The following is a 144,179-nucleotide window of genomic DNA, read 5'->3' on the forward strand; positions in this document are numbered from 1 at the left end:
TAAAAGTTGTGCTTTGCACTTAAATGGGATGTAGACATTAGATGAATGATGAGCTACTTACTGTTCTTTTGCAACAGTCACTTGACTCTCCACCATAATGGCTTCATCCCCTTATGATGACAGCATTGATATCGTCCTGTGAGATGTTTGCTTATGGTCAACACAGAATCTACTAATACTAAGTTTCAAAGAAAATGTATGAGTTAAAAAAAAAACATGGCGACAGGATTAATTAACATTAATCTTGATGAAGTTCAAAGTCTTTATTAACATGGTCACCACACACTTACTTCTAATCTAGTATGTCATAGGAAGTTATTCTAAATTCTTCTTACACTTTTGTTCCTCTCAAAGATTTATGTGAAAAACCTATGAATATTCAAATGAGCCACACCTGGTTTCTCTTCTTATAGCTCTCATTTTGAAATAGCTTTATGCTAATAATATGTAAAGTCTCACCCTGCAGGGTGACGGGACTTGTTCCTTAGGTATGTGATATCTGAAAGCCAGGCTGTCGGATTCATTTTTTTCAGACTGTCATTGGTACAGGTCCAAGATAGAAATCCTCAACCATGGCGTTGTCTGCTTATTTCACCTATGATATGTCGTGTACCATATAAAAAATACCATATGAACGTGTTGGCCAAACCCCATATGGACACACTTTATTTTTATTTTCAGTGGAGGGGGTCTTTGACAAGTCTATAATTACAAGGTTGAACTGCTTCAGCTGCATCTACTGCAGATCTAAAGATACATAAAGAAAACACATCTCCTTTTCATATTTCCTCGTGATTTTACAAATGTGCAATGTGAGTCAGACAAACACCTCTGCCCTTGCCCACCCTATAAGTGCAGTAATACAAGTGAATGCCTAATTAAGACTCTGACTGTAATCGCTTGCAGACATTCTTTTTATTTGAAGATGAAATGATTAGAATCCGAAGGTCGGATGCCTACATATTTAATGAAATGTCTGAAAAGCAGCTCAATTAGAGGACTGTCTCCCTTTCTCTGTGTGTTTCTTCCCTGGGGCTTGATTGGGTTTGGGTAAGAAGAAAAGGAGCACTAACACTCTGAATGGGGCACGGGCTCAATGAAAACTCCAATTTTGAGATTGTAAGAAAAACTAGTTTAAAAAATGAGTTTACACCGAGTGGAAAAGCCGCACACCGTGCAATTACATGACAGAATGTATTTATTACTCCGGAAAAATGTGTTAACACATTAATTAACACGAACATTTTACCCCAAAAAATACTCACTCAAATCTCTCTTTAGATTGTGAAATTGTGCTTCAGTTGTCAAAATTTGCAAATTTCACACTATTGTGACAACTGACTAAAGTCAGATTTTGAATCTGATAAACAGAAAAGATATGTTTGGCAACGTCTCTTCCTTGACATGTACTGACATGTACCATAAAATAAACCGAACATAAGAAAGTCTTGGCCTTGAACTGTAGTTCACTTTACTCTTATCAGTCTGGTGGGAGCACAACAGGTTACTAAGATTAATGTTGACAAATATGATGTATCAAAACAGCAAGTCAAATGATAAATGTTTATTTCCCCCTCAGTCTAAATTGTTAACTTTTCTGATTCAACCTCTTATTTTCAGCGCAACGAACTGCAGTATAGTACTGCTTTGATGTTGGGTTGAAGTAATATGATCATCAGCATTTTATGTTTGCATTCTGATGGAGGAGTGTCATCAACCAGTCATGGCTAAAATGGCACCACTGTTTTTAGACCAGCCTTTATCTCAAAGTTGCCCAATTAGAACTCCTGTAGCTCTAAAGGACTTTGGTGCAAAAGATGGTTGCATCCTTGTCCTGGACAGTTACTGTCGTGCATTGTGATTATCGACCTGAATGCCTAATAGTTGGCTGTATGAGCATTGCCATCCAAGGTCCATGGATGTCATAATTGTTTGAGTTAAAAAGTATTTTTCTGGCCTCAGATAAACTAAAAAGCTTGAGCCTGCCAAACCAGTGAATCATTCTCTGAACTGAAGGTCAGTAGATGGCTATCTGAATGATACTAAAGGAGGTACAGTCTGCATTGAAGAGCAGACACAGATAGACCTTGCATCTGGTAATGTTCAGGCATATCCTACTGAATTCACTGTCTAGGGATCTGTCTGACCAGAAACAGTTTGTGAGCCACATTCAGGCATGCAGTATTTTCTCTTTCAGATATGGTACTGACAGCAATATGCCTCTCAACAACATGGAAGCATGGTTTTAGTGAAGTTGTGCTTATAGTCCTTCATCATACCATCTTGTGAACATCTTGTGAACGTAGTTAATGATGTTGTATTTAATGAAAAAAACATTGGGCATCAACCCTGTTTGACACCCCTGTTTGTCTTGGGCAGTCATTGGCCGCAGAAAATATTTGACTGACTTGAGGAAAAAAGCTAACCACTCACTGTGTGGTAAGACGACTCATTGTTGGCATCAGGGGAGAAAAGGGCCCATTCAAACGGTGGCAGGATTGAAATGAAAATGGAATCCCTTGTGATTTTAGAAATATGTCTAGAACTACATTTACACACAAAATACCCATGGAAAATGATAGAGGGAAGGCATAATTTTCTGACAAAAAATGCCCAGGAATTACAATGAATTTTGTGAGACTGGATGTGGGGCTAAGTGTACTGGATCTCCATAATGGAACCTAGCAAGGCGTTTTTGCAAAAGTTCTGTCTTAGAGTTTTATACACACACACACACACACACACACACACACGCTAACTGAGGTGCCGTGAACTGAACCGAACTGACCTGAACTGAAAGCTCTGCATATTCTGTTTAGAAAGTAAGGAAAGTAAAATGATGTAATCCAGAGCAGCAGGTTCAACAGGATCTTCAGCAGGTTATCCATGCCTGTACATCTGCTATACGTACTTCAAGCATCTTGAAGAAGATTGTGTATTGTGTCTAACAAAACTTACAGAAGAGTGTAGGGCCCTCCTCCCATAATGGGGATTATGTCCCTTTTTTTAACGTAAGGTTAATATGTAATCTTTGGTCACAAGTTAAGCACTGGAGATGCCCAGAGGAACATTGCACTTAGATAAGCTGTCAACCTTGACTGGACAGACCAGTTCAGCTAGTATTATAGCTATATAGGGTGAAACGCCACTTTAGTCATTTTAAAGAATGGAGAGCACCTGTACGAGTGGGACGAAGAGGCTTCTTCACCTGAAGATAAGCGTTAAGGAGGAAGCTCCCCACAATGGTGTCATGGAGCTGCTGAAGATTCTTAGGCCTCAGTGGAGGACAGAGGACATTAAGATGAAGGCAAGTTGGATGGTTTAATGCCCCCTGCAGATTGGAATGGCACAGATTTGGGGTTTCTTCAAGGAAAGACCATGATAACATTGCATGACAATGGCAAAGGTTTATCGTTCAGTGGCACCCATAACTTATACATAGAAATGGTGAGAGAGCGTGTCCATGTATGGTTAAATGCACAGATAAGATTAGGGAATAGGTCAAGTGATGAGAAAACTGATTTTTTTTTCCCCTTGAATGATAAATGTAATTACTTTTGTATGCAGCTGTTTTTGATATGTGAATACAGGAAGTTATGTATTTAGCGATGTATTTAGGCGATACCTTATAAGGCAAATGGGAACTGTAAGAGACCACACTGAACTTGACTGGTGCTAGACACCCTCCATTCAAGCTTCAGGGAGCATGTCTTTGAAAGTGTGAGAAAAGAATAAATCGGACCACATAATAGATTGTATTATAGTAGTGAGACCTCTGTATGAACTTGAATATAGGTAATACACACAGGAGGCTTCAGATGTTGAATGCATTTTGGTGGTGTTTCCAGTTCGTGAAGATAAACTTGAGGGCGTATGTCTTTGAAAGCATCAAAAATAAAATTACTCAACAGAGGCATATGCCATGATTTCCTTGAAAGCCAAATCAGAGCCAAGTTTATGCCGAGCCGTTGCATAACCAGGTCAATTTAGGTCAGTGTGATCTGTTCATACTGGTATTTGCACTAAAAGACATTTTATCAAGCCTTTTACACACAAAATTGATCATTTCAACGCATTTTGGGGACATTCTGGAAATGTGGAGATGTGCAGAGTTTCTGTGTATTTTTCTTTTGATGTCGAATGTATGAAAAGTGGATATTACTGTAGGTTCAACCGTTTTTTATTATTATTACTTAAAAAAGATCAAGACATGGCTGATTTTGAGCCTTAATGTTTGTACATGGGATCAGTGGTGTATAAGGACCTGGGCATGGACTTCTACGAACTCAGGGTTTATCACTGTGTGTGGTGCTGATCAAATAGACTTAGTTAAAAATACATTTTGTGTGAACACAAAGCTTGGGAATCCTCACAGACAAAACCAATAGACATTTTCTCTACATCACTGAAAAGTAATAGGCTCTACTGGCTGCGTGTGCAAGCTCTTTCTTTCCTCATGTTCTGGGCTTGATTTGCTCCAACTCTTGACACTATTGGTCTGACTCTGATGACAAAGGGTTGTCCAGTTTCATCACAAATTCTTGGGCTGGGTGTAATGTATTTGTTTTCACGAGGCTCAAGAAATTAATTCATAAATACTTAATCAAAGGTCAAATGGCCATGTTTGCAGAAGTATATGACATTGTTTTTGGTGCTCTCACAACAGGATGGACAGAGCAGGGGTGAGAAATAAGGCATCAGCAAAATGAAACTGATACCATACACCAATATTGCCAAGAACCTCAGTCACATCAATTCATCACTCGCAGCTGAGAAGCTCAGGAAACAATTTTCCTTGAGCTTAAAAAAAAATTAACACCTCAGAGCACATTCTTAGAACTATAATTCATGTGTCTAATACATGTATCATAAGGTGTTACATTTGATTTCTTTATGTCTATATATTGTAGTTTTCATATCCAAAAACATCGACAGCCAACAGGCCCCAGGCAAAAGTACTGCAAAAAAAGATTTGCTTCAAATATCAAGTCTTGCTTAATTTTAATTTATCATCAAACATTTCTAATTTGTGGTCTACTCATATTTGTGTAGGTCTTCACAGAAGGCATCACCAACCAGTTAATGGGCTGTTACACAGGATGCCTGTGGTCCTCGGATGTGGTGCTGGTGCGAGTGTATGGCAACATGACAGACCTTTATCTGGACCGGCGCAAAGAGATGGAGATGTTTCAGATACTTCATGAACATGGCTGTGGCCCCAAATTGTACTGCAGCTTTGAAAATGGTATCTGTTATGAGTTTTTGCAGGGCATGGTACTGGATGACACACTACTGAGAGAGCCTATCATTTACAGGTACGGTTGAATTGGTTGTTTTATAAGCAATATGTTCACCTGAATTATCTAAGAAGTTTTCAGGGTCTTTTTACATATTATTGTTAAATTATGAGGGTCTTTAGAGCTGGTTGGGTCTAAATACTACATTTGTAGTTTGTAGGATACAGTACTGGGGTAATTCAACTCTAACGTTTTGTAAACGTCTGACTGACTAGGAGGCTCCTAGTAGGAGCAGAGCAGAACTCTGTATCACATGGTAAATTCTGATAGTCCCTTCTGGGCATCCATTTGTATTGCCAAAGATAAACTCCATAAAAGTAGTGTCATACTCAGATGTACTAGGCCAACTTTAAGGACTATTGGTTCCTACCCCAAAAATGAAGCAGACGTCCAAATGAAGGAGGACTCTGGATCATGGGAACTGCCAGCCATCTCTGTGCAAAGAGTCATGGCTGCACTTTGTGCCTTTTTCTGTCTATTTGTAGACACTAAGAACAACAGGGGCCTGATAGAGAACAGAGCCATATCAAGACTTAGTTCTCAGGAAGAACTTCTTTTCAAGCTAAGGTCACATAACAAATGAGAGAGAGGTCACCCTGTAGGCTTTCTTTGGGCCCATGTGAAGAGGAAGTGTCCATGTTAAGAATCAGACACAGGCCTTTTTGCATTTATTACACCAATCTGATCAGAGACAGAGAGATAGTTTTGAGGTTTCAGCATTTTTCCAGAGGTCAGTGATATCCTAAATTAAACTGGCTCTCAGACTGTAGACTTCATTTCTCAGACGGCAGACATAATGTATGTTGCCTGTGCTCTGTTTAGAATCTCTGGGTTTCTCTGCAGATTTCTTCATTCAGGGCATGAAACAGAGTTTCTTTCAATCTTTGTGTTAATATGCAGGCTTATTGCAGAGGAAATGGCAAAAATCCACACCATCCAGCCATGGACTCACTCTCCCCCTCAGGCTGTCCTCTGGACTAAAATGTCTCAGTTCCTCCAGCTTGTTCGGGATTCTGAGAATAAGACGCCAATGCTGAGGTGAGTCAAGTCTCATCAAAACGAATTATTCTACAATGCCAAAACATTTATTTATTTATCAGAGATTATGTGTGTTCAGCTTCTGCAGAGACACAGTCCAATGCAGATGTCTTCTGTCTTACAATTGTATTGAATGTCATCTGGAAGCAGTGGGCAGTAGATTTGGTGGGGACAATGTCCACTGTCACAAAGAGATGTTACTGTGTCAGAGATGATGGTGTACTCTCAAACTCTACAAAGGGGGCAGGCATTAACCAACTTCCTGGGGCGCATCGGGCTTATCAGTCAAACATTTACAACTGTTTACTTTAACTGCTTTGAGGCGGAAGTTCAGACAAACTGGAGGAGTAAAGTGCAACATCTGCTTTTGCTCCCTCTCTCGGATGGAAAGGAGTCACTTTGGTGTTCCCTTCTTGCAAGGGAGTGAACACACAGTCCCCACAGACAGTGAGTTCATTGACACTGACTGAAGAGGAGAATGATGTTTGTCAGTGACGCAGCAGGTACATCCCGTATTTAAACAGCTGGGACAGACAAATACCTGTTCCAAAGGCAGTTGTACAATTCCACACTCTAAATATATTGACAGTGTTGACCAGTCTTTGGCCTTTTTAGCATCTCCAACTCTGACTGTCATCATACGTACTGCATCATACTTATCATACCGTCATGATGTAGTGTACTGTAATTGAAGTTGATGCACACTTAAAGGATGTACTTTGTTGACACCTGCTGGAATAATTAACTGAATATGATTGGTTTAAGACTTTGAAAACAGACTTTGCTGTGAGATGTCAAAAGCTCAGTGGTACACAGTTTTAAGAACTGATCTTGTGCGATGAACACACAGACACCCAGCACATCCACCCTGTTTAGCGGCATACACATACCAAATTACCTTTTCCCTGTAAAGTCAATAACGTGGACTCACCACTCAAAGACTCAGAGACAGTTCACCTCCCTCAGATTAGTTCTGAGAGGACCAAACGCTTAACCTTCAATGCCTAAGGTTTGGGTGTAAATTGTCCATCCTGCCCAAGCCATCACATGTCTCTGGCAGAGTTACAGGTGCAGTGCATTGGCTTTTCCAATAGATGGCAATGGGCTGCAAAGCATCATGAAAACTGTTTGTATATCATCATCAGCAACACAAAACAATATTTATTAATGCCTGAGTTCTTTGATGACTTGAAAAACAACAACTTTGTGATTGGCTGAACATGTGCATCTGTACCAGGCAGCACCTGCAGAAAGAATATAAAAAGACGACCCCCTGCTGATCGCCACAGTGTGTAGCACAGCTGCAGAGCTGCACGAGAGATGCTCTCTCCGCTTTCATTTGATCATCTAAAGGCAACGAAACATACAATCATTCAATTCAAGGTTGTCGCCTCAATATAAATTGATTCTTTAGACAGAAAGATGTACTAAGATAAATGGTGTCAGCGCTGGAAACAGTAATGAAAGTATCGCTTTTGCAGGATATAAAGAACATTTTTCATTCCTTCAATGTCTCAACGAAGGATATGATATGAAAGGGATTTATATTGTAAAGAATGCCCTGACAATTGCAGTCATACCAAACCTTACAATGATCCAGTTGCATGACATCAGTTTATACAATGGCTGATTCAATATTTCACAGAAATTACTTCCTTGAGGTACAGATGGGGTTTATGAAATGACGTACCTACCATTGTCGATTTTAGGTTTGTTTTTGTCACACAAGGGATGAAATTCATTAAATGACAGACCAAAATCTCATTTGAATTTAGCAAATGTGTCTGTTTTTATTGGCTGTATATTTCTCTGAATGTTCTTAGAGGTTCACTGTTAAATGAAGTACTGTTCAAAACATGATGTGAGGGAGATAAAGTGCAGTGAGATAGAGGGGGCTGTGTTTCAGCTCTCCAAGCAGTCAGTGGAAAAGTGGTGGATCACAAGATGGAGAACTTCTGTTTGCATTAGAGAACAAGAACAAGAACAGCATTATTCAGAACCGACTCACTTTGGAAAGGAGGAGGAAGAAATGTATGCTGGGGAGTGTGCTCAGTTGTGAGGGTCGATGTAGACCTGAAGAAAAGTAGTCCATACAGCAGTTACTAAATGTCTCTGTCTGTCTCTCTCTCTCTCTCTGTATGTGTGTGTGTGTGTGTGTGTGTTTTTTTGCGTGTGCGTGTGCGTGTGTGTGTGTGTGTGTGTGTGTGTGTGTGTGTGTGTGTGTGTGTATGCGTGTATGTCAGTCTATCTTAGAATCCTGTTTCAAGTATGATTGCAGGCAAAGAAGTGTCAGACATCTTAAATTAATCTTCATAGTCTTAAAGGGAAAACACATTGCAGGCATGTTTGTCTGTACATATAGAGTATGTGAGAAAGCCTTAGTCTTCTATAAACAGGAAACCTGTTTGGTTTTCATTTAATTGTGCTCTCTTCCACAAAACACTCTAAATTACACAGACAACTGTGTATAAAGCTATGACAACTGTTTGTTCAGAAGCATAAATAGGTAGTAGTGTTTAAATGACTGTACTTCCCCCCTTAACTGAAAGAGATGCATGAAAATCATTTAAATGGCCACAATATTTGTGAAGCACTTACAGGTGTTGTTTTTCCTGACGCATAAGTAGTTCCTCAGCCTGATCTGGGAATCAAGTGTGGAATCTGTGGCTCCTTTGATAACCCCACCTGGACTTGAATAATATGTACATATAAAACACACAAACAAAACAGCAATCAAGACAGTGTTAAGTGCACGTGAGATTGACGGTTGATATAGAATATTCTTCCTTTGGGACAAATAAATGGATAAAAGAACTGCAGGTGTAGGGTTCATTTTTTATGTTTTTTTTAACCCTCAGCAAGATTGATGAATGATGATTATGTGTAATGTCTCAATCGACTCGTGGTCTTGAACAGGTATGTTATGTTTTGCCTTGAAGACTCTGTATCAATCTCTGAATAATCAATGTTCTGTTATGAATCTTCAACTGGCACAAGACCATTTGGAATATTGGAGTACAACGCACAAGTGCAATAACATGGTTTGAAATCACACACACACTAAAGCATTTTAACCTCATGACTCTTGTAGCCTGTGACACTGACTCCTGTGTAAAATGGCACCAGGCACCTGTTCAAACTGACTCTTTACCCACTCCCCCAGTTCTTTGTGTCTGCCAGAGGCTGCCAGTGTGGAAGCTCTGAAAAGTGAAATGAACGAGCTGAAAAGACGACTTGGTCACGTATATTCTCCAACGGTGCTGTGTCACAACGACCTTCTAACAAAGAACATCGTCTACAATGACACAAGAGGTGGGTTGAAGTGTCAGGCCAAAACAATTGCTATGAGTGAGGATGTATGAGGAATCTTCCCTGTGAGAGCCGCTAAGGGCCTGATGCGATGCGATGTACCAAAGGCTGTCGCGTTCAACTTAATCGGTATAAGCACATTTCTGACAAAATTGCACACTTCCTGTCGGGCACTTGTAAAGTTATTGCCATGATGTACTATTTGAATGATTTTGAGATTGAGCTCAATGGAACATAAAGTCCAGATTTCAGTTTGAAACCTGATCTGCTTTGGAAATGAGTTTTTCAGACAGATGTCATTCAGATCAAAATACCAGAAACAAGGAGATGGAGAAATATTTTGAAATATTCTGCCGTAGGCTTGCCATATGATACTAGGCATGATGTGTTTACTGGTTTCAACCTCTGTTTCTCAGGCTCTGTGAAATTCATTGATTATGAATATGCTGATTTTAACTATCAGGCGTTCGATATTGCCAACCATTTCAATGAATTTGCAGGTAGGCAAATAAATACAAAAATGAATAAATAAATTAACAAACCCTTTATATATTTAAATATGTTGTCCTTTTGGAATTGGTCATTCATTTGGTGTTTAATGAACATTTCAGGTCTGGGTGACATTGATTACAGTCTATACCCCAGTTTGGAGTTTCAGCAGGACTGGCTGACTACTTACCTGGAGCACTATCAGAGAAGGACAGGCACAGCTACCTCAGGCTCAGAACGTGACGTGGAGAACCTGTACACCACAGTCTGCAAGTATTCTCTGGTGAGTCCCCTAGTCCAGAGCCAGACTATTCAGACCATCCACATTCAGCTTCACACACAATTCACAAACAAGACCGGGAGTGCTTCACTTTAAATGCTCCAAAGAAATGTGGAATAAACCGCGTGTACAAAAAGCGGATTCAACATTGATATGAACAGTGTGAGGGCTGCTCAAAACCAGCCCACTTCTCCTTCATCTTTCCAACCTAGACTGACCCGCTATTCAGTCACAAAATGTGTAAAACTCACATAAAATGGGTCAACACAGATTCTTTGTTCACCTAGAGCCAAAAAGACTGCCCAGTACACTGTGTGCTCCCACTCTGACCTCATCTGGGCCATGGGTATGTCACATGAAGCCCTTGTCTGTGTGTCTTTGGCTTGGCCCTCAGATGCAGTCAGCAGTGGAATAAAGAACACTAAAAATGCAGGCAGGGGATTCGTTTATTTGTATTCATTTTCCCAGTATAAATAGTTTACTTCCGTTACTAAACCAAACATCACATTTCTGAAGCCAAATGAACCTCTTATTAAGATGAACAGTTGTATTTAGTCATTTTAAACAGACACCTATTTCTTGTGCAAACAGGCATGAAATGTAAAAAAAATTGTTACAAAAGATTGAGGTAGTTACTCTTCACATCTCTCATTATTCATTACGTATGGAAGCATTGAAATATCAAAATGTTACTAATTCACCAACATACTCTCAGAGATTTATTGTGATGAACACTTTGCAAAAGGAAATAACTCCAGGTAGAAGGATCAAAACTGAAATTGTGGAAATAGTAATTGTAGGATATTTTAAGAAAACCTACAAACCAGTCTCTTCAAAAATACTTTCTGTAAAAGAAGAGACTGTTTGGCTTGTCAGTGGAGAACATAAAACATAGTTTATGCTTGGCTCACTTCTCCTTTTGAGCCGTAATCTCTGGAATTATGCTAAAGTATAAATAGCATAATGCAACATTCCAAATTATGTCAATATTTCAAGGTAGACCTCATTCTGAAATTGATGAAGGGCTGCTGGACTCAGCTGCAGCTTGCTTCATCAACTAAACATCAACATAAAAGATTTCATTGTCTAAACCCATTTAAAAATGGGCATGGCATTGTCTTTATACCACATGCGTGCGGACACACACATGCACAACCACACACGCGATATGGTGGGAAAGCATTTGGCTGATAGAATAACTGATCCTGGCCAAAGCCATAAGATAAAAAAACACACACACACTTAAAACTAATAAGATGCTGAGAACATCTCTATAATTGAAATCAGATTGTAGTGACACTTAGAATGTTGACTTGAGTAAATTGGGAGAAGTCACATCAGGAATGAATCACCTCATCAGTGTCCCTCCCACTGACACCAAACACAGCCCCTGTTATTTACTAACCTGGCAAGCAGCTCTGTGGCTTTGCCTGTTTATCAAAACAATTGAAACTGATACATGGGGAACTGTTTTTCATTTAAGGCTTGTCAGAAAATACAACTTGACCAACTCAGACCCCTCCTCAGACCCCTCCTCAACACAAGTCACAAGTTCCTTGCATTCTTTAAAAAAAAATGTTGGGAAGCAAATAGAATTTTTGGGATCATTTAGTAGGTTTTTGGATCTGTAATGGGCTTTCAGCTTTGGGCTTTTCAGCTTTGAGCAGCATAAGGTCATATTCATGATTCCAATGGCAGTGTTTCCTGGGGCTGCTGGTGTGGCTGTCTGGGAGGGGAAGGACCCTGGGCATGTCCTGTGATGTGGACCGCTGCCATAGCTGTGGTGAGGATGAGCGGCAGCTTCCCTCATCCCCAGAGTTTAGCTAGAGTGAGCCAGAGGACAAGGAGGCCCCGCGTGGACCCCGGAGCCTCCCATGGCTGCGCCGGGGCCTCGGAGCCAGGACGCCAGGGTTGTGTGATGTCACCTCGGGCTCTGTTGACTGTCATTTTTTTGTATCGTTTTTTTTTTTCTTCTTCTTCTTCAGTTATCTCAATGGCTCCCAGTGTTGACTGGTTCTGCTTAGCATCAGCCTAATGGCACCACTGATGCTCAAAGCCATTAATCACATAGAAATGCACTCAATGCAATGTTTTAGATTAGTAAAGGAAAAGAAAAAAAGTGTTGGGAGTATTTCATTCCATCGTTTATTTCATTACCTAATTAAAGTAAAATACATCAGTTTGCCCGACTGGAGGTCAGCTTGCATAACAGCAGAGATGGTGATAACCGTAGACTCCAGCAGAGGCCTCCTTCATAAAACCCAGGAACATGTGTTGAATACAGGACATACAGCTGAATGGTTTGACATTTAGGCCTTGAACATATAGTCTTAAACATTAACTGCCGCGCGTGTCAAAATAAACATTCCCGTATCCTATTTCCTCTTTTTAACTGAAAATAGAAAGTGGAACTTCACTCTTCTTCCTTACTGTACGGTACTTTATTCCCTTGTTCATTTTTATATATTTTTGGCACTGCACAATCGTATCTGTATCCATCAGATGACGTGTCATAAAAGCAGTATAACCTTGTGTGTTCACTACAGAGTATCTAGGATGGACATGTTGTATGGCACCATCACATTAATGGATTACATTTAATGAATCTGTGTAGCTGGAGCTTCTGTTGCCCTCATGGAAATGGCAACATTGCCTTCATGTAGCAGAAAAATGTGTCTTGTATTTTTTGCAAGCTATTAGTTTATCATCTTATTTTGTGATTCCAGGCTTCACACTTCTTCTGGGGTTTATGGGCAATTATTCAGGCCAGATATTCAACCATCGATTTTGACTTCATGAAGTAAGTGATTTATCTATCAATGTAATTTCTGCTTATTAATTGGCTGTAACCTGTAAAATCTTTCAGACTCTCTCTGAAACAAGAAAACCCAAGATGAGGCCAAAGATGAGACACTGTTTTCAACCACTGCTACAGTCAATAAACTCTTGTCGTATGCCTCTTTACAAACATTATTTAAAATGTTTAATACATTTCATACATGATGCGGTTTACTATCTTGTTAATTTTATGTCTTTATGTCTGTTCTCTGTAGTAGTAGTATAAACATTATCACAATGATTATCTATGAGCAGGAATGAATGCCTTCATCCATGACCCAATGTACTTTGTCTTGTCTTTTCTTTTCAGATATGCCAGTGCCAGATTTAAGCATTACTTTCAAAAAAAGGAAGAGTACCTAGGAATGTGAAACACCAACATGCACACGTGATACTAAAGCCCTCTCCTTACTACTACATCCCAAGATTTTACTGAGTCAAGTTAGTAAGCAATCAGCTATCAGAGATAATGGAACACATCCTGTTTATGTGTGTATTATTTGTTCTCCTTTTACCTATGGACTTTGAGTCAATAAGAGAAAGGAAAGTGGGTGTGCAATAAAAATTTCAATCCCACAAGGTCTCACTGCATAATTTCTAATAGAGAATTGGGGGAGGGGGTTATTGCGTTGATTTGGACTGTACTTTGGCAACATTGTACAAACCTTATCACAAGAACTCATTTGTAAAAAATGTTAAATGTTGAATCTTTTGCCCAAGGTGCCTTTAAAACTCCAAGCAACTCAGCAGATAACGACTGTACTCATCCTCAGTATCAAAGAGAGCACTACCTTTGATGCTTTTAACACACAGTATTTCAGAAATGTTTGAAGTATCTAAATTGATGGTAATTATATGTAATTCCCTTCAACTAAAAATTGATTTTTGGTACAAAAAAAATAATTGTGCCCAGAAGGTTAGACATCTGAATTCTGCAGATCAGATTCATCAGTTTCAAAAGGACAGAAGAGTTGTGAGCAAGTTTAAGCAAAAGCTTAAAGAATATCTAGTTGTTATCAGTTTGTTTAAGTGCCATTCTTGCTTATGTTTGTCTGAGCATGAAACTTGAAAAATAGACAAACACAGAAACTGCGAGGTAAAGTGTCCGCCATGCTCCCACCAGATCTGTGTCTCTGTTGTAAGGCCTCTGGGAGAGACTGCAGTTTCTGCTTCCTGTACCTGTAAGCATTTACACATAACACACAATTCTTTTGATAAACACTAAGGGCCTGATTTACTAACAGCAGAGCTGGTTCAGACCTCCATGGGGCCCTAGGCAAAATTCTGCCAAGGGGCCCTCCTAACTGAACCCCCAAAATTTTCAACCGTCGCACCTGACACCCAGTGCTTCCACTCATCCCCCCTTTAAATATATTGCATATGTTATAGAAAGACTACAAACTCTGAATCACTTGTGTTGTAATTAAAACCATTTTATTTAGCAGATCCATATTGTCCGTTTTCTGTTGAAGTGGTTGCTAGGCAAACAAATTGAGTCGTGAGAAGACTTGAGCTTAACAAAACGACATGTTTTCGATTTACAATGACCGTGTCTTTATAAAATGAAAGGAGAGTAAAAATGCCATAATAAACAGCGTACTAACCTCGAAACATCAAACCAATACTTCAAGCAACAGTTTGATATTTCTCGGTATGATCTCACTCTATTAATAAGTGTTTATAATTTAGCACCATTGTCATAATATTTCACGAGTTTTATTTATTCACCAAGAATAAATCGTATCTGCGTCTATATTTGCCTCTGGGCTATCCAAGCAAACAAACTTCAATCTTAGTCAGTATGTATCCATTAATTTCCATTTTGTTAAGTGCAGTTGTAACTATACAAGGCTACAACTAAAATTATAGAAGCTAGCAAGACGCACACAGAGACCGGGGATCCCCAAGGGCTCACCGCCCTGTAGGTCTAACACGGACTGTCCCTCCCTCTCTCCCACCAGGAGAGGCGAGTTATAGGCTTTACCTGACTGCTGCTCCCGCAGTTCATTTTCAAGTTCCTTCCTCTTCCTTTTTTCATTCCCCGAGGGATAGCTCCGCTTCATCTTTCTACACTGATGATGCAATGATGCGCATGGGTAGCTATCTGACGTCCGCGACGGACAGTTACGTTGTCACGTTTTTTTTTTTCCCCCACGGGGCCTTTATTATAAATAATACATTTGCGGGGCCCTACGCAACGTGCGTAGTGTGCGTATTGAAATAACCGGTACTGACTAACAGGATTGCGCCCATTTCTGGCGTAAAATAGCGGTCGTAAACATAAAACGGTATTTACTAAGCGAGCGCGGCGCATATTAACGCTTTGTGGGTGTTGACGGGGAGGACACAAAAAGGTGGGTGGAAACATGCGCAAATATTTGGGAGGAGCGAAGATAAGTGCGCCTAATGATGTATTGCGGGGTATTTACTAAACTGCCTGGCAAGCGCACATCTCTGATGTGCGCGCTAATTCTCCGCCTCATAAAAGCACGTCTTAACCAGGAAGCGCATTTTCATTTAGTCTGAAAACGTTGATATGGCAGCAGTGATAAGAGAAAGGCGAATAAAGAAGACAGAGACAGTGCACAGAAATATTTTTTTCAACTCGTATAACACATTTTCAGTTAAATTAACCACAAATCATTAGACGGTACAGGTTAACCAGCCACGCAATACTTCAATTACTGAACCAGATCAGAGACGACATCTAACCCTCCAACTGGAGATCACATTCCATTCAATCAGTTGGTAAACATTGCAAATATTGGCACCGGATCATTTCAAACAGTTATAGTATCAGCGGTTGATATATCTCATCCTTCACATATATTCACACAGGTACTCGAAGCATTGCTATGGCGCACTGGTCAATACATTTCCCCACTGCCAAACTGAAATTATAGACATCAAACAGGACTTTTTTTTAAATCGCAAACTTTCCGAACGTAATATGAACCATTGATTGCACCCACGTCCATTGTAGTGAACCCATGTCCCTTGTAGAAATTATTAATCTCGCCATGTACACATCTATATTGTTATAATAGACAGTTTATGCATTAATGCCACCAATAGCATATTCTTTATAATCGTGTTCTTTTAAACATCGAACTGTAGGTGATGGCGGGCAGAACAACAATATAGCAGCGCACACATTGAATCAGGTTCCGTGATTGAGCGAACGTGAACCAATATATCTATCTCCACTTCGCGGAAGCTTCATTTTCTTTTCCTAAATAAATACCACGAAAAATGCAGAAAAACACTGTGCGTTAATGTGCGAACGCAGTTTAAGCAGCGGTCGCAATGTTAGTTAATCAGGCCCTATATAGGGCGGAGTAAACAGTTTGCCCAGCGCAGATCTGGTTTGATAAATACCAAGTAAAATGCGCAAAAACACTGTGCATTAATTTGCGAACGCAGATTAAGCAGCGCTCACATATTAGTAAATCAGGCCCTAAATATCACTAATGGTTTGATGCTATCAAATATGTGCTTTGACTGTTATGATTTGCTTTTTAAAATCTGGATCAAAATTATGGCAAATTATTAAGGCAACATAACAATTATTATGAATATAAATTAAATTATTATGGCAGCGATTATAAGAGTGAAAACAATGGCACTCATAGTTATGGAAGTCAGAATCATTTGCCATCACATAAGCACATTTTGACTATCTTAACTGAATGTGAAATCAAAACCAGCACCACCAACAACAACAATTTAAGTTCAAATAGCAAAGTCTTTATTTTCCTGATTGTCACTTGATCTCATTGTTTTAGAGCCAGTAGAGGCTAATAAATACAACAAAATGATATTATACACTAAATAGCTTAAAATACAATATTTAACACAAATATGTGTTCTGTGTGTATGTCTGGGATCTATGTGTGTGTGTGTGTGTGTGTGTGTGTGTGTGTGTTTTGTGTGTGTGCGTGTCTGTGTGTTACAGTTGAGGGAGGCTGACTAGTCACAACCACAGGCAGCACTGTGCAGGAGCGTCAATATTCATTCATTCTCTTTTGAAATTAAAAGTGTCAATGACATAAAATTAGATAAATTGCCAAAATTGAAAGAAATTCAAACTTGTGTGCATCTTAGTCACAACCTATGTGTTGTTTTGTATAATCTTCACATCAGAATTAGTTAAAAATACACTTTATATCCAGTGCTTATAACACTTAAAATATTCAACAGAATCTCTACAAAGGTTCAGTATATTTCTCGGTTTTATCTGTTTTTCAATACACCAATGACAATACATCTCGTGACTTGCCTTTGAGCTTGAATCAGCTTAACATTATTTGGCACAGAAAAATGTACAAATTTCAAACAAAACCAGCCTACAACATTGCTCTATGAAAAATGTAAAGAATTTCAAATAACTTACATTATTCAACTTGAAATAAAAAAGAAACTGCAAACATTAATTTAAAATACCCCTCCGCCCCCCCACCTCCAAAAAATGTAGAAAAAAATTAAGACTATGAAAACTATGGCCAGAAATAAATTCTTCCATATCGCTGCCTGATGCAATGACAACACTATGACATTTGGCAGCAGACTAGCCTGTTTAAAACCCAGTCTTTGTAATCACTTTGACTTAATGAGAAGTATGGATGAAATCATGCCTTATCACTGAGGATACCTTTGGAAAAAATGCAATCACTTTGAAAGTAGAGGTAACACTTGTATATGTCCCACTTTTGTAAACCGTATAGTTTAAGTGTGATGGTGAAATCAACTGTGACTTTACCTGCAATATCGAGGGAGTTCAGGTAATGCACACATCTATATATTGATACATTACACACATGAATTCCTCTTAAATGGTGGCATTCAGATTTAAGACTCATTTTTAAAACATTATGGTGTCAGCTCAAGATCTCTGCCTATCTGTCTTCAGATCTGTTCCCCTGTGTTGGCGCCTCTAACCCAAAGCTCCAGAGGCTTGAGTGTCTTCTTTTTGTTCACCATGAAGACCCCATGGATTGTAAGGCATTGGCCTCTACCACTGGGTGATCACAGAAAACAACTGGCAACATCCTGAGTAATTAGGCTGGAATTTCATTATGCGATTGTGCTGTTCAATGCCATTATAAATAATTTATTGATTTACTACTACTACTACTACTACTACTACTACTACTACTTTACTTTTTGGCACCAGTAGATCTTAAACATACTGAAAACAATGGGATTGAATGTCAACAATATAGTACCTAATTTCCCCACCCTCCCCTGGGTCTTTAAATAGTTCATTCAAAACACATTCACAAGCTGGCACAACATTCCTGAGTGAGCAAAGGAACTCCCATTGCAAACATTAATATGAGTATCAATGGGGAGTATGAGTCAAATTTTAGACTGAAAAAGCAATACATTTATTTTAAATACTATCATTTTAAGTTTCAAGTCCTGACAGTACAATGTTTAAACAGGCTACGACTTGACTATAAAAAGTGTCCATGAGGCAAGAAGAAGAAAATATATACATAAAAACGATTAAATAAAAATAAAAACAACCTAACTTCACACATTAAGAAATGTCTTAAGACCAACAAACAGAGTAAATCTAATAGGCTTAGACACATGCAATCTTTTAAAAAGTACAAAAAAAAAAAAAAACACATTTTAGCTGAAAAGTGTCACCGTCTCCTGTCCCTGATTCTGGCTAAATCAATCAAAAAATTGACAGGCAGAAAGACTACGAGCTTGATCGGTTGGTTTGGTGACAGTCCGAGCCAGAGCATGTGAGCGGAGCAGAGCAGAGTGGGTGGAAGGCTCACCACACACACACACAAACACACACACACACACACACACACACATGCAGTGGGAGTTTGTCCTCCAGCTCCAGTGCTTAACATCCTTTTCCCTCAGAACAAAACATGGCGCCAAACAGTAAACACCAGGATAAAAATGGATCCGTGTACATTTGTGTTCATAAATAATTTGACAAGGAGTACAATTTAGTCCGCCCACTCTGTAATTTTCCGTTGTGGAAATGAAAGTGTCGAATAATGGTTTGGGTCGAATAATGTGTTGTAGTGTCTTCTAATGTTTTCAATGTAAGACATTATTATTTTTTAAACTATTATTATTGCTGATACCCACCGTGGCACTCTATTTTAGCCTATACATGCAAAACACTGAGTTTCCATGACATCTGACATCTATGCTTATGGAAACATACTCCCTCTTCTTGTGGAGGCACACTCCCTTTCCAGATCAATGTTTTGGTCATCTATGTATCTTTATTTGGCATTTGTGTGTATTAGCCCACAGTTGTATGTAATACAGCTCTTTACCATGGCTAGGCAACGACTTGATGCCTAGACTGTGACATATGCCCAAAGGGGTCGGCATGGTGCGTGCCACTTGACTTGAAGGACATGGAGCGGCCGCTTCATTGCCTGCTCCGGGTCGATTGGAAAATCCTGGGGAGTCCAGCGTGCCCCACTCCGCTCCGCTCCCATGCTCCGTCCAGAACAGTCAGACCTGTTTGTGGGACTCTTTCCAAACAAGCTCAGTTGATGCGATACCTTTACAGAGGGAGGTGTGAGGACGCTCTTTTAGCGCTCACCCGCTCTCGTGTTTCAGTGTCACTGCTGTAGTCTGATTTGGGCTCGTTCTCAAAATCCTCATACATGTCTATGTCGTCCTCACCGTTGGTGGTTTCACTGGGTGTCAAGGTGCTGGGCTCCATCTTGACAGCAAAGGTACTCTGGATGACAGGAATGGCAGGCTCTGGGCTGCCAGAGACACTGGAGCAGTCTGATGGTATGTGAGGTGGGGGCGGGGTGTTCGGTATGCTGATATTACCTGGATATATCGTACCTGAACTTGAGTTCACAGGTAAGTCATGGGTTTGTGGCCTGACAAGAAAGAAAAACAGAGAAAGAGCCAAAATGAACATGCTATTTTAATTAGCATTGTGCTCCCACTGTCCTCTATTCATCACCACAGAGATGTTGTGACCGTGTCGTCTTCTACTGCTCTTTAAATGTGAAAGGATTCTTTATGGGGTAGGAGAGCATCTGACCTGTACTGTATGGACTATGGATCATTTACTCTTATGCACAGAGTGGAAGGAAGCAACATCATGCTTGCCCAACACTAATTACTTTGTGACGGCTGGAATAGACCAAATTAATACAAGCAATGTTTTCATGATTCAGTTGTTCCTTACATTTTTGGGATCAGGGTTTTTATCGTATCATTTGAACAGAGAACTGAATCAAATCAGAACTACTTCTGAAAAACGTATTGATATCATATGTATCATATCAATAACCGCAGTGTATACACACAGGAACCTTTACATGCACACAAATAGAAAGACAACTGTATGATGTGCGATGTGAGGTTGTACATGAGGTCAAGATTTTATGATTTAAATGCCTGTTCACTGAGGTTAGCTAGACTAACAAAAACAGCTAGTGCAAAAAAGAGTCAAGTGTTAAAAACTCTTAAAAGAACTTCTTTCTTTCTCTCTTCTTACCCCATGTTGAAAAACTGCCTCATCTCCTGCCGTCTTGAGCGCATCATCTGCTTGTACTCGCTGATGCGCAGCTTCTTCCCGTCGATGATGCAGGTTCGCTTGGGCCTTGGCTTGTACTTATAATTGGGGTACTTTTCCAGGTGGATCTTACTGAGTCGAGCCTGCTCCTCATAGAAGGGCTGCTTCTCTTGATTGGTCATCCCTTTCCAGCGGGAACCTAAAAACAAGTCAGAGAGGGTTAGTAACTATGCCTGCAGCGTTCACACTGTCCTTTATCAGATGGATTGTTCTGGACTTCAAATGTGATTGGCTATGACACATTGGAGCAGTGCCTATTATCTGATGTAGGCCAGCCATTCACCACTTCACTCAGTTAAATGTCATCTATCAGTTTTTGAAGACACTTCTTCAAGCAAAGACTGCTTCTCATTCTTCACTACTTAGCCAAACCAGCTCCAGTTAGCGGAGATTTAACAAGAACGGATTGTTTCTTTGTCAGCGTGTCATTTTGTTTCAATTTTGTGCACATGATCTATAATGTGTTAAATGCACCGACAGTGCTTTCATGGTATGGCCAATCATCATGTTCATCAACACCATCTTTTCTTTTTTGTTTTCCATTAAAATGTAACAAAATATTATTATCAAAAAAGTTCCTTTCCATTTCCAAATTTCATATGGCAAAGTAAAGCCTTTATAAATCTACAGAGTCTTTATAAAAAAATGTACGTTCGTAATAATGCAGCACACTACAGGCAGCACTATGAATCTGCAGTAACAACCCCAATATGTACAACAATTAACCCAGACTAAGTAAGCCCAGAAAATGAAATGGCTGTCCGTCTTCTGAATTGCACATTGCCACACAGAACACACCGAGGATTCCAGAGCTCCAAGGCGGTGTTTACAAAGGTTTATCTCAAGCCCCTCTTCAGGAAGCAAGACATGATGAGCCCATTTTTCACAGCCTGACACACTAACCTCCTCTCCAGCTGTGTTATTGTAGTGGGCAGTAAGCACTCAAACATACAGACAAGTCAAACGCCCACAGCCTCAGTTTGTCTCATTCTTGTTCAGAGCGTCTTCTGTTGATCTCTTCTGTGCCGGTGTTGCGGCACATCGTGTGTTGTTCACAAGAGGTCACTGGACCTGACGCAGTTAGTTAGTGTGTGCATTGCCGATACGCGTAGTTGTTTTGTTGGCATAAGTGTTCAAATGCTGTTACATTTATGTTCTTTTCCACCTCAGCTCAATGCCTGGGTTCCTCTCAGGACCATACTGCCCGAGCACAGTAGTCTGCCTTTGCAATCGGTGAGACAGTATGGTGATTTAGCCAAGACTGCCACCTAACTCCCTGTTTCATGAATGAAATGACTGTTTCTGGAACCTATTAACAGAGAGCTTTTAAAACTCAATGCATCCATCACTCCCGCCACAGACCTGCACAGCAGTGGGTCTGTACATGAAGGCAGGCTGGAGGCCTCACGGCTGGACACCAGCATCACCAGTCACTTAGGACGGAGCAAACAGTGCCCTAGCTTTCATGTGTTTTCACACACCCCCACCTTCCCCCTACCCAACACCACCTCCACACACAAATAAAAGTCATGACTCTGAGTGGGCTTCGAAGACCGGGGAAGGCTACAGAAAGTGTTCCACACTAGTGCTATATAGTTTGAATTGATGTCCAGAACCATCAGAAAAAAGGGAATGGACACAGAAAGGACTGAAATGTCCACAGCTTTATAGAACAATGTGTAGAGACAATTCTTCAGCCTATTGCCTGCATTCTTAGTTTGATTATATGTATATTTGCTTGTACTTCCTTGCTTGTACTTCCTATATATGCATTGTATTTACATCTTCAGAACACAACAGAGAGCAGGACAGCGGCTTGTTTGAGAGTTCTATCTTACCCAGGATCTTGCTGATGTTGGAATTGTGCATGTCAGGGAAGGCCTGGAGGATTTTCCGCCGCTCATCCTTGGCCCAGACCATGAAGGCGTTCATGGGCCGCTTGATGTGGGGCTCGTTGGTGTGCCTCCCACGAGCCTCCCGGAACACCCGCGCCTCCACAGTGCCACCGCCCCCTGCTGGACAAAAAAACAACCTCATTGTGGTCACCTGAAGAAAACTTCTGGTTTTAATAATACAGTTTAGATAAGAAACTTTTCATGGGTAGAGGAAGGTTACATGGTGTGGCAGGATGGCCATGCATTACATGTCATTTATCACTTACATCTGCACTTAAAATCTGAGTCATTGAACCAATAACATAATGTGCGTATGCAACCTTAAAGTGCAGTGGAGAATGGGTAGAGAGGGGGGCAAGGGATGAGGACAGAGGAGGGAACAGTTATGGGGCCCGGGGGTGGAGGACTCCTCAGTGGTGAGGAAACATCCAGTGGACAGTGCAGAGGCAGATACATATCTGTGTCTCAGCCCTCCTTGTTTACGGATACTATTTCAAACTAAGGCATGATGGATTCAGCGGACCCCTGTAAACATGGGTGTTTATGGGAAGCAGGTGCTTGAGGTGGTGGGGAAGAATGTTAAGTCTGTTTGCCTTGACCTGCTGATGTATTCTGTTTGGCACAATGTAAATTGACCAAGAAGAAGACCCGAAGATTGTTTAAGCTTGATCAGCTCAAAATGAGACTGCAGGACAACAAATGGAAATATCTGAGAAACTTTAAACTGCCTACTTCATAGCAAGTATTTTTTCAAGTTCAGAGAGAGGAAAGTCAAACCGTTTTAGAGGCTCAGGCAAATGCCCATACAATTTCACGTCATGTAAGGGGGACACTTGATAAAATTGTGTAAAAAGAATCAAACTACTCACCCTCCATATCCTCTGGTCTGGTTAGGTCAATGACCCTGTGACCCATCTTCATATCATCACCAAGCTTTCCAAGATGCTGCCCCAGACTCTCAAAGTGGGCGCGCGCCTGAAAGACAATGAGTCAGAGGTGAGCTACAGACTGACCAGTCAGGGTGGATCCTTCCTGCTCAGGAGTTATTCATCTTCTAGGGGAATTCTTCGGGATCCATCTTGTCTATCATAATGTTTTATCGAGGCTGTAACCCTTAAGTGGTTTGGCAAAGTGTAGTTTAATTGTTTGCCGAAGATGCATCAGTGACCACAGCACAATGATAGCCCAAATGAGTGCACTGTGACTAAAGCCCATGACACACCAAATCAGAGGTTTCTTCAATCTCCAGCTCTAGACAGGGGAAAGCCCCTTGAGCCCGTCGCTATAGGATCCAGGATTTCGACCATTTAGTGCAGTTTCTTATTATTTTTCCTTTTCTTTTTCCACAACCAAAAGACCAAGGGCTGACAACGCCAGTGTTATTTGTAACTTCTTATCAGACATATTCACGATTAGAAGGAGCGTATTACGAAACCTATCTGTGGTGAGTGAGTGGTGTGAAAATGGTAAGCAAATACTACTTTATCTAAGGTTGGTTTCCTCACAGGCGTAGAGGGTATGTGCTAGTTGGACGTAAACTATAGTCTTTGCAGCGTGTTGCAGCTTTCTGGCCCAGCCACAGGCAACGCAACAGTCGGACTTTGTGAGCACTAGTTCTTTGATATGGTTTGGGGTGTGGATGATATGTAGAGGGGAACTATGAGCTTGTCGGAAATGCATCAATAATACTTTTCACAGACACCACACTAAGTATTATTTTAAGGAAACTACAGTGCAGTTTGCTAAAACAACTGCTACCAGTAAACCGTTTACATTTCACATAATGACTCAAATATAATCTGTGCCATCAACTCACAACCTTTCAGGGATTGTAATACAAAAATTACCAAAAATATTTGTTCAACCGCTGAAGGGATAAAACCTCACTTAAGTGCAAAAAACATAAAATGATTATTAAAGGGAAATAAATTAAAAACAAAAGACGTAAAACATAGACAGTAGGACAGAGGAGACAAAAGGAAAGCTGAAAGAGAGCAGGAAAAAGACTCCTGGAGGACAATATGCAGGATCTTGTTTAACTCTGAGGCTCTGCTCCCAGTACCAGCCACTGTCTCTGATTAGCTGAAGGACTGATGCTTCAAACGAGTTCAGCATGTACTCCACCAAGCCACAACTACATTTATAAATGGCACACTCCAGGCAGCAGTGGAAAAAAACAGGGCCCAACAAAAAGGTCCACTCCCTCCTCTCCCTCTCTTGCGCACGTCCTCTCTCTCTCTCTATCTCCCTCCCTCTCTTTCTTCCTTTCTCTCTCTCTCTCTCTCTCTCTCTCTCTATGATTTGGTGGCAAGAGGAATTTTGTTTGACAGGGGAATGGTTGCAGTGTGAAGTCATTGGCGTGGTAGCCGCTGGCAGGGCACATGGAACCTGCAGACGTTTTTATTGAGGGCCCATGTCAGCGCCGCAGAGCAGGCTTTAATCAGCCCGACCACAGAGCAGGGCCCAGCATGCGCCTCAGGGCTGCCGCAGCTCACTGCAGGGCTAGCAGGAAGGCTGCGCTGCGGCTCCTGCTCAGAACACACAGGACAGTGTGAGGAGCCCCAGAAATCCATTATAAAACATACATGTAAGAGATATCTTTCCAGTGCCATTGAAACCAAGTTAAAGGGCACTGGTACTGTTATGACTTTTAATACTGTAAATACAGGTCTTAAAAGAAGGTCCTTTCTTTCCTATGGTTATGATATTTATGTTTTCAAATGTTTCCAGTATTTCCATTATTTATCAAATTAAAAGTGGCCACCAAATCTACACTTGGGTCTAAATCAGGTGGGTTGGTCTAGGTTACTGGCTAAACAACTGATGTCTGTTAGACACTCAAAAGAAAACTATCACTAGTTTTATCATACCAATGCCATTTCATTTAGGACTGAAACATTTCTAAGGAATAATAATTGTTGCATCCAGAACATCTAGTTGTTTGACCTGTTAATTAAAAAACATACCCAGCCAACGAGAGGAGAGAGAGAGAGAGAGAGAGAGAGAGAGAGAGAGAGAGAGAGAGAGAGAGAGAGAGAGAGAGAGAGAGAGAGAGAGAGAGAGAGAGAGAGTGGCAAAGACAGAGAGACAGTCAGACAGATAAAGAGGGTGGGGGTGGCCACTGTGGGCACTATGCCACTTCAGTAGGGGTTTTATTGGCATGGAATAATAGACATCACATGCTGTAAATAATATGTCAATAAAATAACTTTACTGGGCTTGCCGACAGAGTATTTGGTTACATCTGCAGTCTTCCATTTCTGGAAAGCCATGATGATGATCGTCTCGTCTAAAGCAGGGGTTCCTCTTAAGCCTGACTCATCAACTGCCATGGTACATAAACACCACAGCCAGAACCAGTGGTTTGCAGCTTGATCTGTCCTATCCAAGAGCAGCTTTCTTACTTCTGTAAGGAAGTCAGAAAGGGATGTCTAACACACCTCACACACATACTACACGTATAGTCCTGAGTAGTCACAGTCCAGAGCAGACTCCAAAAGGCAAGAAAAAAATAGAATAAGTAGACTAAGTCAAGCGATAAAAGAGAAAATGTACACTTGACTCAAATTTACCACCATTTACAGACAGGCACATTGCTTCATGACTTTTCTCATAGAATTCAATAAAGCACCTGACTAAAATAAAAATATTAAGAGGACTGCCAAAACCTGGCACCATATAGAAATAACTAGCCTACTTACTAAACTTGATCATAACCTTTTCTGAATGAAAAGTGATCAAACATGATTCTCCCCATAGCATTGTCACAATTAGGAAAGAAATTGTTAGTGCGTAGTCTAAATTATAACGCAACATCACAAAGTTAAAAACAACAACAACAACAACAAAAAACAGGCTCCGGGCCAACAAGAGGCCACCAAAGCCCAAACCCAGAGAGGCACCACAGATGCTATTCCTGTGCCTTTTGGCAGACGGTAACAGTGGATGCGCTCTGAAAGGGGAAGTCAGGGTAAAGTGATACTCCACAATACCACTGCAGGCTCAGTGAGTGCCGGCAGCATCTGTGCTCGGGGGGCTCTGACGACACGAGCGAGGCCAGGCAGCCACACACTGCAGCCGGAGAACGGCCCAAACTGGTAATTTACTAGACAGCGGCAGGAAAAGAAGCAGAAAATTGCTTCCAGGAGTCTCCGTCACAATCTGTAAAGGCCCAATGTTGCCATCACTCACACTCACATGGGAGGGCATTACAGAAGAGCAAAAAAACAAGATGTGGAAGAATTAGAGAACACCAAGGAAAGGTCACAAACTGTTTTTCTTTTTTTTTTTTTTTTTTTTTACATCAGATGAACTGGAGAATAGTAAAATGGCCGTCTCTGAAGAAAGAACTGAGTCAGAGACTAAGGATTCCATTGCTCATCTCACAAGGATAGGTTATGACTTACTATTTAAGATAATTACAATATTTCAAAAGTCCTGTTATATGCCACGGTTTCTGAAAGAATTGCTTACCATTGCCATTTCCTTTCCAATAAAAGATACCAGTGTAATACTAAAACACTGACAATATCTAGTCCTCAACAAGACTTGAGGAAAATCTTCTATTACGTGTATGTCCTACAATGTCCTGAATGGGATTTTGTGTGGAAATAAAAGGCCATTCACTTGCCAGCTCAATCTCGTTGACTAGAAATTCTCAGACGATCCATGAAATCCTTCACTAGGCAAAGAGCTCTTTTCACAACCCCAGTGGTGAAGTAACATTTAACAATTAACAACAAAATACACAGCCTGCCACATTCAGTGGAGAACAATTATTTAGGGAAATGAGGGACCTGGCTCTGTAAACCCAATGAAATCCAAAGTTTGTATCATTGTGAAAAGTTTATAACAATGTGGCTTCCTTTCCTAACGTTATATCAAGCTCCTACCTCAACCTGATATTTGGAGGTTATTTATATGATCTTGTATGTACATGCTGACCTAGTTAGAAGAGCTCTTTAATGGTCTCTATATAGATTTAGTTTCATATCCCAGCTGCCAATATCATTTAAATTTATAGGAATAACTGAGCAGGCAATATATAATCTGGCAATTTTTTTCAATCATAAACAAAATAACTATTGTAACAATGGATTCATTTTCCTTGTGAATAAAATACATATTTCATTGACATTGTGCATAAAATATGAAATTAAAATAATAAATGTATTGCCTCCATGTTGGTTCAGACACGATGGTTTGTATCAATCCAATCTCAAACATTAACAAAACCTATGACTACTTTTCCATCACATCAACATCAGTCTCCTCTGCTTCATAGTAAGATTTCATAAACACACCATTACACTTATATGGTACTTTGCCATTCTCATCCAGACCTCTTGCATCTATGAATGTATGAAGTTCCATTGTTTTTGACAATACCTTATACATTCAAACCAGAGCCTCTTGTGAATACGTGGATGCGTCTGCTTCTATAAAAGAGTATGTCCTACCTGGCTGCCATTGTGGAGGTTCATGCCGCTGAGGCTGGAGAATTTAGCATCCAGACCATGCTGCTGCTGCAGCTGCTCCCTCTGCATCCTCTCCCTCATCTTCCTCGCCTCCTGGATGGCTTTCATCACCGCATCCTGGTCCCCAAACAGCGCTGTTGAGTTCAGACTGGACAGGATGTCTGCCAGGATACAATGCAGTGAAATAAACCAGGTTGAGTGATTTCGAGATTTCAAAATATATAATGTATATATACTGGTCCAACTACCGTATCAATAGCATTTGATGGAATTATTTGTAGTGTTAGGGAGTGATGAACTGCATGTAATTAACTATTTTCATATTAGCATAGTGGTTCAAGTAGTTAATTACCTTTTGCCATTTTTTTCTGTCGTTTTGGGCCATATTTTCCCATTGCTTCTCTACAGTAATTAACCCCCCTTTGACCAGCCCTCCTGACTGCTGTGAAGGCATGCCCAGGCATTGCATTCATCAAGCAGCCACCACCAGACTTGACCTTTAGTGTGCATGTGCCAAATGGATTATTGCTATTTATTAACAAATGTTCAGGGAAGTTGTGCCATGCTATTTGAGAAGTTACCTGGCTAACTGAGTAGTCCTGCTTGGGCAATACCCCACCTTGTTACCTGGCTAACTGAGTAGTCCTGCTTGGGCAATACCCCACCTTGTTACCTGGCTAGCTGAGTAGTCCTGCTTGGGCAATACCCCACCTTGTTACCTGGCTAACTGAGTAGTCCTGCTTGGGCAATACCCCACCTTGTTACCTGGCTAACTGAGTAGTCCTGCTTGGTGCAATACCCCACCTTGTTACCTGGCTAACTGAGTAGTCCTGCTTGGTGCAATACCCCACCTTGTTACCTGGCTAACTGAGTAGTCCTGCTTGGGCAATACCCCACCTTGTTACCTGGCTAACTGAGTAGTCCTGCTTGGTGCAATACCCCCACCTGGACTCTTGTTCCTGTAAGGCAGGTGTCTGACTGATGGCCAGTGTACACATAACCAAAGCTGAGATTCCTTGCATTCTCCCATAAATAAGGTATTTATGTTTTTGGTTTATGGCACTTGTGTGGCATTTTTTGCTGGCAAATTCATTTTTGGGTGTTATATTTTGTGGTTAAGTTGACCAAACTAGATTTCTCCCAAGAGTACCTTTGCTGTAGTTGAACTTCCTCCGGTGTGGAGTAATTGGTAGCTTGCAAAGCTATGCTTTCAAAGTAGCTTCCCCAGCACTGATTGTTTGATGTTCTGAATATAATACACTTGCAAAACTGTGTTCAGAATTACCCTTACCAATGCTTAAAAACTAGGGTGCGATGCTACATGTGTGATTAAAGACACTGAAACACACCCAGGCTGCAAGCTCGCTGCAGTTGTCTGGCTTATCCAATTAGCAGATAAAAGCAATAGACTATAAGCTTGGGTGGTCATAAAAAAGACAACATAAAAAAACATCAGAATGAAACATAACAAGAGACTCTCAGAGAGTAAGGCTTTAGAGAAACCACAAAGATCAGTGAAAATGCCCTACACCTAATGAGAGGGTTAAGACTGACCTTAATAACAGACAGCACAGGCAAGACGTCAAAAAGAAATAAAGACAAACAATGACACACGGAAGCTCGTAAAAAGTAAATGATGTTCTCTCATCACAACCACCCTCATTCATGCGACTTTCATTGGCTTAAAAACAGGGCTTTAACTTAATATTAGTTTTAAATACACCTATACACGCTACAATGTCTTCACGTGTAGTCAGTGAGGCTGTGTTTTTGAACCAAGTCTCAATTAAATGTTATTATTCCTCTCAGCGGCTTTCACACAGTTTTTGGGTGCGTTTATGTACGCGCGCTCGACCTACCAAGTGAGGATCCACGGCTCATGTTGGGGATGGGGCTGGCACCTTTCCCCAGGCTGTTGGGACTTGTTTTATTGCCAGGGAACAGGCTGTGTGAGGGGGATGTTGAGGAGCGCAGAGACTCCATGCTCTTGGGTCGAGCTGAGAGGTTCAGGGGCTGAGTGCCCTCATCCTGGAGCACACACAGAACAGAGGAACAGATATGCATCAGGTACTGGAGCACAGACAGATGGAGAACAGAAATGTTACCTCCACACACAAAATTCAAAGTACAACTGGATCATAAAAAGTGAACTCTTTAATCACAGTCTTGCAGAGTTTGCAAAAATGTTGATGCCTGAGTTTCTGTGAGATTCTGGGTCACCTCTTGCTACTGTCGAAGATGTGTTTCTAGGTATCAGAACAAACAAGTCTTTAGATCAGTGTCTATGGTCATTACTGTTTGTCATTCAATCAAACTCAGTGGACAAGTGGACATCTAAGACCTCAACTCTCTCATTATCCCAGGGATGTCTGTTTGGGAGCAGCCAATGGTGCATCCCTGCACTTAATCAGTGGTTCATGACCGTATCACATTACCGCCAGTGGTTTACAGGGAGGCTAACTAGCATGGATCTAATTTGGTTGGAGCCTGAGGGCCCAGAGGAGACAGCCTGATGTGAGGAAGAAGTGGGTGAGAGCATGGGGCTCAGAGCCAGGAGAGAAAGACAAATACAGAGAGCGAGAGCGAGAGAGAGAGAGAGCGAGAGCGAGAGAGGGTGGGAAGGTCCCTCAGCAACTACTGTTTAGTGACATGAGTTATGTCCCTGCTCTATTGCGATTCTCACTTGAAAGATTCCTAATGGACACATGGCTCTCATTAGAGGACGCAGCCTGGGTGATGCAGGATGCTCCCGGGTCAAGTGCTTCCACACCACACTGGGGCGGGAATGTCACTGTAGGGTCTTTGTCTTAATGAAGATGGAAAGAGGCGTAATGGAAACCTCCATTTTCATTATAGTGTGTGTATCGCATTGTTAAATGGATAGAACAAGGCAGGCGAGAAAAGGGAAGAAAGAGAGAGACTGACTGAGAAAGAAAGAGACTGCCTGAGAAAGAGAGAGACTGACTGAATGGTCAGTCTAAAAACCAAACAGTTTAAAGTGTGTGTTCCTGTGTCTTTCAAGCATAACCAAGATGTTCATGTTTAAAAGTTCAGGGGACATTTTGAAACAATTAACAACACTACTTACACAAATGACTGGATGTAGTTATGGTGGGAACAGTGATGAAGTGATTATGAGAATACATGTGCACTGCATTCTCTGACTCACTGTTTGACACTCACACAGTGAGATATATACATCCAAATACATCCATATTATAAACACCAAACCTTACATACTTCTGGCCACCAACTGTATGTTTCATCTTTGCTATGTTCTTTATCTATGATAAGCAAGAGTGTGTCTTTTGTCATGCCTGTATATCTGCCTGAATCCAACTGAACTGAGGAGGGAGAGTGTGTGAGTAGACGAGGAGATTGAAGAGAGATAGAGAGAGAGAGATAGAGAGAGAGAGAGAGAGAGTAACAGAAAGCAGGAGGAGCTGGTACCTTCATGTGTGTTTGTGGACTGGAGGACCTCTTCTCACTCTTGAGGCCGGAGGGTGAGATAGGCCCTGAGGTGTTAGCTGCTGAAGGCTGATGGAGGGTGGACATCTTGGCGCCGGGAGAGATCTGCATGCTGGCCAACTGGGCGGCGTACAACTGCTACAAAAGTGACAAGAAGAGCTGTTAATTTCCTCCGTGGAAATCGCTTTTTCTTTCCTTGTCTTTCTTTATCTCCTCTTTTGAACTCTTTTCTCTGTGACTGTTTCAGGCCATTCAGCCTTTTCACACAAGTCAGTGAGAGGGGAAGCCTGGAAGAAACCCCATTAGAGGTCTTGAATACATATCAAGAACACAGACGCAGTCGAGAGGCCACAGAGACATGGCAGGCAGACAACATGATGTCTGCGCTTTCTGATCCTTCTCTCTCTCGCACACCCCTCCCCTCCTCCCTGTCCCCTCCCCGACAGCAGAACCAGCAGAAGCTCCACCACAGGGAGATCAGGTTTCTCTAATCGTCAAAACTTGCCAGGTCCACTGAGACTTAGAGGCCCACCGCAGTGCCTCCAAAGCACTATCATTCTGTCAGTCGAGAGAGAAGGAAGACTTGTGTATGAGTTAAGAGTGCGTGCCTTTTTGTGTGTTTGTGTGTGTGTATGTGTGTTTGTGAGGGAGAGACAGATAGAGAGACAGAAAGAGAGAGGAAGTGTGTGTGTGTGTCAAAGAGAGAGAGAGAATCAGAGAAAGGGGTACATATAGACCCCCACAATCCCATTTCTTATTTTCACCCCTACCCCTTGTTTTCAAGTGCCCACTTGATTTTGAGTTGCCACTTAAAACAAAAAAGTATGAGACAGGACAACCAAGTGAAGCCCTGTCCATAGAGATGTATGCCCTGCACTGATAGGAGATGGGTGGGGGAGTGTAGAAATTTGCTGTTGGATTATTTTTTTCAAAGCACGGGACATGGAAATTACTTTGGAGGGCCACTACCCCTCGCTCCCTTACGGAGGAGTAGGGCCCAGCGTTGGCTTAGGATTGGGCCATAGTCCTGGCCAGCACTTTCTTAGACATTATGAAAAGAAAGCACAGAACAAAAGAACTCTGACGTAATGGTGCTTATTTGCCTTGGAAGATTAACCTAGAGTCTGCCGGTAAAAAAAAACACACACACACACACACACACACACACACACATATATATATATATATATATACACACACACACACACACACACACACACACACACACACACACACACACACACACACACACACACACACACACACACACACACACACACACACACACACACACACACACACACACTCACACACACACACACACACACACACACACACACACACACACACACACACACACACACACACACACACACACACACACAAGCATACAAGTAAACACATGGAGACATATACAAATGGGGTGTAAATGAATTGAATATTAAAATATGACAACAGAGGGGCAATTAGTAAAAAATATTTATATTTGTTATTTTCTTTTTGTCACAGTGAACTGACACCTTGTTACTGGACTGTTCAACTGAAGATCTCTTTCTAATTACATTTAATGACAGCCATTCTCTTTTTCTTTTTATATTTATATTTATTATCCCTATTTTTCATATTTACACTGTAAAAATTCACATACATTTAAAAAATTTACCCATTTACTTATTTATTTATGTATTTAAACTCAACCTTTCCCTTTTACGTAATGCCTTCAAATAATTTCATATCTATGATCATCCTGCTCTAAATTGTGTTACCGTAATCCTACAAACAGTGGCATATTTTACACCAAAAAATCTGATATTTAGTTTTGCAAGATGAATTTTAATTTCAATCTCGGAATAATAATAATAATAATAATAATAATAATTCATTTTATTTGTTGAGCACTCTTCATTCAAGCAGAATCTTAGAGTGCTTAAAAACAGCTCTCAGCAAAAGCACAGTTTAAGACAATTATACGTTTATTAAAAAGTAGGAAATGCCTTTCTAAATAAAAAGGTTTTTAGGCCAGTCTTAAAGCAGTCCAGTGTCTGTGTTGCCCTTAAGTGGTCCGGGAGGCTGTTCCACAGTCATGGGGCTGCAGCGGAGAAGGCCCGGTCTAAAAGTTTTGCCTTGGAATAGATTTGTATGGACATACTCCTCTATTTTCATGTCTGCACACCGCTTTACCAGTAATGACCTGTATTGGCCACAGTGAAATGCAAGACATTACAGTATATTGATACTATTAGCCGCGCACTGACATGGAGCAATCATATGTTTTAGAGATTAATGTATATTACTGTCTTCTCAATTTGGCATATAAATTCTCCATAAGGAAATAACTATTTATCCTTTTTGGATCGCACAATTTCACACTTTTGAGTATTATGCCTTAATAATGTCCCCATGTCTCTATATTATATATATATTTCCTTCAATTAAATGCAATTCATTTCTCCAATGGCCCCTTTAGGAACAAATCCATAAAAGCTTTCCATGCCATCACAAAAGAACACCCAAGGAAACAACAGACCCCCTGTCTCCCCTTGTGTCTCTGAGAGCATTACCACTATATTGATCTGCTGATAAAGGCTGTGCTGGCCCACACCAGTACCAATATTGGGCGCCCTAGAGGGTTAAGTTTGAAGAGGGGACCCAATAGGACTCTAGGGGGATTTTTTGGTGTCCCACAGCTACGCCCTGTGGCTTGATTCATGTGAAGATCTGGGAAACAGCCTGATGCAGCCCTTTTTGGCTTTATAGCCAAGAATGTAAGGGAAAGATTGATTATCAGTTCACAATCACACCCCCTTATTTAGAACCAATCCCCATCCTCAATACTACCATCAACACAAGCTAGACTGCATTAAGTGTGTGTGCAGTGTTTTTTCCTGTTTATATGTTTGTGTGTCTACACGGATGGAATGTTCTTGGACAAACAGCTTACTGCTTAAAGTCTGCTCTGATGGGTATCTAAAGCCTGTTTTTCCACCACTGGCTACTTCCTGTGCCAGTACTTAAGATGTGGAGTGTGTTGAACAGGCTGCCTTTGATATGCAACCTGTACACAGATGCATTCCGACATTCATAAACGGTTTCTCTTTCAGCCACATGAAGAGACTCATCCTGCCTTTCAGGTGCACATGTTTATGTTGCCGAGTCCCTTGGGGTCCATTCTTGACTACTCTCTCAGTCAAGGCATATACACTCCACTCCACTCCACTCCACTCCACTTTACAAAACGGGACAATGCATGCAGTCCGCTGACTATCATATCAATCTTTTTTGTGAAGTCACAGCAACTGTGAAGTTCAACACATAGTATATTTGAAAACTATGAAAGAGAAGATGCACAAACTATTACTGGAGAATGGGATAGTCATATTGCATACTTCTCTCTCTCTCTTTGTATCTCTTTAATAAATCAGTGCAGTGCAAAGGATGAATATGACACACTAGGGGCCCTAATTTCATTGACTGGCAATGAGTAAAGCAACAAGCAACGAACAAAGCCTGTTGCGCATGAAAGTTATCGTGTGGTGTGTGGGAACACTGCATTGACCCTACCCATGTTTGCTCTAAGGATCTTGGTTATTGTATAAAGATAATGCTCATTGTTTTGCTCGTTGCCAAATGTCCGTCAAGGAAATTATGGCCCCAGAGCTATGATGACACACTCGATAGATTTACAACACTGTCCTTTGTTTAACACCCTGTGGGGCTTCAGCCGTGAGAGGCAGGGGCGCTCCTGACATGGGGCTTGGCTGTTCATACCTCTAGTGCAAGACCTGACAGGTGAACATGAGTCCAGAATATGATTAGGCAGAAAAGACAACTCAGTTAAACATTCAAGCACAGAGCTGCAGCCTTTTGTTCATAAAGCTTATGAGCATACCGCAGTGAACAATGTGTAACTCCTACAATAACACTAAACACACTTAAGCAAGATAAATTGCTAACCGTCACATCCACTCCCAGCTGCAAATTTACTAACACGTTAGCTCCTGTTTTAGGCGTAATTCTGTTGCAATCTTAAAACACGGCATGGTATGTACAAACAGCAGTTCATCCGCATTCTGCTCGCTACAGGAGTGCAGCACGACAAGTTGCATTCTTCTGACTTATACATATGCCTATATGGAGGGGTCGTGGGAAAGGTGGGAGTTTTGGGCAGAATTATCGGAGATGTGCAAGGAGCAACATGAATATGTATTCTGTTGTATTTATGAACACTGCAGGGGACAGCACATTTTGCCTGTTTGTTCTAAAGCAACCTTAATTTTTTAGTTTGCGTTTTTATGTCTTGTCATTGCTTTTTCACTTCATCCACTTACCTACGTGTAGATGCTTGCTACACAAATTAAATTGTTTGTTAAAGTTGCACAAATAGTTTAGTTTTAAATGGTGAAGAATTACTACCCTGCATTATCTCTCTGTTTGATGATACCTCATTAGCATGGCAGTTCCCCCTCCGGCTCAACATTATGTCTATCTGGTTCTAAATGTTCTAAACATGCTCAAGACATAAACTAAAGTACTAAAGCTAATTTAATAACTTGGCATATTCATTTAGCTATTTTAACACCTCAAGCAAAATCTAAATGGCAAACGTTGGTGGGTTAGTGCAATGCTTCCACACATGAAACAATAGCTTTAGTTCATGCACGACAGACTTCGCCCATTGATGGTTGCTTTGCTTGATGCCCTTCAATGAAATTAAGGCCCACTGAGTTACTTTTAAAGAGAAACACTATTCACAATTATAATTCAATAATTATAGAATTATATTAAAATAATGTTTTATAACATATCTCATATACATAGATTTTCATAACTTCAACTAGGAATTTAAAATGTTATTCATTATAATGTCAATAAAATAGAAAAACTTTTGTGTCTACTCTAAAATAATGAGATACAGAAATGAAGTAGAAGTCAATCTTGTTGTTAGTTGCTTGTTAGCTTGTTGTGATGAGCTTGCTGATTGACCTTGTTAGTATTAGCTGTGAGATGTCAGGGGTGCATACCTGCAGCTGTAATGGGCTCAGGCCTGACGCAGCAGCAGCTGCCATGGTGGATGGAATGAACTGCATGGGGTAGTTATCACCTGTCAGGGGAGAGAGAGAGAGCCACAGAATGAAATACTGTGCAGGCAACAATCCATCCCCTCATAATTCCCATCAGCCTATTCTTGTACAGCTCAAACCTGTCTCTGTCAGTCAGTCATGTTCAGTGGCACATGTTGTGCAGAAAAGAGGGAGAAATTGTGACACTTGTTGTAGTCCTGAAACAGGGGAATCAACACTTCTAAAAAGTTTGATTTGTAAGTCCTGCATTTTAAGGCTTTATAAACAATTATTATTTTAAAAACACATGCAATATTTTAAAGCTATGACAGAAATAAAACAATATATCTTGTACCCTCCTGGCCTCTGTAATTTGCAACAAAAAATGTCAGTATGATTGAGCAGTATTCACTCAGTCATAGAAGAATGAATCAGAACCCCTCATATCCTCACACAAATACACACAAACGCATTTACTCCGGTCAATCCTTCCTTGTGAAAAACCATTTGTTCTAAAAGTCTTAGCATACCAGCACTAAACCTCATCATTAGCACATTGTCTCGGAGGCATTTCCTATCCGCAGGAAAGGAATGTAACATGGAAGAGGAGCAGGTGGTGCCTCAACGTTTACCCCGTCCTACTCTAAGAGGGGCACTGCCTCAGCAAGCCTTAACAGCTCTGGGCTGACATTGGCCATGGCCAAACCTATTACCTAACATTATATTTCATTCTCCAGGAGAAGTTCACACTGACGGATTGATTATAAAACTTCTGAACTAATGTCTTAATGTCTAATACACCTTGAGTGATACACAAGGACAGAAAAAAGAAGAAAGAGCAGGGTGCATGGAGTTTGCAGTGAGTGAGTAATACCTGGCTTGTAGGACAGCCCTTGGGGGAAGAGGAAGCTCTGCTGAGCTGCGGCGGCGGCAGCCAGAGAGCGCTGGTCGTGAGGGAAGATGGGGATCATGAGGGGAGGCATGTGACCCTGGACCTGTGGACAGACAGATGGACATTCAAGAGGTTAAAAACCGTTTCCTCACGACACTTGATTTACTTCAAGAGGCATCAACCAGTCCCTTGCTAATGTAGGTTGTGTATAACAACAGCATCATAGTGGCGTACAATTCAAAGCATCAGACAAAACGTCATATTTTAACAGACACACCATACTTCTTATCCACCAATGACCCAAAAGTGGAAAAGGTTTCTCAATTGGGATTGGTGGCACTAATTAGCCTAAGCTATCCTTTTGGTGCAACATTAAATCGGTAGGAAAGATATGAAATAATGATAAAAGCAGTGGAAGTTAAGTTGTTAGCCTATGATGAGATGAAATGAGTTGTCGGTAGCATAAACAAGAATCACTGAGCTCCAGGGAAACAGTAGGGAGGCCTCCTAGCCTCAGAAAGACTTATTTAAATGGTTAAATCTAAAGCTATCAGGTTTATATTGAATGTTTATCAAACCCTTGGTCCTCCAGGGATTTTTGTCTTTGTGTACACAGCACTGCTAATTGGTGTACACAATTTCGGTCTCTCTACAATATACAGTTTATCAGCTCTTCAGAGGATTCGCTCTGAGGAACACTACAACTAAAAGATAACGAGATACAAAATTAAAAAAAACTACAGCCCACAAAAATAAAAGACTATAGTTCAAAGCAGATCATGACCAATTGAAGGTGGGCAGAGTTAACAATCTCACGGCTATATTGCTGACAATCTTGAAGTTTACTGAAAAGCTTAAAAAAAGAGGTGTCATGTCTGTCTGTGAATAAAGCTATTTTCAGCAGTAGAGAAAGTCTTAGAAACTAACAAAACTTTTTTTTGCTGAGGTTAAGTTCCTGGTTCAGACACAAAGAAACATTCCAGTGGCATGTTCCAACGGTAGCACGACGGGGAGAATGAACAGAGGGGAATTCGAGGGAGCAGCATCACAGCTCTCTGTGTGGAAAAATGGAGAAGAAGTAAGAATGGCTCCATTCATTGTTGCTTCTCAGGGGAATACTGGAGCAGTGTGTGTGCGTGTGTGTGTGTGTGTGTGTGTGTGTGTGTGTGTGTGTGTGTGTGTGTAAGGGGGGTGGTGTAGGAGTTGCACAGGGGCTCTTCCAGTGCTCAGAGGGATGAATGGGCCTCGGCCTCTCCAGGCCTAAGAAAACATGGGCCTCACACACACTGTTAACTTTGCAGCTGCCCCCTCCCTTTATTTCTATGACTGTGTGTTTGGGGGGTGTTTTTTTAATTTGTGGAAATGAATGGGTCTGGCATAGATATATTAGTCTGTCTATGTATGTCTGTGTAAGTGTGTGTCGGGAGGGGGACAAGGACGACATACCATGTGTAGAACAGGAATCCATTTCAGAGCACAACACAGTGAATGTCCAATTAAGTTCTAGGAATGGACTCGCTTGTGGTCAGTATTAATTTTATATTTTAAATGTTTTCACCAAGTATGAAATGTTCTAATTCCTTTCCTGTGGACAGTGCAGGGTTTGAGCTCTTAAATTAGGATCAATGGCACACTGAGACATGAATGAACGAGTCATCAATAAACATCAATACATTGTCCAATCAATGAACAGAATAAATACCTAAGATTAGGCCAGTGGACTGATAGATAGATAAATAGATAGATAGATTCCTATATTGATCCCCGAAGGGAAATTGCGGTGTTTCAGCAGCAATTCACATAAGTCCCAAAACACACATAAAAAATGTATGTAAAAACAAACTACTCTACTATTAGATTAAATAATAAATAAATACAATTTGAGATACAGCTCAAACTGTGCAAATTAAATGTAGAATGTGCATCTTGCATTGCCACTCAGGAGATAAGCCTCATCGCTCCTCAGCACAGAGAGTAATATTGTATATTCTATATTGACGCTATTGCGGTGGACAGGAATGACTTCCTGTAGTGGCCCTTATTACAGTGGAGCTGAAACAGTCTCAGACTGAGAAACACTCTGCTGTTTGACTAGTAGGTTGTGTAGGGGATGTGAAGTGTGGTTCTTTATGTTGAATAGTTTGTGCAACATCCTTCTCTCAACATACGACTCTAGGGACTCCAGTCTCCAGCACAGAGCCAGCATTCTTTATCAGCTTCAGTTCAGTTTTTTAGTGTCACACTGGCTCTGATGCTGATGCTGTCCCAACAGATGTCTCTTCCTGTAGATGGCCTCAGTGTTACATTTCAAGCCCAGTCTGTTGCCAGGTATCTGTAGCCCTCCACCACCATGATGGCATCTTCTACTCCAACATCGGGACGGTATGCAAACTGCAATGGGTCCAGAGAGGTTGTCACCTGAAGTCTGAGATTGGCCAAAACCTGGTCTCTCCAGGACTTTCATGATGTAACATGTTAAGGCAACCAGTCTACAGTCATTGAGGGCAGATGGAGAAGACTTATTTGGTACTGGAACAAAGCAGGATGTCTCTGGATGTCACGTTCTCCTGGCTTAGACTAAGGTTGAAGAGGTGCTGTGGAATCCTGCATCTCTCCAGCTGTCTCTTTACCTAGCTGCTGGGAACAGACAGTCGGGTGGAGGAGGTAGAAGGGACGCAGTGTTTCCTGACAGGGGGGGGGGGGGGGCTATGTGAAGTCCATGGTGGGGGTTGCGGACGGGCAGACACAGACACAGACACAGACCTGATCACAGAGGAGGTGTGAGAGTGAAGCAGCTGTGGGGGCAGGGAGGGTCCGTATGGCTGGGGGAGGTGGGAGGTGGGGGATGGGGGTGGAGGCAGCTGAGGGTCCTGTACTGAACCTCTTGAACAACCCATTCAACTTGTTGGGTCTGTTCAGGCCTCCTTCAAGCTGATTCACCTTCACCTTGAACCCGGTGATCATCTTCATTCCTGACCACACATCCCTCACGTTGTTTTAATGGGGCTTACTCTCCAGTTTTCCCCTACATGCCTCCTTGCTCTCTCCCAGTCTCTCTTTCAGCTCCCTCTGTACACTCCTAAGTAATTCTGCAGTCAGTCATGAAGGCGATGGCATCTCTATGGGGCTTACAGAGAACACCCCAGACTGTGGCCTCATACATGCCTGCAGAGTCTCGTTGGCTTCCTGTGGCGACCTCCCCAAAATCCCTTTGGTCACAGGCTGCCGCTGAACAATGGCTGTAACAAGCTATTAAATACTGAATATTGAATATCTTCAATGTTTGTAAACTGTCATGGCGTCTATAATTCTACAAGCCTCAATCTTCCCTGCAAAACCTTGAATATCCATGATTCCTCTTGCATAAGTCCCAGTTCCTGCCAAATCTTTGTAGCCATTTAGGCTTCTTCAGTCATCCCATCAAGCATTCGTGACAACTATCCAGTAAACTGAATCCAAATGGCACACAACTTCTTTATTTCAAGAGAAAAGACATGAAGCAGTGGATATCCCCATGGTAAGGCTGCCACCAGAAGGCAATGCTGGAAAACAAACAACCTTTCAAAAAAAAATGCTACATTCTATCTTGTGTACTTTTCAGTTCTGGCCACAGAGTAACAATTGCAATACCCCTCATGCAAGGATGTGGGGAAGCATGGGGAGAGGGGAGACCACAGACGTGCGTCGAGCCTCAGGCATGGCTCCAGTGATGTGGTGTCTGCATATGCTGCTGGGCTGGGGGAGTAGGTGCACATATGAAAGGCATTAGGCTGTTGTTGAAACAAAGACACCAGCCTGTCAGCCACTGAAGAGCAGAGAATAAGCCCAGCGCCTCATGCAAACCTTATTTCCTTAAGTGTTTATGAGAAGATATATAAAAAAGATGAAGAGATAGGTGGTAAAAATGCAGTCAGAATTATATTATTGATTTGTTGAGCAACTTTAACACCATATTGATGATCAGCACCAGGGAAAATCATTTGTGAACCATTGAGTTTCCCCAAAAAACATTGGCCCTCATTCTCGATCATTTTCTGTAATTCTTCAGAAATGTTTCTTACGCGACTTCGTAAAAACAACGTAAGTGAAACGCTTAATAATTAAATGCGTTAATAAGCAGCCGAAGTCTTCTCAGCTGTGTTCCCCCGGATTAGTTTCTTAAATTGAAGCGCGTTCTCGTGAAAGTGGATTTGCATACATACACGTCCCGCCAGCTCCTTATTAGGGCACGCAGCCATAGCCAAGTGTGCTGTCGGAATTTCCCAAATCCACACGAAAGCAACTCGTAACAGGTGTTCATTAATAAGGTGGAGATCTTTTCTTACGTTGAACTTCTGAAGTCCATAAAACACATTTAAGAAGTCACTTTAGGGGGGCACTGTGGCTCAAACAGTAGCCCTGTCCACATTTGGGCTTGAAGCTCAAGGAGGTCGCGGGTTCGAATCCGACCCGATGCCATTTCTCCTGTTCACTCCCCACCTCTTCTCCCTCTCATTTCCTGTCACAATCTTCACTGCTCTGTCAATTAAAGACATAAAAAGCCCAAAAACAAATCTTTAAAAAAAAATAAGTCACAAAAAATCGAAGTGTGAAGACAGGTCACGAGTAGGAGTATAAATTGCAGTCAGTGCTCTTTTCTAAACAGCCACCATAAGTGTGAAGACTGGTCACGAGTGGGAGTATAATAAGCAGTAAGTGCATGTCATAGTTAAAGATTGGGTTTAGTGCTTATTTATTTATTTACTTACATTTGCAGTGTTCGTTTACATTCACATTCAGTCTTTTAGCAGACGCCTTTGTCCAAAGTGACGTACAAGGGAGAGAACAGTCAAGCTACGAGCAATATAGACCTAGAGTAACAATACATACTACCTCGTAGAATCATGACTATAAATGTGAAACGTAATTGTTAATGATACAAATATTCTCGTATTTATTATTATTATAATTATTTTAATCCAAGGATGTCTGTAGAGTTGACGTGAACGCAATCACCGACGGGTTTTCACAAATGCAACCGTTAACCCTTTTAACACGGAGTTTTTTCAAATGTCATTCCTCAACGCGATTTCTCAAATAACCACAAGAGGGCCCGGTGGAATCGCATTTGAGAAGATTCCGGAAGAGTAACGGTTGCTATTTCGCGTTCTGAAAGTCTTCTGAAGTTCAGAAGAAATCGCAGACGAAAAAACTATGGAGAATGGCAAATCTTTTCCTTAATCCACCGAAGTGGAGTTCAGAAGAAAATCCTTCTGAAAGTCTTCCCAACTGCTGTTGAGAATGAGGGCCATTGTGTTTTAAAATTCAACAATGGCTTGTTTTACTACTTTGTGATTGATTCAGTCGTGTCAAGATGAATCCATGCCAATGGCCAATACCATGTGTGGAAACAGATCCCAATGAGCAAAGTGAAACCAATTGCATTCTCAGCGTAGAAAAATGTATTGAGGATCTGGTTGAGGTTGAGAGTCTTCTTGGTGAATGTGTAAGGGATAACGGCCGACGAGCTGTCCAGTTCTACAAAGATAATGGACGCTGCGGGGCAAAGAACGCCACGACGCGCAGCGGAGTGGTGTTGCGCCGCGAAGTCCATTATCTTTGTAGAACTGGACAGCTCGGAGGCGGTTATCCCGTTTATCTCCCGTTTACAACATCCAAAAAGTTTTTTATTTTTATTATTATTTAGAATTTCCTTTATCTTTAGGAAACTTAATATGCATAATAACCTGATGAATTCTTGATTTGAAGCCTAGTGCTCCCGTTAGAGAAAGTAGTGCGTTTTTTGAAGAAAAAAAAACGTTACGTTGGTTGTCAATGGTAACCATTCAAGAGCATTGATATGGAACGGCGATTTAACTTTTCTACTGGGACTACGTCCAAGGTGTCCATCTATACGAACTTATTGTACACCCCATTAGCCAATCAGAAAACAGTATTTCGTTCCAGAGGGAGATAAGTCAATATAACACATTCAATGTGTTAATATTACTTTCACTCCCTGATGCACCCCAAGAAAACCCATCCAGAGGAAATGCCACCCGTCTGCTGAAGTTATAGTCACTGCCATTGCACACTGGGTGGACGAAGAAAATGAATGGAGGGCAATAAACCTGATTTTGATTCTGATTAACCTGATTCTGAGATCAGCCAACAACCTACCTGAATCTGCTGTTGTAGGACATTGATCTTGTGCTGCTGCTGCAGGAGCTGCTGCTGTTGCCTCGAAATCTGACAAAAGAAGCAAAGAACAGAGGATCTATGGGTTTGATGGCAAATGAAGCAAGACAACAACAGACAAAGACAGAAAGTAAAAAGGGATAAAATGTATGGGAATGTATCATCTGATAACGAAAGCACAACAAAATGAAAAGGCAGACATGGTAGAGGGGAAACAGGGCATTTTTACATGCATGGGAACAGGATCAGGGCTGGTTAATAAACAAAACCAAAAATGATAGTAAAACTTCAAAATGCACAGTATATCTGATGAAAGAGCTGACATGTTTACAAGAGAGTTGATTGGCACCATAATGCCACAGGGTGGGACTTGAGAGCCTGTAGAGAGGCTGTCAGAAGATGATTGTTCCCACCCTCAAGCCTAGCCTTCATTACCATCAATGCATGAGGACTTGAGGACTTCTTTTGAGATCTGTCATCTTAATGCTCCACCACAGAGACAGCATGTTCACTCCCTGAGTCCTCCTGTGTGCAAACGTGCCAGGATTGTTTTGGTTGGGCCCTCTTGTGACTGACAGCAACAACACGCATATGTATGCAGTGCCAGATGCCCTACACCCTGCAGTTGTCCTTCTTTTGCATCAGTCTGAGGCCTCTCTGTTTGAGTACAGAATGCTTCAGCATACTTAGGGTCTCTGGCTGTTTGAGGGAGACATTATTTGAACCTGGTCTAAAGTCCGCCTATCCTGGGATCTCTCTCTCCAGGCTTCCCTAATCTAAAGTATGCATTTTTTGGCCTTGGTTTTTGGTTTTTAGAGGTGGAGATATTATCTGGTCAGAGTTGAGCCTCACCTGATCCTGCTGCTGGCGAGCCAGCTCCATCTGCTGCCGCTGCTTCTCCATTTGTGAGGTGGCCATCTTCTTCTGCTCCTCATGGGCGGCCAGAAGCTGCTCCCGCAGACTGATCAGCTGAGTGATCATGGTGGAAAGCTGGTGCTCCTTCTCCTCCAGACTCTCTGGAGTACCTACCGCAGAGTGAGTGAGACACAGAGACAGAGACAGAGACAGAGGGAGAAAGGAAGAAAGAATGCAAGGACAGGGTTAATCACAGTTAAAGCCAGTTAAGAATGTACGTAAGGAATAGCCTGGGTGCCATCCGTACGGTTATGGTTCCTGCACTTCTTGATGTGTTCTCATTTCATTTTATAAATCTGAACTCTAACTGTCAATTCGCGTGAACGGTAGTTTAAAAAGAAAGACAAACGAACTTAACAAACTCACTCACAATACAGTTACTCAGAAGATTGAAGCCTCATATGTAGCCTCTATATGTCTATGAGCAGGAAGGCTTCTCATCATAATAAACATGACCGACGTGGAAGCCGAAAGGTCTAGCTTGATCGAGCAGACGATTTAGTCTGTTCTTGATAATTTAGAAGGTATTTCAGAGCTAAAACACGAACAAAACAAAGCACTTAAAGCTTTTCTTTCCGGGAAAGACGTCCTCGCCCTGCTACCAACGGGGTATGGAAAGAGTTTAATATATCAACTTGTGCCTCTAGTATACAAGAAGCTTGCCGGCAGTTCTGTGTTCCACGGAGTGGAGAGGCCGATTGTTATCATCGTCTCTCCACTCGTGCTTTTTTTCGTGGTTCAGCTCATTACGTGACGTCATAACCAAACCAAAGCGGGTGGAGCGATACCAGACCGTTATTTCACCGAGAAGGCAGCAATCAGTGGAACGCGTAGAAACGGAAGGCACCCAGGCTACGTAAGGAATACTAGCTGAGGCAATTATAAAGGCATGAAAAGATACAGTATAAAGTTGCATTTTAATTGTGGCAATTGATAACAGCATGTATATTTTGGTAACACTGTACTTCACATAACTGGACAGTGTCATGGTAATAAGCAGGTAAACTCCTAACAACCCACAAATTGCTTAATAGTTTCCAATTCGTCGTTTCTCATACAATTGTTGGCCTAATATCTTGTAATATGGAATTACCTTTTGAATGTATAAGTAATGGTGAGATTTTAAATGTTGTGTTGAAATGATAAGATATAGTATTTTTTCTGGTAATTACCTAGAAACAAACGGCATGGTATCAGGGCAGGAAAATACTGAATTGCCTTTCCCCCCTTGCACACACAACACAGTCAAAGTAATACGCCTACACTTCTACTAACTTAATAACATTATGTATTCAGTACTTAAAACCTTGTATTTAGTTGACCCAACTTAAAATGTGTAAGTTTTCTGAGCAAGTGAAGATGTTTTAATTGTATTGGTGTTAAGATCCCAGCGATCTAAGACATTTGTATTGTGTTCTGTTTGCTACTGTTTACGTGTTTTCCTATGTTTGTTTTGTTCCTGTGATCAGGCCATGTGCGTTTGTTTATTGGTTGCAGACTCCGCCCTCTGCCTTTCCCCTGACCTTTCAGTACTCACCGGTTTCCCTTTTTACCCGTGATTTGTTGGCCTAATTGTTTCTCCCTTGCCTTGTTAATTCCCCTTATTGTTTTCACCCGTGTATTGCTCTGTTCCCATTCTTTTCGCTGAAAGTTTGTGCATGAATTCGTTTCACCTGTGTTAATTATCCTTGCCCCAATGTATCGTTGATTGCTTTACCTGAAATTTTTCACCTGTGTAATTCTGTTCCCCCTGCTATATATTGTTCTGTCCCTCTTAAGTTCACTGTCGGATTGTAATTCTTATCGATGCGAATCTATGTCTGAATCCTGTGTTTTCCGAGTACCTGGTATCGTATATGTTTTCTGTTTTGAGATCTTCTGTGTTTTGCCTACGGGTTTCTGTTTGCCTGTAATCTCTTTTGGACTTTCTGATTTTTGCTCTTTTGTGTTTTTGCCCTTTTTGGAATTTTTGTGTGTTCTGTTCTGAAGAAAATAAATCTAAAGAGTTTTTTGCAATCTGGTTTGCGATTGGGTCCTTGCCGTGAGAAAGCCTAACAATTGGAATGTATTTGTTTGAGTAAACATTGCCTGATAACTCATATTTTTTAAGTATCTGACGTCATCAACGTCTTTCAGAACACCATTGCAGAGTTCTTGTGATGAGACACGGAGACAGCAGTCTTAAGGTAGAGGAGTCGTTTAGTAATAGAGAGGTTGGAAGGTTCGATTCCCCACTCCTCCATACCAAGTGTATAAGTACCAAGTATAAATTTGAAAACTAAATAAATCAGTAAAGCCAATGTTTAATTTTGAAATATATGTGTACTCAAATTGTATTATGTAATCGTTACATCAAAAGTTTTAAGTACACTGAACTTGTTCAGGTTTACAGTGTACATAACTGAATTTGAAGGTTGAAGGATTATATTGCTAGTAGTTACCTAACTGAAAGAGTGAAGATATGGGTATGATACATCAGTCTTTGGACTACTATTCAAGGCTAGTCATAGCCATTGCAGATAAATGAAATAAAAACAGGCAATTTGACCTTTTTCCAGCCCTGATACCATGTAATTGTCAGGATAGGAATGCTTTTGTTTGTGGCTAATTACAGCTAGAAAATACTGTATCTTACCATTTAATTTCTACTTTTAAAACCCTACCATTAATTCTTACCATTACTGCTATATTTAAAAGGTAATTCCACATTAACTTCAAGATATTACTATTTTATTACAGAGTTGTTACCACAATAAATGGTGGATAATTATCTAGGAACAATTAAGGACTTAGGGTTGTTACGAGTTATGTATGTAATGTTATGTAATTTTATCCATTTATTAAGGTGATAATAGCCACTTATTTCCAATATGTAAAGTACAGTGTTATCCATATTTACAATCCATAGATTTCTCAGATGGAAATGATAAGAATGATGTTGTCTGAGACCTGAGAGCTATTTGCCTATTCAATAGTTGGGCATTGGCCTTGACCAAAAGTTGCACACTCGCTTTAGAGGCTACAGTTGTGGTAACTTAATTTTGACAATATTCAATAAGAGACAGATTATCGGGAATTTAGTTAGATTAGTTTTACAAGGTTTTGTAAATTGTCAGTCCAGATGTTACCGAAAATAAAGGAGGTGCTTTAAATGAATATAGTCTAATGTATCAATGCATGCACACACATGTGTTAGTCATAAGTGCATCCTTGAGTGGACCATGTGCTAGTAATCAGCAGCATCTATGGTCATTCAAGCAGCATTCAAGCGTAGTATTCACAGTGAATATAACCATGTTGCTGGTAAAATCCTTTTCCAGATTTTTTATATTGTTGGTTTATGACAAATAATTCAGTTTTGTTTTTTATTCTGACTGCCTACTGAGCCACTGCCATCATCCCAATTGCAGGAAATAACATGCTATTGATGTGTTCGCATCACAGATGACAAATCCGTGACATTCATCATATTTCATATTTTGAATTGGCATTGATACAATACAAACATCCCTTGGTAGTTCTCTCAATCATCACATTTTTATCAACCACACTGCCACTTCCTACTGAGTGATTTCTGGGATCAGAGGATGGTGAGGACATCCTGTGATTTCACAGGTATGGCGGCACACATTTCGTAGAGAGTGAGGGCTTAGCTGTCCAGTGAGTTCTCTTATATGGGGTCTGGAAAACTTGTGCAATATATCCCTTGTTGCATTCTTTTCTACACGCATTGGAGAACCGCAATGCCACAATGAGTTGCAACTCAGCCCGTTTCCTTCCCTCCAACGACCAACATCTCCCCCTTCAGGTCAGCGAAGCCGAGGCCAGGACGGACCGGTGCCCGTTCAGACACGTGCTGGTATTGTCCTATCATCCTCCACACCCTGTGAGCTCGGTGTGCTGACCATGTTCAACATTAATGTGAATGGATGAAGCAAATGGCATCTATTCAGTGATTGACTACACAGGGACGTATATGTGGGACTGGCTTACCTTGGAACAATGCACTTTCTGTGTCTGTAAATGGACTCTAGATGTAGCAAAATTGGGGTGTAATTGCCCTCAATTTGATTTCTGACTTTTGAGCTTTATAGTTAATCTGATCAAATGGGATAACCAAGATCAAGATCTCTGGGTTTACTCACAAAAGTAGAGTTATATTGTCCATATTTACAGGAAGAAGAATGAATGAAAAATCACAGCAGCCAATTAAACCAATCCATCTGTCAAATACGCATACAATAAAAGCAACAGGCCTAATCCATATGATGATAGCAAAGGGTACTTTGAGGGGCTTCATTTTGAGAACAGAATTTAAGAATGATTTGAATTGCACTACTTAAGATAAAAGCATTGCTATGTGATGTCTGACCGTTTCACATTTCAGTCTGTCAGCACCTGCCTGCCTGCCTGCCTGCCTGCCTGCCTGTCTGTCTGTCTGTCTGTCTGTCTGTCTGTCTGTCTGTCTGTCTGTCTGTCTGTCTGTCTGTCTGTCTGTCTGTCTGTCTGTCTGTCTGTCTGTCTGTCTGTTGTTCTCTATCCCTTCTTAGTATGGGATGTGTGCAGTTTGGAAGCGTCATGAATGGTGTGCATGTCTCAGAGGCTCTCCTGTATAAAGACCCTGAGGCTAGGTGAAGGCCGGGCAGGATGCCCTCACACACACAGCACACCACACACGCCTCAGTTGGCAGCAACTCTCAGCTCAAGCCCAAAAGGCCTTTTGCCCTCTCTGAGACATCCCCCTATCCTTTCATCCTTCTCTGTGCTCTACCCTCATTTTCTCTCTTCTACCACTACTGCACTCTGTCAGGCTTTTGATGTCATTTTCTTGATTTTTTGACTCAATTCTTTCTGCGTTTTCGCTCCCTTTCTGTTACAAATATCTGCTTTAAAAACATATCAGGGTGACTCTCAACTGACAAAGACCACAGTCAATTGATCATGTCATCTGAACTCTTCCCATGTACGGATTTGGCTTTACATTTTCAGATGTATGTTATATCCTAAATATGGATATACATCGTTCCACCATTACCACTGACCATCAAAATAGAGAGAAAATGTTTCTGAATCTCTAGCCAGTGCTACCAAACCACTTATTTCACAAATGCTGGAGGATAATGAAAATGATCATTACCGCATGCTAGATTGAAAGGGCTTAAATGCAACACATGGCACTCATACTATGATTATATATAGATGACATCCAAACTAAACAAGGCACTTAAAATGTAATCAAAAGTCAAGACAGCCACCTCAGCGGTGAAAGCAATCGGTAGAATTTTAGGTTTTGAGGCTGGCACTGCCTTGGGCATTATGCTATTTACATTATGTAGGACTGAAATAGGCCTTCAAATTAACACACATCATGCCATGCTCATGTCTAAGAGGTTTCAAAGATAAAAAATACTTGTTGATTTTCTAGGTAACAGTACATTCAGACAATTAATAGGGAACATTCAATTGGATAAGCATGCTTTTGAATCTCGTTCAACGGAACAGAGATCTCCTTGTCTCTATATATCACTTCTACTGTGTGTCTGTGTATGGCATGTGTGTGTGTCTGTGTATGGCGCGTGTGTGTGTGTGTGTGTGTGTGTGTGTGTGTGTGTGCATGTGTGTATTGGGGAATGGTGATGAGTGTCCTATAAGTTCAGTTCATCATGAAACTGAAAACAGAAAGGGGCTACATCTTAAAAAAATGAATGTCAGCCCTATCTAACACCAGTACACAGGGAGTATTCAACCTGACAAGACCTCTTATGTCTGCTTATGTAAGACGTGCAGGTGAGACTGAATGCGCTTTCTGTTCCATAATGACTGTTTATTTTCTCTCCTTTTTCATGGAGGAAATGCTTACCATTTTTAAGGGAGAGTCAAAAGCACTTTCATGACCAGGTTGAAGAGAGAGCAGATTGTCTGCAAATAAGTGTCTTATTTAGAGTGTTCGCCGTGGCTGGGGGTGTGCTTCAATAACTTATTTCAGGGCCAACCCTGCATCTTAGCTCAAACAGCATTTACATTCCTCTGCGAATGCGGTCATTCTCCCAGTTGAGGTTTTTTTTTAGGGGTGGGGTAAAATGTGTTGGTGGTGTGTCCCCTGGATAAATGCTGCTTTCATTTTTCATTTTATCTGATGTGATACAAAGCACAATAAGGTGGTCATAGTCACTGACATACATCAGAAGGGTCATGTTCACCATAGACAACAAATATGAGTGTGTGCTTGTGTGCTGCACTAAATTAAAGAATTGTGTTGAACTGTGCACCTTATTACAGTTTTTCACTGTTGCTAAAACCCGTTTTTCAAAACAATAACGGCTTTCTCAAAACTGCACACAGAAAACTAAAAACCTCGCACACAAAATGCTAAACCTGACACTCCCTTTGCAAGATGACTCTTTGCTATCAAATCTGTTAACTGTTCACAAAATGGAACTCGTGTTTTCATTAGGTACACACAGCCATATTTTCAAAACACACACACATACATTCATTTAGTACACACAACTAAGCATTTGCTGCACACTACCAAGCATTTACAGCACACAGAAGTGCAAAATTGAAAACACAATCATCGAAACACACCATATGAATGACAATGACTCATTGAGACATTTCTCCTTTTGTAAAATGTATCAGTGTAGGCCTACATTTTTCATAGTCAAACATAAAACAGCAATACGGTTGTTCTCACAAACCATATTTAAAATTTCAGTCTCCTGTTCCACCAAACACTAGATTGTATTGACATAAAGTTGTATACAAAATGCTTATAGTTTTTCTCAAATGCTTACACATATTTTTTGAAAGCATGGCTCGTTTTCTCAAAACTCTAAACACAAATCCCAAATCAACTAACAAAAAATGCAAAACCCTTTATATCTCCTGGAAAATGCTACTTTGCTTTAAAAAAATATTGAAAGTGTGTTTTCTTCCTCCACAGTGTGGTTCTCTTTCAGTCCTGCAAAATACAGATACTGTGAGCACACTATATTCTATTGATATGCAGTACTACAGTACACAAGGCAAACAGATTTCGTACTTGTTCTCCATCCTGAAGGTTCTAATGAAAAACCATGAAAACATGGTCTACCACAGCGGCCCAAATCTCATTAGAGACCATTTTCCTTCTTCTTTCTCCTCCTCCTCCTCCTTCTTCACCTTGTCCTCATTCTCTTCATTCTCCTTGTCCTCCTCTTCCTTCTCTCTGTCCTCCTACTCCTCAACCACCTACTCCTCCTCCTTCTTTTCCTCCTCTTCCTCCTCCTCTCACTCTTACCCCTCTCCTTCTCTGGTTGTCGATCTTTTCAAAGTTTTCAATAGTTTACCAAACAAAACAGAGGCTCAAGACACTTTTATGGTGCCGTCCTCACTGCAAATTGGTCAAAAGACCTGAAAGTTTAGAGATTTGACTATTTGTGTCTTGCAGGTTGATGCTTTGAGATTTTACTTGAAAATTGTGTGCAACAACATAACTTTGTGTACAGTGTTTTGACAACAACGTGATGTGTAATTGACATCAGTGTGTTCACAAGGAAAATCAGAGTCTAATGCAGGTAAGGGAGTCTTAAGTATTTCCCACTTGGGGCGAGCGATTGATACATGACGTGAAGGTTGTGCAGATTGTGCCGAATTTTCGCTTTTTACTTCTTAACAATAGTGAAAAACTGTAATCTCTGCCAGATCTAACTGTTAAATATAATACATTTTCAACTACAGTTTCGAATTCCTTTCTATGTGAAGGTCTACACGCACTTCCTGGGTGTTTAAGGAAAATGTGTTGAATGTGAGATAAGGGGGCACCCATTGACAACCAATAAAAGCTTTTGCAGCCTTTTCATCTCCATGGTAACCAAGCCACTGGACCTAGGAGACTAAGCCAATAGCATTTTTAAAAACTTGTTATGATGTAGAAATATGGGTATGATAACATGAAAACATTGCCATTAGTATTATCGGTGAAAGTGGTAAATCACATTTTCACTTTGTTCCACCTCCCCAAACCCAAAATGAATAATGTTATGGTCATTAAGTTTCATGTCCCAAAGGAATATACAGACAGAAGTAGTCTGAAGGACACAGAAGGCCTAGTGAGCTGACCAGACCTGATACAACAGAAGTCATATCGTCATGGAAATATCTGACCTCTGTTTACAGTTTCATGCTGGATTGGTAAATATGCCATTCTTGAAATAACATGTTCACATGAGGTTCAAGTGGCATCTTGCAAGCAATTTGTTGAACATTTTCCATCAATGTGGTTGGATGGTCCACTTCTGCAATTGACAGTTTCCAAAGTAACAAAGAATTCCTTCTATGTATGACATGTACATATGCCCAGAATGCCTTAAAGTTGAACAGTAGTTGACTGCCGGCCTGAAGACAGCTGGCCCACCCCATTCTTTAGGAGCTCAAAGCCAGGAGGACTTTCAAACAAATCTAGACTGTCAAATCTAAACGAGTGTTGATTGAGAACACAGTAAAAATAATTAAGGAAAGGTCTTTAAATTCTCATGGAAGATCAAATAGAGGAATTCAAAACAATATATAAATAGAGGAATTCAAAACACTATACAGTATAGTGGATTTGTTAGAATGTATAAGTCAGTTAGTGGGTCGTTAATTGGCAGACCATTAATAAAATGGTAGACCATGAATACAAAAAATGAAATGTTTCAGATGATATACTTCAGAGCTTGATGTAGTTGAAATGGCCCAGTTCATGTTCTTGATGCTACATAATGCTCAGCTCTCAGCTAACATACTATCTTACCTTTGATCTCTCCCAGAAGCTCCCTAGCATTCAGCCTTTCCATTCTCTCCCTCCAGTCCTTTGACAGAAGCCTGTCCATGCAAGTCGATTCTAGTGGAGGACAAAAAATGATAAACCACTAATTTCACAGTTTTAAGAACTTTCCTTCTGAATAGCTGTGTCATTTGTTATAATGGCGAAAGGAAACAGATGAATCATCACTTTGGTTTGGATCTTCAACCCAATCAAACGTGATTTCATATCATACAGGCTTATATTGAAATCAACATATAGGATGAAATGAACTGCTTATCACTAAAACTTCCAAAGGCTTTCAGTAAGATTTGGAAGAAACAAGTTGGAAACACACGCAAGCTCACAACACATACGGTTAATGAGAAGATTTTGTTCTGTGAGAAAGTTTCTGCATCTGAAAGGGGAAAAGGTTCATGGGATTTTTTATAGATTAAAAATGGTTAAAAGGACAATGCCTCATTTGTGGACTTGATCCTAACAAAAGGACTTCGTGTGTACATGGGTATTGTGTGAGGCTTAGCATTCGGAAAACATATGCTGCTATGGTGGTCATGAGAGGCTTGTAGGAAATACAACTAGCGGATTCAAGACCATTAATTAAGGCGCTGATAGTTTACGAAGGATTATGGTTATTGTAAATAAGTTAATGCTCCCATGCATCACACGGAATGTGTATTATCAACATGTAACAACAACAACAGACTTTTCACTTCTTTTCAGGGTTATTTTGTTGTGTGTGGTCTCATGATGGAATGTATATGGTAAGAACATATTTAACGGGATATGAATGAAACTGACGATACGTCGTGTGAATTTCTAGAGAAGTCATTTTTACAGCATGTTAAATCCTCCTCATTCTCCTAATTAAAAAAAAATCACAAACTTTGTACACGATACCTAAACAGGTTAAATAGGGCGTCATATCTTTGTGCATGTGTGTATAACTTGGTCTTAATATTTACAGTCGGAGCCAGAGCATCTCAAGTGTCATGGAAGCCAAACACTCTCCTAGTGGGGCTCACATAAAACAGAATAAGGGCCAAGATTTACGAAAGCACTTAGGGAAGAAAATACAACCTGTAACTCTATGCTACATCTGTGTTCATTCCCGCTCAAATCCGACACGATTTATGTTCTGGTTTGATAAACACATTTGAAACGCGCGCAGGCGAAAAGGGTGGCGGGGCGGATGGGAGAGAGAGGCAGCTGAAGAAAAGACTGGAAGAAGAGGATAGAGAGAGGAGGAAGAGGAAGAGGTTTACCATAGATGGATGTCGAACCCATCATCTTTTATTAGACCTGTCTTTACATAGCAAACAAGAACATCTCCCTTCTATTTTAACATATTTGTTGGTTAACACAGAACATCTCTTTAATCAGAATGGTTAACCTTGGTTACATGGTTTCAGATCATTCCCGTCGTATGTAAATTAAGGAATATCCAATTTGGCCACCTCCTTGGATCAGAGCTCCTCTCAAAGGTATCTGATCACTAGCACTTGACAACTAGGTCACACTGCAAACCCCTTATGGGGATCCTGCTCTAGTGCCATTAAGAAGACCCCTCATTATTGCTATCTTTAATAGCAAATAGCCGGGATGAGAGGCATGACGTTTAAAGAGGACCAGTTATGCTATTCCATTTTAAAACACAGGAGCTCGATATATAGTATTAGAAAAATTATATGTTTTTGGAATATTGAAGCATGTAAATCTACTCTAGAAGTCCCTAAAAATGATCTATTCATGTGAACAAGAACATGGAGTGTTTTGGGCAAATAGAACAAACGTATCACCTGGCAATATAAGGAGCAACATATCCTCTGTGCATCCCACCCTTTTTCCATTTTAGGCCTACCCCCTCTCTTGACTCGTTCCACCACCAACAGCAGTAGCAACAGCAGTAACAGGCTCCTCTGCGTGTGTTTATGTGCTGACTGAAAAGTGTCTGTTACAGTTTTTCACTATTGCTAAAACCCGTTTTTCAAAACAATAACGGCTTTCTCAAAACTGCACACAGAAAACTGAAAACCTCACACACAAAATGCCAAACCTGACACTCCCTTTGCAAGATGACTCTTTGCTATCAAATCTCTTAACTGTTCACAAAATGGAACTCATGTTTTCATTTGGTACACACAGCCATATTTTCAAAACACACACATACATTCATTTAGTACACACAACTAAGCATTTGCTGCACACTACCAAGCATTTACAGCACACAGAAGTGCAAAATTGAAAACACAATCATCGAAACACACCATATGAATGACAATGACTCATTGAGCCATTTCTCCTTTTGTAAAATGTATCAGTGTAGGCCTACACTTGTCATAGTCAAACATAAAACAGTAATACCGTTGTTCTCACAAACCATATTTACAATTTCAGTCTCCTGTTGCACCAAACACTAGATTGTATTGACATAAAATTGTATACAAAATGCTTACAGTTTTTCTCAATTACTTACACACATTTTTTTAAAGCATGCCTCGTTTTCTCAAAATTCTAAACACAAATCCCAAAACAACTAACAAAAAATGCAAAACCCTTTATATCTCCTGGAAAATGCTAATTTCCTTTAAAAAAATATTGAAAGTGAGTTTTCTTCCTCCACAGTGTGGTTCTCTTTCAGTTCTGCAAAATACAAATACTGTGAGCAGTATTATATGCAGTATTACAGTACACAAGGCAAACAGATTTCGTACTTGTTCTCCATCCTGAAGGTTCTAATGAAAAAACCATGAAAAACTCATTAGAGATGACCATTCTCCTTCTTCTTTCTCATCCTCCTCCTTCTTCACCTTGTCCTCATTCTCTTCCTCCTCCTTGTCTTCCTCTTCCTTCTCTCTGTCCTCCTACTCCTCCTCCTTCTTGTCCTCCCCTTCCTCCTCCTCTCACTCTTACCCCTCTCCTTCTCTGGTTGTCGATCTTTTCAAAGTTTTCAATAGTTTACCAAACAAAACCGAGGCTCAAGACACTTTTATGGTGCAGGCCTGACTGCAAATTGGTCAAAAGACCTGAAAGTTTAGAGATTTGACTATTTGTGTCTTGCAGGTTGATGCTTTGAGATTTTACTTGAGAAATGTGTGCAACAACAGAACTTTGTGTACAGTGTTTTGACAACAACGTGATGTGTAATTGACATCAGTGTGTTCACAAGGAAAATCAGAGTCTAATGCAGATAAGGGAGTCTTAAGTATTTCCCACTTGGGGTGAGCGATTGATACATGACGTGAAGGTTGTGCAGATTGTGCCGAATTTTCGCTTTTGACTTCTTAACAGTAGTGAAAAACTGCAACACATTGTGTATGTGTGTCACATCTGGCAGCATAGCTTCTCCATTGCTCAGACAACACAGGAGCCAATACAGTAACCAAAACACAGCAAGGGTCGAAAGGGAGCGAAAGAAGACAAGAGGGAATAAGTAAAGATGGAATATTCAGAGTTGTTTTGCCCAAAATCAATCACTGAAGTACTCAAATTCACGGTTGCAAATGTAAGGTTGTAATTTTAAGGATTTTCCTTGGTTTATCAACAGTGGAATTTAAAATAAATGTGGATTAGGTATCAATATTCCAAGATCCCAATTTCTTGGGAATAAAAACACAGAAATTGTCAAGTTTTATGGATAATTTACGTAATTCGATTTGAGGCTATGCCTTTACAGTTTTTCCCAATCGTTTTCAGGCATTTAGCGAATCATGGGTCAACTTCATCTAATGCTCACATCTTCTTTGCACAGCAAGAGTCTTCTCTGGCGAATGGGTTAACCATTTCTCATTGCTTTCACACAAATTTCATTGAGTTTTAACACACTTTTCAAAACAGTTTACACACTTCTCAGAGAAAGACACAAAACCTAATTGAATAACCATGTCAACACATTGCAGACACTTAGTAGCAGCCTACTGGCACTGCTCTCTATATTCTAAATATCGTCAGCACCTGTGTGAACTCTCTGTGCAAAACTAATCAAGCAGTTCTCAACCTCTAAAAAAGGGTCAATAGATCGAAGTTGATACTACAGTTAGCATGTATCGAATAGGCCACCAGGATGAGGACAAGGAAGAGGTTGTGGTAGAGGTAGAGGGGCCCCTGTCAGGGGATGTGGCATTCGTGTAAGATGCTCAAATGAAAGTAGGGCAAGAGTCATTGATCTATAGTGAATCATGACCACCATGAGAGAGGCTGGCCAAATGGTTCTTTCAAACCTGAGCTGTCATACTGTGGCATCAATTGTTTGTACGTTCAGCAATGACAATGACACTTTGCTGGCCTTCACAGTCAATATAATGTATTGTGTTTCACTGTATTTGCACTCTTGGCAACAACAATTTCTATACTTTTGTAAAGTATGTATACAGTATACAATACAATGTATACTGTAGTTTCACTAAAGTTATTTACAACATATACGGTCGAATTCTGATTACTTTACGTAAATTTACAGTATTTACAGCTTATTGCACTATTTTTACAGAATCAACACACTAGCCCAAACTGGTGGCAGGGGGAGATTGTTCACTGCAGAACAGAGTTGACCTCATTTTGACGTACAGAATATACATGTAATGTGGAAAAAGGACTGCAATACTGTAAAAATGTTGTGTCAGAATCTTTGCCATTTTGTGCACAGTAGAACAAATGTTACGTAATCATATATATCATCATGATATAGTGTTTAGCAATACAAAAACAGAAATACTAAATTTTACTGTATACAAATGTGCAGGTTTCGAATACTTTCTGACAGTATATTCCTTAAGTAAGAGTGGTCAGTACAAAACCCAAATTGTAGTACGTTGTCAGTGGTAAAATAGTCAATACTGGGAGGGTGTTGCACAAAAGTTGAAGTGAAGCTTTCATAGGTTAATATTGAAAGCTGTATTTTGAGTTTTGCTATCCATTGTTAAATAAATGAGAAAACATACATTTTTAATTGAGCACAAATTGTAGGTTTTGAAGGAATTGTTTGGTTTTGATGGGTATGTGATAAGTTTTTGAGAAGGTAGTGTCATTCTGCAACCATCATATAGTGTTTTGGTCATTTCAGCTTCAGTTAAGGGCTGTGTGTGAGCTGTTTTGAAAAAGTAAACAGTGAATGGAAAAATTCGCCAAAGCGATTGAGAAAAACTGTAATTCAACTGTTGAAAGATTATCTCACTTTTATTGATTACCCATTTACAAAAAAAGACACCGCCACTTTTTATGAGATTATCCATCTGTGTGTGCTCCTTGGATATAGTGAAGGGATATATGACAGCTAATAGACTAGAGTAGTCACATGATCGTTTGCACTCTTCTCACTCAAAAGATCAGGCCTGCAGACAAGAGTCTCATTTTAACAGTAGTGGTAACTAAGGAGCTGTTTCTTTATGCTTCTGGGATATGGTAACCATGGAATGTTTGCCATAGTAAACACATAAATAAAATATACAAATCCTTGTTCTTGTATGGTTTTTGTTTACTCATGAATCTTAAACTGTTTTTTTTCCTATTGAGTATGTTTTATATTACACTCACTCCCTCAGGGTCAATTTTCCAAGTTGACCATGAGGGTGAAGTGCCTGGGGTTGTTTGGGGTTTTATGTATACCTGTCAGAGGCTCTCAGCAGTTGAGCTGTCCTCCACACTTTCAAGCAAAATCTGAAACGTGATTGGCTAAGAACAGAAAAAACTACCACCTCAATACACAATAAGGCTTTTGATTGGTTAGGAAAGAGGAGGTCTGCTTCTGAGTTGGGTTGTGACCACAAGCTTCTGGCTGCTTGTAAGGCCGCACAAACACAACGCCACAGCTCACTCACAGATTAGTAAATACATTCAGACACACAACATAGACTTGTCCATTCAAATCCATATTTCCAAACAATCATTCAGTTGGCGCGACATCTGACAGTTCAGCCTGGTTTTGTGACAGGGCTTTTGTGACAGGGGTATCTGATGCTGGAACTTCACTTGCAAAATAACTCCAAACATCCTTTGCCAGCAAATCCAGTCCTCACCAACCGGATTGTAGCCATATTACAATCTAATTCCCTTGCAACTAAATGTCTTTCAATTAGAATACATTAACCACAATTAAAGAGTGCCAACAATTCTCTAAAACTGTGCTTAGACTTTAGTAATTCTTGTTTAGAAGGTTTTACATCTGGCATTGGAATTGGGATGTGGCCAACAGCAACACAGTGGAGCTTTAGCTAATCTGCCCCAAGCACTTCAAGCCTGATCCTATTCTCTAGCTGAGCTTTCACTGTCCCCATGTTCCACCGGCCCGGCCTCCGAGGGAGTAGATGTGTCACACAATGTGCTCTGGGATTAGCCACGATGCCGATTAACACCTGAGATTACGCCTTGAACCTTGATGGACAGTGTCAGCTGACAGAAGCAAAAGAGGGGCAAGATGGGGTCAGGTGACATCTCGCTAGGTTTGGGGGACACAGCTATTAGTGGATCAGCAAAGAGTATGTGAGGTCGTTAAACAATAACGAACATGCGGACATAAACTAAATGTTATGCCCTTACATGCATCTAAACTCTATCCATATAATACATATAACCATAAACACGCACATATACGTCCATACACACATTGGAAACAGTTGATATATTCTGAAGCTCCAATGCTCCATCCCCCACACCCACACAAACATATAATGTTCCAAATCAGCTGGAGGGGCAAGTGAGACTCCAAGCCTAACTGGAGTGCGCTTGTGGTTGGAGTGGCAGCAACAGCCATGCTGAAATGACCTGTCACCACTGCTGCCCAACAAAGTCAGGGCCCAGCAGAATGAGTTCTTTTGTCACCACTCGAGAGGCCAGGCCTAATGCACTCTTTGATGTGGCCCCCCAGCTGCTGCCTCCATCACTGATGACGGGATCCCCAGGCCATGTTGGGGTTCAGGCAGAGCAACAACATTCTTGGCTTCCTATATACCAAGTCTACATGACTAGGGGTGAGACTGGATGCACCCAGTCATGACCCCAACAGAGGGTTAACAGGAAGAACCTGGGTGGGGGCCAGGACAGAGTGCAAGTGCTCCTATATGGAAGAGAAAGGTAAAAAAAAAAAAAAGGTCATATGAGGGAATCGTTAGCCTCAAACCTGTGAGCCTCTGTAGGTAGCTTGACCACCAGTGCTGTTAAACCAATAAAAGGATAAATCAAAATAATAACTGTAAACTGTTTGTTCAAAGTGCAGCTAAGCTTCAGTGGTTACACGCAAGACCTACAATGCAAACACATGGTAGGAAAGAGAAATCCAATTCACGTGAAAGCTTCACACTACATACTTCACCCATCAGACACCAAAGGCACGTCATCAACGACAAATCTTTCCCAACAATATTCAGGCTTCTCTCTCTAGGCACCCCTTCTCTGTGACTGGTTCTGATAGTCTAACTTGGAAATGAGAAGAAAGTGTTTCTTCTAGGTGTTCAGGCTATGGAGCAGACTGGTCATTTCCTCTCAACAGTTAGACAGAAACCCAGCCATAATCTGATTCTTCTTTCAAACCAATGACCAGGGCTGGATGGTCGAAGGGTTGAACCCTGGTCGAAGCGTTGGTATTTAAGGGGTATGAGAGAGAACATGCTGTCTCAAACAGAATTACATGGCCTGTAACATCAATAAAATGCACAACATACTGTAGATTGATAAGAATGACCTCATATGACTTCTTTTAAAACAGAATTACAATGTCAAAGCTTCACTCCCACATACTTCCTTTTTCTTTGACAGACAATGCAGAAATATCTTGAGAGAGCAAGTCTGCAAAGTGCCCCTTGTAAACAATCCATTTCTCCTAACATGCGCTTCAGCACCAGGACACGATCTTTAATAGAGCGTCTCCAGCTGTGACTGCCTTTCTCACCAAATGGAGGCCGCCACTGGAGGTGAAGGCCCTTCTCATTCAACAGAACACTCACAAGTACTTACAGCACTTTGGACAATCAGTGAGTGAATGGCCATTGGAGAAGTCAGCCACATCATGCTGCGTTACCACAGAGCAATTGTGAGTGCAGGGGTCAGGGCTGTTAAGCTAATGCGATTTTATTCTATTTGATCATAGAAAATCTCACCCACCCCTTACAAACCTCCCCAATCTCTCTCTTATTGAGCTCCCTTATCCACAGAACAAGGCTCGAAGGCTCAGTGGGACTGGGGCTTAAATTCTGTGCATACTTCTGTTTTATACACATACACTGAATACTACAGAATGTGGAACACAGAATATACCAAGATGGAAAAGGGGAAACTCATTATTTTTCCAGTATTTTTTGATTATTCATGGTTATGCAAATATAAAAGAACAAATAATAGGATATCATCTAAATAACTCAATATGACCACAGATACCTTCACTTTTCACCAGGCTATCGATGCTGTAAACCACACAGACCCTAATACAATCAGACCCCTTGAGCACAGTACTGTAAACTAACATCTTCTACCTACCCCTGCTCCTACACTTCTCACCATTTAGACACATGGATCCTACTGAGGAAAAGAAAGCCAAAGAAAAGATGAAAAGATGTCTATCAATATCCATAAAAAAAATCTATCCCAAACTGGCTTATTTAAGCTTATTGACAAAAACTCCTCCATGACATTCCTTACCTTTTCATTTTGCTCATAACAATACCAGTGGGGAAAATAAGCAAGAAGTGTCAGAGTGTCAGACGTTTGACTGCAAATTTGAATGAATAGTCCAGGATAGAATATGAAGGACAGATGACTTCTTGCATGGCGAGGACAGGACAGGCCACCAGGGAAAGAAAACTCTTCACCGTAAAGAGATGCTGAAAAGTGGTCACATGGGTAAAGGACATGCACAGAGTGGGGCAGAAGTTAAAAGTAGACCCTTGTGTTGATGTGACAAAAGTATGATCTGCAAAATATGGCTGGATTCCTTGAACTGAACTGTAGTTCCATTCTGATGGCTATCACTGATCTGAGATCTGTAATCAATATTTCAGATTGATCTGACTAATTGGGAACACTCTGAAGAGACGTCCTCCATGCCTGCCAATTATAGTCAGTCTCTATTGTGTGTCTCATCGAAGCTGGCAACAACTGCTACTTTTGTCTAAAGCTAGTATTGTGTTGTACTAAAAGTGCAGTAATGAAGTATTTCTTCTTTTCCCGATTTTTCTGAATTTCCACAAAAATGACTGAAGAATGAGGCAATTGTTAGTGTTTTTGTGATTTTGTGATTTTGAGAGATTAAGACATTAAGACACATTTCTTTGAAACAGAAGACATTTAGATCTTAAGTGAAAGGGAATGTATATATTATCATTAAAGTATGATTATGAGGTTAAAAAAGTACACCAAATTATAATATTATAACACCAAATACTGTTCACCACATGACCTCATTTGTATTTGCCATATTGAAAATGCTGCTTCCTTTAAGCAATATACGTATTGGTTTGAATTATATACATATTCTGATGTAATCTTCACAATCAGATATTTTCCTCATCTTCATCACATTCAGTATGGTGTTAACTAAATGAAGGAGTGAATTTAACATGCAGGCATGTCTACAGTATACACATGTGGGAACAAGTCTGTTCAGCTACATCTATTCAAATGATCCAGTAGTAGTTCTGACCCCGGGGGAAAATATTGTTCACAGACGGTGTAAGAGGGAGCCTGAGGCTATCTCACTAGATATACTGGTTCAAAAGCATTTTAAGGCTTTAAAAACAAAGATAAGAACAGAAAGTTCTCTATTAAAGAGCAGTTACCTGGATACAATTCATAATAACCAATGCGATGCAACAGCATATAGACAGCATTATCCACTGCCGTGGTTTACCACTATAGTACCACTATCAAAAACAAATATTAACTGTGATTTTAGTCATAAGGTTGCGTTCAATGATTTGCATCAAAGAAATTCATTACTTCAACTAACAAAAGTAAGAATTTGTAAGTGTGTTTTGGGTTTAAAGTAAGGCAGTGGTGAGAGAGTTTGTTTTGTGGTATTCATTTTAAGGTGGCCTATGGTTGAGAACATGTAGTAGGTTGACTTCTAGTCATTAGTAAGATTAGATACTGACTCATTTTTCACTAGTAACACCAAACTCTATGGCTTATATTTTCATACTGAAAATGATGTTCAGTGTTCAGTGTCTTCGTGTACGAAGGAATTGTAGATTTAGTCTCCTACCATCTTGTTCAGTCTTTGTCATCTCCTCCAGCTTCTTCTGCTTGAGTGTGTCCACCACATCAGCTAGGCTGCCCTTGCGTCTCTCTGGCGTCCCGAAGGCTGATGCGTTCAGGGGGTCGGTGCGCTCCTCTGGCTTGTGTGGGGATGACACATTTGAGTTGCTCAGGTGCGAATACAAGGAGCTCACCTTATTGCTGTCTGAGTCCTAGAGAAAGTGGAAAATCCCTGTTATTGTGGCTGTCAATGTATCACATTGCTACAACATTATTGTATCAGCAATGGCTTGATGATCTCAACTGTGTGAGATTTCTGTTAGGATGAAACCATAAAAATAACCTTTAAATGACAGTTGCTTGCAGGGCCAAATCACAAGTTGCCACAAACTGCCTAAACGGCAATCCAAAGAGCAGGTGATTCACCCCAAAGCTGCCAACTCCCATGATATGATTACATCCTTCCTACAGTGGGCAGCCATGTCTGTTGAGCTAACTAGGTGTGACACAACTGTTTCCACCGAACTAGGTGTGACACAACTACTAGCAACTAAGGTCATTCCAAATTCAACCATGTTTAATAGTAACAAGTTGTGACATGATGGCTGCCGTACATGAAATTGCTCTGCTGCTGTTAGTAGACTTCTTCTCTCAGTTTAAACACTCATCTGTGTGCTATGGCTGTAACAGAGGCCTTGCTCTGGGAGCCTAGAACACTCCTGGCCCAAACTTATGAGGGTGCAGGAGTAAGGGAAGCAGAGACAGGGGAGGAGCAGAGAGGAAAAGAGAAAGAGAGAAAGGGGATGATGGAGGGAAGGCAGGCAGAGAAAGCGAGAGAGAGAAAATGAGAGAATTGAATGAGAAAGAGAGAGCAGCTGCTGTGCACTGCTTCCATTTGCACCTGGTCTTCAGAGCCATGTTGTCAATATAAATGGTCGTGAAAGTGCAATAGGCAGAAATTAGGATGGGGTCTTTCCTGTGATTCCTACAAGGCTGAATGTTTTCATGAACTGCAGAGGATCTCCTGGATCTCTGGCCAAAGTGAATGTCCATTTTTAGTTAAAGTATCTACGTTTAGGAGATCGAAATCAAAATGCAACTCTGTTCAAATAGATTTAAGTATAGATGAGATAGCATACCCATTCAGTACTATTGGTTTCCCTGACAGCAAGTCCCTTCCTTCAATCCAAAACCTTTGGGCATTATCTAGACATACTAGTAGTTCTCCTACTCTACCCCTCCAACAATTGAAGTCGGTAATGAGACTGTAAGATCTGAAAATGAGCAAATAATGAAAGCTTAACTGTTCAGTCTACAGCTGGTTGTATAGTTTACATTAGTGTCAAACAATCCTCAGCGCTGCTCACCATGGAGAATGATGGGCATGAGACGGTGGGCCTACTACATAAACTATGAACAGAAGGACAAATACAGGCACCAAGACTAAATGTGGGGCTGCAACAGCGGGGGGACACTATTAGAGCACTGTTTGAACCAGACATAATTGAAGCCAAGTGGTCGTGACTCCAAATGTGGCCTTTGTATTTGTGTGTATTTCACATTTTATCACGTGACATAATGTGAAACCGTACATATTGTTACAATTTTCTTTATTTGTAGTTCCCTTTTCAGGTTAATGTACAGCAGCTGACTGGGCTGTCGTGTTGGGAGAACACTGGTTATCTTACCTGCGGGGCAGAACCAATCACATCCAGTTCAGAGTCTTGTTGGTGTCCGCTGACGGGCTGTGGCTCCTCCGTGTGTGACTGTGGTGTGGTGGGCATGTCAGGGTGATCAATCCTGTCTCTGTCATCGTTGTCCCAGCTCTCTGATTCCCGACCCCTCTCAAATTCTCCCTCAGAACTTGGGGACATGGGAGAGGAATTTTTGGAAGACATTGCACTGCAACAGAAGAACATAAAGGGCATGCCCTCAATTTAGAGTGCTTAAGTATACCGACATGAAGCAGCGAATCAGTTCAGGATAGTCACTGTTATCTTGCCAAGCTGACATCTATGAGCTTAATGGACACATTTTATTTTAAAAGGCTTTTTCCTCATTCATTTATCAGCATGTACTGTAGAGCTGCCTGCTCTACACAGGCACTGCCATCACTGGCCCCACCTCTTCTAGGTTAAATTCATAGCATTTGCAGTCTTTAATTTGCGTGTTTCATCTTTAATGCTCACTGATTTATCAACCCAACTGTTCTGCCAAAACCTATTGTACAGCTTCAGATTGTCAGCTACTTAAAATGTATTTGATTGTGGAGATTAGGAAGTCCCAAGACAGTCCAAGCCTTTATTTTGGTGCAGGAGATGTATCTTCAAGACAATAGGTCAAATAATGATTCACCAAAAATAGACATATCACCTAAAATATATTTAAAATGTACTGAGGCTTCCTCATGAAGGTCTTTGAAAGTTGTGAGCAGCTGTGGGATCAAAACATAAGGTTGTCAGGACAACTTTAATGAAAAACACCTAATAAAATTGCAAGAAATCTGAATTAAAATCCACATTCATAAACAGAATAGTATTTAATATTAAGATGATTATTTATTGTGAACAGGAAAGGCTGTGCAAAACTGTCTGGACAGTGCCTCACAGCTAAGAAAACAGAGGGGCTTGCCTGAGGCCTTCTGGGAAATTTCTCCATCGAAAATCATCAATTTCAATTAGTTAACACATCAATCCATAAAATCACACTCAGCTATGGGAAACACAGTAGTCAGACTGATCAGTGGTTATGCTGAGATTAACAGAATCTCGTCATTTGAAAAGAGCCCAGGGTGCTCCTCAAGGGAGACTGACACACACAAATGATTCTGTTTGACCCAGTAAATCAGCCTGTATTATTCCTGTAGTTCTCTGTGTCAAATGACCAGCCTCTCAGGCACAGTAGAATGCTGAAGCCCTCAGCCATCACTCAAAGTGGCCTGCAGAAAACTCTAGGGGGTTTTTAGCTGCTGCCCATCTCTCCTGAGGAAGCGTTTTACATGACTGACTGAATTGTGGCACGAAAGCTATCATAAATACAGTACTCCCTGACCTACTTTTAATGGCCTGGCCTGCTCATATATTGAGCCTACCTTTGTGATCTATGACTATGATAGATAATCTGCTTCTCAATCAATGAACACTCCGAGGTCCTACCACAGACACACAGAGCCAGAAGACAAAAGGTAGACACCATCCACCCATGCTCAGATGGTGGAGGTCTAATACTGTCTGTCAGCTGGACTGAATAATTCATCAGGGTGTCAACATGGTTGGGGGTCGTAGCCATACAGGGTAGATGAGGAAGCAGGGGCACAGAGGTTCCTGGCTGGTGCGCAAAGATAAACTGGATCAGAGGCAAGTCGTGTAATCACTTTTCAGAAGAAACCTCAGCCACGTTCCAGGCCGGCTTTATGGTATGATGACATCAGTGACTAAATCCATAACAGTTGGGGAATGTGTCCATTCCAAGCCCCTCCCTCATTCAGCTCTTTTGCCTACTACATTACCAGCCAACCCATCCCCCCGTCACATGAGGTGCACAACCTGCATAAAGACATCGTATTACACTACAGCAGTGTGTCTGGAGTGAAAGGCCAAATATATATCGCTCTTACAAAGAGAACCAATATCTGCTGCTGCCACCATGTTAGTACACCCCTTCAGTAAGTCCTCTCTTGATAATGACGTGATGCCCGATAACACCTCCCTGGGAGTCACCCTGAGGCGTTAGGGGTGGCTGTGCCTCAGGGTTAGTGGCAGGTCGGCCTGACCTTTAACGAATCCTCATGATGTTGTCCTGCCTCATGCCTGATTACACAATTACAATGGGCAGCCAACAGGCCCCTTTGAATCGATGAAGGAGCATGAAATCCTGCCAAGAAGAAAGAGTCTCCTCTCCTTGTGTGTTTATATTTAGCCTCACAATATTGTATTTATAGGGCTCAAGAGTTGCCTTCTTGGAACGGAGGTCTTGTATGGCCAGGAATGCTTAGACTCAAATTGTTGCCACTGATAAAGTTTCATCACGCAAACAGACCAAGTGTCATTGCCCAGGCCTTGGCAAGACCACGCCTAATGTGATTACTGGTAGTTATCAGCACCCACTGGGTAACTCCTTTAATGTGGTCACTGAAGCTTTCAAATGCACATTTTAAATGTATTGGCAGAGTGGCATTGACTTGAGATCTTACTTGAGCCAAAAACGCACGTCAGACAGCAGTATTTTAAAATGACCAACAGGAATACAGTGTAACATTGATCAAACCACAGAACGGAACAACTGTAAAATGTTATTTAGGAGAAAGGTCAGATGTCACTTTCACTTTCTACATAAACATGCACAGAAGTAGAGAAGGAAAGACCTAAAGTGAAACAGGTTCATAAAGGCATTCGTTTACAAGTAACATGAGACGCTCCGACACCCTAATGGTGAGAAAAGGGTGAGAAAACAAGAGGAGCTGACCGGCAGCCAAACAGTGCAGTTCCAGTGAGCAACGGCCCCCTGGGAATTGCATGTTCCTCAAGGCTGACCAGAGGAGCTACAAGCCTGCTCATGTCTGGGGCAGTGCGCTATGCACAGCAGTCTGCCTGCCACCATAAACACTCCTATTCATATTTTCTCATGATTACCAGGCCAGCCACACACACTATTTTAACACTGTGTCTTAAACCATCCACTTAAACACAACCATTCTCCTAAACCACTGACCAACACATGAGAAGAGGAAATATGCGTGTGTATTTAAGATGACTTACAAATACTAAATGCACAGAAGAATTATACAGAAAGTATAATGCAAAGTTCAATCAAATAATTGGGACACATACTACTGTAATCTATACATACATGTATGTACATCCAGGACTGACACATTAAATATATATATATATATATGCATGACGTACATGGAACTGAATTGTATTGCCATTCCTCTCACAAAATAGCCCCTCATTCATTTATTTCCTTTCCCCTTCACCTACTCCACACCTACATACTTTCAAGAACCCTGAAAACGTGGTTTAAGTACCTGGACAACCACATCTCTACTATAAATAATGTCTACAAGGGGTTTGTCACATCAAAACCAAAGCAAGCATTCTGTCAAACCCAAAGGATTCCGTCAGGAATCTTCAACATTTCACAACTTGTTCTTAAATGGGCCACTCCACTGCTTTTTACCTTTACCTCATTGCCACAAAAACTTTAACCTATCCATTATTTTTTGTATTTATTTTACAGCTGTCCATTGTTCTGCCCTACTGGCTTTCATGATGCCACTGTTCTGAGAACAGGCTTAGAGAATAAACACAACCATAGGTTCAAAGTTAACACCAAGAAGATTTATTTACGTGCAGATGAATGAGGTCGCACTCTCAGCATTAATACTGCTTTTGGTCTAGGCAGCTGTCATAAGTGTTCCAACCACTGTTAGCCATTCATTGTTCACTATTCTACAAAGGACTTGGTCAACAGTGTGTTGCAATGTCACAAAACTGGAAGAAGAAAGGGGTGGTAGAGGGGAAAAAAACAACTCTAAACCAATATCAAGGATCAAAGTCCAAACAAAAGAGGGTTCAGTGGTTCAAGAGGATAACAAAGTGAAGGTATGAGATCTTGACCACCTGCTTGCACAAATGATGAACAAAATGTGTCAAGTTACCTCTTGAAGTTTGTGATATATGTTGGGTCTATCTGTAGGGTATGTAATCTGTGTAAGGTCGTTTGAGTTCAGGGGATTAACCATAAATATATGACTATGCTATCGTAACACTACGCGTGTATGACATGCTGTAACTGCATAATGTCTCTATTCCTGTTAGACAGACATCATACCATGTTTGCTCCCTGTGGCACTAGCCTACCCCAAGCCCCATAATACTCATCAAGCACTCTCATTGGCTAATGCCTTCTTATAGGGGCTCCCTCTTTCCTGGCCAGTGCTCATGGGCACTCATGCATCATAACAAGGGGCTTACATTGCAGAGTCACTACAGGAACAACTTGGCACAAATAATGCACTCCTTCCTAACCACTCATAAACCTGTCACACCTCTGTTTCCCTGATTGCCTTTCTGTCCATCTGCCTCTCTTTCTGTCTGTCTGTCTGTCTATCTGACTCCCTTTCTGTCCGAGTCTCCCCTTCTTCCTTCCCAGGGATTGCATCCAGCTGCTGACATAGGTTAGGCCCAACCAGAAAAAAAATGTGTAAAATGATCTTGTAATCTCGTTCTAGGTTTCCAACCCTGCTACTCTAGACAAAGGCCGTCTTTGTAACGCTGCAACAAATCACAATAACCTCTATCAATCAAAACAATACCGAAGTCATACATTTGATCAACTTAGACACTCTGCATACAGTGTCTCTCTCAGATCTCTATTAAAGGTATTTACGGTGGATATGTGTCAGTAAAAGCTATGTGGTGACAGAAATGAGTTGTGGCCTTATGATTTGAATTAGTATACTGTATATGGTGTGTGATGGAGCACATACTGAAATACATACAGTATTTCAGCTGTCATCATTATTCCTCTATTTGTCAGTTTTCATTCCTCTGGTCTAAGGATGACGACATTCACTCTTAGTCCCACTTAATGAATACAGAACTTTTCCACAGAGCATAGACAGCCTGAACGCTGACTTGGCCTCCTCACAGACACTGTTTGCAGGGTCATGACTGTGGCACTTAAACATGTAAATAATCTCATTACACAAGTGTAAGCTTGGTGAATGACCTCGCCATAACAAAGCAGGTGGTGTAAACAGGTCCAATCCTATTAACCTGACATTAAACATGAAGATGACTACAATTCCCACAATCCATTGAGCATGAAACAGTTTAGGTAAACTATTACATTGAAGAGACAAAAAGTTCCTTTGTAAAGATATACTTTACTTAAAATCAGGTATATAAAATATATCAAGGCAGTCTTTATTTCTCTGGTTTTAAGTGGGGTTTCGAGCACTGAAGTTTGCTGGAATATTCTCTGATGTGTAAACATCTTAAAGAGCTTGTCCACTTTCTAACAAATTCCCTTAATCATATGTCATGACAATAATGTGTACTCGTCACATCACAGTCATGGAGGAAGTAAAGTGGTGAGGCTGTATGAAATGTGGTCAAAAGCCCAGCACACTAGTTTAAGAAAAGCTTTTGGAGAAATATTACGACTGTGCAAGACTGAATAGCTTTATCATTTTATAAAAAGCTGAGCATCAGTGGAAAGAGGCATGCTTCTTCTAACATATGATTAATCCAATGGACTTCACAGAAGTTCAGAGAAATGCAGCCAGAGGCTTAGGACTACTGTGCAGCCACTTCTCTAAATCTCTAGCTCACCTTTAGCTCACTGATATGAAGTGAATCATACAGCATATACTGTATGTGAGTGTGAGGGGAAATCAGGGAGGCAATAAGGTGAGTCACTGGGTTTGGAGGGAGAGAGAGAGAGAGACTTAGGGAACTGCTCCCCATTTTCTTTTCGCTATAAGCATTTGTTTTCCTCCCTGAGGCACATCTGCATGTCACAGCAGCTCCTGCTGTCAAATCTGCAATTACAACTCAGTGTCTGTTTGTTCAGCGCCAGATGAGCGCCGACAGGAGCGCACCATACTACAGCCAAGCAACATGAAATACACACATGCTGTTATATCACAGGAGTCTTGTCTTGACACATACACCCCCTTCACTAAAACACACACACACACACACTCCCTCACATGCTAACCCAAACATATGGACGCACATGCATGAATGGACAGCACACACACGGTGTATTTTAACACCTTGGAGCAAACATTTCTGAAAAGAAAAGTGTGAGAGAAATCATTGTTCTTCTTAACACAGTTGGCCTTTTCACCGAAGCCCTGCCTTGACACACACACACACACACACACACACACACACACACCCCTTTGAAAGAGGTATGCTTAAGGTTACAGGTCGATCCCACTAGCACAAAGTACTCATTGTCAGCAGTGGGCCAGACCATTCTGTTCAATGTAAAGGCCCTAAATGTCCTAACTTCACACACCATTGTTAATCAGAAGTGGAATTCAGTACCTTTCTTTCCACATCTTTTGAAATTCCATACCACTAAATATACATGGAAAGAAAACACGTCGGAAATGAATACCTGTATGAACCCCCGTTTTAATTGTACAAAGCTTCATGCACATGAAATGTTACAGAGATCATTATCCTCCTGTCTAAGCCATGATCCGATAGTGTTGTGTATGCTATAACCTGTTCATTGATTTTCCTCTGTCATACTTGTCTAAGTTCATAAGCACTATAACAGGCCTGTTCTCTAAGACACTCTATTGTGTGTTTCTTTCTCACCTATTCTATCCAAACTAAAGAAGCTGAGGATTCTTCTGAGTGCATGAAGGATAAGGACTATGTCATCTCATCTTGTTGCTGTAGCTCTATTGCATACACAAAAAAACCCAGCAACAACTCAGTCTGGCAGAAAAATCCACTATTCCACCACAGGTGGTGGCTGGAGTTACTAGGGCAACTGTGCTTACCCTTTTAAGATGATCCTGTGTTGTCCATTTACCCATAGAGAGAGCCACCTTTAGCTCAATGGACACAGATGCATTAGAGGACTCCCTACCAGACCTCACTGTTGTTTTTAAAAATTGAACAAATATAATGACTAGCCCCCCACAAATGCCCTTTTTTCAGCTTGGCAAGTCACTACACACACGGAGAGAAGAAAGAGAGAGAGGGAGCAGATATCACAAATAATCGTATTAGTGGTTGCATGAACCAGTTACGCCACAATTTCTTTGACTGATTGTGTATAAATAAATAGCCCTAAATGGCAAAGCAATGGTCATTGGTAGAGCATATTGTACCTAAGTGTGAATGGCCAGGAGAAAATGAATGGACAGACAGTCTGTTGACTAAAAGGTTATGGCCAGATCCATCTTCTAGTATAAAAATTAAGGTTGTCCGATTATGAACGTCCTAGTCATTAACATAAAAATTCAATACTCAAGCTAAACAGAAGCTCAACAGAACATGTTACGGTGGTCAGAGTTACGGTTGAGTACTGTGGGGATAGTTTAAAGACTTTGGATAAGTTGAGCCGTTTTTCCTTTAACACTAATCTTAGCTGTTCTAAAGTTAGCAGAAAGCACCATGACCACTACTGAACTGGGAGGAAAAACAGAATGACCCCGAGGAAGAAAAAGGGAAAAGATGTTATGGCAAAGCTTCCCTCATGAATTTTCTCTCATCTCACTGGCTGGTAACACTTGCATTGCTTTTGGTGTCATACAACAGCTTTGCACAGTCACATCACTGAGACAATAAGTATAATTCTTTAACGTGTACGAACCATTTGACTTGGTGTCTTTACTTGTCTTTGGACAAAGGCAGTTGACAAACAATAGAAGAACCACAGAAATTTTGCATTGAAAACCACCTTAATTCTAGAGATTAAAAAGACAATGAGAGATTTACCTGTAAAACAGCCAAGAAGTTCCAGCCCATGCCACTCCCTTTCTCCTTCTCTCCATTCTCTATCACTCTCTGTCTGACTCTCTATTTCTTTCCCTCCCACTAGCTCACAAGCTTGCTTAAACACTGAACACATCTTGCCTAATCAAAGTTGACACATAGGGGAGGATGTGGATTAGCGGTGGAAAGATCCAGTTAACTTGTTGTAAACAGTTGGCCGAGGAACAAAAGAAGATTGTCAGAATCTCAGATTTGTCCATATCAAGCATCACGATGCTACAGTACATCAGATCAGCTGAGGTCAGGAGTGGTAAAAGACAAACCACACTATTGGACAACAAACTGTGCCAGACTGAGACAGTAAGTTACAACATTGAAACAATGGAACCCAAGTATAATCATGCAAATACTTTGATGTAAAGAATACAAGTATGGCATACAATCATCATTCCCAAAGGTCCTGAGATCATTCCCAATGACTTGCTGTTGGATCCTAGCCCGTCCTTAGCATGGGCCACAAAGGCCTTTTATTGGATTACACTCAAGCTGGTCCGTAACAAGCTGACAAAACTCTAATCATGGAACAGACCTCAATTAGGCTCAGTTCTACTTAAATGATTAGATGGCAAAGCACAGGGGCAGCCAAATTCAACGGGAATTCATTAAGGTCAACACTCAAGCATTCTATAACAGGGATATGGGGCACGAAAAGAGCAAAAGACGACTGCATGAGGAAAGAGCATGGGCGGTGTGACGGTGTTCTTTTTTTGGCAAGTAAGCATAGGCAGGGTCAGGCCATGGTCTAAACACATTACATGTGTAAAAAATACGTTCATACATGATTTTAGTGATGTTTTTCAGCGTCACAGTTATTCCACAACCTACAGAACATGCACACACACCCACACACACCCACACACACACACACACACACACACACACACACACACACACACACACACACACACACACACACACACACACACACACACACACACACACACACACACACACACACACACACACACACACACTCACTCACACACACAGACTACACACACATACAGGCAAATTTCACTCTGACAAAGACAATTTCAGTTCAGCTCCAACACCGGAACTAAACTCAGTGACTGTCAAAACAACACACAGACACTCGCACCAACAGGCACACCTGCTTGCGTGTCTTTGCAACAGTCAAAAGAAGCACTCTTGTGGGATCCCAGCGCACTCCCCGCAGATCCCTGGATTGCACGACTGGCTCGTCCTAAGCAGTGTGTGTTCTTCCGAGGAGACGGCTCCCTGCTCAGAGAAGAGACCCAGCTGCAACCACAGAGCGTCAGCGCCAAACCAGCCAGATCTTGGCCGGGACTCAGATTATCACGGACGAGCAGAAACAGCTTTCCCCATAAATACAACATTAGGGTATAAAACAGATTCAGACACTGACTCACACACAGGAAGTGGATAACCCAACATTTTGAGCGAACGGGGGATCAGACAACACGATGGCGAGGCCTCAGGCATAGAGCATTTGAGGTGTCCAGACTGCCAGAGCACCATTCTGGGTATAATGATATGGCTCTGTGGGACTGGTCTGACTGGTCTGAAAACTCTATTTTGACTCAGCACTTGGATAAGGGAAAACTGAGCCTTCCTATTTAATTCCCTCAATACTATATTTTTCATAATCCTAGCCCTTTATTGCTCCTTTCTATAGCATTTGAACATTTCTCTCTCTCTTTCTTTTGCTTTGACATCACTGCCAGAGAATCCCCTCCAAACCCACAGTGGTAATAGAATTGAGACAACTGATCATCTCAAGGAAGTAGCAGAAGGTGCGGTTTGGACGCCGCCGGGGGAAAAAGTGAGTAAGCCACCGAGATGCTCGCTCTCCTCTTCACCACACTAAAGAGGCGAAGCAAGGGGATCATATGTAGAGCAGGCCACATTTCTAGGATGAATACAAATTAAAAGAGGGAGGGATGCATAGGGTGGATCTGGTTAAACAGTAACACACACCGCTCTGCCACTGTACATCTAGCCTGTATAAACATAAAATCCTCTCCTATTCAAAAGTGTAACACACCTTTGAACAACACACTAAGCCCTGTTTCTACTGAACATCATTTCACAGGTACAGCTGTTGATTCCTTATCAGTATATACAGTAAACATGGATATATATTACGGTACTTAGATCCTACCCCGGTTATTCTACCTTCCTATTCCTATTCCTATTCTACCATGTGTGTATGTGTGTGTGTGTGTGTGTGTGTGTGTGTGTGTGTGTGTGTGTGTGTGTGTGTGTGTGTGTGTGTGTGTGTGTGTGTGTGCGTGCGTGCGTGCGTGCGTGCGTGCGTGTGTGCGTGCGTGCGTGTGTGTGTGTCTGTGTGTTGCGGTGGGGGGTGGAGGGTGGCGCTGGGGAAAAGCACTCCATCAGTTGTATGGGGGTCTTTGCCAAGCAATGTTTGAATACCACTGAACTAGATGCTATGTTCAACCACCACAGCATGTGACACACGAGAGCCCAGCCGTCTGCTTATGGAACCAAACGTCTCTGGGGCCGAGATCCTTTTCACTCGCGTATGAGGTGGTCTAGGTGCTATGATACCACAAGGATGCCTTGGAGATTTGCATTTGTGAATTTATTTACAATCATTTCCCAAACAAACATGGCTCTGATGACAAGTGTGTAGATATGTATGGGGAGGGGAGACTTACACCCAAACTGATGAGTGAGACTTGGGACAGAGGAGGCCCGCTCCATTTCAGTCAGTTTAAATCGAAGCTCTAAGTGAGCAACCCCTTTCTCACAGGTAGTGAGTACAGACTGTTTTTGTGGTGTATGACAGTATGCTTGTCTCCATCTCCCAACACAGACATAAGAAGCTATGTTGCCATGAAGCTGAGGCCTGAGACGAAGATGTCTGCTCCCTGCCTTACAATCTGCTGGGCCAGTAGATGGAGATAGCTTGCACAGATGAATAGCATAAGATATGAAGCATCTATTTCTGACTTTTATGGGGGAAAGAGAAATATGCCTTACTCTAAAAAAGACACATGCAAAGCTTCTTTGGTGAAGTGAATGACTTACAAACGTACATCTTCTACTACCCCATCCAACAGTACATTACATGGAAATAAGATGCCTCCTCCCTGTTCTATAATTCTTTATGGTCAGAGTCACTAAAGAGTCTGTACTTCATACAAAAGAGAGAGGTTAAAGGCACACTGTGTATGGTGTCCAACATATATATGTAGTACATTTATGGTCATTTTTAGAGGTAGAACATGTGAATACCAGGCATGATTCCAGAGATCAAGTGTTTCTAAGGGATAAGGGCAATGGCCTTGACCATCTGATCCTACTAAACACATACAGCCTGCTCCCTTACCAGCCATGCCAGCATTGCCATTAAGTTTCCACTTTTGTAAAGTTCAGTGCAACATAAATGATTGCAATGTGTTCCCAACTTAATGAAGATCAGATGTCAGCGAGCTCTAACGCAGTTAACATTTGACACCGTCTCATAGACAGACACAGACCATCACACGCTAATATGCAAGTGTTTTGACATGGGTGACAAGATTTGCCCGCTAATTCTGAATCGGTGTAACGGAATATGAATATCTTTATATGATATAAACCCTTTCAATCCATATGACTGTGTCCCTTTGTGTGGTGACGTGAGGCCCCCCTCAAATCAAGGCCAAATTCCAAATATGGCATCAACCACGCAGGAAATGTACTGAAAGTTGAATTTACTTTAAACACGACATATATAATCCGTATACATAGAACATATTGGTACTAGTGCTGTCAAACGATTAAAATATTTAATCGCGATTAATCGCATTTTTGTCATAGTTAACTCAAAATGAATCGCGATTAATCGTAAATGTATTTATTATATGGCAACGACAGTACGAGCATTCTGATTGACTAATGGGTAGTCATGCCAGCCGCGTATTGACGCTCTAGCCGGTCTGCGGTCTGATAAGTATTGTTATTGCACACCCCATCAATCTTAAAAATGAGTGATACCATGTACCAAGTACTAAACATTACATCCTTAAAAATTAGCGATATATCAACAGCCATGAGCATGTATTGATAGAATCAGGACTCCTATTATGAAATTATCTAAGAACAGGAAACCAGTCGAATGTCGTGGTAACATGACAGTTGAAGAATAAAGACTCAAAAATTCGCGAACATTTTGATATCGGGTAATACTTTATAGGACTTAGTACAGGTCAGTACAATTCAGAAGCAGCGAAAATGTGTAATTGAAAGTGATGATGAAGACTTGACTACTGTAGTTTGAAAACCTTGTGTAAATTAAAGCCATTTATGCTGAGCCCTGTTGTCCGTTTTCTACTTTTCTATTGATCTTTGTAACTTGAAGTTAGCAAGTCATTGTTTGCTAGGCAACACCTGAAACACTGTGTCGTGAGAAGACTTGAGAGCTGAACAAAACGACATGTTTTCTATTTACAATTACCATTTATTTTCAAAATTAAAAAAGAGCTTAAATGCCATATAATAAACAACTTACTAACCTCGACCGTTCGGTCATGCAGGTACATCAGACTTCGGCCCCGCCGCATCAACCTCGCTATCGCTCGGTCGATACGTTACGGCCTCTGTCTGATATTTACCTGCATGACCTCACTCTCAGCCAGTAAGTAGTTATAATCGCATGTTTTATTTTATTGAATAACAACATTGCCAAACAGGACGGTACAAAATAAAATTATAAAATACACATTTTCCGATAAACAAGGACCCAGCCTAAAGTGAAAAAAATAAAAAAAACCTTTTATTATTAAAGCGTTTATCGCGCGATAAAAAAAATTAACGGCGTTAAAATGGCCTTGCGTTAATGCCGTTAATAACGCGTTAAACTGACAGCACTAATTGGTACATTCGCCAACATTTGACACATATGACAAATTTCACTATGTCAAAATGTTGAGAAAAATGTCATGTCTACTCACATAGCTTTATCTTTGTCCCTGCATTAATGTCTCACTGGTTGGATAGTTTCGCACACATGAATGTGACCTGAAAAAAGGAGAGAACCTTCAGTTCATAATGCAATGCAATGAACATGCAACATGTACTGTTGTACTGTTGTACAATGTTTCATCAAGATTGATTGAATATAAAAAGATAAATAACTTTACAAGCCTTAAAAATAGAGTGTCATCGTCAGGAATGACAATATCTAATCCAAGAAGGTAATGAGTCTTCCATCTGCCTAGGATGAAACCTAGTAGATACATAACCCAGGTACTGTGTTTGAAGAAATATTACAGAAAGGGAATATTACAGAAATATTACTTCCAGGGAGAGAGACAAACTATGCTCTACGCTAAGTGGTACATCTTTGTCTTCTGTTAGAACCAGGGTCATACACAGCCAATGGAGAGCTGAGAGTTTACACTCATGCCATGTACAGACGAAGTGTAGTTTGTCTGCGTCCGTAAAGTTCAGAATACAGATAGCCCTATCATTTAGACGAACACTCTCTATCCGCACACGGTATCCGCAACGATCTGAATCGGGGGTAGAAAGTGAGTAGATTTGAATCAGTACGGGGGCTGGTGTTCGTCTGCACGGATTCACGCAACCTGATGACGTCATTGACCCACGTGATCGCTTTGCGATCTCCAACCAATATATATATCACTTGTTCTCCATTTACATAGACTGGGTCTCGAATTCACTCTCATTAATCCAGCCTACTGATTTTTGTTTAGCCTCCTATCTTGATCTAATTCTTTTTATTCAGACGTTACATAACTTTCATGACCACAAATATTAATTGGCCAGCGAGCAAAGCCTCATGGGAAATGGGATGACAGCCATGTCATGTTGTACTGTTCCAAACTTTTTATTATCAATAGAAAATATAATTCATTTTCGCATAACCTTTAGTCTGACCACTGATTTTATTAACCACCATAATGTAATGTTGCTAATTGGAGCTTGCATGTCTTGTGTAATGTGTTTAACCGTGTGCTGTTTAGTCTTTTCTTCTACGTTTTTCACGTTTTTTCAGTTGTATGTAGGAGCGCTAAAGCGCCACCCACAGGCGTGGGGAATGTACTACAGCCTGTTCAACAATCTGGTGGCTCCGTTTTTACGCAAATCTCTCGTTACCAGGCTCCGTCTTTACGAAATTAAAAGATTCGATTTGTGTGAAAAATGAACCCTATTCAGTGAATCTAGGCTTCATGTAAATGGGGTTTCACTGTCTTTGAAAAGTTCTGAAAGTTTTAACAGACCACACACACGCATAAATCCATCAAGAGTGAACAGAGGGAAAAATTGCTTGGTCAGAGTTCCACAGACCACAAGTCAAGACTTACCTCTTTATGCTTAGTGAAATCACTATAAATGCCATGTTTGAACCTGAATGACCAGCCTGAGGTTGTATTCAACAGACCATCATGAGCGACCCTTTTCATTGTCCTTCAGGAGGACCACTCCTACTGTGATTCCTACAATTAAAGTTATGAATTGCCCTTTTGTCTGAAAGCACCTACTGATCCAGTCTCTTGGCGGACCTGCATGTGTCCTTTAGCTTACTCTCAATTCCTTTGGACAAAAATAAATTCAGTTCAAACTAACTTAATACCAATGCAATTTGCTATTCATAGTATTCACCTATCACAAGGTGAAAGGTCAGCTCCTGACTGCTAACCTACATCAGTGAACTAAATAATGTTTTCCTGCCCAGGTGCCCTGAGTTGCAAAACAAAGCACTCCTGCAAAGACAAAGACCAGTATTCTCTCAGGGGTGACAAATTCAGCATATCATTGGGTTATTTAGTGATGGCAGCCACCCAATCAGAGCACTGCACAGCTGTTAGAGCATTCTGTAGACTCTCACGACACAGCTAAAACATGCACACACAGAGACACACACACAGATGCTCATGTACACACAGAAACCCAGGACAGGAGGATATTTAGTCATTTCAGGCTTCCTCTAACAGCCATGAAATGGTACCTGTTTACTAGCTGCACAAGGTCAAAGAGAGGGCATTACTTTGAGGGCAGGGCCTCAATGACATCCCAGTGTGGAGCAACCCCAAAACTCAAAGGTCGCATTCATAAAAAGAAAGAATTTTTGCCACATCCACAAAGTGGATTGCTGATGCTGACTCTAAGAATAAAAGTGGTGAACTTCATAAGGATGTCTCAAAGCAAGCTGCAAAAGATTACGATGGGATCCTCCTTATGTGATGCATTCATTAAGTAATGGAAAAGTAACCATAGCTTCTGCAGCTACTGCATGTTGTATTCAGATTGCCAGTTACCATGCACAAGGATTTAATGACTTTCTGGATAAAGATCTAGGCAGCACTTGCAATAAAAGCCAACAGTAGGAAGACTGGTATATGTGTATAGTACATTGATGTGGTGTTGTCTTAATGGGAAACAAAGAGTTTGGGGCATGTGGCTACAAGCTACACACAAGCAGCCTCACCCAAACCAAGAGGTAATAACATTTGGTAATCACTTAAGGGCAATTCATAAGCTCCACAGAATAAATGCACACATCAAACATGAACAGGCTGTTCCAATCCAGAAATATGCCTTCAGCATGAGAGCAGCATGAATGCCGAGTGGAGATTGCTCCCCTTGTCCTTTGCTGTCTTTCTTTGGTTTGTGAGAGAGCTTGGAATGCACAGACACGTCACTGCATGCATGAGAAACTGAGGCCACTGTCACCACACCGCATGAGAAAGCACGTCTTTGGTATAAGTCTCCTTTCTGCTTGATCTCTGAACGTGACGTGGCTCAATGCCAGTTCACAAGTCAACCTGAGAGCTTACTCAATCTGATGTGTAAATGCCTGATGAGTAACAATTGTAATGTGCATTTTGAGATTATTCAGCATGGGTCATTTGGATGTCATGTAAAAAGCCAGGAGTAGAGCACTGAAAAGGTATGACACATAAACATTCTGTGTGTGGAGGAAAAAGGGGGAGAGGGAGTTGACATGACATGTACATTATTGCAGTGGAACAGGTGGTTCTGTGGTGGGGCTATGGTACTTGACCCTGCAGTCCTGTTCTGGGAACAGCTGTCTAATGGGTCATGCAGCTCAAATGGGGGTAACAGAAGAGCAAGCTTTACAGAGTGGCAGATTTGTTTGAGTTTAGAGACAGACTTTCTGAGATGCACATGTGACCAGATTAGATGTTTGTCAGTCATAGTCATGCTGCAAATTTATGAGCTGCGACTTTCTGAGCATCCTATGCTTTGTTCATGACTTCAGCTCAGTGGGTCACACCACAGTTGTACTTCCTGCCACAGAGTCTACTCATACTATCTCAACTTCTAAATGTTTTTTTTTTTTCTGACCCCTCTGTGTTCCCTGCACTATAAGATCATAAGGGGGGCACCAGCACTGGCCTTTCAAGGTCATGTAGGTGTGAAAGCATAGGCCCCATGCAAGTGCAAAAATATAAATAAGGCTATGAAAGAAGAGTCTGATTACATAATCTGCTTATACCAGTTGCAGATACCCATGTTGAGCCTTAAGATTTAGGTGGGTTGACCAAATAGCTGAAGAGAGACACAACTCCCAGTATAACTGGTCAAAGTAAAACACAGGAATGCCTACACGACCAATTCCATTTGTCTGATTTCCTTTTTAGGTTATGCACTTATGACTATTTTCCCCACACACTGACCGGGTTGTGGTGGGAAGAGCTGAGAACCTGTGTGAATGAAACTGGGGACTTTGCACTGAAAACACAGTTGTGTGCTACAGTGGGTTACTGGGTTTTATAATATTATAAGTAATCCTTTTTAGGATCATGACATTTTTGGGGAAAAAAGGTCAACTTTCAACCACATTCTGCAGTTTTAACTAACATCACAAAACAGCATCCATATGAAGTGCTAATTGAGATCAGCCAAAATGAACTCATAGCTTCCACTGGGGCAAGAAATAAGATAATAAAATACTAATCGATAAATTGGCAAACAGTGATTGAAAATTGAAATTGAAAACGTAAAACGCGAGAAGCATTGAAAACTTCTTTAAGAGCCCACTGAACAAGGAATGTAAGGGCACATTCTAGTATTTCATTACATATTTAAAGCAGTGACCATCAAATATTTAACTAAATAATTGATTTTGTCTGGCATAACTTTCTATGTAAGTTTTGATTTACTTGGGAATGCCCCGCAAACAGGGAACGTCCCCAGGACGTTAACAGCACATTCGCAAGGTCCCCAATCGTCCCCAATTGGTCCCCGCCACAACGTTCACTAGAGGACGTTACCAGAACGTTTTTGACGTTCGTAGCAAGTCTACGTTTGGTCCTTCTGTGACGTTCGCATGAGTCTTAAATCAGACTTTTAGGGAACCTTATAATTTGGTCTGTCAGCACACCTCCCCAGGACGTCATTTAAAAACGTCCCCGTAACCTTTACCTGCAGGTCCTCTGCGTGACGTTCGCATGAGCCTTAAAACGGACTATTAAGGAACGTTATAATTTGGTCACTCAGCACACCTTCCCAGGACGTCATTTAAAAACGTCCCCGTAACCTTTACCTGCAGGTCCTCTGCGTGACGTTCGCATGAGCCTTAAAACGGACTATTAAGGAACGTTATAATTTGGTCACTCAGCACACGTCCCCAGGACGTCCTTTAAAAAGGTCCCGTAACCTTTACCTGCAGGTCCTCTGCGTGACGTTCGCATGAGCCTTAAAACGGACTATTAAGGAACGTTATAATTTGTTCACTCAGCACACGTCCCCAGGACATCCTTTAAAAACGTCCCGTAACCTTTACCTGCAGGTCCTCTGCGTGACGTTCGCATGAGCCTTAAAACGGACTATTAAGGAACGTTATAATTTGGTCACTCAGCACACGTCCCCAGGACATCCTTTAAAAACGTCCCGTAACCTTTACCTGCAGGTCCTCTGCGTGACGTTCGCATGAGCCTTAAAACGGACTATTAGGGAACCTTATAATTTGGTCTGTTAGCACACGTCCCCAGGACGTCCTTTAAAAACGTCCCCATAACCTTTACCTGCATGCAGGTCCTCTGCGTGACGTTCACATGAGCCTTAAAACGGACTTTTAGGGAACTTTCTTATTTGGTCTCTCAGCATAAGTCCCCAGGACGTCCTTTAAAAACGTCCCCCTAACCTTTACCTGTGGTTCTCTGCGGGACATTCGCATTCGGTCCTTCCAAAACGTCCCCTTGACGTCCTCTGATGGTCCTCTCTGAACCAGAAGTTCCGCTAGAGAAATGTTTTTTTCATTTGCCCGACATTTTAATGATATAGCCTATTTCTGCTTCTAAATTAGCCTATTGAAGAAAACTGACGGCCTGCATAGCTTAAATAATAACATAATCAGGTAGTTTAGAATGCAACATGTTTATTTTCCTAAGTTTACAATGGGAAACAAAACATTTATGTCTGATGCGCGTCAATAAGTGGCCTTTAATCGCAACCTGCTGTGGCGTTAAAATGAGCGCCGCAACATGGTCATTGCTCTGTTCAATGAGAGCAGAGATTCTTAAATTATTCGACCCTCTTGTGAATCCTTTGCGTCGCCTTTTCGCAGTGCTAACAGATCATTTTACTGTGACTATCAATTACCTCGCACCTGAACCAAGAGAACTTGTCACTCCATAACGACATAAACGCCCGACATTTCAGCTTTTTCTCTGGTGATGCTGTTCGAACATCTAGGCTTCAGGTATTCAGTGTTTGGAAAGTTCACTTTCTACATGAACTTGCTCAGTTCATTGTTCATAATTAAAAAATTTGAACTAAGTTCACAACTCCAATTTTCAATATGCTGCGAGTGCTATAATTTTTCAAAATCTCTGTCTGCAATACAGCTCTCGGCTCTTCGGCGCGCTCACACACGGCAGACAGTATAATAAAAGGAAACGCGCAACACTGCAGGTATTACAGGTTCATCCTCGTCAGAAGGTTTACCCTCATCAGTTGTGTTTGTCCTCTGAAAAAAAGCTTTTAAGGCTAGTCTGCTTGGCCATGTTGGATCCTTCTCACTCAGTTCGCTCCTCGTTTGAAACCGAGGGTTTGCGCTTTATTTAAAATGCAGCATATGCGTGTTGTTTAATAACTTTCTAACGGCAGATTAGCCTGTTCCTTTAAAACATAATAAGGGCAGTGCACGTTTGCTTTACAGGCCTAAATATTAGGATTGTTGTCAAATCCAGATTGTGTTTGCGAGACGGAATTTTTAAAGAAATTCCAATCAGACAATTTGACCGGTGAGCTCTTCGTTCTGTTGCAGCATCTTTGAAGGCCTGTGGAAAGCTCAATATGTTAAAGCTAGACACTTGGTCACCTTCCTATGTATGCATTGTATTGGAATCATGCAGACATTACATTTATAGCACAGATCAGTAAAGAAGCATTCATATATATTTTATTTCATCATTCTTAGTTTGGCTAGTTATTCTGCCTCCCTGCCCGCACGTCCGTGATGTGCCATGGATGTTAATTAAAAAAGGAATCATTACGGTAAACCCTCAATGCGTAGTGACTGAGATTGCTACAATATGCTTTTCCTCAAACCCTCGGAAAAAAAGACTAAGTTTGTTGGCTGTCTCACACTGTGATAAACGTGCTAAACTGACACAATAGTAATCAGACAGTGTTAGTACAGTGGGTAGCGATCTGGTTTAGTAATAGGAAGGTTTACGGTTCAATTCCCATGCCCGCAATCAAGTTTGTAATCGTGTGTGTGTGTGTGTCTATGCATATCATATGAATTGTGTAATATAAATGAACTTGTGTGTTTGTGCGCCCTGTAAGCAAAATGACGGCTCCGCGATCTATTATTATTTTATTTTCTTCATTTAGCTCAGCAAAAACGGTCTTGCCTGCTACGTCCGCGGTGCATCTTTGAATAACGTACCCAGGACGTCTAAAACACGTTTCCCAGATGTCACCACAATGCCCTCAGGACGTTCTTGCAACTTCCTGCAGAACGTCCCCAGGACCTATAGAAACACGTTCCCCAGACGTAACCGCAATGCCCTCGGGAGGTGCTTGCAACGTCCTGCATAACGTCCCCAGGACCTATAGAAAACGTTTCCCAGTTGTCACCGCAACGTCCTCGGGACGGTCTTGGAACGTCGTGCAAAACGTCCTAAAGTTGTCACGGGAACCATACACATTTACGTTTTTAGAACGTTCAGAGACCATTACAGGACGTCTAGGGGACGTAATTTTGCTTACAGGGTGATGCCTTTTAACAGTGCATGCATTACAGTAGATAGTCTTTAAAATACATCCATGCACCCTTTCTGTAAACATGAACATATGGATGCCCATTAGATGCGGGGAACACAACAGATTTTTCTAAATGACCTTTCTTGCTTTCTCAGAAATAGGCTCATGGGAGAATCTGACACGTTGTGTCAAAATAAGTGGTAAGTATATTACAATAGAGTATATGAGAGTGGACAGATGACAGGTTGGTAGGCAGACTGTTCATGACAAATGAAGCACCATCCCAGGAAAAACTTGTTCACCTAGTTCACAGACAGGATGGAGACATAAGTGGCAGGTCCAGACAACTCAGCATGGCTCAGGGAGTGGGGAGGCCGTGGCTCCGGTGTGAGAAGGGGGTTGGTGAAGAGCAGTCTGCACATCTGAAGCAGATCTTGTGTGGAGGAACAAAGTCTCCTGCATGAAGTTGTGGGGGAGACAACTACTGCAAGCCTCTATTCAATTCTGTGTCCAGCTGTGTCCACACCGTGCGGAGGCACAAACACAACACTGAAGACATGCATAGACCCACAAGAGCATCTTCTCTTCCATGTCACTCATTACCAAGATTACAATATTACAAAGATAGAATCAGTGAGATGTTTCAACCATGGCATTCTGACCATTCAGAACCAGTGAAATAGATCAGTAATAAATAGCCAATTATTATGTTTCAAGCAACAATGGTGAAAATATGGTATGATTAACAACTATTTATTTTATTTCTTCTGATTTAGTATCATTAAAAGGAACAACACGACAGATCAGTTTTGTGGCCATGACTAGGTAAAGAAATATGATTTTAGCCAGAACCACTATTCTACAAGAAATCAGATCATCCCTTCACCACTGTCTGGGTCAGTTACATATGTGACTATTTTGCCAGTTAGAACATCCTTGAGTGTAATATTGTAAAGTATTGTTGTGGTGATAAGCCAATAGTGGGGGAGAATGGGGGAAACCCATTCACCTTTTCTGAGGTTTGACATTCTTTTGCCCTCCAGTCCCCTCCCAGTGTGTGCTCCTGTTAAACATGAAAAGGCTCGCTGGGTCTGAAAGCTGAAGGCTTTCCAAGAGATAGGGACATGAGGTTAGCATTATGGGTGCTGAACGCCCGACAGGTGGGTCACATGGGCGATCTCTAATGCTCCTCAGGCAACCAGACATATGGTTCTCATTACTGCCCAGGAGTGCCATCCAAAATAAATACCTCCAGGGCTCAACAACCACTACTGTTTGTCATATCATAGCATCTACAATCTGCTGTCTGACCCAGAGGAGCCAGGAGAGGCATCTGTGTCACTCTCTCACTGCCTCTACCTCACAGCTATCTCACTCCATCTCTCGAAGCTCTATCTCACTCCATCTCTCTTAACTCTATCTCTTACTCCATTTCTCTGAGCTCTATCTTTCACTCCATATCTCACTCCATCTATTTAAGCTCTATATCTCACTCCATCTCTCCAATCTCTATTTCTCACTCCATCTCTATCTCTCACTCAATCTCTCCAATCTCTACCTCTCACTCCATCTCTCAAAGCTCTATTTCTCACTCCATCTCTCCAATCTCCATCTCTCACTCCATCTCTCCAATCTCTACCTCTCACTCCATCTCTCAAAGCTCTACCTCTCACTCCATCTCTCAAAGCTCTATTTCTCACTCCATCTCTCCAATCTCCATCTCTCACTCCATCTCTCCAATCTCTACCTCTCACTCCATCTCTCCAATCTCTACCTCTCACTCCATCTCTCCAATCTCTACCTCTCACTCCATCTCTCCAATCTCTATTTTTCACTCCATCTCTCCAATCTCCATCTCTCACTTCATCTCTCTCACTCTGTTTCACCCTGTTTATCTCATGCTCTCTTATCTCTCAATGTGTTCTTCTTCCTTTTTGGAATCTCTTCATCTTGTGATAAAAGAAACATTTGAGACATCAGTCGAAGAACATTTTTGTGATTTAAAGAAAAAAATATATATATTAAGGAGTGATCTATCAACTAAAGGAAGGCATGTATTCATCCCGAGACGTTCCCAACACTTAGCGGAGGTAACTGGATGTACCTTGTAGCCTGCCAGTGTTTAAATAACAGTGAGATATATAGTGGCCGTTCGGCAAGCAAATAATCTGGATATTACCACTCAAACCATTCTATCATCTCAACTATTTCAAACTGTTATGGTGAAAAAAAATGCAGTTACACGTTCTCAAGGGTCCAGAGGGAAGATGCGGGCCTTAAGAATATCAATTTCTGTCTCTTCTATTAAATCTGCCTTAAAACCTAAAAGGCACAATTTTATGTCTGAATGTCCTACTGAACGAATGATGAAAAAGACAAAGAGGCATGTTACAAAAATGCAGACAAAAAAAATCATTCTTGATACTGTTCGGTCAAATATCATGCTTGCACATCTCTTGAAACTCTGACTGAATCACTCAGGACATGAAAGTAAGTAAATTGCCGGTTGCAGAATCGAAGAGAGATACCATCTGTTCATGCTTATACATTTAATAAAGAATGCTCAGTTTCATAAAAAGGTTTCTGTATAATAATGACATCATAGGCACTGTAGCCCTGTGTTGGGGTTGAAATTTCAAATATGATCAGCCCTAAACAAACTACTTTGGACACTTCATAGGCAGATGCTTGAATGATATTTTTCATCCTGCTGTGGTCATCTTCAGCACACACGGCAGAACAGTGACCACTATCTGAGGACGAAGGCCACTGTGGGCTGAAAAGCATCCACACGTACACACAGCTGTCGATTAAATCAAAATGTGTCCATATTTAAGCACTAGTAAGAGTGGGGTTGATAGAGGACATTCCCACGGCTGTGTATGTATCTTAACTGTGTTGCTTCATCACGTCTTTAATAGGATTTGGTGTGGAATGTTCAGATTCTGGCAGATTCTGAAGATTTTTATCATCTGATTAACATTTGATGTATATTCTTCCTGACCATCTGTCTCATTGTGCAGTCCTTTCATTAAAGTCTCTATTCAATAATCTACCATAATTTGCATCTGGATTCTGATTAAGAGTTTTACAAGGTCAGTACAAAACAGTTAAAAACTATGTTTGTGTTTTTGACTGTGAAGCATTTGTTCCATGGGTTCTTAAAGAATAATAATTACATTTGATGAACATACTCCAAGACATACTGATGCCGTTAACCTTCAATATTGTTGAGTACAAGCGTATAGTGGATGAAGCTACACAGCAAACAGTGTGTTGCACTGAGTTTATTCAGGGGAGGAGAGGAAAAATGAAATCAAAATTTCACTGCTTTGGGGGTTTCTCCCCCTTTTCCACACCAACAGCACACTGGGTTGGGCCATCCCTTAAGTCCAAAATGATGACAGTTTGATTAGAAGCTATGCAGTGAACCGCAAGCCGCCGAAACACCCTCCCACCATAAAAAAGGCTTGCTAACCAATCAGCTTCCTTGAGTGCATGAAGAGACTGCCTCCATCGCTCATGCCTCTAACCACAGGCCATGAGCCGGTGGAGGGATCTGCCCTCCCCTTTCTGCACATGCGGGTCTTGATGCCTGAACAGGAGCCTGTTCCAGATGGACAAATGGGTGGGCCACCCCTCAGAGCTGCCACCAAACATACAGAGCCTCTTCTCTCATAGACTGAGAAGACCCGTGACAGGAGTTCATTTACAGAGGGGGGGGGGGGGGGGGGGGGACAGGCTCCTGTGGTAGCCTTCTCCAGATTGCCAAGAAGACTCTTCCTGGGAGGCATAACCACAACCTTTTTCCACCGCATTAAAAGCAATTTCCATGTTGTTTTCTATTCTTCAGTTTTATACAGGCAGGAAAGAACATACTCCAACCTTCAAGATGTTATATGTTATAATACTGTTTTAAGGGGCCTTTTCAATACAATAACATTACATCAGTATAGTCCTGGCTCCTAGTTATTCACTGTTTGGTTTTCTTTCAGGAAACTCGCATGTCTTCATAAAAAGTATGTTTAACCCAGCCAGAGAAGAAAAACCTGTGGCTCCTTGGTTGTAAATGTCTCTCGTGTTTTTTCGAAAGGAATTAATTTCAAATTCAACTTCAAATAACAAAATCTTTCCTTTCTACAAAAGAAATGGTCTTTAACTACCAGTTCATTTGTTGAGCACTGAATGGATCAATGTGCAGAGTAGCAAAATGACAACTGCCAGGGCAACACTATGTTCAATTGGTTGTGAGTTTTTTGACCTTCTGTTGACCACGTGTTGGACCATTAACACCTGTTGCATCTTGAATTTCTCAAACATGTCAAGGATTGCAGTCAAGACATTACGATACAATATGAACTGAACTGTTATAATTTAACAATACTAATAGTAACATTAGAGTTAAAAAACAAAATGGGCATTTAGACAGATGATGACTCACTAGGAAAGGGAAGGGTTTTAAAGAATTGCTAGCTTGTTAAAAACAAGCCATCAGTTAATGCCTACCACTGCTTTAACTGACAAAGGACCTGCTACTGTTGCAAGAAGTGTGATTTACTTTTGACTGACAGGTGGAAGGCCTCGTGAGTGGAACTGTCAGCCGACTGTCAGCTGTGCTGACGCCCCACCAACAATCGTTAAGAGTGAACAGGCAGACAAACCATCAGAGCACAGCAGTTTACCACTGAGTCCCACCTGGACATAGCTGATCAAACCAGTCCTGCTCTCCCACGCCCAAGTGTCTGCTTCTCTGCAGCTCTGCCACGCTAAGATTTTGCGGATGGAGAAAGTACAAAATGGAATTAAGTCTTCATGGTGATGCGCTCTCTACAACCACACTATTAAAGCTGGGATAATGGAAATTCCATGCACGGATAAGAGGAAACCAGCAAAGGCAGTTCAGTGATGAATGTGGACATGTGGCACTGGCCTTTGGCATTGCTGGCTGAGCTGCTGCAAATGCAGTGAAAAGTGTTGAGAGTGATTCTATAACGTTGCACTGAATATCCAAGTCATATTTATAATGACTCATTCAAGTGACCACAACTAAAAAGGCAAAGAAGCATTAATACTGTGTGCAACTCTCCAAACAAAAAGCTGTTTCAGACTCCCTATCACCTCCTTCTGACTCCTGACCAGAAATGATAACGTAATAATGCAATTCCTCAAACTTCATCTACACGCACTGACCTGTATCAGTGTGTTTTCATAAAGACCTACAACAGTTCATGTGGAACATGAGCCACAGACAGTCCAAGAGATGGAGATACCCACACTATGCACATAAGTCAAGAATTTTTGCTGATCTTTGCAAATTATTCGGGTACACACCAATAGATGTTCTGTTCCAGTGGACAGCTGTCTAACATGTTCTTCTCCTTGGAATAGATTGTCTTTGTCTTTCAAATCTCTTAAATCTTTTGTCCATTGCAATAACAATTTAAGGAGTGTGAATGTTGTAAACACGGTTCATCAAGGAGCAAATCGTGAGAGACGAATAGACACAGAGAGCATAGATCACGTAGATGACAAATAATAGTAATGATCATACGATTATTATGCTTTTTTAAACTAAAAAACTGCACCCTTGCCCTTTTCAACAAAGTATGCTCTTTAAGGCTACCAGGCTCCAGAGCAACCATACGCTATACAGCAAACTGACTGCTCATCCTGCAAAAAAACAAACCTTACCTTAGTGAGGGACCAAACAGAACATAACTACCTTTACAATTTTATAAATTCAGCCATTTAATCATCAATGGCTGAACAATGCTAAAACTCACAGTTACTAAAGCATATCTTACATCATATAGGGATATCTCTCCATACGTTGTGTGCCTTGTCATGCCCAGACCCCAGACCACAAAACACAGATAAATAAACAAAGAGCTTTTTTAGAAATAGGAAAAATATTCACTTCATGAAGCATAAAAAGCAAAGTTACAGTGAAACAAAAATCCTAGACTGTGGCTCAACAACTTCATTGCACCTTGATTGATGCTGAAGATTTAGAAGGGCTTGTCTTTGTGCAATGTAAGAGGTGCTTCTCATTCTATTGACACATATCTGTCATATCCTTAATATTTAGCAAGCATAAATATATAATATCCATAATATTTAGCAGGCACATATATATCATACACATAAGCAGATATATACAGTATGTGCTATAAACCATCTTACACCAAGTGTTAGAGGATGAGATTGTTAATTCCTATTCTATCTTTAGTTTGGCATAAACTTCAATTATCTTTCTTCTTCTCAGAGGCCACATCAGTCAGTAAAATTATTAAAATATGGTGTGCACCATATCTATAATTCTTTCAGCATTCATTTCAACAAAATATTTATAGAAAAAAAGAGTGCAATGAAATAATTTCACAGGACAATCTTGCACAGGACAATCTTGCAATCTTGTATTATTCATGGATACAAATCTCTTTAGGGTCATTTTTGAACAAAAATATTGAGTCACTATTTTTTTCCAGACGCACTGTCAATTAAATAGCACTAATTTAAACATTTTCAGACTACACCAACTTCAGTGGAATAGTGCAACCGAGAAAAATAAAACAAAATAAAATAGGTTCGTTATTGAATAAATGTCGTTCGGATCAATTAACATATGCAAGTGTTTAATAAGAAACATCTAAACTCAGATAAAGGAACGAAAAATACTTTGAAGGAAAAGAGGCGAAACAATAAGCTTAAAGTAACTTGGTCCTGGCAAGAGTGGAGAAGGAGTCTCAGACAGTAGGCTACATCTCCGAGTAGCAAGTCAAACAATGTGCTGAATGGGCAGTCTAATTTTAAAACTGCCATTTGGACAAGGACGGTTCTCAGTGAGACACTTTACCTTATGTGGGAACTGCAACTCGGCAAGAGCTCAAAACAAAATGCCATACGCGATCAACTTCCAACGAGACACTGTTGGATGATGGCGCTCGTGGATTGTTTTTCAAGGCTTAACTGGTTTACCTACTCGTGTTCTCTAACTATTCTCATGGAATTATTAATAGAATGAAAATGTTACATCTTATTTCCACGAAAGAAAGACTGATGTTTTATCAGATTTGGTGTCATGTTGTGACAAAATCGTATCCCATCTAATGTTATTATTCCGTTTTAATGGAAGATGGACGTTGACTGTGAAATATTGGATATATGTTTTCACTGATAGTAACATCACCTTTAAAGACAACACTTTCAATACCCCCTAGTGCACTTGCACTATTCGTAGGGATGGCCCGTGTCAGAAGGTTCCATGCAAGTATATCGCCGCGAGCAGCGCACAAGTGTGAGCGTTATCTGAGATTGCAGGAGTGCCTAATTTAGGGGAAACACCCTTGAAGTAAAGCCGTATCTTCGTAACCCAGACAAAATTCTGCAAAGCAACACTTTCCCCGGTCCCTGTCCTCTCATACCCTGTCACAGAAAAACATAATTTACATCATCGCTTCTATCCTCACGATGAACTTCACAACACTGACGTCAAGATATCAGGGACCGATACACGTTGTTTGACCTGCTTTGCCCACTAATTATTTTGCCTGCCCACGTGTTTGATCATTGTTACCCCGACATACTTTATGCCTGTCACAGGTAACAGGCTGACACGGGCATATATCTTGACCCAATTCAACTGACACCAGTCTTGAAAGCATGGGAGAATAACTCCAAAACACAAAAAGTCCTTTCCACGAAACATTCAAAATCTGAAGAAACTATGTTAAAGTATCTTAAGCTTGGTAAACTTACTTCAGTTGCCTTTGTCCAGTTGCAGTTTTGTCCGCAGTGGGATGGATATGCGCGTTGTCAAAGGAATTGATCCACTTCAGAATGGGAGCTTTATTTAATTTATGGCTCACGCATTCTTGAGGGTCAATCGCACGACCCAGACGAAAGTTAGCTAAGTGAGAGAGATAGCCCAGACTATGAAACAGGATTTTTCCATTGCGATTATGGCCTATTTCTTTAAAGTAGGCTATGTGTCCAGTCCACCGAACTCCTGCGCACTGAAAAAGGCAACCCGACACTTGAACAGAACTTTACAGAAAGTCTTACAACTCTGTTCACTTGATGTGGCGACCAGAGCGCATGGCATTTTTATTGTATAGTACCGCTATGTGGACAAACTTGAAACTGCCTCCTATGGAAGCAAGCAAAACGTCGGACCGACTTACTTATATATTTCCTACAAGTGGATATTTCCCAAGTGCATCCTGTAGAATGGAACTTAATAAGTTCTTCTTTATGATTCTAACTATCTTATTAAGAATCGCACATGATGAGAGGTAAATAGCCTAGCCTACTGTACGTTCTACAAAATAAAACTTGAATTCGAATATAAACTGTCAGAAGTCTGCGCAAGTTTCAAGACTGAGTGTGAGGTGGTAGAAACCGCGATAGTTATAATTTTCTTAGATTCGGTTCATTTTAAAATACACTTTTTTGTCGTTGTCATGGGCTATGACAGAATAATGAGTAGTTTCGTAAACGCACATGCCTCCATTCCAAGTTCAGAAAGAAAGAAGTCTAAACGTTTACTTACCGGACTTTTTAGATCTTCTCGTCGCGTGGAGTCACACCGTAGGAGTACCAATGTATGACTGACATACACTAAGGATTTTGTGTGCTCCCACGGGCCGGAATTTGACAGAACGTGTCCAGTTATGTCTTAGTGTTTTTAAGACAATGTCACACCGATATTGGTTAAACGTAGATTAAGATATTGCTGACACGACGGCCACAACAGACAGAAATGTACCTTGGTGAGGCCATAGATATTCAAACGTTTCCCGTCCTGTAACGCTTAAGTGGATGGCCAAGGCATTGATTGCGTGGGGCAGAAGCCTCCCCCTGACAGAGAGGGATCCTCTGGGGAGGGAGGGGGAGAAAGAGAGAGAGAGAGAGAGAGAGAGAGAGAGAGAGAAGGAGAGAGATGACAAGTCCATAACTGCATAAAACAATCATCGTGAGTGCGTGGTTGCAATGCAGACTTCCAACTCACCTCTCAAACAAGTGCAGAACATGATAGTTTTGTATTGAAATGTAGGTCATGACCCAACCCAAACATTCAATTGAGGCTGTCCATTTTCAAACGACCTAATCAGAATTCTTACTAGGACCTTTTTTTTTTTTTTTTTTTTTACACCACAGGACTAGCCTTTATGGTTTGCACATACCTGTTTTGCACAAAGGCGAGGCTTTCAACAATGTTTATGTTTTCAGGAAATAACGTCGCTTTGTTTCACCTGCAGAGGTTGATTCGACCGGTGCCCATTTCATATCATGCCTGCTCAAGAAAGAGGTGCCGAGATTTAATGATACAGTAAGCTTAAGCAACCTTGTGTTTCGTTCCTTTATTTAAGGAGAAGGGTGGACATCCTCATCAGACCTATTGTATTTATGAGAGCTCAGATTGGGGTTGAGCCAAGGCTGCATCAACTGTGGTCAAGCCGATAGGCCTGGGAAATTAAATGTAAGAAATTACTAAATTGTACTAAACTAAATAAACTAAATAAATAGTGAGCTATTTATTAGCTATATAAAATAAATGTGTTTCTTCATCACCAAACTGTTTGTTATAAGAACACTCAAATCGATACAGAGAACAGCAGCGTATTTTATCACATACATTGCTGTTCCTCTCGATATTCCTCTTAAAACAAGGACATGACTAAACTTATCGGGAGGTGCAGTGCTAACTTGTAAGATAACTGGATAATGATGAAGAACATTTACAATGTCTGCATTACAAAACTCTGGTGAAACTGTGCCACCTTGTGACCTTCTTGAGAAATGCTATACTATTTTCTAAGATTTTCTTCATTTCTGAGTGAATTGAAGTTTTCATTTTAGTTTTTAGCTTTCATGATAATAGAATTAAGAAAAACAGAACAACATTAATTTCTAAGTGCATAGGTGTTCTTCTCATTGATAAATACTTTAAATACAATTAACAATAAGGTAAATAGCAAAAATCTTATTATTTTTTAAATAGATGAACATGTGTATGAACACATCTACTCAGGAAGTTGTTTAGAGATTGAAGTTTGAAAGAAAATGGTAACCCATGTCCCCCTTAGAAGCGGCGAACAGGAGAAAGAGCCCTTCTAATTAAGTCAGACAGAATCACAAGGCATAATTACATTTCATGTGACTTGTCTTTTTGCTTTTTCATTATAGATAATTCCTTCTGGAAGGGTGTGTGTGGCCCTGTTGATGTCCCAGACTCTCATGTACAACACCAAAAACAAATAAATAACTAAGCAATGTCCCCATTTTAGTAGATTAAGTCTCTGTGGGCTATTTCCAGGAGCCTTAAATGTGTCAAAATATGTTGAACATCATAAGGACAGCTTTGTTACACACATTAGTCACACATGCTCTGCCATTTAGTTGGATACTGAATGTTTGAAACTGAGCGAAACAAAACTGATTTAGATCTCCCTAAACTTTAAAATAAAATAAAAACAGCTGGGTGTGTCCTGGAACGACGCTACAGACACTCTGGGCTGACTGTGCATAAACTGGTCTTCCTTGAGCATCAAAGGGCCTACTCCAACTCACTTAAAGATGCTCGCTCACAGTTCTATTCCAACTTAATTAATAAAAACCCTGGCAACTCTAAACAGCTTTTAACCACCATAAATCATCTCCTGAAGCCACAACCATCCTCTTCAACTGAGGTTACAGAGGAGCAATGCAACAGCTTCATTGACTTTTTCAGATCCAAGGTCAACAACATTCGCTCTCAGATGTCAAGCTCCCCAGCTCTGCTTCCCTATGACACCAACACCTCATCTGCGAGTGTGCTGCCTCCTCTACATCTCGCTGAGGTTGGGGAGAGCCATGTTGAAGAAATCCTCAGAAAAATGAGATCGTGTACCTGTACCCTGGACCCCATTCCCACTGCTCTGCTCAAGTCACACATCCCCACTCTCAGTCCTTTCATCACCAAAGTCGTTAACCTTTCCCTTCAGTCTGGCTATGTCCCACCTGCTCTCAAGGTTGCTGTCATCCGTCCCCTTCTTAAGAAGCCCACCCTGGACCCGGAGGTTCTAGCCAACTGCAGGCCTATCTCAAACCTTGCCTCCTGTCCAAGGTGCTAGAGAAGGTAGTTGCTTCTCAACTTCAGGACCACCTCAAACACAACAACTTGTTTGAAAAATTTCAATCAGGATTTCGTTCAGCTCACAGCACTGAAACAGCTTTGCTCAGGGTGACAAATGACCTGCTGATGACAGCCGATGCAGGATCACCCTCACTCCTCATCCACCTGGACCTGACTGCTGCATTTGACACAGTGGACCACACTATCCTGCTAGAGCCCCTCCACACCACCATTGGACTATCAGACTCTGCACTCAAGTGGTTTCAGTCCTACCTTTCTGGCAGAACTGAATATGTCTCACTGGGAAGTTGCAAGTCCAGACAGCTCCCTGTCTCCTGTGGTGTTCCGCAAGGGTCGGTCCTCGGCCCCATCCTCTTCATTATGTACATGCTCCCCCTCGGACGCGTCATCAGCAGACATGGGATGTCTTTCCACTGTTATGCTGATGACACACAGCTTTATATCAAAACTGCCCCAAGTCCCACTGCAGCCATGTCATCTCTCAACGCCTGTCTTGGGGAGTTAAAGGCATGGATGAGCAACAACTTTCTCCAGCTTAATAGTAGCAAAACTGAAGCCCTTCTTGTTGGCACTCCACACCAGGTTCAGTCATCCTCCTTGACTCATCTCACCTTCGACAGCCAGGTAATCCCCCTCTCCTCCACAGTCACTAATCTCGGAGTTAGGTTGACTCTCACCTGAACTTTAATGATCATATAAAACACCTGTGCAAAACCTCTTTTTATCATCTAAGAAACATCTCCAAACTCCGCCCCACTTTAACCCTATCAGATGCAGAGAAGCTTGTCCACGCCTTTATCTCCTCAAGACTGGACTATTGTAATTCACTTTTCTATGGGATCACTGGCAAGAACATCCAGAAGCTGCAATACATCCAAAACAGCGCTGCCAGGATTCTGATGAAGGTCCGGAAATATGAGCACATAACACCAATATTACACTCACTACACTGGCTACCTGTCTCTTTCCGGATAGACTACAAAGTCCTTATAATCACCCATACATGCATTAATGGACATGCACCTCCCTACCTGCAAGAATGAATTACTCCCCAAACCTCCACCTGCACCCTCAGGTCTTCAAACAGCTCGCTCCTCCGCGTCCCCAAAACCAAGCTCCGCACCATGGGCGACCGGGCCTTTTGCTCGGCAGCGCCACATTTATGGAACAGCCTCCCTGACCACCTAAGGGCAACGCAGACGCTGGACTCCTTTAAAGCTGGACTTAAAACTTTTTTATTCAGGAAGGCATTTCTGGCCTTGTGTTAAATCTTTTCTGTTATGCTTATGTTAATATATTTGTTTTTAATTTTATTGTATTACTATAGTTAATTTCTAATATGTAGGCACTCTGAGATTCTTTGGAATGAATTATTATTATTATTATTATTAAATGACACCAGAGTTGTACTACATCAAGTCTTGTGAGGAATCATTTTAGCCATATCCTCTTTTCCAAAATGCAAGACTTGCATGTTGGAAATGTATGTGCACAATATAGTACATCCAGACAAAAATAGAATCAGTGCCAGAAACATCTTATTTTTAAAACTAAATTCCACTGTCTATTTAATATTTTGAATTCCTCGTTCTCTACATGGGTCCAGGTTCAGGAATGGGTGCAGATAATAGATGCGAATCCCACTGCAGCTATTGTCACAAACCAGAAGGTCTCGCCCTCTTGTACCTGTAAGGGCTATCTTCTCGGCCCATTTGTGTTCAGAATTCTTATTGAGCCACTGTTTGGAAGGACCAGACAGAGTGCTGTTATTATCTTTGGCACACAATACAAATAAAGAGGTCAAGCAGACTATATTTAAAAGCTCCAAACATCTGCTCTGATAGCCCTTCTAACTCATGCCTTTGTCACTAGTTTCTGGTCCTAGTTTCTTAAATTGACACAAAAGAGGAGTTTGTGTCTTTGAGGCGCCATACTCAAATGGTGCCTTTGCCTCACAACTTTAAAAAGTGTATAAAATCCCTACGTCCAGTTTCATCAGGCATTTACAAATTTGTGAGTATGTTAGAAATTAGATCTTATCTTGATATGAAACCCTTTATCACATCAACAGATTTAATTCAGTTAATCAGGAACTGTCTTGTGTTTTTAATAATAATAACCAGGTTCCCCAAAACCAAACATCACCACTGCTCTCAGGCAGACCAGGGCTGATGAGTCCGTCGAGGACATCGATGATGAGTTCTGTCTGACAAATATCCGTAACTGTTCGATACACATCAGAAATACTGTGATATGGTTTCTGTGGCCTAGGTCAAAAACCTACTGAAAAGAGAAAAATGCAAACTATAAGTGAGATGTAGACTAAGCCGTCAAAAACCTTAAAGCACCTCTTTCTTTTCCTCCAGTTCTTCTTGTAACCATGTGATTACAATAACCTGCAAATTGGGTGGAAAGCATGATTAGCTAAACTAAGCATATCCGTTACATCCCTCTGTTCATTGTCATGAAATACTGCAGTTACACCGAGGCATTTTACATCTGACAGTCATGAAGGTGTAAAATGAGACATGCTCCCTGCCAAAGTACATTGTAACTAATCATTAAGTTCCTGAGGCATTTTACAGATTAGGGCTGGCATCATGGGCCTGAGCACGTTCGACTGCATTCTCTGAAACTCAAAGTGGAAAGTTCCACCATCTGATTGGATAGCATCTTTCAGAAAAGAGAAATCAGGGTAAAGGTCAGTGTTTGGGTTCAGCTAGATAACTGAGGGTCAAACCAATTGTGGGAGTCAATTAAAAATACAGTTCAGAAACAATTAACACTTAACAAGAATGCTTGTCTAGTTTGAATTTAATGAGATATTACCAGTTTTTAAAACATAATCAAGTGGGGGCCTCAGTAAGAATGTGTAGTCTAGATGTATTTCTTTATTTGTTAATATGATCTCACTAAGTTTAACTACATAAACTACTTCAAAAACAGCTTCTGTTGACCTTAACTGAACCTTTCCCCTGGTGTATGAATGCCAGGTAGAGTCCATTAAACTGCACATCTGGAGGAGTCCATTCACTTCCTCATCTGGAGGAGTCTGTGTTGAACAGGACTCTAAACTAAATAAATTCAAAGGTGACAACGTAATTCTGTTTAGTTCTCGCTTTGATCATGCAACCGTATACATACAAGAAAAAATCAGAAAATCAGTTCAAGCCACTGAACCAAACAAGTGTTAGTTTAAGCACTTAAAAGATCTTAAAAGATTCACTAGGCCCTATTCCATATAAACTGTCACAAGGTTTATTGTCACCAGATCAAAATCAGTAAGAAGTACAGTATATGTAAGCCTAAGGTGGGATCATGTAGACTACTTTTAAAGAAATATAACCTTTTATCAGGCTTACTATGCATCAGAGCCATTTTCAATACGAAAATCTTAACTTTAACCAAGATACAGCTAGGTACATCAATTAATTGATCTTGATGTCATCTTGTGGACTTAACTATAAGTTACTCTGAGTTAAGCAATCACCTTTACTGCAGTGGCAAACAGAAAACGTCTAGACTCCTTCTAATTTGAACTGAGCCATGCTTCCTTACAGTAAACATCTAGACTCCTTCTCATTTGAAATGAGCCATGCTTCCTTACATGAGCTTAAGTTACACTTGAGCTGAAATGGCTGTTTGGACTTGCAACAGATTTTTCTTCAGGCTTTTAAAATCATTATAGTCATTAACCTGTTATGAGATGAAAATTCTACCCAATTATGATATAACATACATGCATTTAAAGGAGTCATCATTTCAAAAGGGAAACAGAAAAGGTATTCTAACATCAGTCTGTGATGACTCTAGGTAGATGGGTGAAAAACTTCCAGCTTATACTGACAAAAGAGAAGATTCTTTATTCAAGTTCATATACTCATAAACCTCTTTATAAATCTTTTATAAACTCTGTTCTCCGATCCCTCCTTTAACAAGCTTCTTTATGTGTCCTGATAAAATGACTGAACAATTTTCTTGGGCATGTCAACAAAAAAAGAAAGACATGTATAAATATCAAGAAAACATAGCAGTTACTGCAGATTGTCAGATGTCACTGACCAGAGATTTCAGGGATCATTCTCAGGTACATAAAGTACACATTTCATCTCTAATGTACACATACCCCAAAACCAAACAAGAAACCACTGAACCTTTAATATTGTGGAAATCTGGGCAAATAAAATATGCTGAAAGCATATGGAAAATATGTGAGGAAAAATAAAAATACAAACTCTCATTTCAAAAAATGTACACTAATTACAGAGAAAATCTGCTCAAGTTAAAAATAATCAGGTGCTGACAATGAAACTGAGTTTCTCAAGAAAAGGAAACAGCCCGAGTGACTTTCCATATTGTACACACAAACCTCAGTATACCTCCGTCTCTTTACATGCAAGTAATTCATCAATGTCAAAACAATGGTTGGACACTGAAACAGTGAGTGTAACTGATTGGTTTTCTGCTTTAGCAAATATATCCTCCTAAAAAGGAAAAGCATAATTTCTTTTGATACCACGTGTCATTATATTCCAAATATGCATACAAATTGCTGCATGTCTTTCACGCTGTCTTAGTTAAGGTGCTTGGTGGACAGATCTTCCACTTGATCACAAATCAAAAGGATAGCCATGGTCTATCCCATTCTGAGGACAGTAGTCTGAACATTTATCCAGTTTTAGACCTGGAAATTGCATTTGAGATGTTTTAAGCCAGCTCGAGCTGAAGAGATTGCGCCTTCTATAAAAATGTCCAGCCCTGGTTTCAATGCACTTTGTGTTTTCTTTTCTTGTGTTTTTTGTCCTTTTTCTTAACGGCACACTTAACACAGAACCACTGGGCATCCTCAGGTGGAGCAGCCGTCAACCCCACACAGGGCCTGCAGACAGAGAAACAGGGGTGGACTATGAATGATGGGGAACACAGTCTGTAGTTTTTACATCTCTATGGCATTTGAAGAGCACCAAACTGATGAGCAAAACAAGCATAGTATTGATATACTTGTGCACTGACAATTGCCTACTATACCGTGCTCATATACTTAACACTCGACTAGACAAGCTTCCCTCCAGCAGTAATACATGAATACGTTAAAACTCTTACCAGTGGTACCAGTCATCACAGTCATCACATCCAATCATTGGGCTGCCATCGTCAGGCTTGTTGCACCCAGGACAAATCCAGACGGTGTTTCCCCACTCATCACGGATCTGGAGAAAAAGGCACAGTATTCATGTAGGGTGAGATTTACATTCATATGTGAGCTTTAGGCTGACTTCATGCACTACTACACATTTGCCATTGGGATAGAACGTTTTAATATTTTCAAGAACCTTTTAATGTGTTTTACAGAAAAAAAAAAAAATGGGAAGCATCCCTGCAGAGATAGTGAAGATAACTTTACACACACATATTTTGTGATACCCAGAACTCACCACATAGGCACTGACGGTCTCAGTGACCACGCTGCACACTTGCGTCTTCAAGGAGCTGCCCTGTGAGAGGGCCATGGGAGGAGGCACTGGTGCAGCAGCCACAGGCGGTGGAGGCGCAGGAGTCAGAAGGGGCGCTGCAGGAGAGAAGATTGGGGCTGGAGGCTGTGCTGATTTTACACTCGCCATCTTGGGCGTCGTCATTTTAGGGACCTCAGAATTGGGGGCAACCTTGCTAATGACACTGGAATAGGGGGGAAAGCATGGTTAAGGCAGATATTCAGGTGCATCTTTTTCAATGTCTTACAACAAAACTGGTCGACGCAATGTGGTTGAGGGACTAAGTGTGTTCTTATCCTAACCATAAGATACATCCTGGAATGACATGTTAACCTGGAGTTTCTTCACACAGTCTGCACCTAGGGTCAAAGGGTTATATCAGTCTGCACCTAAGATCAAAGGGTTATATCAGTCTGCACCTAGGGTCAAAGGGTTATATCAGTCTGCACCTAGGGTCAAAGGGTTATATCAGTCTGCACCTAGGGTCAAAGGGTTATATCAGTCTGCACCTAAGATCAAAGGGTTATATCAGTCTGCACCTAGGGTCAAAGGGTTATATCAGTCTGCACCTAGGGTCAAAGGGTTATATCAGTCTGCACCTAAGATCAAAGGGTTATATCAGTCTGCAGCTAGGGTCAAAGGGTTATATCAGTGTGCAGCTAGGGTCTAAGGGGTATATCAGTCTGCACCTAGGGTCTAAGGGGTATATCAGTCTGCACCTAGGGTCTAAGGGGTATATCAGTCTGCAGCTAGGGTCAAAGGGTTATATCAGTCTGCAGCTAGGGTCTAAGGGGTATATCAGTCTGCAGCTAGGGTCTAAGGGGTATATCAGTCTGCACCTGGGGTCAAAGGTTATATCAGTCTGCACCTGGGGTCAAAGGTTATATCCCACCATCTATTGATATGGTGTTCAGTGCCGAATCCCGTGCTGCTTATGATTAGTCCATTTGTGATACCCTTCTATCCAGTGCGGTACATACAAATATGACATATTATTCAGGGGCAAAAGTACAGGCAGTGCTACCAGTGCAAATGCACTGGGGCCCAGAGTCATGCGACTGTGCTACCACATGGTGGGAGAGAATCCTTACGAAACAATAGCTATAGATACAAAACTTCAACTATTTTGGGTTCATCTGCAATATTTTAATCAATTTCATACTCAATTTTGTCATTTAGTTTGTTGGGTGGGGTGTGTGTGGAATGCTATTAATATATAAATAATTATATAAATACATGCAAGCCTTAACCCATCAAATCATACATAAAACACATGTTGCCCATGGCAAGGTACTCACATTTTGTCCTGGCCGACCCCCACCCTGAGAGTAAGCCTGGGAATGACAGGTGAGGGAAGTGCTGTGGGAGGCTCCACTTTCACCAGCACTTTCACCTGCAAAGGTACAAGACTCTGGTGAGGTACAAGACACAAGGTGACCAGCCGCTGCCTCATATACTTAATGTTTGTTTACATAATCAAAGCTGCCTCGAGCTGATCGGACACACTGCCCAGCTATAGACCACCCCCATATGATCAGCTTAAGGGATCCTCTCTGCATTCCTAACTAACTGCATAACCTTTTCTTTTTTCAAAGCACATTACCTTTTCCAGCTTCAGCCTCTCCTTCTCCTTTTCTCGCTTTTCCTTCTCTCTCTCTTTCTCCTTCTTCTTTTCTTCCTTCTCTCTCTCCTTCTCCTTGGCCCTTTCTTTTTCCTTTTCTTTTTCTTTCTTCTTCTTCTTCTCCTTCTTGTCTTTCTTTTTGTCCTTCTCTTTGCCTTTGCTGTCCCGATCAGGCAGGATGGGCGGGAGTGGAGGCAGCATAGTGGGTATACGCAAACAGCTGGACGGGCTAAAGAGCGAAAAGGGGCCATCACCCTGACCAAATGGAGTAAGGGACAGCTTTTTGTCCACTTTTCCCCGGTCCTTGCCCTTGTCTCGCTTATCTTTATCTTTTTTGGTCTTTTCCTTGTCCTTCTTCTTGTCTTTGTGCTTTTCCTTGTCTTTCCTGAAGATACCGTCAGTGCCATCTTTGGACTTTGATTTCGAGGACATCTCAGGGCCTCCGAGATCCCGCATCATAAAGTGCTCTCGTAGGTCGTCTTCCCTCAGGGAAAAGTCCTTCCAGGGAATTTTAGCCTCCTTAGGGAAATCCTTGCTCTTGTCTCGGTTTTTATCACGATTTTTGTCTTTCATTTTACCCTTCTCCCTTTCCTTGTCTTTCTCCTTTGGCTTCTCTTTCTTTTTTAGTTTGGTTTTCAGCTCTTTCTTTAGCTTCTTCTTCACATCAGCCGATGCAAACATCTTGTGCTTGTTCTCAAACACCTTCATCAGAGGCTCTGGGGTGGGAGGTGAGGCTGATGAGGACGAGAGATATGGTGCATTCAGTGGTGTTCCGTCATTTGCTTTGCGAATCACCTCGTTGATGGAGTCGTCCATAGTCCACATGCTGCCAGGGACGCCACTCATTGAGAACGGTGTTGACGTGTCTCGATCATAATAGGTATTTGTTCCCATCTTGGCCTTGGGTGTTGCTTGCTCCAAGATGGTCAGTCGACTGGGGCTGGAGAAGCTGTCGCTCTCTGAGTCTGAAGCTGAGGAGTAGGCAAAAGGGTCTGGCTCACTTTCTGCACATGCCTGGGCAATGACAGCGTCAATGGAGTCATCAATTGTGTTGTCGGGTGGCTCTGGCTTCCTGAGTTGTGCTTCTCCAAGCAGCCAGTCCGACTCCAAGTTCTGTTGCCGGACATGAACATTCTCCTTCCCCATCCTCTCGCTCAGAGGGGCAAGGGGAGTCCTCTGCAGGGTCTCGCTCTTCCCAGGGGTGTGGGCAGCTTTCTCCGAGCAAGACTTGGAACTCTTTGGACTTTTAGCCTGACCTGGTGATTTCCTCTTCTCCTTTGGCAATGCTTTAGGTGAACATATGGGACTCCCTGCTGAGGACCCAACACTGGAGCCCTTAGGTGATCTGACTCTCTGCCTGCCAGGTGAGGATATGCTTGGCTTTCTGTTCGGAGCACAAATGGCCTTGTGGTCTGGGTGTCTAGGGATCATAGGCAGGGGTTTAAAGACGACATTTGGTATTGGTGGCTCAGGTGATGGTGATAAAGATCCCAAACTATCCAGCACAGAGGATGGAAGCCGCTGGGGGTTGAGAGAGCTAAGGGGCTCCCTGGGCTCCCCTGTCCATTCCGGGCTGAAGCCAGAATGAAGTCTTGGCCTCTTGCTGGGCATCATGCCAATACTGGCATCAGGACTCAACATGGGCCTCTTCATCGGGTGATTCTCATCATTGACTCCTTCTTCTTCTCCCAGGTCTTCCTCCTCCTCATCAAAAGGTACTTGCATAGCGTCAGCTGATGTGCCCATGTCTGTCATGACCTCTTCCTCCTCCTCCTCTTCTGAGATGCAGAGGTAGAGAAACAAAGATAAGAGTGAAATAAATTGTCTATTAAGATATAATATATTTTTAACTGTTTTCACATTTTATTTTTTTCTCACAAATGTCACCATATTCTACCAACACAATAAATCTAGTTTGACTGAAATCAGTTATGAAGACTTACCTTCTTGCAAAGAGACCAATGGAGGCAAGTAGTCTGGTATGTATTCCTTCCTTTCCTCCTTGTCTCGTGTTTCTGGTTGTGGAAACTGCAGCACATTGTTCTTACTGACTGGGAAGAGGGGTGTTTGATGGGCAAAACCAACAGGCTCCAAGTTGTGGACATAATCTTCCAGTTCATTAAGGCTGACGCCCAACAATGTGAAGGCTTGACCCACGTCATCCAGCACGGGATCTGTCCTTCCATCTGAAAGCAAACAGTTGTTGTAGATTTGCAGTCCACATAACCCAATATTGCCAAAAAGTAACCCTAAATATAGATAGGCACAACTCAAATGGATGTATAACAGTAAAAAGAAGTTGTGCTATTACTTTTAAACTTATAAACTTTCAGTGTGTCGCTTTTATTCTCAAAGGTTATTTGTGCACAAAGAAAGAGTTAATAGTGAGAAATAGTTTTTTCGCTTCTTGAAAGCACAGATGTAAGCCCAGGTAAGTTAGCACTTTGGACACTCCCCTTTGTTGACATCTGTTCACTATGCACACCGCACAGAATTTAAATGACAGATGAGAGATTTAATTAAACTTAACATCATCTACATACCTGACGCAGATTATAACACTGTGATACCTGCTGCAAGAGACTTTTATAACTCTCAGCATGCAGCAAAGTTGTGTTGGGACGTTAGCCGACAAGCTAACTGTGTGAAGCTGTACTGAGGCCTTACCACGGAAGAGTTGCTGACACTTTTGATTGGGAGCATTTAGAAGCTCACCTTGCTAATACAATGTTATACAAGGTCTGGGGAGGTTACTCACAGAGTTCAGAATAACGGTGGCAACCTCTTGCCAGCTGCTGAATATATCGGTCTAGAACATCAGAAAGAAGATCACATGCTGTTAGCTGAACTGCGTCCCAGCCTAGAGCTTGACAGATCTGCGCCACCGACACACGCAGCAGAGAGCGGGCATAGCTGTCGCACATTTCGCTGGTTCTTGTAGGGGTTTAGTCCATGACATTCATACTTGTAATCATAGCCCTGATATGTGCAACTGGGTGTTCTCCAAACTCTTTACATTTTATTACATTCAACTGCTGACATCTTAAGGCATGTTCCAGCTTAGGACCTAAGGTAGATCCTAGCTGACAGGACCGCCATCTTGCTCCTAACCTTTCTCAAGCAGCGCTTAGCCAGCGACAATAAGGAAACATTTCACAGAAATTCAAAATAAAAGTCCAAACTTAATTACCGGTATTTTTAAACTATGCAAAGACGAAAAATATATAATTTAACAAACTGTATGTGCTAGTGCTACCAAAGGTACAATAGACTTAAAGGTGGGAAAATTCAAGCTTGAAATGCCCTTTTCAATACGAAAACACTACTAGTGTTTTGGAAATTACTAATCTAAAATGTATTTAAATGAGAAAAAGTGTTTGAACATCTACATGACTCATTCCATCAGCCTGAGACTTGAAAGGTAGACGATAAAATGCATATAATTGGCCTACAATAATTGCTTACTGCTGAACTCCATATTGTGTGACTGAAAAAAAAATTCATATTAGGGTCAAATTAAATCCTTGTAAAGTTCTTCATGGAAATCTATAGATATTTAGGCCTGAAGCGCCTTTGTAGGTACCAACACAAAATACAAATGCATGGAATTACATAGAAAACATACAGCAAGACTTCCTTCCCTTGTATGGAATCAGATCAATGCCATAAATATTTTGTAATCTGTAATATAGATTTTGTATCTGTAATATAGATTTTGTATCTGTGAAACCATACACTTTCAAAACCTATCTACAGATACGGATTTCAAATACGAAATGTATCTACACTTTCAAAAACTATCTTCACTTTCAAAATCTATTTACAGATACGGATTTCAAATACGAAATGTATCTACACTTTCAAAAACTATCTACACTTTCAAAAACTATCTTCACTTTCAAAATCTATCTTCAGATACGGATTTCAAGTACGAATTACGGATTTCAGTTATGAATTACAAATCTTTTTGGCACTGTTTTGACTTCCTTTCTAAAGAGCCAATCAGCGCTTTTGGCAGATTTTCTAACGCGCCAATCAACACATTGTATCCTGTACTGACTAGCCAATCAGCGCTAGCTTGCTGGCAACTGCTGGGAGAGTTGAGTGAAACGGTGTATGCAGGCAGCAGTCACGGAACAGACACCGAGAAATGGCACAAGTAAGAAGGCCTAGCGCTAGTTGAATTTGTCCCGCTCATTATTCAATAGTTCTAAACCTGGTTTGAATACAATTGGGTGTACGAACGCTGTGGGGGAAGTTACACAAGCATGCCTTATGTCTGGCCCAAAGGGGCAGTGGTTATGAGACTCATGTGGGAATAGGGTGCTTGGTGGAATACGTTTACTGTGCTTGACATGAGCTCTGCATGCGAGCAACGTGTAGTTTTCCTCGGCACAAAACTTGTAACTCTCCGCAGGCTCTGGAGATTCGGAAATCGTCAGCCTACAGAGTTATTTTTAATACACTACTAAAATGTCAACGTGTAGGGCTCTGTTCACTGCCTTCTACCACGTAAGAGCTGATGAACTTACTCTTAGGCTCTGGTGATTCAGAGATCGCTTGGCTGCAGAACGCATTGTAACTAAGAAATTGGTCTTAGCCACATCTAACAAATAGAATCTAATGAAAGTGTGGCGAGAACTCCAGCTTGCCGTCTCATATATCTCTTCCACTGAGACGCTATAAAACTCGCTTCCACAAAAAATACACAATAAAGCGTTTTCAAGGACTTCAGAAAATGGTTACAAATAGGCTACCCCAAAGTGCCATGAAAAGAAACGAAAATGACATTGCAAGGTGGTTTTGAAATCAGGCTGGTCATTCACTCAACTCTCCCAGCAGTTGCCAGCAAGCTAGCGCTGATTGGCTAGTCAGTAAAGGATACAATGTGTTGATTGGCGCGTTAGAAAATCTGCCAAAAGCGCTGATTGGCTCTTTAGAAAGGAAGTCAAAACAGTGCCAAAAAGATTTTGTAATTCGTAACTGCAATCCGTAATTCGTATTTAATATCCGTATCCATATCCTTAATTCGTAACTGAAATCCGTATCTGCAGATAGATTTTGAAAGTGAAGATATTTTTTAAAAGTGTAGATAGTTTTTGAAAGTGTAGATACATTTCGTATTAGAAATCCGTATCTGTAAATAGATTTTGAAAATGAAGATAGTTTTTGAAAGTGTAGATACATTTCGTATTTGAAATCCGTATCTGTAGATAGGTTTTGAAAGTGTAGATGGTTTCACAGATACAAAATCTATATTACAGATACAAAATCTATATCAGAGATTACAAAATATGTATGGCATTGATCTGATTCCATACCCGTGCCTGTCTGTAGTTCTTCTGTCTAGTAAACTAGACTTTTGATTATGCTCACTCTCAACTGTAGGCCTACATGTGAAACATCTTCATTACAGCCTAACAAGTCTTCATAGTGTTGCTCTTTTCTATTTTTGTCTATGTATATCATTGTGAAGTGTGTCTGTCATTGTTATTATTGCCATTGGTCTAAGAAATTGCTACCATTTGTATTTGAACATTTTATAAAACAGTTCATGTCATACGGTAACCTGGTCTTCTGTTTGGTCCTGTACAACTAACATCCCACTTGTGTGGTGAGTGGGCTTTCAACTAAACAGGCCTACAGATATACAGTGCCCTCCCCTTTGTCTTCCTAACTGACAAGGAGTCAATGGTTACAAAGTCAAAAACTAACTGTCTGTTAAATACCACTTGTAGAGCTGTATCCCAAAAAAAGTGTATTTATCTCGACTAGTTGGCAGCACAGCAGGCATATGGCGTGTAAAACGTTTAAGCATTTGTGAAACCGGATTTGCAAACTTTGAAGCAGACTTTTATTTGAGGCTTTTTGATGCCATCTTGCCGCATCTTGTTGCTTATTTTTCGCTTACTAGTTTCTCGAAACTGCGTGCAGGGCGAGTGTTCTTCTTCGTCTTAGCGAAGTTTACCTTATCATAATAAACTGTATTCACATCGCCACCTACTGGTGTGGCAGTTAAAAAATAATGGTGGTGATTTTCAAAGGCAGGTTCATGGGTTCCTTGTCGTAGTAACCTACGACAGTACAGATGGGACGTGACATCGTCACGGCTCCAATTCGAATACACTATTCATTCACGCCGGAAGGCTGAAATATGTCAATCATCTCCTGAGCCCGCCCCCTCAGGAGCGCATATAAAAGGCAGCGCTTGACATATGATCACCCTCTTTTCCAATTTCGACGTTAGGTATCCGTACCTAACCTCACTCTTCGTTACGCTCGAAAATTTTGCTACTTGCTAATTTATCCTCGTGTGCTTAAAACTCTTTGTAGCCGGTGAGTTGGGTTTTCCCTTTCACTAGCTCTGGGTGCAACGAGTTTATTGGCTTGTTTTATTCTGCTATTCTGTCGAGTCGCTGTATTGTAACGTGTTACTAGCCAGTCGCTGACTAGCTTGCTAATCACCTGCTAAGTGCTTGTTACTTTACTTCACTCGCACTAATTTCTGTTTTCTACAGTTATGTCCTCCAAACAGGTGTACCCGGACTGCGGGCACGCCAGAGAGAAGGGGGACCGTCACCGCATGTGCCTTCGCTGCCTGGGCAAGGACCACGCAGCTGCTGCCCTTGGTGAAGACGACCCCGCGTGTGAACTCTGTGCCAAAATGGATTTGGCCAGAGTCAGGAAACGCCATGCGTTCTGGCAACGCAGCGGCTCTGGTGCGAGTACTCCAGCGCCGACTGGGGGGGCTCCCCCACTCGGCCCTCGTGCTCCGTCGGCTTCCAGCAGCGTAGTGTGTGGCAACCGCCCTCGTGCCGTTGCCTCATCCGCTAGCCCTTCCCACTCGCCCATATCTCCCCTCGCCCCACTGGTGGCCGAGGACCGCGAGGCGGTGGAACTGCCCTCCTGCTTCGAGGAGTTGCCTGCCCTCGAGCTGGATTTCGGACTGGACAACGAGAGCCTGCCCGAACTCGAGGAGCTCTCGGATGAGAGTGAGGAGATGGACGTGACCGAGCAGCTGCCCGTCACCTCCAGGACCCTGGGCCAACAACTGCACGAGGTGGCGCTGAGGGCTGCGACCTACCTCGGTCTCCCTCTCCCGTCACCTCCCGTCGTGCAGCCTTCCCTGCTGGACGGCGAGTTCTACGGCGGCCCTCCAGCCTCAGCTCCCAGCCCCCTCCCCTTCTTCGCGGAGGTGCACAGAGAGCACACAGCGACCTGGGCCACACCCTATTCTGGACGGGCTCCGGTCCCAGGCTTCGCCGCCTACCTCCACCTCGACCAGGCAAAGGAGAGCGGCTACCTCTCCGTCCCTCAGGTAGAAGACGCGGTGGCTGCATACCTCTCGCCCTCTGCTCCCACAGCGCGTCTCGGCCAAAAGCCCACCCTGCCGTCCCGGGTTTCCCGTCACCAGGCTTCGTTGGCTGAGAAGGCGTACCTGGCGGCTGGGCAAGCCGCCTGCTCCACCAACACCTCTGCTCTCCTGCAGCGCTATCAAGCAAGGCTGCTTACTGAGCTAGCCGCGTCGTTGGGAGGCGAACACCAGGTGGTATCCGAGCTGCGCCGGGCTACTGACCTCTCTCTCCGCCTTACCCGCTGCACAGCGCAGGCACACGGGAGAGTCATGGGCGCCTCTGTCGCGACTCTTCGCTCGCTCTGGCTGTCTCTGGCGAGGCTCAGCGACAAAGAAAAGGCTCCTCTCCTAGACTCGCCACTCACCACCGACGGGATCTTCGGTGAGTCCGTGGAAACGATGGCCGCCCAGTTTGAGGCAGAAAAGAAGAGCAGCGAGGCTTTCCGAGCCTGGATGCCACGCTCTGCCTCTGACCAACGCTCTTCTGATCAGGCGACACCAGCCACGGGGTCCAAGCGCAGCGGCTTCCGCTCACCAGCGCCTCCACCAGCTAAGGTGCAGGCTCGCCGTGGATGGCACAGACACCCCTTCCGTCTCCCGGAGCAGCCCGACTCGCATCAGCCTGCTCCGCGCCAGACGCAGAGCGCACCCCACGCCCCACACCAGAAGGCTGCCAAGCGTGGTAAAGGTCGCGGATTCTCTCCAGCCTCCTGATCCAAGGCTGAAGAAGAGGGTAGGGGGAGAGGTGGAATCCTCACCACCAGGGAAATTGGCCCGATACTCGCATGCAAAACTCATGCCAGCAACGGTTTGTCATGTTACACCAACACAAAATATATCTGTCCCAACTGTCCCTTTAGGCACAGCGCTTCGACATGTAAATGTAACTCCCCCCGCAGTGTCCCCACTGCACATCACACATTTTTTATTCAAACTGAGGGGGCAACCCCAGATCTCGTCCCCCTCCTCAGTCGGAGCGGGCACAGATCTAGACTTAATCAGATTGAATATGAGCGAGCTAGTGCTCGACCTATTGTTTCTCTCTCGGCCCAACCTGCACGGTTGTGTGGAGAGCTGGCGCGCATGCGCAGTGTCACCCTGGGTTCTAAAAACCATTTCAGTGGGTTATACGCTCCAGTTTGCCCGCCCCCCCCCCCCAAGGTTCAGGGGCGTAGTTCAAACGATAGTGCCACGGCATCAAGCGGTCTTCCTACAGGAGGAAATAGACTCCCTCCTGAGAAAAGGAGCTATTCAGTCTGTTCCGCTCGGAGACGAGAACAGGGGGTTTTTCAGTCGCTATTTTCTAGTTCCAAAAAAGGACGGAAAATATCGACCGATCTTAGACCTCCGTATTCTGAACAAAGCTCTCATGACGATGAAATTCAGAATGCTGACCCCTCGTCTATTGATTCAGTACATAAGATCAGGAGATTGGTTCACCTCCATCGATCTAAAAGACGCATACTTCCATATCCCGATCCACCCCAGACACCGACAGTTTCTGAGGTTTGCGTTCGGAGGGAAGGCATATCAGTTCTGCGCGCTGCCTTTCGGTCTAGCTCTGGCACCAAGGGTATTCACGAAATGCGTAGAAGCAGCCATCGCCCCTTTGCGGAGACAAGGCTTGCGTATTCACAATTACTTAGACGACTGGCTCATTTGCTCAAAGTCAAAAGAAGCGGCGTTGCAGGAGTGCCATCTAGTGGTGTTGCACCTACATCGTCTGGGCTTCGTGGTGAACAGAGACAAAAGCGTCTTAATTCCCAGTCAATCCGCTCTCTTTCTAGGCATGGATTTAAACTCCACCTCTATGACGGTTGGGTTATCTCAGGGAAGAATAGAGGCAATCAGGTCGTGTGTGAGTCAGTTCAAACTGAAAAAGAAAGTCTCATCCCTTCTTTGCCAAAGACTAATGGGGATGATGGCTTCGGCCGCTATAGCGTTACCTCTCGGAATGCTACACGCACGGCCCTTCCAATCGTGGTACCTCTCTCTGAAACTCAGTCCCGCCAGGAACAGTTACGAGAGAGTGACAGTAGATGCCAGGTGCCTGAAAGCACTGGCGATCTGGAGAACGCCACACTTCCTCACGGCGGCAGCGCCGATGGGCATAGTGACACGTCGCTTAGTGATAACCACAGACGCTTCCACGACAGGGTGGGGAGCGATCTGCGAGGGGAAATCAGTGAACGGCCTCTGGTCTGCGACGGAGGCCGAGTCACACATAAATGTCTTAGAACTCAAGACGATTTTCCTGGCGCTGCAGCACTTTCTGCCCATGTTAAACGGTCAGCACGTACTAGTCAGGACAGACAACACGTCAGCGATCGCCTATATCAATCGCCAAGGGGGTGTTCGGTCGCCGACTCTGCATCACCTGGCAACCCGCCTGCTCATGTGGGCGGCAACTCGCATCAGTTCCCTCAGAGCAGTTCATGTTCCGGGCCACCTCAACTGGGGCGCGGACTTGTTGTCGAGGGGCAATCCACGGGCGGCAGACTGGTGTCTGCACCCTCAAGTGATCGAACAGATCTGGCTGCGTTTTCACAGGGCTCAGGTGGACCTGTTTGCCAACAGGGAAAACACCTGCTGCCCTCTCTGGTTCTCGCTGGGGGGAGACAACCCCCCATTAGGTGTGGACGCGCTGGGCCACCAATGGCCGAACAGGCGTCTTTACGCTTTTCCCCCGATCCCTCTCCTTCAGCAGGTGCTGAGCAGGATAATGGACGAGGGCAGAGAATTAATATTAGTAGCTCCCCATTGGCCCAATCGACCATGGTGCGCAGATCTCTACAGGATGTCAGTGCGGCCTCCCTGGGTGCTTCCTCTACGGAGGGATCTCCTGACGCAGGCGCACGGCACGATATGGCATCCACGACCGGAGCTGTGGCGGCTCAGTGCCTGGCACCTGAAAGGAGCAGGCTCATAGCTTCGGGTCTGTCTGATGCAGTGGTGTCCACGATACAGAGTGCTCGGGCTCTGTCGACACGGTCCCTCTATACGCTGAAGTGGCGCAGGTTTGATCAATGGTGTGTCGCGCGTCAGTACGACTCCATCAACTGCGCTTTGAGCGTCATTTTAGAATTCCTGCAGCATTTGTTTGACGAGGGGAAGGCTGCTTCCACTCTCAAAGTTTACCTGGCGGCTATTTCAGCCTGTCATGCAGGCATCAATGGTAAAACCCCAGGTAATCACCCTTTAACGTCACGCTTTATGGCTGGCGTGAGGCGTCTCAGAGTGCCTGATAGGCACTTGGTGCCCTCATGGGATCTACTGGTGGTTTTACGTGCTCTTACAGGGCCTCCGTTCGAGCCCCTTGAGGAGGTAGACATGAAATTTGTCTCTTTTAAAACTGCGCTTTTACTGGCCCTTGTGTCAGCCAAGCGCGTGGGCGATTTGCGCGCTCTGTCAGTCAGCGCATCTTGCCTTCAGTTCGCGATCGCTGGTGATAAAGTGGTTATGCGACCTAATGCTGCCTACACACCCAAGGTGGTTTCAACTCCTTTTCGCAACCAAGTAATTGAATTGGCAGTGTTTTCGCCTCCTCCTTTCGCTTCAGCGGATGAGGAGCGCCTGAATAAACTATGCCCAGTGCGCGCTCTCCGATGTTATACGGAGCGCACGAGTGCTTTCAGAAAAACTGACCAGCTGTTTGTCTGCTTTGGCGCACAGGCAAGGGGCAGACCTCTTTCAAAACCGAGCCTTTCCCGTTGGATAGTGGAGGCTATCGTTTTGTCTTATAAGAGTTTATCCTTAGAGCCCCCAGTGAAGTTGCGTGCGCACTCCACTCGGGGAGTTGCTTCCTCCTGGGCCTTGTTGAAAGGCGTCTCAGTCGAGGAAATATGTAAGGCTGCGAGTTGGAATTCTCGCCACACCTTCATAAGATTCTATATGTTAGATGTGTCGACCCCCTCCTTCTTGCAGGGGGTCTTGCACGCTGAAAATTCAATAGCCCCACAGAGCCTGTGAATGGTTTCTTAAATATGAACGGGTGTCAGTCCTTTTCATGGTTAAATGCTGACATTCCGGTATATGGGGATATCGTGTAGACATACGATTGGAAATCGTTGTAGTCTACATGGAATGGTTATTAAAAATATATACTACGTGTTCATTAGCTTTTATGGTCAAACGCAGATGAACCGTTAACCACCAGCTGCCGTGTGTGCCTCTTGGGAGGTCATAAATACGAGGAGCTGGTCAAGGCTGATTGACACTGTATTTTTCACGCGTGAAGGGATACGGTCCCATCTGTACTGTCGTAGGTTACTACGACAAGGAACGTCTCGGTTACTTACGTAACCTCGGTTCCTTTAGTCGGAACCGTAGACAGTACAAAGTTTGCGTGTACAGTGTCCATTCTTCTTGGAGTGGGTGTGTTCTTATGTTACGCTCAAAATTGTCCAAGAGGGTGATCATATGTCAAGCGCTGCCTTTTATATGCGCTCCTGAGGGGGCGGGCTCAGGAGATGATTGACATATTTCAGCCTTCCGGCGTGAATGAATAGTGTATTCGAATTGGAGCCGTGACGATGTCACGTCCCATCTGTACTGTCTACGGTTCCGACTAAAGGAACCGAGGTTACGTAAGTAACCGAGACGTTCACGTCTCACACTCTTACAAGGCTAGTTGTTGTTCAGCAAGTTCAGCTGCCCGCTATGTAGCCCCAGGTTCATGACACATGCCTTCACCAATAATAGCCTTTATAATAGCTGTGTTAGATCTTTCTCCATTTCTCCCTGACATACTTCATTATGTACTGTAGGGAAGAGTGGGCCCATAGAGAAAACAAAACACTTGTTTCAATGAAACATTTTCTGACACCAACACAAAGAACAAACCCCATGTTTTTCTGAACACAATTATATTTGCTGATTTTCAGGTAACCTCCCCTTGTCTTTGATAAGAGAGGAGGGATAACAAAACAGAGATGTATGCTGTCTCCAAGGACACCGTTCAGTTTAGTCTTCTACTGGTGGACTTTGGTCACCTGCCACAACAGAAGCTTGCCAGTACAGGTGTAACTGAAATATTCCATTAGCGATGGCAAAGGTAAGACCAATAGCTCTGATGCTGGCCATTTTTACAGGCTGTGTCTCCCAAGGGCTGGACATGTCCATTCCTCTTTACTTGCCAAGCCAGTGCAACAAAGAGCAGTTCTTCAATTCGGCATCGCTGATATGTGAAGCCTGTGGAGACAATCAGCACAGGCACCCAAGTGGTGAGTCTTAGTCTTGCAGTTAATGATTCTCTGCTGCTACAGCAATCACACATTTTCTCCTGGAAGTCTATCTCCAGTTACTGTTTTGATCTCTGACATATTTGCTTCTTGCTCCACAGGTCTAGCTTGTACTTGTGATGATGGTTTTACTATGATAGACCTGGGCAATCCTGTGGTGCAGTGCTCTCCATGTGTAAGAACATCAGCTGGGGCTCACTAAGCATCTTCTGACTGGAAGCATACAAGAAACATATTTGAATGCTTCCATAAATCGGTTTCTATCCTTTGCTGCAGAATGGCACAGTGTCAAATGACAAGCGGAGATGCCTGAGGTGCGAAGAGGGAGACTGCCAGTGTGGAGCCGGCCAAACCCGTGGTAAGGGCCGTAGTGAACACAGGCACTCACTATGGTATTAAAAAATATATATTTCAAGAATCAGTCAAGCATTTCAAATTAAGGAATAGCTTTGGCTGTTACTTTCCTGCCAAGACATCCCTCTATATTGATTTGGGCAAATGTATTGTCTTTCCAGTTGAGAGCCTGACAAACCTGACAGCTTCCTGTTTCACTTGTTCCCCTGACACGCTTGGAATTCCTGCAAGTCCCATGTGAGAATCCACCGTGGACTAAGAGAATAATCAGGCTTGTTATTCTATCAGTGGCACCTGTACTTTAAAAGTTTGTTTTCCCCACGCAGATGTGGCCTGTGTCCAGAGTCATTCTACACAGTTACTGGCTCATGTCATTGTCCTGATGCTCAGCTAGTAAGTAGCAATCATGGTAACCCTATTTCATATTTGATTATGTTTCATGGACATATCGCATAAACTATTTTTTCATGACCATAAACTATTTGCCTAACCATATACATGTAATTGTATATATTATCAGTGGAAATCACTAGAAGCAAATATCTGTTTAAGCGGACACCATTTAGAGTATGTGTGTCAGGAAGCCTTACTTGTCCAAAGATGTGAGTGTGCCTCGGCTGGATTAGCCTATCACATAGAACAGAGGGCATATTTGAGTCCAGGTAAGTGTAAACAACAACACAGTGGAAACTATGTGGTTTCTGCAGGCTGCTGATCATATTTCTGTTCGATTGCATGGAGCAGCAGGGATTTTGTGGACATTAAACATCTGATTCTCTGGTTGAGTGTATATTTTTATTCCAAAGACAGGTGAAATCTGTTTTACCTCAACCACTGCTGCCAGTGTATCGGTAGGTAATAATACATATTATATACTGTGTGTATATATATTTAAATAAGTACAAAAAAAAAATGTAAATATAATATAATATAGATATTCCATTCCATCCATAATGTTAAAACTCTGCTGAATATCCTTACAGGGAAGTCTACCACAGGACTCGGTCTGGTTTAAGACCTGCTTAGACTCCAGCTTTTTGGGATGTATGGTGAGGAGTAGTTTAATAGCCACATCAAACTGAATTTGAATATGAATATGAGTCAGTGTTTTCCAAACTATACATGATTTCTTTAGAATTACAACAACCTCACTGCTTGCCAGCTACTGGCCAACATGGTAACACTGGATGCTGGAAGAGCTGACTCCAAAGCTGTAAATCTGTATCAGCTTGCTGCTTCACTGCAGCCACCACTGTAAGAATATAAATCAACCCCTATGAATCTGAAAATGTTTGTCAAAAAAGAATATTACATACCGGTAGCACATGCTAAAAATGTAACTACAGTATACTCTAAAGTATTATGCAACATATGTATGACGTAACTAGAGGTATCTGATATATTTGATATGCTGCCAAATAAATAAATAAATGCAGAATGTGTGTTTTTGTCCAAAGTCCTTTCCTGCCAGGACTATACCAAAGAACTGAAACACCAGCGTTTCCAAGAGGACTCACATTCAGTAGCAATGAAAAGGTTCCCTTGGTTTCCTCTCTACTTTTTATAAAACAGCCTGTCGCCATTACAGTGTTTCATTTAGTTAAAGCTTCTTTCCTTTCCCTAAGTTCAGGGAAATAAAATTGATAAGAGGTATGGGTTTGGTGTACAACTGTTGCTTTGAAAAAATGAATAAATATTACATACATTCATTGTTTGCAGCTGCCTTTGATGCTTGCCAGCTACAATGCCAACGGAGGGTTCCTTGGTTGGGAGGATGTAACGGGAGGAATCATACAGGTGAAACATCGTCCTTTGAAGCATGATATCCAAATAAGAATCTAAAATGAAATGTTGAATAAGGCCTCACATACCCGTCTATCTACTCCAGCTTTGCCCAGACACCCAGCCAAGACTGAACGCAGCTTATCTCTTCGGAGCAACCTATCAACATTCTGTAAGATTCATTCTCTGATTTGACACAGACTGTGATATCTGATAGGGCATGTGTGTTGACTTCTGTTTTTTTCTTTATCTCCCCCAGTGCTCCATCTCTGTTAAGGAGCTTGTCACCAAGTACCCTGAACCAGTTTTTCATCAACTGTTTCTTCGACACCATGACAACGATGGAACAGAAATGGTGTGGCCAATCCCCATTCAAAGTCATATGTCAGAGTCCAGAACATCAGGTGCTCAGAAAACACATTCACAATTACTTCCAACTTTGAAATGAGGAGCTAAGAACTCGATCATGATCAAATACACAATGAACCATTCAGATGTGTCTGGGGCCAGGTATTTGAAAGTTGGTCTCCTCACTCAGTCCATAGTGTGCAGAGGTTCTTCTTGGTGGATGGACTCACAGGCAGAGCAGACAGCTTGATGTCACCACCAAGATCCGTTCACTACCTCAGCTCTCTCATGTTTAGGTGAGACGCTCACCGCCCTGTGTCTGCTTAAGTGTACCCATTTGTGTGGTGAAGATGGTTGCTTTCACCATACCTTGGTGTGGGTCTTTTGTTGGGCCTTAAGCCAAACTGGTCTCTGCCCTCACCGGCTAACCATGTTTGGCGAATGCTAACCTGTGTGACTTGCCTCTGTGGGGTAGTGTGCATATCCCGACCAGCAGCCAAGGAGCCAAACCGCCTCTCCTGGTCAGCCTTCAGTACAGGACAGCCCGAGTGGCAGACGATGCCAGAGTCCAGGTGCTCTTTCACACTCAAAAATACTGTCATGGTTTTGGGGGTATTTCAGTGATATTCACTGGAGACGAACATTTAGTCTTTTTTTCCTTTTTCAAAGGTGTCATTTGCTGTGACTTACAGCATGGATGAGATCTCCATGCATTTGGCCACCACTGTATGCATCCTATTTATTTTATTTTTTTTAGAATATATAATTCTATGAAATGGTGCATGTTTATGTATGTTAAATGAGTATGAATATGTCTATATCTGTGTGTACATATGTGTATAGTTTTTTGTGTGTGTGTGTGTGTGTGTGTGTGTGTGTGTGTGTGTGTGTGTGTGTGTGTGTGTATGTGTGTGTGTACACCTCTTTACTCAGACTTGTGTGTTCATTCTAGATCTCAGTGGCAGTGCTGAGTGTTGTGGCCCTCCTGGTGACGCTGCTGGAGACAAGCAGCTGGAGCCGGAGATCAGGACAGCAGACACTCAACTTCACAGTAGGTTTGGATGTATGTGAGTGTGTGTGTGTGTGTGTGTGTGTGTGTGTGTGTGAGAGAGAGAGAGCGCTAAAATTAGTAATCAGTAGATTTTAATTTAATGAGAGTCTGATTCTGTTTCCAGTTGAAATCAAATTAGATAATCTTAATGCTGTGAATGTAGAACTTCATAATTCCATGGTCTGTGGGGTTGGACACTGATATGGATATCCCATAAAGTCTGCAAGCCACTTTTTTTCTTTCTGAAGCTATTTCTCCCTTCTGTTTTAAAGACATTGATGAAGTTCCTGGCCTATTTGAGTGGCAATCTGGCAAACACTTTCTTCCTTGTTACCTTTGGGACAGGTGTCTACTGGCTTGTGGCTTATAAGGTCAGTATAATACAGCTCTAAAACCATATGTGACACTGATTGCCATTCTCTCCTGAAACTATGAATATTCTTGACACATTAAAAATAATTCTATATCTGATCTTTTGATTTCTGCTTTTTGTTTTGCTTTTGAAGGCCCAGCGTTCCATTGTTACCACAACGCTGCCCTCTTCTGGTGGTATTATAGAAACTTATTTTAAAAGCTATGTGTCATTGGCCTTCATTCTCAAAGTAAGTAAGCAAGATGTTTTACAAACTCCTTCATATATTGCTGTATCTAACTGCACACTAATGGAGTGTAAATCCTGTGTGTAGGCTCTGCAACTCCTTCACCTGCTGGTGGTGCAACTGTCCATTGATATCTTCCTCATTGACTGGGAGAGACCTCAGAATAAACCAAGAGGATTTGGTCTGTTCTATAACATCATATCTTCAGGCTTAGTTTGTGTTATTATCAGGATCAAGATTATCAGGATTTGAACACATGGCGATCCTTTGACACATCATGTTCCTCATATCCAGCTCAAATGGTAATGAGGTGTGAGGTGTAAAACACTGTTTTGTATGATACAGGGCTTTCACCCTCTGGTCCAGTGGCCTCCGCTGCTCCCTCTGCCTGGAGGCGCCTCCTGGTGGCCAACGAGTGGAATGAGCTGCTGGCGATGCGAAGGATCAGCCCAGTGTTCCAGCTGCTTGCTGCTCTGCTGCTCCTGCAGGTGAGACTCAGGCCAGCGACCGCTGCCGCCAGCCCGCCCGGGTTTCTTTGGAAAGAATTAGCTCTGAAAAGATGGTAAAATCCTACAACCAACCCATCATTAGGCTGCATCTATCAAGAAATACATGAATGAAGAATCAGATGTGTTCAAAAAAACTGTTCAGTCGTCATCACTTACTTGTTTTATGTTAGTTGAGTGCTACCTGCGGGTTCAGCATGGAAAATGGGGCTATACCTGGTGGGTAGAAATCCTGAAAGTCCAAAAAGGCAACTTAACATTCATTAAACATTACAGAACAACTTGTGCAACAACTGTTAGCCAGACATTCAGTGTCGTGTAATACTGTTAAAATGAATAGTGACAATTTCAGCTCTCTGCAAATATTCGCTTGTTCAGTATAACCATGGCAACGTTTCGGTGCACCGACAAAGGACCCGTTCTGACACAGTAACCTCTTCAACACTCAGGTTGTGGGTCTGGTGAACTTGGCCTGCAGTGACCTCAAGCTGAACCTGCAGCTTGGAGGAGATGGCTACTCGTCCCCCACCAGCCTCATCCTTAGATATGGTATCATCACCTCAGTGTGGCTGGGACTGGGGCTGCTCCAGGTAAACCCCCAACCCTAGCTAAGGTGTGTCTGCTTCAGGTACAGCTCTGCCTGAACACAGCAGCAGTTTTACAAAGGCTGGATGAGGCAGGAAGGGCAGTCTCTGTTAGTCTGTCCATGCTGCGGTAGCATTAATGGCTGTCAGCATGCAGATAGAGCTACAAGAACACTGAAGGAGGTAGGTAGACAAAGACATGTACAGTATACTCATCTGTTTTGTGTATCTTATGGCGTTGTGCTCTGTCTTCTACAGGTGCTGATGTATCACCTGTTCTATGAGCGGTGTGTGGAAGACAAAGTTCGTCAGTTTGTGGACCTTTGCTCAATCAGTAATGTGGGTTTCCAGTTGTTCATTGGTCGTTTGAACCACATCTGTATTTACAGTTTATGATATTGTTATTTTCTTTTTGTTGGCTTTCCTCCCTCAGGTGTCTGTGCTTGTTCTCATGCATCGTTGCTATGGATATTACATACATGGTCGGTCAGTCCATGGATATGCAGATGTCAGCATCGAGGCTTTAAGAAATAACCTTAGGAATGAGGAGGTAACAACATGCCTCAGACACAAACACACAGACACACACAGACACACACACACACACACACACACACACACACACACACACACACACACACACACACACACACACAGAGAGACACACACACACACACACACACACACACACACACACACACACTCACTAATTCCAATCTGTCATTCTTTTCTGAAGGAGGACCGCTGTGCCCGACGCGGTCTGGAGCCTCACGCTGACACCCAGGTGTTTGAGGTGGCGCTGACAGATCGCTTTCGGCAGCTGCTGGACACAGTCTCCCTGCCTCTAGCTGAAGTGTGTTCATCTGTACACATTATAATAATAATAATAATAATAATAATTCATTTTATTTTTAACGCACTTTTCATTCAAAAGAATCTCAGAGTGCCTGATTCAAATTATACATTTACTGCACCGGATCCCTGGTCTTTGATCAGGGCTCAAAAGCATTCAAATGATGCAGACTGACTTACTGAAGGACAATAATCTGCAAGTCTATAATCAGAGTTTATCTAATAAAGTGTACTATAAATCTAATACTCTATAAGTACATACTACATTTGAAAACACCATTTTATTTTGCAGCTCAACCGGAGGAGAAGACATGGTGACGGAGCAGAGAGACAGACCCAGACGGCCACAGTCACCCACAACTTGAACACTCTCCTCTCCTTATTCCTTCAGCATGTGAGTGTGTCAGGGATCTAAGTCTAAATATCACTACAGCAAAGAACCACAGCAGCAGTTATATTAACACCATGATTTCAGTGTTCAAATATGTCCTTTTCCCCTGCAGTCCCTGAAGGACATGGACTATATTGTGAAAGATAAATTGTCACTGGAAAGGATTATGAAGTATGAGTTTCAGCAGCCAGCTGAGAGCAGTGTGTTCTACAGAGGTATTTACTATTTATCCACCAGTATGTAGAATGGAAATTAGCTAAATTTAGTCTGGGCACTGCACGGTGCGATGTGAATCATGTGAGTCTAAAAGAATGGTCAACATATACACTGCAACATAGTGACTGATATAAGGTATTGACATTTTTAAAGCATAATTTATATAATATTAATTGGGTCTATAGTGTGTGTAGGGCTGGTTGGTGGAAGTCCATGTCATACATGTTTTGGCCACAGGAGGGCAGAGCAGACCTCTTTGATCTTTGTTTTCTTTTTTTCTTCCCTAAGACCCAGATGGTGTGATCTTTGGTGAGGTGCTCTACTATGGGAAAGAACTGCTGCTTCTGATCTTTGACACCCTGCTCTTCAGTGTCATAGGTAAGAAATGTCTGTTATGGAATGTAGTGACTTTCTGGTGTCATGTGTTTTCTCTATAACAGAGGTAAACATCAACCCAACGATCTGAGGTTTTTGGGGGTGGTTCTCTATTATGATGGGCTTTTGGTGACATTATTTAGGTGTGATTTATCCTTAATCTGTCTCTCCTTCTGTAACATTGTTTAGGTGTGATTTATCCTTCATCTGTCTCTCCTTAGGTAACATTGTTTAGGTGTGATTTACCCTTAATCTGTCTCTCCTTTGTGGCAGATCTGGCCTCCCAGGACTTGGTGTTGGCAGCTGTGCTCACTTACACTGTGCAACAGGTATGTCCCAAAAGACCCAATCTTATGCCTTTCATCACGTTGTACTAAAGTCTGACTCTTGCCTTTCTTCTCAACGCAGGGACTGGATATCATGCGGTTTCATGTGTCTAGACGCAATTTGTCTTCCAAGACCCTGGTGGATCAGTGTTTTCTTATCTGAGGGCTGAAGAACAGAGACACTCAGGTCTACACTGTGCCTTGGTCAGGTTGCAGTGTCTTCCGAATATGTTAAGTTTTGATAATAATCAGCATTGAAAAGTAGATTTGTGTTTCGTAAATCAAAGTAAATACAATTTTACATTTAGCATTATTGCTGATTTAAGCTATATAAGTGTGTATTTGAGTATTTAAAACCGACTTTGTGGATATGAAGATGGCCTAAATTACTTATCATGATCAAAATGACTGGTGTGCGGGGAGTATTAGTGTAGGCCTACAGTCAGGGACGGGCAAACTATATGGGTGGTCAGATGGAGGGAATTTGATGTAGACTCCAACAGACGCTTTGCAAATGTAGAGCACATGAGGTATATAATGCCAGGTCATAGATATTTAGGGTGGAGAGGTGACAGAAGAAACCTGAAACTAAATCACATGTTTGAGCATTTCTTTGTGTGTTATTTCAAGACTTGAAGAATATCTGTTTTAGAGATGGTAAAATTCTCTTTTGATGATGATAGTCCAACCATAAGCCATACGAAATGGCATTAAACCTCTGAACTTTCAACATCTGTGAAGAATGTTCCACATCGTTTGATCCTTACGTGCAAACTGAGAAGAACAGCAGCGTCCAATGCTGTGAAAGCATCGTATTTTTCATGCTGACGTCATGTCACTTCAAGCGTCACTACGGTTCTATGGTGTAATGGTTAGCACTCAGGACTCTGAATCCTGCGATCCGAGTTCAAATCTCGGTAGGACCTAGGCTTTTGAGTTAACAACTCTTAACAACTGCATCGACACAAATGTCCCACAACGTTTGATCCTTACGTGCGAGTTGAGAAGAACAGCAACAGTCTGCAGCATTGGTCTATGTCTCTGACTGGCTAAAAACGTCTTCCCTACACTTGAACACAAATAAAACAGTCTCTGTTCTTCAAAATCATCAAATGCACAGCCCCCTGATACCTTAATTGAAGGAGAAAAGCTCACAGCTGTATCTGATAATAAATATCTGGGGATTATTAAAGATTCCAATAACATTTTTTTTTAAATGTCAAAAAGGTGGCCAATACCATGTCATTTAACTTGGCTTATTTTTGACATGTAAGGCCTTACTTAACTACAGAGGCAGCCAAACTTTTTGTGCATGCCATGATCTTTTCTCACATCTCGTGCTATTACACAAGCTGGTCACAAGCAAGTACAACAACTCTGAAATCAATAGAGACCCTCTACAAGCAGACCTTAAAAGCTCTAGACCAGAAACCTATCAGCTATCACAACTGCTATATAACAACAACGTATAAGTATAACTTGTTCAATTTTGACATTTTCTTACAGTTTTTGGATGCCTGTCTCACTTTTTAAATATTACATGGGCTGTCACCTCCACCATTAAATTAGTATAAAGCTGAAGGGTGGCAATGGCTTGGCAACTAGGGCAGTCACCATGGGAGACAGTGTTATACCGTATAGACACAGTACAACAGTCTTCTCAGTACGCCCCTCTTATTACTGGAATACCTTCCCTACTGAGGTAAGAGAATGCACCAGCATTTCAGTGTTCAAAAACAAACTTAAGAAATGGATACAAAATAACCAAACCTGCAACCAATAATTAGGCCACTGCATTACTCACACCAAACTTCTTTTTATGTCTCACACATTGTATGTCATCTGTCTGGTATTTACAATTTGTTATCTTAACTGCACTGTTTTGTAATACTGTTGATTATCTTTTTTTATTATTACTATTTATTTTAATTATATAATTTTGTATTATTATTTCTTTCTTTTATTTCCGTATCTCACTGTCATGCCCTGCCAAGGGACAACGGATGAAAACTAGCTAATCTAACCTAACAAATTCCGGTGCATTACATTTTTTGGGGGAAATATTCATTAATGTACACTGTCCCTTTTCAAATAAACGCAACAAACAAAACGGTCATTGCTGTGAATGGATCGTATGTTTCAAATTGACGTAATATCACTATGTTTGATACGAAGGTTCTATGGTGTAATGGTTAGCACTCAGGACTCTGAATCCTGCGATCCGAGTTCAAATCTCGGTAGGACCTAGACTTTTGAGTGAAGTGCGAAATGTGCTCAGTCCTCTACAACGTCCTCCAATTGGAATCGACAAGGATGTGTGGCACATCGTTTGACCATTACGTGCGAGTTGAGAACAACAATTTAAATGCTGTGAAAGGATCGTATTTTTTACATCGTGACGTCATGCAACAGCAAGGAGCATAACGGTTCTATGGTGTAATGGTTAGCACTCAGGACTCTGAATCCTGCGATCCGAGTTCAAATCTCGGTAGGACCTAGGCTTTTGAGTTAAGCGCGAAATGAACTCACTGCTCAACACCGCCCTCCAATTTGTATCGACAAGAATGTTCCACACACTGTTTGATCCTTAGGTGCGAGTTACTGTCAATCTATAGGCCCTAATGTGCCAATGTGATCAGAACAGTTTATCGTATCGGATTCGCGTGTAGGTGTGAACATTTTCAAGGGAAACGGCTCTTGTCGTTACGTGATTACATGTGCAAAATGTGAAGCGTTTACATTGCCTCGGGCATGCGCAAAGACCACCACGGAGATGTGCTCCCACCTGGTTTGTTTACTAACAACATCAACATGGATCTGCATCGTGCACAGGCAGTGTATGGCTTAAAGTTCCCTTCTTTCTATCAGCATATAGTTCTTAATATTTTCCAGGGGCTGAAGCCCCCCTAAAATGTTCTTCAGCCCCCCCAAAATGATTTGGCATTATTGGTGATGACATTAAATTAAACGATTGTTTCTCAAATGGACACGTTTTTTATAACTCTCAAATGATATGTGCATGCGTGCGTGCGTGCGTTCTGGTTTATAGGTTTTCTCCCCCTTAAAATTACAATCCAATAGCATATCATTAACGATATAACGGGGATCTCACGGAGGCTGCTGCGCTGGTTTTCTCACTCTGCCGAAGTAAGGTCTCTTCAACGACATCCAAGATTATAGCCAAGGAGTTTTGCTCAAAGTAAATGATGCATGGAGTGAAATGGTAAGTAAATGGGGTTACAGAATGTGGCTATCTGTAGGCCTAGTTGTTAACGATTGTTGACTGCTTAAATTAAGTTTTACTTGAGGTAAATTAAAGAGAATTAGTAGGCTATGTTTACACTAAGCTAGCTAGCTAGCTATTTTGTTAGAAACTGTCCCAGTGAGTGTGAACGAGCAAATTCGAAATACAAGAAATAACTATCGACACCTCTCCATTCTTTGCATTAGTAATATATCTCTAGTATTTTGAAACAATAATATCAGTCCCTTTAGAATGTTGTTGTTTATAATCAGTTAAAGGCACCCAGTGCAACTTTATGTAAACATTCAATGAAAAATAAACATTCAATTTCTAGTCTTTTTTACACGTAGTAAGTTTCAATAACTCCATACCATTACATATCGACATTCAAGGAGCAAAGATGAGACGTCGTTGTGTGGTGAGAACTGATAGAAAATCGTAAACAACAACAATCGCCGGTGGGGAGAAGCCATTTTTCCATTGACTGGAAGCCTGCTTTAGTTATTGTAGGTTAAAAAAAATAAAGAAAATGGCGGCGATTGTTGTTGTTATCGATTTTCTATCAGTTCTCACCACACAACGACGTCTCATCTTTGCTGCTTGAATGTCGGTATGTAATGGTATGGAGTTATTGAAACTTACTACGTGTAAAAAAGACTAGAAATTGAATGTTTATTTTTAAGCCCCAAAAGTTGCACTGGGTGCCTTTAATGCTAGTGAATCCTTGTTTGACTTGATTACAGTGAATGCATTGGATGCCTTCCATTTCAGCCCACCATACAATATTTATCACTTGACACTGTCAGGTCCATTCTCCACCCATAGTGTCCAAATGAGATAAATACAAATATCACTGGTATGTTAACACTACACGGACAGCAAAAAAGATGTAAATGTTGGTCAAATCATATTCCCTTCTGCTCATAATAAAACAAGTAAACAACTCAAAAGTTGACACTTTCCCTTTAAGAATTAGGATTTGGGAGCAGATATGAAAGCTAGTTTATCCGTCTTTCCTTTACAAGCAGGTCAATTATTTCTCTCTCTTTATTTGAGAAAAGTTCATATTTGTGTTGTCAAATTTCACTGTGACTCTGAAATTCTGTCTCTTGTGTTATCATATACTAAATGCAAGCAAAACTAAAGAGCAAAATCACAATTTTTCTGATTAAACCGATCTATGAACTGTCTGAAACAATGGATATCTGCGGCCCCAAATGGGGCCCCCCAAAAAATGTTGCGCGCTTTGCGCGCAAACATCCAACTCCATAGACATCATATAGATGTACATCTATATGATGTCTATGTCCAACTCCCCTTGGGGCTAAGCCCCCCCTTTCTTTGAATCCTAGAAACGCCCCTGATATTTTCTTTGAATAACCACTCCCAGATGGAAAGAAAACGAGCCTACGCGTGGATGTGTTTCAACAACGGTAGAAAACTGTGTTTGCTCCGTCTTTTACTGAACTCATAATTATTTGACAGTGCATTAGTTACAGTTGAGACACCCAAAATAACTTGCATGCGCAGCAATCCTGAGACGTGATTTTTAGTTTGCAAATTAATACTAACGTCTTATTTGATCCCAGGAAATTTGAGCACACAACCCATCTCCCTTACGGAGATATTGGCGAAAGTTGTTTTACCTACTTCATTGCAAACGTCTAGTTTTGCAAACGTGTCTAGTTTTTGTGCAGTAGTGAATAGAGTCTCAGTCTACTACACCATACATAGCATATCATGTTTGTAGAAAATGATTAAGGTGAAACAAATGGCAATAAGCATATTTAAATTAAATGATTCACATTGCAAGTAAAATGGTGCGGCTGGAGCAGATACAGGGAGGGACAACGGTGCAACGGTGCGGAGCATTTTACTCCCTCGCATTCTCTCTACAAAATTCCATATAGACGCGGGATCAGCAGAGGAAAATCTACTTTCCTTTTGGGAGAAACAAGGCCAGTCGTTCCCACGACTACAGCACCTTGCAAAACGAATTATATGCGTTCCAGCAACAAGTGCTGCGAGTGAGCGCTCCTTCAGTGCAGCAGGGCGCATTATAAAAGCCAGGCGCTCTCGCCTGAATCCTGACACTCTAGATGCTATTTTATTCCTGCATAGTGCTAAGACAAATTCTAAATAGAACGAAGGTTAGGCATATCAGCAGAGGTATATTTTGGTTACATTAGGATGGCTACGTTTATAGCTTGCGTTTTGGGCGCACCACAATGCCAAGAAGTTTGCCGCGACTGTAATGGCATATTTCATTGTGGGGGTGATTGATAGCTTAAGGCTTACGAGACACGGTGTTTTCCGATGTTTTACTGAGTCCTCTCTGTCTCTATCACACACACACACACACACCCACACACACACACACACACACACACACACACACACACACACACACAGTGGCGGTTTTAGGCACGGGCGACCCGGGGCGGCACTTTTTCATGACACGTGAGGGGCGGCACGAGCACTTAAAAAATAGTAATAATAATCTGGGCCGCGAAGCGCTTTTCTATTTCTATATATCATATCACTGCGTGAGGAATTGGCAAATTGGCGCCCCCTGCAGCTGCAGGCGCACCTGCTCGCTAAGAAGGTGCAGCGCAATCCTGGGTGACAGGGGGAAAGAGAGAGGGGGCGGCGGGCAGTTCAGCTCTGGGTCTCCTAATAAACATTATAATTACCCTATACTTTTTGTTTTTCTGAATTGTGTGAAATGGCTTATAAAAATAGGTAATACAGAACGATTATGTGGTCACCAAGGGCAAGGTTAATTGGTGGAAGGAGACCACTAACTGCATCAATTTATCCAACTGGTGAAGGTAATAGTGAGCAGAGTAGATAGATAGTCAGATAGATACTTTATTCATCCTGAGGGAAATGTAATACATCTTTAACAGAGTAGTCTATTACATTATCGATAAAGCTATTGAAGGATGCTCGAGTGGACAAGGTAAAAATGTGTTTTATTTTCTCAAGTGTAGCTTAACCAATATTCCTATTACTGTAAGGCAACCAGCTTAATGTTGAGCACCAACTGAGTTGTTTGCTAGCTAGCGTTAGCTAGCTGATTTGACCATAGGGTATGAACATGTTCATTCATCTGACACTAGGGCTAATCCCGCTAGCCACAACTAACATAATGTAACAGCATACAGAGTACTAGTATAATCTTAATAATTAGCAGGTCGATAGCTAGCTGGTTAGACCACAGATTTCCTTTTGACACCACTAGACTAGCAAGCGTTAGCGAAATCCCATTAGCCACTATTAGCTAACTCAAATAACTATAATGCATGTTGAGTGCTTGCACAACATAACTTGCAAAGAGCTGGTGTTAGCTAACATTAATGCACATGATGTGTGCATGATCTAAAGTGTGTTATTTAAATGCTCTATTGAAAGAGTTGTGCAATTGAAAAGCATACAGAGTACTAGTATAATCTTAATAATTAACAGGTCGATAGCTAGCTGGTTAGACCATAGATTTCCTTTTGACACCACTAGACTAGCAAGCGTTGCACTTGCACAACATAACTTGCAGATGGCTGGTTAGCTAACATTAATGTAAATTATGTGTGCAATAATTCCTCTTAAGTGTGTTATTCAAATGTTCTATTGAAGGATTTGTGCAATTGATACATTTCATTTTTTCTTTCACTTATATTGTTATAATTGGAAAAAGTAAGATTTTTTTTTTCGGGGGGGGGGGGGGGGCGCTCGGAGGGGATATCGCCCGGGGCGTAATTCCATGCAGAACCGCCACTGCACACACACACACACACTAACGGAAGCAAAAAAGGTTTAAATTAAGTGACGATCCCTCAAATGTCGCGTCTCCCGCAAACCTGCAAGCTATGAGTCAGCTGTCAGTATTGGAAGAAGCCTTAACGTCTCGAAGATGAAACTGCCTGGGTAATTTTGTTTCGTTAGGCTATTAGTTATATTTTAAAACAGCCATTGTAGCCTACCACTCGTGGAATAAGGAATTTCAAAGAGATGATGGAGTGATTTGACTCAGAAGTGACATTGGGCATTGGCAGCGCAGATGTTCAGAACAAGTTAAACTTCTAGCTCAGTAACATCAACAGCTAAGAAAGAAGGTAAGAAAAATAGTCGGAAAACTTTGATTTGCAAGGGAAGCAGGCAAGTGTTGGGGTTGTTACAGTATATAGCCTACAATGTGGTGAAATTTCGGAATTAATTGGCTCCAGTGGCGTTTCCTAAATATGCTTTCTTTCATTTTGCAAAAAACAGTAGGCTATATTACCATATTAAAATGGTGTACCAACATGCGTTTTATTACTGATAAAAAAATTGTAGGCCTACTAGCCTATTGGATCAGTCTCCTTTCAAGAACAGGCAAGAACTTTCTAGCCTCTAACTTTCTAGCCTCCTGTCACCGTCTCCCCCCAGTCACGCACCGACTCCCCCATGACACATCGCCCTGATTTGACACGCCCTTTTCTGAGCCGAACGAACGTGGTAAACCACCTCTCTCGAAAGGCTCAGACGATCGGCGGAAAAACGAACAGTTCACATCTAGACCCCTTATACATGAGGCAATTGTAACACGTTCGCGAGTTTCTATCGGTGCAGACGCGATGTAACAGCTTTACATTGACGCATGTATAAGGGGCTTGACGCATGTATAAGGGGCTTATGTTTCCATAATTATGCTGATGACACGCAACTGAACATTTCTGCTGAACCAAATGATGCTGCACCTATAAACTCCATTACTAACTGTCTTTAGTCGATAAATAAGTGGATGAACGATAATTTCTTAAAGTTAAACGAGGACTAAAGTGAGATCCTACTAGTCGGCCCTAAAACAAAAAGAGAAATGCTGTTTAATAATCTGGGGAAATTAACTCCCTGGATTAAATCTGAGGTTACAGGTTTTGGTGTTATTTTAGATTCAGATATAAGCTTCAAGTCTCACATTAACAAGGTGACGAAAACATAATTTTTCCACCTTAAAAACATAGCTAAAGTCCTGCCATTTATAAAGAAAAAAGATGCTGAAAAACTGATTCATGCCTTTATTTCAAGCCGGCTTGATTATTGTAATGCAATTCTTACTGGCCTCCCGTAAAAAAACAACTGAGAGAATTCAGCTCATTCAAAACTCAGCAGCTCGGCTGTTAACCAGAACCAAGAGGAGAGAGCACATTAGCCCAGTTTTAGCTGCTCTGTACTGGCTTCCAGTAACCTTTAGAATTTACTTTAAAGTCCTTCTTCTTACATACAAAGCCCTTAATGGGCTCGGATGAAGTTACACTGCGAACTCCCTAGATAGTGCCACTGCTAGCCATTTTGGTGCCCTAAGCATAACTCCTTTATGATGCCCCCCCCCCCCCCCCAACAATAATGGAAATCGCAAGGTTACTTCGCTACTGTACTTAAGAACATTTTAAGTATCTGTACTTTACTTAAGTAGAAATAATAGTGCATACTTTTAACTTTTACTCCATTACATTTTGCAGCTATTATCTATACTTGTACTCCGCTACATTTCTACAATATGTATCGTTACTCGTTACATTTTTTTAACACAGTTTCGCCAAAATGTTGCCTACACAAAAATATGGATTGCGTTGCTGTTTTGGAAGTTTAAACCAATCAGGTGGTTCTATCAGCTCCGATGATAGCAGAGTGCGTATTTGGCAGCAGCACCAGTGGTAACCTTGCCTGTTCTACTTAAACAACAACAGACAGCCTGACTAACTGCCTATTCAACATGGATCCAGAGTCAGCCTCAACTGAGCCCTGATGTGATCCACCCTTGGCCCTATTTAAAAATATATGTTCAAGTTCAAAGGCCCCGAGAATGACTCGTGGAGGTTTCAATGAGTTTCCTGTCTCCCTCAAAAAAAGGAGTTGCGAGCCTTCGAGATTTCGCCTTCAAATTTAAAGTAGCATATCGAGGTTAGCAGAGTGCCTGCTATGCTATGTTAATGTCCCTGACTTTTGAATATTCATTTGGTTACTGACATGATATTATACTGTTATCTAGCGAAATGCATGTTGACATACAGCAATAGCATCAAAATAACATGATTGTATCTTTGTTATATATTTAATGTAGTGGTAAGATAAAGCTGGTAGGTTAGCTATGTCAAGCTAGCTTGCCTTGTTCTGTCCAGTTTTACAATTACATTTGTTTTTCACGTTCCATGTTTCCATTTTTTACACGTTTACAATTAAATAAAAGATTTAAAGATATAACATGTTGTCTTTATGGGTTTGGCTTAATGGTATTATCTTTGCAGATAATTTGAAAGATAGAGTGTGAACAGTATTACAGACTGTAGGCACAATAAGTACACCAACTTTCCCAATAAACAAATGTTGTCACCATACTGTACAGCACTGTGTCTGCTGTGGAATCCTACAGGTTTCTGGGTTCCACAATCCCCCAGAACCTGAAGTGGGAGCCAAACATCAGAACAGTCATCAAAAAGGCCCAGTCTGTTCTCTGCACATCGATCACTGTCTGGTTTGGATCGGCCTCTAAACTGGACAGGAACAGACTACAACGGACAGTCAGGTCAGCAGAAATGATTATTGGTGCCGACCTGCCCATCCAGGACCTGTACACCTCTAGGGCCAGGAAACGGGCAGGGAAAATAACTGCAGACCCCTCACACCCTGGACATAATCTGTTCCAGCTCCTCCCCTCTGGCAGGCGCGTTCCCTGCACACCAGAACCACCAAACACAGGAACAGTTTTCCCCCCCTTGCCGTCACTCTAATGAACAGTTAACAATTTATTATGTTTTGTTTATATATTATCTCTCCAGGGACATATATTATATTTATTTATTTGATCCTAAACTGTTGTGATATACTGCATATTTTCAGTTTAAGTACATTGAGAGCAACTCAACATCAGAAAAAATTCCTTGTATATGAAATTATACTTGGCCAATAAACATGATTCTGATTCTGATATAAATACAGTTAGGCTATATTATTATTGCTAGTATAATTCATACTGTGAAAGGTACGTATTTTTCATGGTGACATCATGTCACTACAAGCGCCATGACGGTTCTATGTTGTAATGGTTAGCACTCAGGACTCTGAATCCTGCGAACCGAGTTCCGAGCACATGAGGTATAATGAAAACTAACCTGAAACTAAATCACATGTTTGAGCATTTCTATGTGTGTTATTTCAAGACTTGAAGAATATCTGTTTTAGAAATAGTAAAATTCTCTTTGGAAGATGATAGTCCAACCATAAGCCATAAGAAATGGCATTAAACCTCTGAACTTTCAACATCTGTGAAGAATGTTCAACATCGTTTGGTCCTTACGTGCAAACTGAGAAGAACAGGAACGGCCAATGCTTTGAAAGCATCGTAATTTTTATAGAGACGTCATGTCACCTCAAGCCTCACTACGGTTCTATGGTGTAATGGTTAGCACTCAGGACTCTGAATCCTGCGATCCGAGTTCAAATCTCGGTAGGACCTAGGCTTTTGAGTTAAGTACGACATGTAGGCCTTCTCAGTGCTCCACACCGCCTTCCAATTTGCATAGACACGAATGTCCCACAACGTTTGATCCTTACGTGCGAGTTGAGAAGAACAGCAACAGTCTGCAGCATTGGTCTATGTATCTGGCTGTCTAAAAATGTCATCCCTACACTTGAACACAAATAAAACAGTCTATGTTCTTCAAAATCATCAAATGCACAGCCCCCTGATACCTTAATTGAAGGAGAAAAGCTCACAGCTGTATCTGATAATAAATATCTGGGGATCATTTAAGATTCCAATAACATTTTTAAAAAAAATGTCAAAAAGGTGACCCATACCATGTAATTTAACTTGGCTTATTTTATTAAATATATTATTTAATTTCATGATGACGTCATGTCCCTTTTTCACAACGGTTCTATGGTGTAATGGTTAGCACTCAGGACTCTGAATCCTGCGATCCGAGTTCAAATCTCGGTAGGACCTGGACTTTTGAGTTAAGTGCAAAATGTACTTAGTGCTCAACACCTCCTTCCAACATGGATCGACACGAATGTTACAGAACATGGCATGTGGTAAGGCTCTGTTGATAACAGTTGTGTTTTCCCTAGTTTACAGTATGTATGTTGCCAATGATTGTCAAGTAAAATGTATTTGTAAAGCCCATTTAAAAACAGCTCACGCTGACCAAAGTGCTGTTCAATTAAATCACAATAAAATATCAAAACAAATAGAAAAACATAAACAAAACAACTGATCACCATAAAAAAACATTAAATAAAAATAAAATAGAAAAACAGGAGCAACACACTCAACTTAGCATCTTTATACACATTTTGTAACTGCAATGCTCTTTGCATGGCAACCTACCGCATAGCCTTTCGGTATTAAGTGTGACTTCAAGCTAACATTCACCAAAAACAATAAGTTGGATTTCTTCTTTACCCAACCCAAGTAAACAAATCATCTCTTAAATGCCATTTCTCAACCGGCACGGCAGTAAACATCGTATTTTGTCCAAACGTTCAGTGTGCCATGTGATCAGAACAAACAGATTCTACAGAAATATTTAAAGACTTATAGCTAAGATTTTTCCAGAACAATATCCGGAAGCGAAGATAAAAAAAAAGGATGGATTGTTAGAGTTGCGCGCACAGATACACAGCACTGGAAATAACGTATTTCCTGTTTAATTTATTTTATTGGAATATTCTAATTATAAAATCTGTCCTGTTTGAGATTTAAAGTAAAGATAAATAAGTATTTATAGCCTATATTCTAAATATATAAACTCTGCCATATCAATTTTAGTGCATCGTTAAAATTAAAAGATATTTCACTGATATAATGGCAGTTGGTATAGTTTTCTTATTTTCAAATCCAAACACTGAAAGTAATTTTTGTATAATACATTTTTCACTAATATTTCTGCTTATGGCAGAAGGCCAAGTGCTGCACATGACTGACAATCGGACCATTTCATCTCAATATTGTGTGTTTTATATCAATTATACCTGTGTGTATAATTGTGTATAAGCCCGATCAACACGCATTACAGTAGATGCACATGTTCCCCAGATCAGAAGTGTGCTCCCTGGATATTTAACCCGTGACCTTTGTGTTGTTAGCACCCTACTCTACCAGTTGAACTACGACCTGTAAAAAGAAACATTTAGTCTGTAATATGGCCTAATCCATGTGCAAGACAACTGAAACTCTATGGCTGCCACTGCAAGAGCACCAGTAGATGGGGCTCACGCTCTTTTCAGGATAACAGTAGTGTGTTTGCAGCACCGCCTTTGCAGTTAGATAACAATGAATTTCTGTCTAAATAAGATATGATCAGCACCATCAATCAATGGGCCTGGCTGTGATACTGCTGTGAATGGCGTTTGGAGTTTTTGCTTACACAAACATTTTACACAAACAAGCTTGCCTAGTTTCATTGAGATAGTTTTGAGATCAGGATGTCTTTGTTTTGACAGCAGCAGTTAATTAGTGGAATAAACAGAACAGTAGATTAGAAAACTCATCTCATGTTTATAATAATTTCTTTGCTTAATAAATGATGTACAATTTAATAGAAACTAGCTGTTTGTGAGGAAGATGTTTTCATAATCTTAATAATTCACTAATTTCTTTAGGCATATCATTATAGGGTACTAGTAAGAGGAGGACCGTTCTCATATAACACAATTGTTTACACGCAGTTAAAAAATGATTCTTCCCAGTACAAAGTAGTAAGATACAAAAAAAAACCTTAAGACAGCATGAAAACCTTCTATGTGACTCAGTAATAAGTCTTTTTAACAGATTGGATTTGATTAGATTATATAAAATATTAGATTCTTTAAAGACATACTAAACATCAAGAGTCAACACACACACAAAACGATTGGGCCACTTTAGTCTTGTCACCAGGGTCACCATTTTAACTTTTAAACTTTTCATTTAGAATGTTGATGTTTTGTAATTACACAAAGAAGTCAAGGTCATGTGTATGTTGTTTATTGATGGAAACTGACCATTCACAAGGACCAGTCTCACCCAGTGTTGAGCACTTAAACTGAATTTCTTGGCACTTCTGGAGGGACTACCTGGCTTTCACTCCAATCCAAGAAAACGGCAGGATACACCTTCACAGAATAGCAGGACAGCACAGATGCTCTTAGGAAGAACAAGCAGCATGACATCTTTGGTGAAGAGATAAAGCAGGAGTAGACAGCCTCTTCTAGAGAGGACACCTGGGCTCTCTATCGCCCCCTGTAGGTACTGTAGGAGAACCGGCTTAGAAGCAGGGGGAGGTGAATATGCTGGTCTAGGTTTGTTATGGTGAAGACAAGCTGAGGGCAGAAAAATACAGTTTTAATGATGATTCTAGAAATGTATCAAGAATGTTAGACCCAATGAGAAAACTACTAAAGTGCATTTAGTTGCATGTTTACCTTTAAAGGCAACAGTATACTATTGATTTACCCCGTCACATACCCAACACCCAACAAGCCTAACCTCAACATAGGGATAGAAGCAGGTCTGGCCCAAATTCTCCCAGTACTGTCCAGTCTCAAAGCGCAATTTATACATGCCCAGGGAAAAGGCTTCACTGCCGATCAGCTCGGCACAACGGCCCTCTTCATCCGTTGTTCTAAAGGGGAATGGATCCATAATGGAAAGTCATACATCTCAATTCAATTATGAATGTCAGCAGAGTCCGTGACGGTGATAATGTTCTGGCGCAGTTGGGTGTTCCTCTGATTGATTGTTACTGTGGCGTTGGAGACGGCTCCAGCAACCCCCCTTAATAATTACACGAATGTATAATCGACCTACCGAGAAGCAGCTGTTAATGCCCGAGCCCACGCATGGCATGAGTCAATTCTATTGTGTGTAATTCAATTCTATTGTAGTCTGTTTAACCTCATTCAAAAATATAACCACAGTGTTTGATAATATTAGTTAATGACAAATAAACTTTAAAACCTGCACTACGGCCTACCCGACAGTCAGAAGGTTCCAGATCATCATATGTGTATTCAGCCTGTGTAGACTGAGAGCCATGCGTGATGCTGGGACACCGTCTGCAGTGTTCAGTACGTGTGTGGTGATGGAGCTGTTGTCCTTGGATGGATCCATTTCTGCAAAGAGGTGGCGCAGAGAAGAAGTAACCATAAAGTATATGTGTCACCAAAGTACCAAATTTTGTCACACGCAACTTTATATATTCATTGATAGTGCTATCCATTGAACCCCCTGCTGAAAGATCCAAAGACCAGCAACTGCTGATTTGCTTAAGTATCATGTTATTTGCTGGCTAATGAAGTTATATTTTAGAAGACTGATAGAAATGATTTGCCCAGCGTTGTTGTTGTATATTTAACATGTTTGTATTAGTTCCTGCATTCTGCTCACCAGCATGTCCTGATGGATTAATACTGAGAACTGATTTTTGTTTTCATCAGGGTGTTCAGAGTGAGATGTTTAGAGCACGTTATGAAAAACACACCAAGTTATGTCAATGTCACCCTTGCTCTGTTTCAAGAGCAGTGCAGGCTACATGTATTGGGAGCACCTTGTGAGCCATCTGTGATAGATACAGCCACACACTGACTTGACAAGTACGTTTGCTTAACAATAAATGTATTTACATAATAAACAGTTCAAACAGGAGGAGGTCTTTCTAGAGAGAAAGAGAGAAAGAGAGGATACAATTTAGGAGGGATACTGGCAAGGAAGTATTACATAAAGGAAATATGGATGAATGATAGCAGGGTTGGCTGTAGAGCATTTAACCGAACCTGAATCTCCTGAACTTAAGAATCTCCCACTAGGGAAGGCCCTTCTATCTATCTATCTATCTCCTCTTTTAATTTTCCTTCCCTCTCTTTGGAAGGCCCTTCCCTCTTCTCTCCCTGTCTGTCATATTTAGACGCACACCAACTTTTGTGATATTTCATCCATAGGGGGCGATACAACGGACACATTTTTTTCCATAAGGAGGTGCTACTACAACTTACACGTTTCATCCATATGAAGTGCTACAACTGACACCTTACATGTGCGCTACAACTGTCACATTTCATCCGTACACTGTAAAATGTTACCAGAGTTTTACAATATTTTACTGATATATTTCACAATAAATCATCGTAATGTTACTTTACAGGCTTTACCTGTAATAATCACAATGTCATGTTGTAATGTAGACTTTACTGTGAAATCAATGTAGACACAGTAAGTTACTGTGAAAAAAAACGATACCGGGATTTCACAGCAGTGTATAGGGTTATTTTACAGTAAAATACTCTATTCAAATCATCCTTTGAGATAACCCAATACATTACTGTAAATTTGAATTGCACTTGAACTACGCTGTATTCTGGGCTCAAGAAGAGACAGTTGGATCCACGGTGACTACAGACGCAGGCAGCACATGATAGAAGAGCGCGAAGGTGGATACACTACAGCACATGAGCTAGATAGAAGATAAAGGTAAGGTTGACAGAGAGCTTGTCACAACTCTATAGACCCTTTCGCCGTTGGTAAACAATGCTCAGCGTTCTAGGTTAAGAAATGGCTTAAATTCATACCTGCGTTCGCTTTATCCTAATGATCTCGGAAGTTACGTTAATAAATTGACATTAAGTTATGGAATCCAACTTCCCGATCCATATTCGATCACGGATTGGATAGTTGACCCATCAAAATGGACAGATATTCATACATACTTAATAGAAAAACCCAGTCTTTACACAAAAGATACATGATTACGATCATTCAAGTCACTCGATGCCTATAACTACGTTGTCTGCGGGCATGTCCACTCCAGGATATTAAGTACTGCGACCTCAATGATGATTTCTGCGTCCTAAAATCTAAGGTGCTACCAAGCCAATGACAAGGAACAAAGACAATAATGTATAAACCATGTGTTTTTCATCAACAAATCCACCAACGCTACCGCTTCACGTTTAATTGCACATGCATGGCAAGGTAAGTCGACCTTATCATAAACGTTTCATCGTCAAGGTTTACGTGTAGGAACTACATAACCATTGCAACCAGGAGACACAACTGTAATGTTAGCGAATGAGGGGTGAGAGAGAAGCCCCCCGCTAATATTTACACTCTTTTAAGTCTCCTGTAGGCCTAGGCTACGTCCAAGCCCAAACCTATTCTTGAGGTTTCAAACATTTTCCAGGCTATTTGGCATCTAACACTAAAAGCCTTGTAACTCTTATTTATGGTACAATACAACTTATATTTGTTATGATAGCCACATTTAGTATACTCGTTTTTGTCTTATACCATTTTTTTTATCTGACATTGCAGGCTATAGGGTCTTGTTGCAGCCATGCAGCAGCAGTGCTGTTAAAGATTGAGCTCTAGGATGGGGAGGACAGAGAGGGCATCTTGTACATCAGGAGCATGTAAAACAACACAAGCCTGCATACAGTGTGAAAAGCCAGACTATGGTAAAATGATTCACTGTGTCCAATGTGACAGCCACTTCCACTACGGCTGTGTGCAAATTTAAAGAAAGCAGTGAAAGAGGTAAAAAAGCATGAGTTTAAGACAAGGTTCAAATAGTTTTAATTTAATAAAGACAGTATAGTACATAGTCATTTATTTGTCTGAATATCATTTGTGGATTACATTTATCAGCAAACACAGTACATTTTATATCATTTGGAAACAACAGACTTGCAGAGATTTGTGAGGGCACCACACACATTCACTATATCATCTAGGAGGTCAACTTGTGACACTGGAATGACCGATTGTAAGATTTTTAAATTCTTCCACCGGCCAATAACTCTTTCTATGTGAATTCTTACAAGTGAAAGTTGTCTTGATGTGTCAACCTCATTAGCTGGTAGTTGTCTTTTTCCTTCGGTGAAATTTGGAATAAGCAGGGTGGCACCATACGCGGCAAGCTCTTCTCTAATTAAAAAGCCCCTATCAGCTAAAATGTCATCTGTAGGCTCCAAAAGATCTAAAAATCCCATTGATTGGTAATCTGCTTGTCTGACACCCGGCCACCCGAACCTGGGGATAGAAAGGATATGGCCCTGGCGGGTGTAATGCCAACTAAATACTTAACTGTATTGTGGTGTTTATATGTAGACCATGTCTGGGCCTGGGCAGTCAAGTTACTAGGTCTGTCAATAAAAATCTCTGTGCACTTTTGGGCATGTTCTTTAAAACAACAGTCTGACTTGGCCACTTTATAAGTGGTTTCAACACTTTAGCCATAGAAGGTAACCAGGTTCTCAAAATGCATGATATTGTGCTGTTCGATACTTTAAACCTAAATGCTATGTCAGTGTTAGTGAGACCCAATCTAAGTTACATAAGCACAATCAGTAGGTGATCTCCCAGGGTACGTATTTCAGTAAACTTTTCTACATTGCCTTTTAGTTTTTTCAATAACCAGTCAAAGATTATAGTAGTTATTCCTGTGAGAAAAAGAAACTGTACACTGTTATATCTGACTGAGTGGTAAGAATACTTGTTGTTCTGAAGCTCTTCTATTAGCTTCTTGTTTTCATTTAGGATTTCACCAAACTCTTGGTGCAGGCTCACATATTCAACCTGAATCTGTTCATACATGTGCCTTAGATTGTCGTAATCTTTCTTTGGGCACATGGCATCCTCTTCCAATGGGGCTCATCTTTAACTGTAAGACATTAATGTGAAGACAGGAATTATAAGTTTTACTGACAACACATGTAAAACACAAATAATGAGTAGCACAAGTACATTTGACACCAGGGCAAAGATCTGTAGTCAATAGGGAAGGTGATTTAACAGATCTCTCAGATAGCAGATTATTCCTTTGAAAATCTGTAAGATTAGATTGCACATAATAGAGGTAACTACTGACTGCCATTTCTCTCAAAGCTTGCAATACAGAGCAGGCGATGTTACCTTGGATAGCTAGCTTTGATGCCATAAGTTAACATCACCTGCTCTAGGTTGCAGGCACTGTTGGCTGCTAACTTATCAAGAGCAAACACGCCTTACCTCTCCAATTTAGCTTCAGGTCTCTGGCGAAGGGACAATGTCGGGGCTTTCGTAGTTAATTGAGGCTTCTCCTAAGAGTAAATTAAGCACAGACTCAACCCACGATCATTGTATGCATTGTATCATTGTATGAAATGAATAGATGAATGTACTATGAACTAGCTAACATTAACGGTTAGCTAACGTTAATGGTTAGATATCGTTAACGTTAAGTTAACCTAAAATTGCAAGGCTAATATAAGTTAGATATGGATAACATTAGCTATCTAGGGAGCTGTTTTGGCCAACTCAGTTATCTCAGATTTAACTAACACAATTTCAAGTCAGCTAACATAAACAAAGTTCACTTACCGGCAGGGGCGGATTTAGAGGCGGGGCCAGGGGGGCCGAGGCCCCTCCTCTAATTTGATTGGCCCCTGATTGGCCCCTGTTCTGCCAATCACCTGGCGAGAAAACCAAGCGGAAAACCAAGCGGAGAATTAAATGATCACTGCTGCAGTTCCACCTCTAAACTGTTGGTGGCAGTGCGCCGGTTGCGTCAATACAAGTGAATAGAAGAAGAAGCGTTCTGTTCCTGCCGGTTGCTGCGTAGCGCAGCATTTTGTGCACGTGCTGTTTTCATGACGAATGCAGCATATAACTCACTCTGGTTGGTTAAAAATACACATGGGGTGGGTCTTAAGGCTTTGGTGACCACCAAAACGAACTTTGGTTGGCTGAAAATCACGTCAATCAATCAGATAGCCACGCGATATTCTGTGTTTGTTTTCAGTGAATCTCAAATGGTGCACTTCATCAGACATATCGTAGTAGACAGATGAATGGCGAGGTAAGAGAAACAAAATTAAAGTGCATGGTATTTTGAAAGAGGTCGATCATCACCAATAGGCTAATATCATTAGATATGGGCTTGCATTTTCATTAAGCAGGAAAAATTAACCTTCGACATGCAGGGATAGCCTGCTACTGTGTCAACTCGCAAGCGCAAGTTAAAAAGAACAATGCTGCTAATTCTAAATTATTTAGCAAGTAGTCTATGCGATCTCCGAATCACATTTCTCATTCCTAGCTGGATGAATTTCAAACTTATGTGTATCTATGAATTGCAGTGCATTGCCTAGGCTATTTATTTGTGTACAATGCTCGTCTGAGTCACTTGGGTGTGCTAAGCGTTGAGTCTCGACGGGCCAAGTCATTGGACTTGAATTAATTTGTCAGGCGTTTTAGCGCAAAGCATGGCAATCGGAGAATTCTTCTTTTCTGAAGAGAGAGAGAGAGGTCTATACATGCTTTTTGCCACCTTGTTAGGACTAGCGACTATAAACAAAGCTTAGAAGGAGAAGCTGGTGTGTGTGTGTGTGTGTGTGTGTGTGTGTGAGAGAGAATATGTTGTTGTATATAGGCCTACAGTTAAAAGCTGTTGCTATCTTTTATGTTTTATGTGCCCTTTATGCACACTGAATTAAAACATATATATTACAATTACTGATTCATGATTTTTTATTTCAGTTTCAAAAGGGATACTGAGTTATTCATTGTTGCTTTTGGATAGTTGACTAGAAGTAGATGTTCTTTACTGTCAGTATGTGTGTATTGCCTTGTCATCACTGGATATCAGATGGTGATGACACTGTTGGCCCCTGAAGGTTACATTTGGCCCCATTGTGGCCCCTGCTTCAGAAAAATCCTAGAACCGCCACTGCTTACCGGGTATAAAATGTGACCCACATATGCGTGCATTTTTAATGATGTCTTCAGTCCAGTCCACTCGTTTTATAGCTTGAAGCCACAATCTACGCCTGTTTGCATTAAACAGTCTTTTCCCCGAAGGAATGCGGTAGAAATTGAGACCTTTTTTTTAGTTGACCTGTTTTGGCATCCCACAACACAACAAGATGGCATTTTTTTTAACGAAGAAACCGAGACGAAGAAATCCTTCGCTTTATCTCTCCAAAATCCTCTTGCACTGTCACTAACTATGGCTAAAATTGCCGCTTTTTTGCCTCCAGAATGTGTGCGCTTAACGTTTATGACGTAGGTCATAAAGGGGATTATAATAATAACGTTTTAATAACGTTCGTTGTCTGGGTTAGTAAATTAACGATCTTTTGGATCAAGGTCAGGTCACTTAAAGAACCACTTTTTGAGAAATTCCAAAAGCTGTTTTCTCCGTGAAGCTTTGCCTCACAGAGAAGAAACTTATCTTTGTAAAATTCTAATTGTGAGTTTCCATTTAAGGTTAATGGTCTCCACATGTCAATTTTAGTCATAGT

The 144,179-nt window shown here is 41.5% G+C and overlaps 5 protein-coding genes across 13 annotated transcripts; 2 read left to right on the top strand and 3 right to left on the bottom strand.

The window, feature by feature from the left end:
- Positions 1-3,166: 3,166 nt before the first annotated feature.
- Positions 3,167-13,622, top strand: LOC308368378 (ethanolamine kinase 1; the record flags this gene model as incomplete). Its single annotated transcript, XM_080842550.1, has 8 exons — positions 3,167-3,307; positions 5,053-5,315; positions 6,198-6,335; positions 9,499-9,647; positions 10,061-10,144; positions 10,256-10,416; positions 13,140-13,213; positions 13,562-13,622. The coding sequence occupies 8 exons, from the start codon at positions 3,167-3,169 to the stop codon at positions 13,620-13,622; spliced, it is 1,071 nt and encodes a 356-aa protein (XP_080698676.1).
- A 3,365-nt stretch (positions 13,623-16,987) lies between these two features.
- LOC308368129 (transcription factor SOX-6-like) lies at positions 16,988-94,229 on the bottom strand. Of its 8 annotated transcripts, none has more exons than XM_080842212.1 (16): positions 93,964-94,229; positions 78,161-78,227; positions 65,379-65,592; positions 63,698-63,902; positions 53,497-53,586; positions 44,658-44,830; positions 43,788-43,856; positions 37,611-37,731; positions 36,698-36,777; positions 31,659-31,814; positions 30,068-30,236; positions 28,191-28,369; positions 23,601-23,706; positions 22,675-22,848; positions 20,759-20,975; positions 16,988-20,132 (listed from the first exon to the last, which is right to left on the bottom strand). In XM_080842212.1, the coding sequence occupies exons 3-16, from the start codon at positions 65,586-65,588 to the stop codon at positions 19,802-19,804; spliced, it is 2,280 nt and encodes a 759-aa protein (XP_080698338.1). In that variant the 5' UTR covers positions 65,589-65,592; positions 78,161-78,227; positions 93,964-94,229; the 3' UTR covers positions 16,988-19,801. The 8 variants fall into 8 exon arrangements, with proteins under 8 accessions (XP_080698338.1, XP_080698333.1, XP_080698337.1 ...); XM_080842207.1 differs by having other exon boundaries at positions 22,675-22,851; XM_080842211.1 differs by having other exon boundaries at positions 22,675-22,851; positions 94,180-94,199.
- A 6,236-nt stretch (positions 94,230-100,465) lies between these two features.
- Positions 100,466-106,760, bottom strand: LOC308368031 (transcription initiation factor TFIID subunit 3-like). 2 transcript variants are annotated; one of them, XM_080842075.1, is made up of 7 exons: positions 106,421-106,760; positions 105,606-105,848; positions 103,645-105,437; positions 103,340-103,434; positions 101,985-102,225; positions 101,653-101,759; positions 100,466-101,428 (listed from the first exon to the last, which is right to left on the bottom strand). In XM_080842075.1, the coding sequence occupies exons 1-7, from the start codon at positions 106,584-106,586 to the stop codon at positions 101,314-101,316; spliced, it is 2,760 nt and encodes a 919-aa protein (XP_080698201.1). In that variant the 5' UTR covers positions 106,587-106,760; the 3' UTR covers positions 100,466-101,313. The 2 variants fall into 2 exon arrangements, with proteins under 2 accessions (XP_080698201.1, XP_080698200.1); XM_080842074.1 differs by having other exon boundaries at positions 103,645-105,440.
- Positions 106,761-116,060: 9,300 nt separating this feature from the next.
- LOC308368201 (meckelin-like) lies at positions 116,061-123,803 on the top strand (the record flags this gene model as incomplete). Its single annotated transcript, XM_080842309.1, has 29 exons — positions 116,061-116,238; positions 116,358-116,431; positions 116,533-116,614; positions 116,772-116,847; positions 116,937-117,003; positions 117,417-117,461; positions 117,594-117,659; positions 117,746-117,864; positions 118,068-118,146; positions 118,330-118,407; positions 118,499-118,564; positions 118,652-118,796; positions 118,931-119,036; positions 119,216-119,312; positions 119,410-119,466; positions 119,693-119,791; positions 120,064-120,162; positions 120,298-120,393; positions 120,478-120,571; positions 120,736-120,878; positions 121,346-121,486; positions 121,739-121,819; positions 121,914-122,030; positions 122,217-122,333; positions 122,625-122,726; positions 122,836-122,938; positions 123,228-123,317; positions 123,588-123,643; positions 123,723-123,803. 29 exons carry the CDS (start codon positions 116,061-116,063, stop codon positions 123,801-123,803), a joined length of 2,754 nt encoding a protein of 917 aa, XP_080698435.1.
- Positions 123,804-137,135: 13,332 nt separating this feature from the next.
- Positions 137,136-138,015, bottom strand: urahb (urate (5-hydroxyiso-) hydrolase b; the record flags this gene model as incomplete). The annotated part of the gene is made up of 3 exons (XM_080841629.1): positions 137,136-137,225; positions 137,392-137,527; positions 137,879-138,015. The coding sequence occupies 3 exons, from the start codon at positions 138,013-138,015 to the stop codon at positions 137,136-137,138; spliced, it is 363 nt and encodes a 120-aa protein (XP_080697755.1).
- Positions 138,016-144,179: the final 6,164 nt, after the last annotated feature.

Source organism: Sprattus sprattus (genome assembly GCF_963457725.1).
Source record: "Sprattus sprattus genome assembly, chromosome: 7".
In the NCBI taxonomy this organism is placed as follows: Eukaryota; Metazoa; Chordata; class Actinopteri; order Clupeiformes; family Clupeidae; genus Sprattus; species Sprattus sprattus.

Excerpts from the sequence above, each read along its gene's own strand:
- LOC308368129 (XM_080842210.1), bottom strand. The coding sequence starts at position 65,588 with ATGTCTTCCAAAAATTCCTCTCCCATGTCCCCAAGTTCTGAGGGAGAA. Across the intron at positions 53,587-63,697 it reads GACAAAGACTGAACAAGATG|AATCGACTTGCATGGACAGG; the intron begins GTAGGAGACTAA and ends GTCCTCCACTAG. Across the intron at positions 43,857-44,657 it reads CTCGCCAGCAGCAGGATCAG|ATTTCGAGGCAACAGCAGCA; the intron begins GTGAGGCTCAAC and ends TTCTTTTGTCAG.
- LOC308368031 (XM_080842074.1), bottom strand. The coding sequence starts at position 106,586 with ATGTGCGACAGCTATGCCCGCTCTCTGCTGCGTGTGTCGGTGGCGCAG. Across the intron at positions 101,760-101,984 it reads AGACCGTCAGTGCCTATGTG|ATCCGTGATGAGTGGGGAAA; the intron begins GTGAGTTCTGGG and ends CTTTTTCTCCAG. Across the intron at positions 101,429-101,652 it reads TGTGATGACTGGTACCACTG|GCCCTGTGTGGGGTTGACGG; the intron begins GTAAGAGTTTTA and ends CTCTGTCTGCAG.